This window comes from Rhinopithecus roxellana, chromosome 3 (genome assembly GCF_007565055.1).
Source record: "Rhinopithecus roxellana isolate Shanxi Qingling chromosome 3, ASM756505v1, whole genome shotgun sequence".
NCBI classification, from domain to species: Eukaryota; Metazoa; Chordata; class Mammalia; order Primates; family Cercopithecidae; genus Rhinopithecus; species Rhinopithecus roxellana.
This window is the reverse complement of record NC_044551.1, coordinates 109,293,860-109,438,038: the sequence shown is the minus strand read 5'-3', so window position 1 is coordinate 109,438,038 and position 144,179 is coordinate 109,293,860.

Genomic DNA, 144,179 nt, shown 5'->3' with positions numbered 1-144,179 from the left:
ATCCAAAAATTAGCTGGGGGTGGTGGTGCATGCCTGTAATCCCAGCTACTCAGGAGACTGAGGCAAAAGAATTGCTTGAACCTGGGAGGTGAAGGTTGCAGTGAGCCAAGATCATGCCACAGCACTCCAGCCTGGGTGACAAAGCGAGACTCCGTCTCAAAAAAAAGAAAAAAAGCCCAGAACAAAAGTGCACCAACTGGCCACAATTGTTATCTTGTTCAAAGTGTTATTTATGAGTTTAAGATGTATTTATTCCAAGTTTGTTTTTGAGACGTTTTATTGCTAATCGTTAACTTTACCATGTTCAATAAATGAAAAACAGCGACAATATTAAGAACTACTATGGGTCTGGCCAGGCACGGTGGCTCAAGCCTGTAATCCCAGCACTTTGGGAGGCCGAAGCGGGTGGATCATGAGGTCAAGAGATCGAGACCATCCTGGCTAACACGGTGAAACCCCGTCTCTACTAAAAATACAAAAAAATTAGCCAGTCGTGGTGGTGGGCACCTGTAGTCCCAGCTACTCGGGAGACTGAGGCAGGAGAATGGCGTGAACCCGGGAGGTGGAGCTTGCAGTGAGCCAAGATCGTGCCACTGCACTCCAGCCTGGGTGACAGAGTGAGATTCCGTCTAAAAAAAAAAAGAAAGAAAGAAATACTGTGGGTCTATTTATTATAAAAAAAGATTGAGTTAAAAAATTAAAAGATCTGAGAAAAAAAATGATTGTATTATCACTTTGGACTGCCAGATTTCCATCCAGAAAGACTGTATTGATTTCTATTTTCCACAGTTCATGAAAGTGCCCTTTCCCCACACTCCCCCAAACTCTGAATATGATTTGTCTTTTTCATTTTTTGTCATTTTGATGAATGTTTCAAATGAAGATGGTGGTCTTTGGTTAAATAAATACTGAGCACATGGTAAATGCTTGGTATCAAAGCACTTGGTGAGTGCCTTCCTGCTAAGAGCTTCCTGTTTAACAACCTTTGCAGAAATCACCTTATGGAGGCTCCACAACATTGTGCCTGGAGGGAGGAGGGTAGTTATTGGCATTACATTGTAAAGATAAGGAGCCAGAGGCTAAGGGCTTGAGTGGCTTTCCTAGAGTTACACAGAGGTCTCTAACTGTCTAGTCCTTTCTACCTGTGTACAGCATGTAGTGCACATTGAGCAATTTTAGGGTTTGACTCGCCACGCACTTACTATATTCTTAGTTTTGTGTTAGGTGCAGTGTTTAATAATAAAAAAGTATAATCTTGGTTTCTACCCTTAAGAAACATGTATTTTAATTATATATGCTAGCCTAACACTTATGACTTAGAGGCAAATAGTGTAGAACAATGAATGATTAAATACTTAGCTGTGTAGTAGAGACCACGAATAACATATTATCTACAAGATGTTTTGAGTGCCATCCTATGCAGGATACTAAAGTAAGCCTTGGAGGGAACCAAGAGATAGAGGTAAGATGTATGTAATGAAGAAAGCTATAGGCAGATAGAAGTCAGTGATGGCTGCAGAGGCAAAATCTGATGATATCGTGAAGAATGAGCGGAATTTAAATAGACAAAGGTGTGGTTCTTTCCTAAGAGGTCCACAAAATGAGTGAATGTATAAGGTTAGGAATAAATGTAGTCTATTTCAGAGACTGACATTTTCTTTCATTATGAAAAATGATCCCACAAATAAAATCACCTTGCTCTATCAGAAAATTTAATAGATAGCTGTAAGTAATTAATGAAACACCATGTAATTGCTATGTGGTAGAGCAATCAGAAATCGTATAGCAGTATTCACTAATAAGGTAATTTAAACTCATTTTCAAGGATGAGAAGAACGAACTTTGAAGGACTTCTTGATATGATTCCACTTGGTCTCAACAACATACTGAGTGTTCTGCTACCCCAAGGCACATGGTGCATATTTATAGGGTTCCATATGAAAGCATACATAAATTAAGCCTGCACATTTGACCTTAAATAAGCAATTTGCTCTGAAACCTACAAGTCTTCTAAACCCAAACTCTGTGCATCTAATTATCCACCACAAACACAGCATTATGAAAGATGAATTCTGTAAACAGAAAGAGAGCTAACCAATCTCCTTTAACAAGTTGATTTTTTAAAGACTTGTGTAAAAACACATAAGAGTCTACAGTTCAGAGCCAGCAATCTTCAGTCTCACAGACTCATTGCAATGTGTCAGAAGAAATTTCTAGACAGTACCTTTTGACCACCTTGGGAGAGGAAGTCTGCCTTTTTAAGCTTGCTATCTAAATTGTGGACAATTTTCTTAACCTTGTATATAAAATGAAGATAATAATACCATCTATTCCATAGAGTTGTACAAATTAGAGAATATTTAATGTATAGAGATTTCCACGATGACTACATACAGTAGACACCAACTGAAAAATACTTACAGTTGTTATTATTTCTGTTTTTAAGATGATTAATTAAATTTGAGAAAACAGGCTGGGTGCAATGGCTCATACCTATAATCCTAGCACTTTGAGAGGCTGAGGCGGGTGGATCGCCTGAGGTCAGGAGTTCGAGACCAGCCTGACCAACGTGGTAAAACCTGTCTCTACTAAAAATACAAAAATTAGCCAGGCATGATGGTGCGTGATTGTAATCCCAGTTACTTGGGAGGCTGAGGCAGGAGAATCGCTTGAACTCGGGAGGCGGAGTTGCAGTGAGCGGAGATTGCACCATTGTACTCCAGTTTGGCTGAGAATAGTGAAACTCCGCCCCCCCAAAAAAAAGGAAAAAAGAAAAGAGAAAGAAAAAGAAAGAAAGAAAGAAAAAAAAAAAAACGAGAAAGCAAGGAACCCCTTGGGGAAAAGGGAAAGTACCTAACATTCACCTGGTGCCTCTTATGTATTCAGTGGCTCAAATGCTTTATAGACATCATCTAAATTTTTAGCTGCAAAGCAGCATTTTACCCATATGCAAAGGCTGAACTATGTGTATTACTTATATAAAACAATGGTTTTTAGCAAAACAAGGAGACATCTTGTCAACATTAAAACATGCAATCCATTTCTGCTATCATTTTAACCCTAATTTGAAATAATAGACTTTGACCTAATGTTACAGATTTCAGAGAATAATGGAAAACTCCAGTCTTTCTAAATTTCCTACGCTGGTCATAAAATGTAAGATCAAGTTGTTTTTTATGACCGTAGCTTGTATAAATATAGCCAAGTTATTTTGGAAGTCTCTAAAATGTTATTATTTAAGCAAGTCTTTAGGATGTTGCCCTTGAGAGAAAGATTTGCTTTTTGCTTGTATTAGAAATTGTAGTTCTCTGATGGCTTTCTGTGATTAGCACTTGTTGGACACTTAAAGTATTTCTTATCAGGAAGATATAATTGGATCTCCTACGATTTTGTATCTTCAAATGTATCTCTGAATGGTCACCCGAGAAAGCATTTAGCAGAAACACTTGTTAATGGATTTTTTTTTCTTATCCCAGGTTTACTTCTAATGCAATAATAATCACATATATTTCCAAAGTGCTTTTTATTCTCAAATGTAGCAGAGCTCTTTACAAACTAAATGTAATTCTGAAATCTTGTGTTCCATCTCACCATCAGCTCTCTCTGGAGTAGGACATAGGCACAGCAACAAGGAAAGGGGAATCCAGAGATGGTTCCAGGATGAGACAAGACTGGGAGGAATGAGCGGACTCCAAATTGTTTTGTGTTGGAAATGCTAACCTCTTGGCCTTCAAGTGGAATGCAAATTTGTCCTCCAGGAATTAGTCACTCTGTTCTGGACCATAGTTCATGCTTTTCTCCCACTCTCTTTTGTGTCACACTCATGGAAATCCCTTGCAACTGAAGCCAGGAGACAGTTTTAAAGAGAGGAGTGAAAATTGTGCTAAAACAAAACAAAACAAAACAAAACAAAAAAAACAAAAACTCAGTGGAATTAGCAGCTTTGATACAGAAATATAAATATTGCTTTGTTGATTTCAGTGTTTTGATGAGGGACACATTTGCCCTTTTCCTTTTCCTCTCCTGATTTCCAAAACCATAAATTATTAACTTTGCCTGTTTTAAAAACTTTGCTTAAAATTATGTTTGTGATTCATCCAAGTTTTGGATATAGTAACATCTGTGCATTTACACTGTCAGTAGTATTATATTGTATAAATATGCCACAATTATTTCACACACACACACATACACACACACCCTCTTTTTTCACCTAAGGGTGTACGTACACTATAATGACACTTAACCCAAATACATAAAACAATTTTCATGTCAATTAAAATGGTACGGTCAACCTGAGGTCAGTTTTTAAAATGGTAGAATATTCTGATATTGCAGAATATCTACAAATATGGATACCTCAGAATCAGATTGGGCAGGGGATTTTCTATCAAAAAGGGTTTTTCACCAGGCATGGTGGCTCCGGTCTATATTCCGGAGGCTGGGGTGGATGGATCACCTGAGGTCAGGAGTTCAAGACCAGCCTGACCAACATGGTAAAACCCCATCTCTACTAAAAATGCAAAAATTAACCGGGTGTGGTGGTGCGCACCTGTAATCCCAGCTACTCAGGAGGCTGAGGCAGGAGAATTGCTTGAACCCAGGAGGTGGAGGTTGCAGTGAGTTGAGATGGAGCCATTGTACTCCAGCCTGGGCAACAAGAGCAAAATTCCGTCTTGGGGAAAAAAAAATGTTGGGGGGTGGTTCTTTTTATATTTAACTTGATGTAGAAAAAAGATTATAGAGGAGTACAGCCTAACTCACTGCAGCACAATGCAGTGTCTGGGCAAGTGAGTAACTGGGACTCTCATTTACTGATGTGGGGAAAGCGGGGGAATGAGAAGTTCTGGTGCGGAGGGGTACACTAAAGAGGTTTCCTTTGAAAATGTTAGGTTTGGGATACCTATTAGATGTCAAAATGGAAATCTTGAGTAGGTAGTTATACATCAGTGTCTGCAGTGTGGGAGAGGCGAGGGCTAAGATATAAATGTGGGAATCATTTACAATTTAAATCAAGTCATGACCTGGATAAAAAGACTTATGGGTGAGTAAACATAGAAAAGAAGAGAAGAGCCCAAAGACTGAAACCTGGGACACTTCAATATTTAGATATTTGGAGGAGGAGGAAATGCCAGCAAAGGGGACAAAAATATAGTGACCCTTCAAATTGGTAGAAAACAGCCGGGCGCGGTGGCTCAAGCCTGTAATCCCAGCACTTTGGGAGGCCGAGACGGGTGGATCACGAGGTCAGGAGATCGAGACCATCCTGGCTAACACGGTGAAACCTCGTCTCTACTAAAAAATACAAAAACTAGCTGGGCGAGGTGGCGGGCGCCTGTAGTCCCAGCTACCCGGGAGGCTGAGGCAGGAGCTTGCAGTGAGCTGAGATCCGGCCACTGCACTCCAGCCTGGGCGACAGAGCGAGACTCCGTCTCAAAAAAAAAAAAAAAAAAAGAAAACAAGGAGTGTTTTCCCTGTAGTCAAATAAAGAAAATATTTGATGAATAAGGGAGGAAGCAACTGTGTCAAATGTTGAGGAAAGGGTGAGTAAAATGAGACTGAAAATTGAGCATAGTTTTGAAAAGATGGAGATTGTTGGTGATATCTATGAGTGCTTTCTGTGGAACAGTGAGGACGAGATCGTCATAGGAGTGAGTGGAGGAGAGAATGTGAGTTGAGGACATGGAGACTCTAAGCAAAGACAATTCTTTAATGAAATTTTGATATAAAGGAAGGCAGAAAAATAAGGCAATAGCTGGAAGAGTTCATGGAGTCTGCACTTTTTTAAATGGAAGAAATAAGAAAATGTTTGTATGCTGATAGAAGTGATACAGTAGAAAAGGAGAAGATGATAATTTCAGAAAAGATAATGAAAGGAAACAAAATACAGATTTTTAAGATAAACAGAATTAGGAAAGTTTGATCAACTATAATGGACACTAGTCAAAAGAAAATGATGTATAAAACCTTTACTATTTGAAATTAAGAAAATAATATTTTATCCCTTTCAGAAACATTGTTTTCTAAAGCATAAATCATGGATCTTTTGTTTTCTTAATGGCCATGTTTGTGCGCGTGTATAAGTACAAAACATTTAGAAATTCATGGCCAAGAGATTCTATACCCTGGTCTAAACATTTACTCTCTTTGTCCATGGTTTATTTTCACAATAGTAACCAATAAAACTAAAGAGTTTCTAAGTAGCAGGATCACTATAACAAATATTCCATCAAAACAACCAGGGAAAGAAAGCAGTCTCAACTAGCACTTTAGTATTATCCTAACTCTTTTACAAAGCAATTGTGTCATTGGCTAACCATCTCATCAGTTTAAACAACTGTGAAAGTTTACGAAAATTCCTAGATGCTTTTTCAGAGACATACTAAAAGGAATTTGCATGTTTGTGCACAATAGTGTGTGTTCCTCTTTTTCTTTCTTTTTTTTTTTGGTATAGCCTTTTTTCTTTTTCTTTACTTCAGCAATCTTTTATGTTTGTGCATAGAATAATAGATGTGTTTTCTGAGACTCTTAAATCCTTCCATCAGCATATTTCATACATTTTCTTGGCTCTGTTGATAAGATAGAAAAAGAACAGTGTAAGCAGCAGATGCTATTTTTGTTCCATAAAGACAATTAATAAGTTTAATTTTGTATAAAAATGAAAAGAAGCCAGGCACGGTGGCTCACACCTGCAATTCCAGCACTTTGGGAGGCCAAGGCAGGCGGATCACGAGGTCAGGAGTTGGAGACCAGCTTGACCAATATGGTGAAACCCTGTCTCTACTAAAAATACAAAAATTTGGCGAGGTGGCATGTGCCTGTAATCCCAGCTACTCCAGAGGCTGGGGCAGGAGAATCGCTTGAACCCGGGAGGCAGAGGTTGCAGTGAGTCAAGATGGTACCACTGCGCTCCAGCCTGGGCGACAGAGGGACACTCCATCTCGAAAAAAAAAAAGAAAGCAAGAAAAGAAAAAAGTATATAAAATGCAAAATGGCTTTTCTCAGCAGTAAGTACAGCATATATGATTAGATGTTCTTTTTAAAAACTATACAATGGACCGGGCGCGGTGGCTCAAGCCTGTAATCCCAGCACTTTGGGAGGCCGAGGCGGGCGGATCACGAGGTCAGGAGATCGAGACCATCCTGGCTAACACGGTGAAACCGCGTCTCTACTAAAAACACTCGGGAGGCTGGGGCAGGAGAATGGCGTGAACCCGGGGTGCGGAGCTTGCAGTGAGCGGAGATCGCGCCATTGCACTCCAGCCTGGGCCACAGAGCGAGACTCATTTCAAATAAACAAACAAACGAACAAACAAAAAACAAACTACACAATGAACATCGACTATCTAGACATACTTTTTGGGTTTCTTCTTTTTAGAAAATGGTTTTGCTAGATGTTTGTATTTCTTGCAATTTTCCCTTTATGACTAAGCTTATTCCTTATGTGCTTGGTATAACAAACATAGTTCTTGTACTTCACATTTTGGAACAGTAGTATGTATTGTGGAGAACCTTCTAGGTTTTAAAGGCTTTTTAATACTTTGTCTCGTTTGAACTTTTTTTGTGGCATGAGCATGGCAACTGCTACTTTAAAAACTAGGCTAAGGCTTATAAAGAGGAAGTGGCTTGCCTAGCAGCTCAGCTAAGTCTGAAACCTAAGCGTTCTGACTGCCAACCTCATGAGCCTTTCATTTGCCAAATTGCCTCTCCAGCCATGTTTGTTTGCATGTTAAGCCCATCACAATTTCTGAAAATCAGGCCTAATGTTCCCCTTTGCATCTGCTGGGCTGGCTTTTGGTATACTACAATTTTATATCTTTGTAAACTTTGAAGATTTTTAAAAAAATACTTCCTTTAATTTTGCTATCAATATCTTTTCCATAATGTGTTTAAAAATATTTATTGTACATGTAACATGAGCCAGGCATTGCTCCAGCTTGTGGAAACAACATGGAAAAAAAATACAGGACCTTGGTTCTCAGGGAATCTGCAATCTAATTACAGAACTTTTTCATGTTAAGGTGGGTTACCAAATGTCATCCTTCTTGGGTCAGTTGGAGGGAGATTTCTGGAGAGCAGCCTTTTTGGGGATTTGTGCTATATACCTGCAATCATTGAGTTGACTTGGTCAATGGTTCAGATGAAGCCCTTTCAATTTTCTAAAATGATATACATTTGCAGTAATTAGAAAATGAGGCTGGGTGCAGTGGCTCACGCCTGTAATCCCAGCACTTTGGGAGGCTGAGGCGGGCGGATCACCTGAGGTTAGGAGTTCAAGACCAGCCTGGCCAACATGGTGAAACCCTGTCTCTACTAAAAATACAAAAATTAGCCGGGCATGGTGGCACATCTGTAATCCCAGCTACTGGGGAGGCTGAGACAGGAGAATTGCTTGAGCCCAGGAGGCAGAGGTTGCAGTGAGCCGAGGTCATGCCAGTGCACTCTAGCCTGGCTGACAGAGCAAAACTCTGTCTCAAAAAAAAAAAAAAAAGAAAAGAAAAGAAAAGAAAATGAGTTTAGGTTGCCAATAGTGAAAGACACAGATGGGATTGTTCCCGAAAAGCTCAAGAACCAGGATGTTGAAGGGTCTTAAACAAACCATGTGAAAGGCATTTCTACTCACAGATTCTGCTAAACCAAGATGTGATACAGGCCAGGCATGGTGGCTCAAGCCTGTAATCCCACCACTTTGGGAGACCGAGTTCAGTGGATCACCTGACGTCAGGAGTTCAAGACCAGCCTGGCCAACATGGTGAAACCCTATCTCTATTAAAAATACAAAAATTAGCCTGGCATGGTGGCACACGCCTGTAGTCTCAGCTATTTGGGAGGCTGAGGAAGGAGAATCACTTGAACCCAGTGGGTGGAGGTTGCAGTGAGCCAAGATTGTGCCACTGCACTTCAGCCTGGGAAACAGAGTGAGACTCGAAAGTAACAACAGCAACAAAACAAAACAAAGAAACAAAACCAAAAGATGTGATACGATACATTCTTTAACAGTAGGTAATGTTTATTGAGTGTCAGGTTTGTGGAGAATGTTTTGTAAGAATCGTTTCCTATAATTCTTAGAGGTAGGCATTATCATCATCATTCCCATTTTAAAATTGAGAAATGGAGCTTTAGAGAGAAACTTTACATAATTTGTCTAGGAAGTGTCACAGCCATAATGTAAACCTAGGATGTCTAGTTCCTCAGCTTTTGCTTTAATCACTATGCAATACACCTACTCCTGAAAAACACTTGAAAGCTATTATTGTCAACTAGTTGAAGGTTAGCAATGTGTAGTAGCTCTGGTTTTCCCAAGAAACTTGGAAAAGAGAGAATAAGCAATATGAATGTATGGTTGAGAGTCCTAGCCTCCTCATGTTTTTACAATTGTAATATCTCTCCATGGCCCAGCATTTCAGGAAGTCTTTCAAAACATGGAAACTATCCATTTAAAAGCTCTGAAAACCAAAAACGAGTTCATTTGCAAGTTTTCATAATTATGCATGGCTGTGACCTAATTCTTCCTTTTGCTTTGTGTTTGACTAGTATGTATTAGTCACATCTAACCTCTAGTTTCTGCTCACCTACCCAGCCCCCAGTTTGTTACGGAAGGGTAAAGTTCTGATTTTTGCCTGCCCAGACTTTCAGTTTGGAAGCTAACTTAAAATCTTACAAAATCTCTCTTAGCTTTCTCTATATCCCTCAATCAATCCATGGATGAAAACAATGAGCACTGTGCTTTTCTTTTTCTTTTTTATTTTTTTGAGACTAAGTTTCACTCTTGTTGCCCAGGCTGGAGTGCAATGGCACGATCTCGGCACACTGCAGCCTCCGCCTCCTGGGTTCAAGTAATTCTTCTGCCTCAGCCTCCTGAGTAGCTGGGATTACAGGCATGTACCATCATACCTGACTAATTTTTGTATTTTTAGTAGAGACGGGTTTCGCCATGCTGGCCAGGCTGGTCTCGAACCCCTGATCTCAGGTGATCTACCCACTTCGGCCTCCCAAAGTGCTGGGATGACAGGCGTGAGCCACTGCACCCGGCTTGCACTGTGCTTTTCATATAGAACAGTGGGCAAGTGTGGCTTTGGTGAATTGTATGAGACATTTTATCTACATAATCTCATTCATGTTTTTGGCCTTTTACTATCTTTTGAACAGGGTCTAATTGGCCTTTGGTGATACATTATGTAATAAATCCCTGTAAAAGGACACTTTTTCATAGAAATTCAGCCATGTTTAAAAATGTTTCATAAATTATGGAGCACAAAGCTTATTGCATTTGCAGCTCTTGAACACAAGTGTGGTGTGATTTCTATTTGTCAGCATCTTGTTCAAGGTGAACTGGGCCAATAACAAGTATGAGCTTGAAGGATTTAAATAACGGAATTAACTGACTTTGTTGTATTTCTCTATTTGACCTCAATAGACACAAAATATATGCATTTCCACTCATGCTTATAAAGCATATACAAGATTTAATTGCGTACTTGCCTACAAAAAGCTTTAATATTATTCCCCTGAAGTAGAACACTTGTACAACACATTCTCTGACCAGAAAACCAAAATATAGAATTTCTACAGTAAACAAAATAATAAAACTCCACTTCAAATAAAAAAAAAAAAACAAAACCTCTTCTAAATGACTCTTAAATCGAGAGGAAATAAACAAAAAAAAAACGGAGATTACAAATGCTTTAGCAATTACTGTAAATGAGCCCTCTTCATTGAGAAATCTCCATAATGCGAACAGAGCCCCAGTCAGAGTAAGCTTCATGACTTTAAACTTTGTATTTTAATAAAATGAATCAAAGACTTAGGTCAGGGAACAATGTAGGAAACTTCGAAAAAAGTAATTCTTCTGCCGGTGAAAGCAAGAAATAATTGCAGGTGAAAGCAAGAAATAAATAAAAGATGGAAATTACTATGTAGATACATTTAAAAACCTATCAGAGACTTAAAAAAACACTGGACTTATCAGTAAAACCAAAACGGTTTTGTTTTTTTTTTTAAACAAAAATACTTAATGGGTAGGCTTGCCAGATAAATACTATACGCCTAGTGAAATTTAAATTTCAGGCTGGTGGCAATTGCTCATGCCTGTAATCCCAGTGCTTTGGGAGGCTGAGGCAGGCCCATCACCTGAGATCAGGTGTTTGAGACCAGCCTGGCCAACTTGGTGAAACTGTCTCTAATAAAATACAAAAAATTAGCCGGGCGTGGTGGTGCATGCCTATAATCCCAGCTACTTGGGAGGCTGAGGCAGGATAATCGCTTGAAACAGGGAGATGGAGGTTGCAGTGAGCCACAATCATGCCACTGCACTCCAGCCTGGGTGACAGTGAGATTCTGTCTCTTAAAAAAAAAAAAAAAAAAAAAATTTCAGATAAATAATAAATTCTTTTTTAGTATAAGTATACAAAATAAAATCGTCACTTTGTGTATAATTATGATACAAATTATTATTCATTTTTATCTGAAATTCAAGTTTAACTAAACTTCCCATATTGTTATTTGCTGAATCTGGCAATGCTGTTAATGGAAGAGAGTATTATTTAAAAGTTTAAAACTTGAGATGATGGAATCTAGACGAACTTTGTAAGAAAGTCAAAATTAACATGAGTTGCATCAAGAGATGACAGAAAACAAAAGCTGAACAAAGAATTCAGTACAAGGCCGGGCGCGGTGGCTCAAGCCTGTAATCCCAGCACTTTGGGAGGCCGAGACGGGCGGATCACAAGGTCAGGAGATCGAGACCATCCTGGCGAACATGGTGAAACCCCGTCTCTACTAAAAAAATACAAAAAACTAGCCGGGCGAGGTGGTGGGCGCCTGTAGTCCCAGCTACTCAGGAGGCTGAGGCAGGAGAATAGCATAAACCCGGGAGGCAGAGCTTGCAGTGAGCCAGGATCCGGCCACTGCACTCCAGCCTGGGCGACAGAGTGAGACTCCGTCTCAAAAAAAAAAAAAAAAAAAAAAAAGAATTCAGTACTGCAGAAATAAAAAAGAATGTTAAGTATCTGTTTTAAAAAGAGCACTAGGAATTCTGTTTTCATCTTTGGAAGAGTAACAATAACCAGACTTAACTTTCTGCAGTAAAACTGAACAAAATATATGGAACAACTATTTTTAGATGTTGGGCAACAGGCAGTGCACACCATGATCCCTGAGAAAAGGGGATTTATGGGATAAGCCTTGAGATCTTCTTGGCTGAATGCTTGAAGTGATTTTCAGATGTAGGCGAAGGTAGAGGAAACTTACACAAAGACTTCATGAGTGGTGAAGGTGTAGATTGGAGGTGGGGAGGTAGACATGGCCAGAAATTGCAAAGCATAGTTCCAGAAATGAAAGACCTGCATATAAACAAAAGCTGCAAAACTTGTATAGGGTTTACTTGAGGCTTTGCTGAGGATGCATAGAGTGAAACTCCAAAAAGTAGGGCTGGGGGAGGGAGGAAGACTGAGAAGTTTTATGCTGACCGATCTCCTCAGTACATGTAGGATGACTATAGGTGCAGACATCTTGAATGGTACATACACTAAAATTATATAAAGAAATACTTCCTCCTTAAGTGGAATGTATTCTGTGTGTGCACAGATGCTTTAAATTATTTTAACAAATAGAGCGTGATCAAATGGTATATATTCAAGGAATGAAAGCATAGTACATTAGCACATCTATCAATTTAGCAGATATTCTTAATGGAAGCTCAAAAACAAATAGGAAAAGATAAAAAATTCCTAAATATAAAAAATAGTACCATGAGACATAACAACTATACTAAATTCAGAGAAGAAGGATCAGATGCTTTTTATTTCTTTTTCTTTTTCTTTTTTTTTTTTTGAGGTGAAGTCTCACTCTGTTGCCCAGGCTAGAGTGCAGTGGCACAGTTTTGGCTCACTGCAACCTCCATTCTCCAGGTTCAAGTGATTCTTGTGTCTCAGTCTCCCTAGTAGCTGGGATTACAGGCACCTGCCACCATGCCTGGCTAATTTTTGTATTTTTAGTAGAGATAGTGTTTCGCTATGATGTCCAGGCTGGTTTCAAACTCTAGACCTCAAGTGATCTATCCATCTCAGCCTCCCAAAGTGCTGGAATTAAAGGCGTGAGTCACTGCATCTGGCCACTCTTGTCATTTTTTTCACACTGTTCTGAAGATTGTTTCTAGTTAATGCAATCAGACAATATATAAATGGCATCTGCATTAGAAAAAATAAAATTATTATTATATATGCAGCAAAAATGACCACGTGCCTACAAATTAAATACATCTAAATAAAATAGTATTCAAACTAATACTAAAATTCACAAAAGTATTTGGAAGCAAAATGAATACATAGAAGTAGTTTATTTATGTCAGCAGTAGATAGTTAACATTAGCTTTAAAAATCTCCATGATGGCTGGGCGCGGTGGCTCACGCCTGTAATCCCAGCACTTTGGGAGGCTGAGGCGGGCGGATCATGAGGTCAAGAGATCGAGGCCAGCCTGGCCAACATGGTGAAACCCCATCTTTACTAAAAATACAAAAATTAGCTGGGCCTGGTGGCACATACCTACAGTCTCAGCTACTCGGGAGGCTGAGGCAGGAGAATCACTTGAACGTGGGAGGCAGAGGTTGGAGTGAGTTGAGATCGCACCACTGCACTTCAGCTTGGTGATAGAGACCCCATCTCAAAAAACAAAAACAAAACAAACAAACAAACAAAAAACTCAATGATATCAACAACTGTGAAAAGTCTCACAATACATTTAATGATAAATGTATAATTTTTCATGAGGTTCAGTAGTCACAGGTTGCCTGAAAAGATACAAGGCTGAATAAATGTAGTATATTTCATATTTAATGAATAAATGTAGTAGTCAGGGTATTATCTTCCTCAAACTCGTATATTAGTCTTCTGAAACTCCCATCATAACCCTGACATTGTTTCAGTGAGAAGTCAGTAGAAGGAAACTTGGCAGGATTTTTAAAAATTATCTGAAAGATCATAGGTATAAGGTTATTATTCAAAATTGTTTTGAAAGGGATTTTATTGTGTACAGACTTAACTTACCAAATATTAAGAAATTCTATAATATAATTAAAACATTATGGTGTTGGCCGGGCGCGGTGGCTCAAGCCTGTAATCCCAGCACTTTGGGAGGCCGAGGCGGGCGGATCACGAAGTCAAGAGATCGAGACCATCCTGGCTAACCCGGTGAAACCCCGTCTCTACTAAAAAAATACAAAAAACTAGCCGGGCGAGGTGGCGGGCGCCTGTAGTCCCAGCTACTCGGGAGGCTGAGGCAGGAGCTTGCAGTGAGCTGAGATCCGGCCACTGCACTCCAGCCTGGGCAACAGAGCGAGACTCCGTCTCAAAAAAAAAAAAAAACACACATTATGGTGTTAGTACATAATGAACAAATAAAGCAATAAAACAGTAAAGAGGGTCCATTAAGATATGAAAAGAAAGACTGCACTGGACATCTGTGGAGCAGGAATGTATTTTATAATGAATGACATTAGGACAATTGAATTTCTCTTTGAAACTACAAAGTTAAATATCTCTTTGTGTCAAATATAAAAATGAATTCCATTGAACTAAAGATTTAAACATAAGAACAATTAAAATACTAAAAACAATACTTTCTTTTTCGTTTCTTTCCTTTTTTTTTTGAGACAAGAGTCTCGCTCTGACAGCCAGGCTGGAGTGCAGTGGAACAATTTTGTCTCACTGTAGCCTTCGTCTCCTGGGTTCAAGCGATTCTCCTGCTTCAGCCTCCCAAGTAGCTGGGACTACAGGCATGCACCACCACGCCTGGCTAAATTTTTTGTATTTTTAGTAGAGATGGGGTTTCACTGTGTTGGCCAGACTGGTCTTGAACTCCTGACCTCATGTGATCCACCTGCCTCTGCCTCCCAAAGTGCTGGGATTACAGGCATAAGCCACTGCGCCCAGCCTTAAAAGCAATACTTTATGATATTCAGGTAACTAAGGTATTTTAAATATGACATACAGATCAGAAATCATAAAGAAACAATTAACATATTTTATAATATAAAATTCTTAAACTTCAGTGTGGTGCAAAACACTGTAAATAACTTAAAGAATAAATAACAGGGCCGGGCGCGGTGGCTCAAGCCTGTAATCCCAGCACTTTGGGAGGGCAAGGCAGGAGGATCACTTGGGTCTAAGAGTTCAAGACCAGGGCCGGGCGCGGTGGCTCAAGCCTGTAATCCCAGCACTTTGGGAGGCCGAGACGGGCGGATCACGAGGTCAGGAGATCGAGACCATCCTGGCTAACACGGTGAAACCCCGTCTCTACTAAAAAATACAAAAAACCAGCCGGGCGACGAGGCGGGCGCCTGTAGTCCCAGCTACTCGGGAGGCTGAGGCAGGAGAATGGCGTCAACCCGGGAGGCGGAGCTTGCAGTGAGCTGAGATCTGGCCACTGCACTCCAGCCTGGGCGGCAGAGCAAGACTCCGTCTCAAAAAAAAAAAAAAAAAAAAAAAGAATAAATAACAAATCAAGGAAAGAACGCTGTGATTATCTACCTATCTATCTATCTATCTATCTATCTATCTATCTATCTATCTATCTATCTACCTATCTATCTACCTACCTATCTATCTATCTATCTATCTATCTATCTATCTATCTATCTATCTATCTACCTACCTATCTATCTACCTATCTATCTATCTATCTATCACCATTTCAGTGATATGTAAACAGTTTTTAAAAATCAGTGAAGTGAAGACAATAACCCAACGGGAATCTGCACAAAACATATAAACAGGTGATTTGGGGAAAAAAAAATTCAGATAATTGATGATCAGTGAACAAATAAGAATATTCTAAACCCTGTTAATAAATGTTAAAATTTGAATTAAAATGAGATGTGATATTCATATTTAATGTGTTATGTTTGCAACCATTTAATAACCATTAATACCCAGAGTTGGTGGGGTTATGGGAAAATAAGAATTTTTATGCATTTTAATGCTTATAAACTATTACAACATTTTAAAAAGAAATTTAACAGTAATCACCATATTTTAAAATACTTTTTACCTTTTGATAGAAAAATTTTACCTCTAGGATTTATCATATTGAAGCATATAATAAATGAGCTAGATGTGTTTAATGAGCTGGATTAGTACAAAGGCCCCTGGATGTGTTGGTCATCTGCTTCCTCCAGGCCTTAGATTCTGCATACCCCAGAATCAACTTACTAGCTCCCTCCCCTTCCAGTAGTTGGCTTCTACAGGTCCACTAGTACTTGTCTTTTTAGATGAACTCAGCCTCATACTCCATGGTTCCTATAATATTTTATACTGTTTTTCTCTACGATTACTCCCTTGTATATGATTTCTCAAAAAAAGCCCTCTGCCTTCCATCTCTAAAGATGCTTTTTCTAACATGGACTCAAGCCCCTGGACTGTGGCATCTTCATTACTATGTGGTAGATCTTCTATTCATATAAAATCCAGCTCCAAAGAGATCACTGGGAGAAGAGGTTGATATGACCCTTAGCACCTCCAGTTATTATTTAAACCCCAGTATAATATATGTAACCACTACATTTCATATATTCTAAAATGCAGATTATTTTTCCTCCTCCTAGCATCCCTGAAATGATGACATGTCTTTAAAGTCAATGGCATATTGCAGTTTAGGTGGCAGTGTTATTTCTTAGTAGGACTTATGGCAATAATGTATCTTATGATCAATGGTATTTTAGTTTCAATAAAATTCAGTTGTTATACCTAGTTTAACACAATTTTTATTTTATGTTGCTAATGAGATATGTCACATGGAACTCTATCAACACACTGACCATTATAGTTAATACATTTTTAAAAACATTTGTTTGTTTTTGCCTCTTCTTAATGTGTTATCTCACCCATGTTTTAGGAAAATATTTTAGTTTGCAGGCTGTTATTTACCAAAAATAGGTGTTTGCAAACTGATAATATGCTTTGGTATTATTCTTGACCCTGACAATGTACCAAGTTCTGGTTTCTGGGTGTCATTTTATTTAGCATTTTGTTTTGATTCTTGCTTTCTTTTCTCTCTTTTCCCTACCCCTCCCAATCATTGTTTCCTTACTTTGGAAATATTGCATGGACTAAGATTCAGATAAAGTGTTTCTGAGAGAGGCTTAATCTAGGTTATGCCACTTAGTAGCTATAGAGACTGGAGCAGGTTATTGCAGTTCTCTCAGCCTCTGTGTCCTCATTTGTAAAAGCTTTGTTCAGTGTTTTTGGGAAGAGCAGTTAAGGTAAAGTACATGGATGTATTTTCTAAACTCCAAAGCTATGACATTTCTGGAGATTATTAATGGCTTCAGAGGGCACCTTCGGTAATAGCTAGTTTTAACTAATTTCCTGAGCATTGATGCAAGGTGCCCTTACATACTGAGTTAATCTAGGATGAGTTCCTTTGTTTCTACTATAGCTCATTATTGTGTTTTCTCATCCTTGATAGCACCTTCTCTAGTCTTCAGATAGCCTTTAAAAATGGAGTTACATCAAGGTCATATCACAAGCCTGTAACAAAATAAAGGGAAAATGCACCTATCTTATAAGTCAAGTTGCTCCTTCTTCACCAGGTAACTTCCCATCCATGTAGTGTCCACTCCATGCATAATTCTAAAGTAAATATTCTGCTTCTGTAATTTTGTAATCAATCTGCAACCACAGGATCAAGTACAAATTGCTAGCCAATGCAGAACTCTATTCGCTACAGTGTTCTAGGAACAATGGAACTGTAAATCTGGACGAGACTTGGAGTCAATCCCCTTACTGTAATGGGTAATCACATCTAAAGCATCTAAGGATAATTTAATTTGTTCTATTTTTAAAGGCCTCCTGAGGTGATTTTTCAACTTCTCTCAGGAACACTTTCCAATATTTAGCAAATCTTATTGTCAGAAAATACTTCTTTGTACCTCAGAGTTTCTCATGCCACAGAGTAACTAATGGCTTTTTTTGCTTCCACCTTAGTGAAATGAGGTAACATTGACAACATATCATGTATTTGCTTTGTTTATAATCCTTTAATAAAAAGCTCTCCATTGCCTAAAAGGTAACATTCAAACTCCTTGGCATGCCATGGAAGGCACATTAGAATCTGCAACTGGATAAATTTATAGTATTTACTCCTTGCATCTCCTACATGATTTGGGGTTTAGCTCTGCTAAAGTACTTTCTGAACTCTAAGAATACTATGTTCTTTAATACGTCTTTTTTTTTATATGTATTATTCCCTCCACTTGGAATGTCTTCCCTCCTCATCTTCCTAGTTGAGTTTTACCTTGCAAGGAAGACTTTCATTTGCTTCGTAAGCAGTTGGTCACATTGCACTTTTTCCAAGCTTCTATCACAGGATTTGGTTATTTAGTATGATATTGCTTTATAACTGTTTTCATGTGATTTGTTACCTTTCACTAGGCTGTGAGGATTGAAGCCTGAGATGAGTTTCATTCGTATGCTTTCTATGCATGGTCACTGACTGACACATAATAGGGGATCAGTGAATAAGTTGAAAAAAGGAATGAGTGAATGAATGTCACAATACTCTCCTACTATTCAGAGAAGCAAAAGGCTTTCTTTGCCTTAAATTAGGAGGAATATAAGTATAAAAAACACAAAAGACCTGCCAAAAGCATCAACATGCTAAGTATCTGTAAAGTTATGCTAATTTAAGTTACCATTGTCAGAAATTGTTGAAGGACAATTGTAAGTATGTATATCTCTTTGACAGACATCACCACAGGTTTGTATTACCATCCCTAATGAGAAAATTTTTTTTTTACCAAGTCAGAAAGTCAAGGATTGATGTTTTATTTTCAAAGGTGATGTTTCCATTAGTTTTTCAGTACCCATCAGCAGGACATTTTGCAAAAGCATATGGATGTTGGCAACCAGTGATATATCAGATGCATGCCATTAAAAACACTCAGGCAGTCTATCAATGCCATTAGAGGCTCTGATGGCCAGAGATGAAAGATTGAAGAGTCACTTATGCAAAACGCATGACACAGGCATAGAATTGTGATGCAAATAATCTATCATGAAGTTTTTCTGATTTTATTAACAAATAAAAATATAACTTCCCAATAAACATGTCCTAGGGAAGGTAAAGTGACTCCGAACGGGAAGGGAACCGGGGATGGAATAGCCATTTTTGTTCCCATTGTGAGGGAAATTCTTAAAATTGCCATTTACAAGGACTCAAAATTTTGTTTTCTCAACATAATCTTTTCCTCATACTATACTGATTCCTACTATTTCTAGATGGTTTGTTAATTTCTTTGTATCCTACCTACTTCCAAAAAAGGTATTTGTTTTTTTTTGGTTCTGATTATCCTCTGATGAAGGGATAAATGAGTATTAAATTCATCAAGGTATATTTTTTGTGTAATTAGTTGGAGTTGGTGGAAGGGAAAGGAAAACAAAGGTCTCCTGTAATTTACAAACTGAAAAATCTAGTCCCTCTCTCCAATGCTGTGGCTACTGATGATGTATTAGACACCTGTAGGATGCCCCTCTCTGAGCCCAAATGTCAGAATTTAGGACATGGCACGAATTAAAACATTGGGGAAAAATAGAGAGCATTAAGGATCACGTAATTACTACCCTAAAGAAATATTATGTTGGCTCTTTGGAAGAGCTATTTTCTGTTTTTAATGAGGAAAGTCAATGATGATTTCCATGTATCTATTGGGACTTAAATTAGCTATTAAAGAAAGAGGTGAGATACAGATCTCTTGAAATTGAGAATATAGGTTCTCTTGTGTGTAAACCTTTTAAATAAATGAGGACCAGCCCTCCCTCCCTCCCTCCCTCCTTCCCTCCTTCCCTAACTTCCTTCCTTCCTTCTTTCCTTTTCCTTCCTTCCTTTTCTTTTTTCTTTTTTTTTTTTTTCTTTTTTTTTTTTGAGACGGAGTCTGGCTCTGTCGCCCAGGCTGGAGTGCAGTGGCCGGATCTCAGCTCACTGCAAGCTCCACCTCCTAGGTTTACACCATTCTCCTGCCTCAGCCTCCCGAGTAGCTGGGACTACAGGCGCCGCCACCTCACCCGGCTAGTTTTTTGTATTTTTTAGTAGCGACGGGGTTTCACCGTGTTAGCCAGGATGGTCTCGATCTCCTGACCTTGTGATCCGCCCGTCTCGGCCTCCCAAAGTGCTGGGATTACAGGCTTGAGCCACCGCGCCCGGCCCCTTCCTTTTCTTAGAATTTGCTTTTCAGGGTTGAATAACTATTTCTTCCAGCTTTCTATAACACATGCTTTTATTTTTAGGAATACTGTTTCCATTGCTTATTTTACATTTGTGAGCAGTGTTATTCTATCTGATTCTCTAATGATGTTATTAGCAAAGTTCAATTATTGACTTTGTGCATTAACCATGACACTGGCTGTCATATCTGTATTTGGGATGAGGCTAAAGGTTAAGCATCTTGAGTTTAGAGTCATAGATTTTCCTTGTCATATGACTTTGAGAAAAGTGCTCAAATTTTTAAACCATGTATTCCTAATTTATAAACACAAACATAAAAATTATAACTACTCCATAACCCAATAGTACCTAATCCATAGGGTTACTGTGCAGATTTAGTGAGATAATGGCACAAATAAAGAGCATAGTTATAGTTTTTTAAAAAAAATCAGACACTTGATGTTTGTTCTTGTTTTAAATTTGGCATTGTTTTAAACCCTGGGACTAGAAGGCAGATTTTAAACCAGAAGCTATAAGATAGAACCTAGAAAACTGCATGTGTATATATCATCTCTCCAGGTGATTCTGATACATAAATTATGTTTGAGAACCATCAGTTTAGAATGTTTTCTTCCCTTAAAACAGAGCCAGTTTTTATGAGTAAGGATTCCCATCCCATATTCACCATTTCTCAGAGAAGTTTCTCAGAGAACTTTCCTGGGAATTGATTCCAATTGTCACAAAATATTTTTTAAAGTTGTCTTTTTTTTTTTTTTTGAGACGGAGTCTTGCTCTGTGCCCCAGGCTGGAGTGCAGTGGCCGGATCTCTGCTCACTGCAAGCTCCGCCTCCCGGGTTCACGCCATTCTCCTGCCTCAGCCTCCCGAGTAGCTGGGACTACAGGCGCCGCCACCTCGCCCGGCTAGTTTTTTGTCTTTTTAGTAGAGACAGAGTTTCACCGTGTAGGCCAGGATGGTCTCGATCTCCTGACCTCGTGATCCGCCCGTCTCGGCCTCCCAAAGTGCTGGGATTACAGGCTTGAGCCACCGCGCCCGGCCATAAAGTTGTCTTTCTAAATTATCCGAGCTACAGGAGAGCATAAGATCCTTCATTGCAGCCTATGTGAAGATGAGGCCACTTAACATGGAATTCTGTCACATGTGGATATTTACATATGCTCTTATACCTCTTCCTTAACTGTGAACTTCAATGAACCAGAGAATGCCTTAGTACGTACATGTATCTGTATTAAAGTAAAATGAATGGACATACAGCTTACAGAAATTTCCAGGGGACAAAGCCAGAAAAACTTTTCAGTGGGAAATTATGAGTGAAAATTCATGGCAGTTTACTCATTATTGCTAAATTGGGTTCCATAAAAACATCATAGTCTCAGGCTTAGTATGTTGTCTTGACTGATTGATGTGGGAACATCATTATAAAGCCTTTCCTATATTCACTCATGAACAAAGTTTCCCTTGCCCAAAAGTCCGTTGTGTTAGTCAGAACTCTGGTCATTTGTAACTGACTGAAACTCAATTCAAACTAGCAGAAAAAGGGTGTGTGTGTGTGATTTTCTTTTTTTTTTTTTTTTGGTTCTTATAACAATCTAGGGACTAATCTATTGCTCTGTTGTTTTGTATGGTTAAAATAAGGAACTCATCAAAGTGTAATTTCGCAAATCACATGTTTTGTTTCCATACAAACAGATTCTTTCGTTTTTTCAAAATGCTGATGGAGGGGAAGAATAACAAAAAAATCTTACTGGGTGCACACTCAATAGCCGAGTTGCATTAATCACATAGTGAGTGTGTTCCTATTTCATTTGGAATCCAGTTACTAAAGTCTAGCTGCCAAACTAGGAAGGAAGCAATCCTCTGTGGATGTGAAGTCAATCAAAGTTTAAGGCATAGCTTTGCATGAGAAGTTCGGGGACGAGACAGTTTGACCAACACAGCAGAGATCCGAGATGACAAGCAAAGTCCCTTGATGCTAGTGCAGTGCTAGTATTGGTGGGCTTTGGAGAACATCTCAAAGGCTGAGAGAGTAGCTCTGCCACAGCTCCGGCTTTCAATCTGTCTGTCAAAATTATGGGTTTATATGTATTTTGGAGTCTAGTAGTTGAGGCAAATAAATCACTTAAGTGGTCTGATAAGTAGTGCTGTAACACACTTGTGGGGAGGAGGGATTCTATTCCAAGCTCATATCACAGCAAAACATATGTCACTCAGTAGCAAATTATGTTTGGAATCATTTCAAAGCTACATAACACATGTCTTCTGGCATAGCTAGATGTAGGGGTTCACATCATGTCTTTAGGACTCAATGGCTTCTACATATCACTCAACCTTACTTTTCTTTCAGTTGGCTTCATTCTCAAGCAGGTCCTTAACTCCATTTAAGGACTTAGCTATCCCAGCAGAAGGAGTACCTCTTTTTCCAATAAGTCTAGTAATAGTCCCAGGAGTGGCTCTCATTTAATGTAATTTGGATCACTATTTGTTTCTGACCTAAGAAATGGAATATGGGCCGGGCACAGTGGCTCATGCCTGTAATCCCAGCACTTTGGGAGGCCGAGGCGGGTGGATCACCTGAGGTTGGGAGGTTGGGATCAGTCTGACCAACATTGAGAAACCCCGTCTCTACTATAAATACAAAATTAGCCGGGCGTGGTGGCACATGCCTGTAATCCTAGCTACTAGGGAGGCAAGGCAGGAGAATCGCTTCAACCTGGGAGGCGGAGGTTGTGGTGAGCTGAGATTGCGCCATTGCACTCCAGCCTGGGCAACAAGAGCAAAACTCCATCTCAAAAAAAAAAAAAAAAAAAAGAAAGAAAGAAAGAAAGAAAGAAAAGAATGGAATACAGTGATTTATAAGCCCTAAGTAATATGCCAGTCCCTCTAGGGATGGGGACAACCATATCCTAAAAACACAAGAAATTGTTGAGACAGGTGGTTCCCTTAAGGAACACTGAGGCACTGATATCACAAGAGGAAACATGCTGAGCAGACAAAGACAACATATGCCCACAGTATATCATAAGGCACTTAGTCCCTTAACCATGAAACTTCCTTCCATCATGACTATTTCATCACTGAGTCTTAGGAAGGGAAGACTAAAGTTGGAATTATTTTTGGGAGGAAACTTAGTAGTTTCAGAAGGTTTTAAATATGGTTTTTACCTAGCCTTTTCTTTTACCAATTTATATAATTCTTGTCTACTTGTTTGCCAGTGTAATGGGGAAGAGGATTAAATTTATTAGAAGGCTTTTGAATATGTTGAATGCTATATTTAATTATATTTTAATTATCTTTTTTTTTAAGGCCAGAGTGAATTAAACTTACATATAAGGCCCTGGAGAGCAGGCCACAGGAGATAGATTTGTTTTCTGGGAGTCTCTTTGGGCCAGCAGGTCCATACGTAATAATATTCCATACATTATATGCTAAGTCTCCTGCTATGGAAAAGTAGACATTCTATTTAGGTGTTAAACACACTTCCAATCAGGTAGTAGTCTCTTTCTTTGTTTTCTCCACTTTTCTGAGCAATTTAATCTCAGAAATTAATTCAGTTTCTTGGGCTTTTTAATTTACAGCATTTTAGGGTTTTTGGAGTAGCCCCAATTTCATGCATTCATGTTGCCTCAATAAAGGAGATTTGTGATATTCAATGAAAATATTTTTACTATGATGCTTGCAAATGTTTATATGCAAATAACTGAACAAGTAAAAAAACAATTAGACCACGATTTCTAATTTGTGCTTCACAGAATGTGGTCTCAGATACTCACTGACCCACCTTCCCAGCACTACTTGCTGTGGTATGTAGAGATGCGACATGGCCATTCCTCCTTAGCTGGGAATTATTCTACGTAAGACAGCAACAAAAACAAGACCAAACAAAAAAACCCCACACCTCTGTTGATTGTACTTCATGTGCACACGGCCTTGTGCTCCCTGTGCTTGGTAACATGACTTAAGATACCTTAAATAGAAGGCATTGCCTTTGCTAGCAAGGATGGCAAGATATAGGAAGAAAGAGCAATTCGTAAAAGATAAGCCACAGACACTTCAAAGAGTCCCTTTAAGTGTAGGTTTGTATAATGTCTTTGCTGGACAAGTTATCAAGTTCTATAAAAATTAAAATGCAAAATCCATACGAATTTAAACAATACCAGAAAAAGACATAAAAAATTAAAACAACAATCTCCAAGCGAGGAAGGCATTTCTAAGTATGACATAAAACTTTTAACAGCAGAAACAGATATTATACTAAATAAAAATCAATATTTCTACATGATAAAACAAATAATAGAGTCAAGACACAAATGGAAAATTGTAATTTATAATCCACCCAAGGAGCTACTTTTCTTAATATATTAAAATTTCCTACAAGTCAATAAGAATGAGAATAAAAAACCATTAGAAAAAGTAGACAATATGAATAGTCAGATCACAGAAAAGAAAGTATAAACGTTTTTTAAACATTTAAAAAGATGATATTCATACAAAGAGATACTCAGATGTTTACCATTTAATCTCTCAGTTTGGGAAAAATCAAAAAGTTTCTTAATACCTTATGTGTGTTCTGGTAAGGACAGAATATGGGGAAATAGTCACTCTTGTAAATTTATCTTAGAAGTGTAAATTGGTGCAACCTCTGTGGAGGGCAATTTGGCAATAGTTACCACATTTAAAAATGCAGCTATCCCCTGACTCAATAGTTTTATTTCTAGAAATGTATTCTCATTTGGATATATATATATATATATATATTTTTTTTTTTTGCCAAATAATGTGTATAGAAGATTGTTTATTGCAGCATTGTTTGAACTAGCAAAAAACCTGAAAATAACCTAAATATCCATCAAAGAAGGACTGGGTAAAGTATGACACATCCCTCTGTAGAATGCTATTCAGCTGTATAAAAGAAGGAAAGCCTATTTACATGCTGATATATAGCTATAGAACCAAGGTGTGTGATTAAATGAGAAAATGGAAGGTGCAGAACATTGCATTTCCTGGCATATATAAAAGATGCTGATAACAGAAGTTATCCTAGGAATGGGAACTAAATGGCTTTCAGACAGTGGTATTTAGGAAGCTTACTTTTTCCTAAATACTCTTGTAACTTTTGTTATTGTACCATGTGAATATACTCAACCTTCAGAAATTAATATAATTTAAAAAAGCAATGAAATACATCAAAGAATTGATCTAGCAATTCTACTGCTGGAAATTCATCTAACAGCATAGTTCATAATAGCAAAGCACCATCTGTGGTAGTATGAAATATTTCCAAGACAAATCTGTACATCAAAAAAAGCAAAACCAAGTTGCAATATATATATATATATATAATGCAACTATGAAAGTTGCAGAAAAATATTTATGTACCCATTATATATATGTTATGTTTTCATTTATACTAAAATTTTCATGTGTAGGCATGGAACACCCATGTACATGGAAAGACACACAGATATTTAGGGTAGAAGGCCTGGGGGTCATGGATAGAACTAAGATTTACATTGTAATGTGTCCCTTTACATAACCTACACATTTTAAATTCCCATGTCCAGATAATCATGAATCAAGCAAAAAAGAAAACATAAAGGCAAGGACAAACATGTAGTTTTATTGTTTTGTGAACAGCTGAATTGACCTTCTGGATGAGGAGAACCATGCCGAGTTAAAATTAGCGTTAAAGGGAGAGCCAAGCTCATTATGTGCAGAGCCGAAGTCCTAGAGATACATTTGGGTCCTCTTTAATTCCAAAATGACCAGCTAGACAGAAAAGACAACCACAGATGATAGATGACTTTATATTTTGAATAATAATAGGTTATTTTCCAAAGATATTCAACTTATAACAATTTCCTTTTCATTGAAAATGTTGGACTTTTTATACCTTTCCATGAAACTTGGCAGATCAAAAAAGAGAAATTTGACTTTTCCATGTTGCCCATGATGCAAAAATCCTGAAATATTCAGAACACAAGAGACACATACAACAAGCACGATGACCTTGAAAATTCTTAGGCAGATGTATCAGAGTCCATTTCACATAGCGGATGTCCTTTGCCGGGGTGTGAGCATACAGCTGGCTAAATGCTGCCTCCTCAGCAGCCGGTCTAGGGATGTGCATTAGCTTTTTGATTTAAAGAGAAGGGAGGGCGTATGATGGTGGAGAGTGAGGCATGTTATTCAGGGTTAGATGGCAGAGAAGGTCCTGAAATGCAAGTGTGACGATGCGCGTGGAAGGAGCACTTTATTGGGGAAAAATACTCAGAGATGATCCTGCCTCTGGATGTGAAAGCAAAATTCAGGTAACCCTTAGCTGCACATTAGAAGCCATTTTATCATTTTGGTAAAATTTATTTCAATCAGTAGCTGCTTTTGCTCCCTTTTCTGTGTGGGAACTGTCCAACTCTGGAGTTCCAAAGCTGCATGAAGTAGACACACATTTACTCTTGATCATTTCCTCGTGTTACCTGCTATTTTCAATCAGGAGTCTCTCTGGTTGTGCCTCCTCTGCTTGCTTCTTGTTCCAAGACAGTTCTAGCTATAAATTCCTTGACTTCTGAAGTGGATGTTTGTGACCATCCTGCCCAACCTCTGTTCTCTCTTCTTCTCAGTCTCCTGGGAAGCCACTCCTTTATTGCTCAGTCCATGCAGCTCTCATGATGTGGATAGCAGTGCCCCTGGATCCAGGACTGGAAGCTGTAATCAACACCAGTGAGAACTCCAAATCTCCTTGGCCACAGTGATTGGTTTCTGGGTACACATGTGACCCAATGGATCAAAGCAGAACAATTCCTGGGATTGGAGTGAGAGGTTCTGGAACACACACTTTCCCAATGGACTTGAGTTGGAGAGGACAGGAGCCTTAAGTAATCACGCAGGACCACACAGAGCCCGAGAGTGAAGAGCACACACACTCAGCCCAAAGCAGAACCCAGAGCTGCAGAGAAACTGAGTCCAAGGACATTCATTGTGAGATCCCTGAACCTGCCAAGCCTAAAGCTGCATCAACCCTGGACATTTTGGCTTTAAGAGTCTCCCAAATCCCAAACTCTTTTTTCCTCCATCTCCTTAGACTAGCCTGGGTTTTCAATGATCTGCAAGAGAGAGAACCCTGAGCAACATATCTCTGACGATGATTATAGCAGTACACCTGTATTTTGTTGTTGCTGTTCTTTCCAAACATTTTCATCTACTTTAGCTGATTTCTTCTCTCAACGACCCCGTACAAAGGTCAGGAGGACAACTTATACTAATCTCCACTTATATTTGGGAGAACTGAGGCTCACAGAGGTTAAATGACTAGCTTGGAGTAATCATAGCTAGTAAGAAGTAGAGCCTGTTCTGAAACTCAAGACTCTGGATTTTGTGTGCTTTGTAGTGCCGCCTAGGAGGTAGGATGTGACTTTCAGTCCTTTGGCTTCCTTTCTCTCATGCACTTCTGGGCTATGAGCTTGGAGGACCTTTCACTCCTCCTCGGAAGTGGGCAATGGGAGCCCTGCAGGCCCGGTCAACATCTGGGGTCCGGTGAGAGGCAGAAAAGGGAAACTTTCACTTGAGTTAATGAAAAATAAACAGATTCTTTGTCCCAAAGGAGTGCTAGGGTAGAGTTTGTTTAACAGTCAGAAATAAGCCTCTCCTGGGCGAGGAGGGCACCAAGACGCAAAGCCACGCAAAGGAGCCTGAGGAGCAGTGACCAGTGGGTGCTGCGGTGGATTTAGAGGAGGAAAATGAAGGAGAAAGCATGGGCGGAGGCACTTCCCCTTCATGCTGCCCCGTTTGCTGTGAGCATCTTAACAGAATGAAGCCTGGGGACCTCCGGGTCACTGCTCAGCCTCCTGACCTGGTTCTTTGAAGCCCTGGTTCTCCTCTCTCCCCTGTTCCACTTACATCATCTTTTCCCACTGCCACATACAATCAGAAATAATATAAATATTAGCCTGCTCATTGGTGAAAAGAAATAAGATAGCAAATATGTTTCCATTTTTATTTTTAAAAATCAGAGGATGGAAGCCATTTTGTGATTACAAAAAAATATAAAATTTCTGCATGAGGTTTGAAATATTCTCTCTACATGTATCATTGTCTTTGAGGCATGAGGATTTAAGGCCTCAGATACCAATCTAATAGAAACAGCTGGGTAGACAGTGAAGGTGAAACAACATCGGTTAACATATTCTGTAATTAAGTAATGTTTTTTCTTTTAAAGGATCCCTCTTCCTCATCTGCCTGCAAAAGGGACTGTGGTGGGATGTCACTGGTTCCTGGGGAGGGGCAAGGTCCTTGGTGAGTTCAGGCTCTCCCCTCCTGTCCTGTGCCTAACCTCCACGACCCCGCCACCAGCTCATGTTTTTTTCTTCCTCAGGTCTTGGCAGGTAGTTTGTCAAGCTGATCTTAATCAGATCACTGTGTAATTACAGAGGGACTGTGAGGATATTTTTGGTTGTCATCTTCTAACAAAATGCAGATTGCATGGCATGTATACATAGAATTACTCTGTAATTCAAAGTAAATTGACATTTAATTTCAATTTAATTACACAGGAATTACAGGCATGACAAGATACAGTCTAATTAGGAAGCAAAGTATAAGAATCTGTTTATGGAATGAAAATCCATATTATGTCACATTTTAACAGAATCAAAATAATTTCTTTGAATTTTTGTGAAACATATAATGACAACAGTAATAATTAAAACTGCTTCTGGGCCATTCACCAGGTGCATACGTATTATCTTATTTAATTCTAGCAGTAACTCAGCAAAGCTAGTGTGATCATTCCCATGGTACAGAAGGGAAAACTGACATTTGGAGAAGTTAGTAATGTGCTCAGTGTCACACAGCTCAGGAGTGGTCAAGGGGAAACTTAAGTCCCATGCTTAGGAGGGCCATGCTTAGGAGGGTCATGCTTAGGAGGGCCATGCTTAGGAGGGCCATGCTTAGGAGGGCCATGCTTAGGAGGGCCATGCTTAGGAACACCGTGCTGCTGCCTCACTTGCCCTTCTAGGCAGAGCAGGAGGCACAGGATACAGTTCTGGGGGCTGGCCTCAGCAGCCAGCTCTCTCTGGGAGTGTGGCCCAGAACATTGAGCTTGTTTTCCCCCTTTTCCTTTCCCTATGCTCTCTCCCTTCATCTCTACCTTTCTTCTTTTCACTCACTTAACAAATGTTGGGGGGAGGGGGGAGGGATTGCATTGGGGAGTTATACATGATATAAATGATGAATTGATGGGTGCTGACGAGTTGATGGGTGCAGCACACCAACATGGCACAAGTATACATATGTAACAAACCTGCACGTTATGCACATGTACCCTAGAACTTAAAGTATAATAAAAAAATGAAAAAAAAAAAATAAAAACAACAACAACAACAACAAAACAAATGTTTACCCAAATGGCATCCACTCTGTCAGGCATTGTACTGGGTGCTGGGTGCTGGGTGTTAAGTGCCAAGGGTGGCTGACAGTGCTGCGGCCTCATGGGGTTTCCTCTGCGCCCCCCTTCCATACAGGACATCTCAAGCATCCTGTTCAACAGCCAGGATGAATAATGAACCCCAGCTAGTCAGCTGCACATGCAAGTATCAGGAGCTATCAGGATCCAATCACAAGGAGACAGATACAAGCAAGTGGGAAGGGGACACCCAGAGCCCATTTGGTGGAAGCTTTACCCTCAGGATAGTTTTTCCCACACTCAGGGTTTATGGAGCTTTCACCTCTCTTCCAGTGGAGCTTTCAATCAAAGCAGAATTTTGAAGTGTGTGTGTGTGTGTGTGTGTGACCCCTACCCTTGTACAAAACAAATCACAACCTGGGCCACTTCCTACCTTTCCAAGACAGACCTATCTAGCTTCAGTGACTGCAGAATTTTATTTTATTTTACTTTATTTTATTTTATTTAACTTTATTTTATTTTATTTTATTTTTTGAGACAGAGTTTTGCTCTGTTGCCCAGGCTGGAGTGCAGTGGCGTGATGTTGGCTCACTGCAAACTCCGCCCCCGTGTTCAAGAGATTCTCCTGCCTCAACCTCCTGAGTAGCTGGGATTACAGGCATGCACCACCATGCCCAGCAAACTTTTTGTATTTTTAGTAGAGATGGAGTTTCACCATGTTGGCCAGGCTGGTGTCGAACTCCTGAACTCAAGTGAGCTGCCTGCTTCGGCCTCCCAATTTCCTCCAACCTCAATGACTTCTTTAGCTTCTGCTGTCTTATCCTTCCTCTATCCCTCACTTAGTTATAATCTCTTCCATGAGTGTCATACTTTATATTTGGTAAAAAGCTTTCCCTTAAAATAGCTCATTTGATTCTTAAGCATAAATCTGTGAAGAAGTCAAGTTAATATTTTAATCATATCCAACTTATAGATGGGGAAGCCAATAACCAGAGATGTTCAAGATATTCATCACCTTCCACAGCTTGTCAGTGTAGCACTGGTTTCAGACTCAGCTCTTCTGGGGTTAATGCCAACTTCTGTCTGGGACGTCAGCTGCTGGGCTTTCACTGAAGCCCTCTTTCCTCTTTCTTCTTGTTACCTCAAGTTTCAGCATTTGCATATCGCCTATGTAATTGTTTATTTAACTTTTTCTTTAAACTGATTTAAAAATATTTGAATATATTTATTTTATTTTATTTTATTTTTATTTTTATTTTTTTTGAGACGGAGCCTCGCTCTGTCGCCCAGGCTGGAGTGCAGTGGCCCGATCTCAGCTCACTACAAGCTCCGCCTCCCAGGTTCATGCCATTCTCCTGCCTCAGCCTCCCGAGTAGCTGGGACTACAGGGGCCGCCACCTCGCCTGGCTAGTTTTTTTTTTTGTATTTTTACTAGAGACGGGGTTTCACCGTGTTAGCCAGGATGGTCTCGATCTCCTGACCTCGTGATCCGCCAGTCTCGGCCTCCCAAAGTGCTGGGATTACAGGCTTGAGCCACTGCGCCCGGCCGAATATATTTATTTTAAAAGATAATTTCATATGACTCCTTCCAGTGGACAACCAGCACCACTTAATAAAAAGAGAAGGCAAATATAAATCCAAATACGAAATGAAATGAAAGATTATCATTAGATCACAACTACACTGTTGCTTGCTAAAGGTTCTTATCCTGATGCCAGCTCTTTGTCGAAAATTGAACTTTGCAAGAGTGAGAGGACTGTTAAATGTCTACTAACACCAAGCAGAGAGTTGCTCCTTAATGTGACAGGCAGCACTGGAAGAGAATCAAAAGCAAAAGACAATTTTTTCACTATGCAGTCAATGTTTTTGGATGCTCTCTCTGTATCCTACTCAAAGCATCTCAAATCACGTACCATGGTAAACGCTGGTCTGGCCTAACCACTCTATGTCACATAAACTTAACCTTAGTTATCCCTACCAATAATGCCTAACAGGTTGCATCTTGACTTCCAGGTTCAGTAGAAAGATACTAACCTGGTGCGGAGTAACCCAGTGCCTGGGCCTGAGTCTTTCTGGGCCTTTCATCAGCCAGTTGGGGTAGATGACCTTGATTTATTACAGAAATTTTGTAGATTCATGTGTCTAACAGAGAAATAGACCTTATAGAAAAAGTGGGCTTCTCCTGGGTTTGGGAAACCTTGGTGAGATTACCTAACCTCTCCAGGCTTAGATTTTTGTTTCCCATCAATCAGACTTTCGAGGTTTACATTTTGTTTGCTTATGGAAAATAAAAGTTCTCGGTGGTGAAAAATGGAGCATTTTGAGAAGGACATCAAGTGTCTCCTTGAAAACATGTGTTGATGAAATGTAAATGATGTTGTAAATGAACCAAACCCAATGGATTAATCAAATCATTAACATATCAATCATTAACAAGTGGATTTTATTTTTTAAAAATCCAATGAAACTGCTCCTGCAGATAGATCAGAAATTCATATATTATGCTGCCTTAAATCTTTTCTGGAACAAAGAAGGATATAAATAAATAAACATAAATTAATAATACAATAATAGCAATCTTGTCCCTCATTGTAATTTTAGATTTTAAAGTGAAGAAAAGACTTAGGTATGGAAAAAGATGTTTCTGTTTGTTTGATGTACTCAATCTGAATACAGCCAGGGAGTTCCATATATCTAATACATGGCCACAGTTGTAGCTCCTAAAATCCTCACTCCCTGTTCAGTTGCTTTCTTAGCCTCATGAAAATGAAATCTAGGAGGAAGCAACTCGCTTCTAAGGATACACTTAGAATTCATCTTTAACGTGCAGGAGATAAAAATCAGAGAATGCATTGCTCTGCCTTTGCCATTTCATCAGTTTTAAAAAAGATTGTATATAAACAACAAATCTGAACATACAAAGGGGTTAATCAAAAAAAGATCAAAAGCAATGAGAATCTCTCCACACAGAACACGGTGGCATAGGGACAAGAGCTCTACACAGAAACGATTTGTCATGAACAGGTGAGGACAGAGAAAGTAAACAAAGGAGAGAGCAATTCTAAAGAGTAGAAAGCTATTCACCAGGTCACACATCCCCTACCCTTGGAATTAGGAAAGAAACCCACCATTCTGCCCTGTGTCAGAATGAGGGAAAAAGCGTCTGCTGCGAGCTCTGCCTGCCTTTGTGCAGGGCATGGGAGTGGGAGTAGAGAAAGGTGATGTCCTCCTCTTTCTGGTAATGCTGAAGGCTCAGTCAGTCTGCAAAGTGGCAGTCGTGGGAACTCAAGAAGCTCACTGTGCTATTCAATTAGAAGCAAAAATGTCAAATTTATTTTGATCATATCTCAGTAACCCCTCTCACTTGGCAGCCCCCCCTCTTTAATTTCACTCTCTTGCCTGGTTACCTCAATAAGAAGAAGCCCCATTCTCTCTGGATCTGAGACTCTTGCCTCCCTCTCTCTCAACTCTCAACAGAAAATATCCATGCCATGTCCTAGACCTATGAGACCACAAAGGTGTGCTCTCTGATATCCGCACAGATAGGCTAGTAAGTGGTACTTGTCTTGTGGGGAGAGCAGTGGGGCTTAGAGTGAACAGGGCGGCTCATACTCTGTCGAGAGCAGGCAAGTCGAAGAAATTGCTAACCTCAGAGTTTGCCCAATATAAGACTTATGTGGGGAGGCTCCCTTCAGCTGGAACAGCTCCCAGTTCAAAACCTTTGCCAGGTCTGTTAAAGAACCTGATAAAGGCAGTGGAGTTCAGGTCTTAATGAGTATAATTTATACGGTGTGCTACCTTTCCCCTTGAACCTACCCCCCAAAAGGAAAATAAAACGGATTTGCATTCTGAAGGGGGTCCTCATTACCTGAGATAAAAAGGATGTTCAGAAAACATATTTAGGACAGGAAAGCGGATATGTAAGAAAATGTGTACCCTCAGGTCACATACTAGCCATCTACAGCAAAGCCATAGAATTGACACTCAAGTCACACTTCCATTTTCTGTCCTTGTACCCTGGCCCATTCTCATGGCACCTTTGCTCATGGCTCCCAGAATAATCCACGGAACGTTCCTCTTCAGCCTGGAATGCCTGGCAGTCCTTGTCCATCATTTGGAATGGCATGGGAGGTAGAAGCTAGAGGCAATTCTTTTATACTCAGAGCAGATGCTATTTGAGACTGAGTGAAGCAGGAGTGCACTCCAGAAATCTTCAGAAGGCCTTATTGACTCTCCACTACCACCATGGAAGTCCCATGTTAAGCAATCTCTTTATTTACACAGGAGGCCATGTTGCTATTTATCACCAGACCCCAAGGGAAAATTGATTCAGATGATAAGTATGGTCAAAATGGACTGATCTGACAGTCTGCAGGTCTGGATGCTAGTCTTAGTTCCTCCATTTCTTTGTTATGGAACCTTGGCCAAGTTATTTAATTTCTCTAGACCCTAGTTTTCTTACTGTTAAATAATCTTTCCAACTCTATCATTGTGGTGGGGTCAAAAAAGATAGTAGTAATTAGGCCCATATATCAGAGCTGTGTGAGGTTCAAAATGAGATGCAATATGTATGTCTTGGGCAAACTCAACATCACTTCACACATGTACAATCATTCTTCTCCGGGTTTTTCCAGAGTTAATGTCCAATGCTATGGAAAGTTGAGGAGAAAGCCTGTTTTTGTGAATTTCTAGTATCCTCCTGAATCCAACAGAAAAATTCAGTCTACTTGTAAATCTGTATATTTCACATAATGGAGGATCATTTTTGTGCCAAAATAAAAGTTTTCTTATTTCAGAACTTGATGGAAATAAAATGAAGGCTGCAAGACCATTAAACGTTTAACCTATGATTTTCTTGCTCTTGAGAAAGATTTAAAAAAGAATGCATTGTGTTCTGTTTTCCTTTGTCGATGCATAATTAAAGATTTCTTTTTACCATCCAAGATAATTTCAAGTCCAGTAGGAATAAATATTACCACTCTGTTACAAATGTGCTAAATTCATGTTTTAATAAACTGAATTTACTTACGCTGCCTGGTTCTTGCAAAATTAGAAATTATAAACATATGCTTTCCAGGAAAAGTAGTCATTTGCCTCACTTTCATCTGGACTAAAATATGATCATTTCCCCAGCAAAGAGGAAAAGAAGCTGGGCTATATTTAGCACTGCTTGATGATCCTGGGGCCAGCTGGCAGCATAGAACGTAAAAGAGATTTGGATGCCGGGTATGGAGGTAGCCTCAAGACTGGACTCTTAGGGAAGGCCTCCAGGGCTCCCCACCTTTGGAGATCCGCAGACCACATCTATTTTTCATCCTTGACTTGATCCTGAGAAGCCCAGCAGATAGTTGAATCTTATCAGTGAAGTTGTGTTTCGAATGTGTTAAGAGACTTCTTTCAAAGCATGGTGAATCCTTTATAAAGGAAATTGTCACTTCTAAGTAATAATTATTCTTCACTTTCATAATTATATATCTAGATCAAAGCTAGAAACGTATCTGAAAAAGGTTGCCAATGGATAGAAAAATGTTGCTCAACAAATAAGAATTCTGTTTACAATGTGGAGTCACATCGCTGTCATTAATGGAAAGTGACTACAGTCTTTGTTTTAATAAAAAGCACCAGGTGAGTCCCTGGGACTGGCTTCCAGCAAAGAGGGGCATATCTGACGGAAGAGGGCAAAGGCAGTTTCCTAGAACAGAAAACTGTCTACTTGAACCATCTGCATTCCAAGAATTTTTCCACCCAGTCAGTGAGCCTTAGGGAGTGAGCAAGTTTGTATGTTCATATTTGTGTATGTGGGCCTGTGTGCACGCATGGGTAAGCATGCCCAGATGTGTGCATGTGTGTGTATTGATTTGTATGCAAGTGTGTATACTTTGTGGGCTTGCCTGTGTGGTTGTATGCATGTGTATAAGAGTGTGTGTGTATGAGTGTACCCACATGTAGACGCCTACATCTATCTGAAGGCGGTGAGTGGACAGAGGGAAGGAAGGAAGCTCTCTTTTATCCTTTCTTTCAGTGCAGATCAGCTTCTACAGCTGCAAAGTTAATGAGTCTGGCATGGTGCCTTTTCTAAAGTATAACTCAGTTCCCAGACTCACAGAATTAGAGGGAAAGCATAGGAAGAAAAAAGAAGATTAGTAGGTTTAGTAGAAGGTAAGTTGCTATTACTATATTCTATAAACATAAAATTGTCCCATTAAAATGATTCTGAATTAGTGTGATACAGTCCTAAGGAAAAAGGTTCATGAAGAACCTCCTCAGAGACGAAGAGAAAACCTCAAAGAACTGTTAGCATTGATTAAAAAGCCATGGCCTGGAGGGCTGAGGGCAACACTGGCCTTGGAAACACAGTTCATGCTGAGTGATAAGACAGTGAACAGTTCCATGTAAGCCAGCTGGCTGGTGCTGGGCTTCACAACACAGCATTTGAAGAGGATGCACGTCTCATACTTTAGATGCTGAGTTTTATTTTAGCAGCCCAGGATTTGAATTCCTAGCTCCATTACTTACTTGCAGAGAGACTTTGAGCAAGTTACTAAATTTTCTCTGAACCTCAGCTTCTTCATCTATAGAATGGAGATAGTGATACCTTCCTCTCAGGAGTGTTGTGATAAATTAAATGAGATAAATCAAGGCTCATGAAATGTCTTCCCGCTTCCTTTATGGATTCTATACTTTGGTGAGTAGTTTTATAAGAAATAGCTGTCAAAAAAGAGGTTCCCTTATATTACCTAGTTATCACTCCCTGCAGGAACGGTCAGAAAATTCAGGAGCAACAGAGTCATTTGAGTTATGGCCATCTTTAATCTAATCAGGATCAATCAAGAATCATTTAGCCCCTAGTGCTGTCTGTGTTGTGTCCCTGGGGGTCTCATCCCTAGTCAACACACATTTAGTCAGTGGTATGTAGATAAGGGGATGTCAAGCAAGAAAGGGCACTGTGGTTCCAGGGTCAGGAGACACCATTGGCCCTTCCACTCCTGATTATTAATCTCTCTAGATTTCTGTCAGCAGAACAGTGCCTTTTACAGAAGACACCAGCTTTCATGTCAGGTAGGAGTTAAGAGCATGGCTTTTTGCCTTAGCCTGCCTTGATTCAAATCTTGGCTCTGAAGATTACCAGCTAAATCATCTTACCAAATTATTTAGTCTCTCTGGCTTCAATTTCCTCATCTGTAAAATTATAATAATAAGAATGCTTACATTATAAGATTGGATTAAATACATTTATATGTGTAAAGCGACTGGCTCACAGTAATTAACAAACATTTGCTTTGACTATTAGATGAGGATGGTTATTGTAAAAAAAAAAAAAACTCTGATGCTGGTCTGTGGGCATATCTTTGGTCTGCTGAATGCATTTGAGGAGATATGAAACTATGAAGCCTGAAACATTTTTGGATAATGTATCCCACAGTCATAGAGCCAAAAGTGCTTACAGCTACCCAAGCCAACAACCTTAAAAATAATACCTAGACCAAACTGAAAAGGAAAAAATTACAGGAGATTGTTTCTTTATAGCAGCCTGGCAATATTGGTTTATATTCTCCTATATACTCAGTGGGGGAAAATAAGGAATGTTTTTCTATTACTTTTTTACTTCCAACCAGTCTTCATCTCCAAACTCACAATCAATCAACACATCCATCAAGAATCTTACTGCCAATGAAATGAAGAACATATTTTCCTTTTATAATCAAGCTGTATGGTCTAGTGGTTAAAACTACAAGCTTTGGAGTTAACTGCATCTGAGTTTGATTTGAGACAAATTACTTGACCTCTCTGAAAGTCCATTTCCTCATCTTTCAAATGGGGTAATGATGGTGCCTGCTTTGCAATACTGTTGTGAGGATTACCTGATAAAATGCACATAAAGCTCTCAGAACAGGGTCTGGAATTTACTAATCATTCAGTAACTCTTCATTTCTACAATGTTTTGAAAATAGTGCCAAGCAGGGCTTGGGCTTGGGAGCTGGAAATCCACAAATATGAAAGGCATCAAGTGAAGTTGTGAAGAACCTGGCCAGCCTCCAGACAGGAAAACTCATCACCCTCATCTCAGAAAACAAAGCCCACGCAGAGGTTGTCCTCCCCAGCATGTCTTCCTCTAGGGCAGGATCTGTAAAACCAGGAGCGGGACTGGCTACATAATTTGCAGGGCCCAGTGCAAAATGAAAATGCGGGACTTATTCAGAAAGTACCAAGGATTTCAAGAAGGCAGCAACAAAGCATTAAACTGAGTGTGGAGCCGTGCTGAGCCCAGGATCCTATGCAGCTTCTCAGTTTGCATGCCCCTGGAGCCGGGCCCCTAGGAGTGAGGGAGAGTTAGGGGGAAGGAGGATGGAAGAGAAAATCAATTCTACCTTAGGAAAAAATTCGAGTTGGTTTTAGAGCACAAGAGCCACGTTCAAGTACACCCACATTGGAGCCCACGTGGGGACACACATTTCATAAACCTGCTTCTTGAGAGGTGTGTCCCTCACTGTGTGGAGGACAGGCAAGCCAGGGGCTGCTCATTTGTTTAGCTTTGCAATTGCCAAAAGCAAGGCCAGCATTTTAGGGCCACAGTGTGAGATAAAATGTATAGGCTCTTTCTAGCAGCCTGTGCTTTACTGAGGGTTAATCCGGTATATTAGAGGAGCAGCAAGGACGTGTGAAAGTCGCCTTGGAAGGGCTCCATGTCGCAGCCTTGACTCCTCATAAAACGGACTGTCCCCACCAGTCCCTGGCACAACTTCTACAATACATCAGCCTAAGGAGGCAGAGGCAGGCTCCCTGCCAGTCTCCCAGCACTCACTTCATTTGCTGTGGTTGAAGCACCAGTACTGACTCCCCTTAGGACTTTCAGGTTTTCCAGCAAATTCCCAGCCTGGGATGGAAGACAGCAAGCGCTTTGTGGGAATATGTACTGGGAGCAGGGGCAAGGAAGGCCTCTGGGGTTGAGGAGCTGCAGGGGTAGGCGCTGGAGGGAAGAGACGTTGAGAGAATGAGACTGGGCAGAGCAAGTTATTAATCAACACACCGCTAGGTCTCCTTGCCAAGAATACTCACTCCTAAGCTGCCAAAAGACCTGATGGAGGAGTTGCTATCTGAACTCCAAGCAAGTATTCACTCATGTGGTTAGTTAGAGCAATTAAAAACAATATGCAGGTTATGGTAGAGAATAATGCATCCCATGGTCCAAAGTCCTTTCAAATACCAATGATTGATGATGCATCAGCTCATTTGTGTAACATGAGGAATGGTATTTCAGTTCTTCCAAACATGGAGTGGAGCTCCCTCCCCCATATTATCTCAAGAGCTGCACCAGTAAAGAAATATTCCTGTGCCTTTTCATGTCATCTTGACACTTGGAATGCATTGACGAGACCCAGCACAATTCATCTCTTCTTCAACCCTTTGTTGCAATATCCATGGGATTCAGCTGTGCAGCTGAGCCAGCGAATGGTGGATGCTAATCCAGGTTTACTGAGATCTGAAATCCAGGTGTGTGCTTCTGAGCTTATATGCGGTGGAAATTTCTCTGCAGAGTTTGTTGCAGTCTGTGTAAGGCAGAATTGGAAAAACTTGGCTATAAATGACACCTGCATGATAGATACACCGGCTCCTTTGTGGAAAGGGCAGCCCATTTTTGAACCGGGACTGGATAGAGGATTGCTGGAACTGTGCTTACCTCTTCTTTTGGCCATTGCAATTTTGTTTCTGAAGAATATTTAGGACCTTTTAAGAATATTTTACGGCCGGGCGCGGTGGCTCAAGCCTGTAATCCCAGCACTTTGGGAGGCCGAGACGGGCGGATCACAAGGTCAGGAGATCGAGACCGTCCTGGCTAATACGGTGAAACCCTGTCTCTACTTAAAAATACAAAAAACTAGTCGGGCGACGAGGCGGGCGCCTGTAGTCCCAGCTACTCGGAGGCTGAGGCAGGAGAATGGCGTAAACCCGGGAGGCGGAGCTTGCAGTGAGATGAGATCCGGCCACTGCACTCCAGCCTGGGTGACAGAGCGAGACTCCATCTCAAAAAAAAAAAAAAAAAAAAAGAATATTTTACTCTTGCCAAGAAGAAGCAGGTTTCTGAGGCTTTGGGGTTTTCAAATGATGGTTTCTCTGTTAATTTTTCAGAAATTAGTATCTTGAAAAAATATTTTAAGAAGGTTTTGCTTCAAAGATTCTTGCTCCCTTAACACAGTAATTCATGGCTGACATAGATTGTAGAAGACCCTTAGAACTCCTCTGAATAAAGATACTAGAGACCATAACAAATAGGATGAACCTATGCAAGATGTACTTTTAAATCATTCTGTGAATCAAAGCTATTTAACGAACTCTCTGTCAAAAGATTATTGAGAAAAACTTCTTTGCATTGGTTGGAACATCCCAAAATTAAATATGATTTATAGTTACATTGCAAACAATTGTTTGTTCAAGTGAGAGGCTAATATAAGTCAGAATAATGAACTGCATAATCTGTTAGACTATTAAAGGTGATGAAGTATGTTTTTACATCAACTGTTTATCATAAGAAACACAATGAATTGCAAAGATTATTAAATCCAGACTGCTGCCCAGAGTGATGGTAAAGTTGAGGAAACCCGGGAAAGAAGTTGGGTCCACAGGGAAATGCTAGGCCAGGCTTTACCTGTTTTACAGCCTTGACAACCAGCTCGCCTCTTCTCAGGGTCGTTTTGGCCCTGGAACTGGTCCTTTCCAGGGTAAGCAGGGGAGAGTTAGGCTGAAGAATATTTTGTTGATGGATTTACTATAAATGTACTCAATCTGGTAATGATGAACATTTTGATGTTTGTTGATCATTCTAACATTTTGAACATGCTGATCTTTTGTTACTATAAACAATGCAAAAAAGAACAACCGCATATGTATGCCTTGTATACTTTTTGTGTTTATATGTCCTTAGAAGAGCCAAATTCTTGTTACGTCAATGTGTATGTGCGTTTCCTGCTGCCAGTTTGCCTTCCAAAGAGGTTGTACTCATATATACACCTGCCAGAATTTTAGGAGAATATCTATTACTTCACACACATGCCAACACAGCATGCTATTCAACTTTCATTCATCTGTTAGGTGAAAATGGCATCTCAGGATAGTGTTCATTTGTATTTATTTTCTTATGAGCAAGCCAAATATGTTTTTATAGGTGAGAAGGCCATTTTGCAATTTGTTTTTCTGTAAACTCCATTCATGTTCTTCATTTCACTCTTTGGTTGCTGGTCTTATTAATTTTCAAAAGCTCCTTATATATTAATAAAGTTATCCCTTTGTCTATCACGTATGTTTCAACTACTTTCCTCAATTTTTCACTTGGTGCCTTTGTTAAGGTATTAGTGCTTTATTTTGCAATGCAGACATTTTATGCAGTAACATTTTCAACCATATTAAATGTGCTAATTTTTTAGAATGCAGTAAGGACACTGTGGAATAATAGTGAGAAATGCCACCCATTCAGTATGTGGGGTGCTTTTCCTCAACACGGTGACTTCCAGAAACATCTGAACAGGTGTCACCACGTCTGCCATTTCACACACCATCCATGGCTGTCATACGTTGCGTCTCCCAAAAAACAGACTCTGAGGCAGCACTGTATCTGTAGGAAGCTTATTGTGAATTGCTTCTGGGAACAGCATTAGTCTGAGGAAAGCAGGGAAGGAGGCCCTCAACTGATCCCGTAGGGGGCACCGGAGCTGGAATGGCCCTTCAGAGGTGTCTCAACTAAAGCCAAGGTGGAAGGGGCTTGTACTCCACATAAATCTGTTCTTGAATGAGGGATGCCTCCAGAGAGGGAAGGCACCCTTGGGTGTGGCACCTCCCTTCAGCTGAGGACAATTCCCGAAGAGGGACTAGGCTGTGAGACGTCAGTTGCAATGCTTCCAGCAACTGGAAAAAACCCTTGGTCCTGAAGGGGAGGGCCTGGGTGGCATGCCCAGTACTCACTCCACCGCCTCTTCTGCTGCCCCCTCTCAATTTAGACCAAGTTCTAGAATCTTTAAGCTTCAGAGCTTTGCCAACTTATGCTCTCTTCAGGTTTACACTGTTTAAGTACCTTTTTAGTGCAAAGAGACAGAGCCAGTCACACAGCCATTGGCCTGAGAGTTTTTTCCTCTCTTCTCTCCTGGGGTCTTTATGGTTCTTCGACACCTTGCACAGAGATGTGAAAATGATGTAAAAAGGTCCCATGCTTGCAAATAAAGTGAACCAGACACAGTAATTAAAGAGATGAAGATGGCTGCAAATTTAGGGCTTTTAGGAGATTTTGGCTGATGTGTTTCAGCAGTGATGGAAGGAGAAACAGGATTGCACTTAATTAGCCCCAAGTCCCAGGAGGCCTTTGCTTTTCCATGCCTGTTACCCACTGAGCGCCATCACACCGCTGAGCTGGAAGCTCCTTTCTGGACGGTTTGATAGGCATTGCAAATCCTCTCAGAGGGCCCCTTTCAGAACCCACAATAGCGCGCCTAGCAAAACATCACCACATGTGCATAGTACCACTTCCTTTTTAGGGCTGCTGGCTCTTACTGGAATCAGGTTTTCCTGGTGCTTGCTTTGGCTCCTGGCCACCAGCTGCTCCTGTGCCTGGAACAGGGCAGACATTGAAGAGTGGAGACCGTAGCAGATGCTGCTGGTGCCCTGCCCACATCCCCTGGGCAGGCCCTGCTCTGTAGGCTCCCAGGGCTTTGCTCGGTTCTCAGAGTTAATGACCCTGGACGCAGCCTCATTCAGTAACTTGGATAAATACCCCAGCTTCCCTACCCCTAGAGTGGGGCCAGTCTGAGGCTTGCTGTATGGAGTTCCCCAGGCTTTCCGGCAGGATTGCATCCCGCTTGCTCACAGGAAAACCTGCTTATTAGCAGACTGTATTTTGGCCTCCTTCCTTTCCCCTACTTCTCTCCCCTACTCCCCTACTGCTGTTTCCTGGGATCACTTCCCAACTCAACTACCGGCTCTCAAATCTTTATCTGCCAGAGCCAGACAAGTGTCAAGGTGTAAACGTTGCCAGGCAAAGGGTTCCATCTGGGAAATCGTGTTGAAAAGTATATGTCCTGCCTTCTCCCCCATCTTGTCCATCTGAAGCAAAAACGTCCAACCAACCCAAAACAAGCAGACAAGAACAACAGCAATAAAAAAATCAGCAACATCTGTTATGTTGTCCACAAAGGACATGTCCTAATTGTCTGAACTGGTCTATGCAAATGTGTTAGTTCTTACATTGCTGGCTTCAAAACTACTTTCCAGGCAGAATTCCAGTTACTGATTCTTAACTTGCAGTTTGCATAATCTTCCTGATTCTTGACATCACACCCAGCGCATTGTCAGCTTATACCCACCAGGATAGAAGGGAAAGGGGGTCTTTGGTGATGAGTCCAGTATTACTTCCAGCCACTCAGAGCCTGGTTTTGATGAACTACATCTATGAATGTGCAATTATTTTCTCTATGTCCACATCAATACTCTGAGCTGATAGAGATTAAAAGGGGAAAACAGAGCTCCAGAGTTTTACAACTCCTGCTGGAGTTGCAATGTGTGTTCCTATCTGTCTGTTTGATGGGAAATTCAAATCATCTCACATTTCAGGCAATTGGTAGCCTCATAAGATACCAAATCTGACAGTTTATGGCTCAATCTGTGTCTTGCTGTCTTTAAAGGAAAGGTAGTAAAAATTGAAATTATGGAAAACAGATAAATGCCAAAGTCCTGAGACAGTGCATTTTATAATGATCACATCTGCTGCAAAGTGCTTGAAAAATGGCTTTGGAAGGCTGCCGGTGCCGCAGAGCAGCTCACACAGTGAAGCAGAGCCGGACAGGAGAGGACATGAGATGTGAGCATTTCCCACCACATATTCACCTTGTGTTGATGAGTGTGACTGCTCCTTTCTCCCTTTTGTTTTTTGTTGCAGCTGTTCGACATCTTTCAAAGCACGTGAGATTCCTGTCTATCTCCGCCCAGCTTAGGAAGGAAAAAGGAAATGGACAGGCGCAACAGCCAGCGGGGCTGGTGTGTGTGCTGGGGAGAGAGAGGTGGAGAGAAGATGTGCAAACTGCAGCAGCTGCTCTGATTTTTGTGGTTACCATTTGCTTTGATATTGGATCCTTGTGGCAACTTTGTCTGCCTGGTAGGTCGGGGGGGCAAATTAGAATTTCAAGCCTTAATTACATGATTTGAAATGATAAAGATAAGCATGAGAAAGAATTAATAATAATCATTAAATTAAGTGTGAACCAGGGACTGCACTCAGTGCACTATGCAGAATATTTTACTTAATTCTAACAACCCTCAGGGGGAGGTTTTAATATAGTAGCATTCCCATTTTAAAGATGAGTAAATCAAAGTTCAGAGAGAGCACAGGACACGGTCAAATGAGGTCCAGGTGATCGGACTTCATGGGCAGTGGTCTGATTTGAGTTAGAGCTGTGTTCAATCTAGAGCAACTTTTTCCCAACCAAGGGAGGGAATGGAGTGATAAGCCTTGCCTCTCTCCTTCCTAGGTGTGCCTTTTTCCACCACCCAGACTCCTGGTCTCTTCTTTTTCACTCCTACCTGCCTAGCTGGCTGTCAAGTCCCTTCTGCTCATTAAACTATGAATAGCTCACAATGCTTGACAGGAGGCTTCTTTCAGGGGTTTTGCATTTTCACCTGAAACCCCACGCTAAAACCAATGAGCTCCAAGGACCACTTCATGGTGTTAAGGGATTGCTGGGCCTTGCATTAATTTGGGTTCCTTCACAAGCCAACTCTGTGTCAAGAATGTATTGGGAGGTGAGGGAGACCCTGGCAAGGGATTGAGGGAGTGCAACAAGAAAGGGAAGGCAGCCATCAAAACTTGCTGTAACCTTTGTGGGCTGATGGAGTTGAATCCCCACTGAGAAACCCTGGTAGACGTCTGCTCTTATGAGGAAGCATACACCTCAGAATTATCCTGTTCAAGGGGCCAGGACACTTGCATATTTATATGTATTCCCCTGGTTGTGGTTGGGGGCTGCTGTGTTGGGGAGTGTTAATTCCCAGCAGCTTCTGGCCTAACATACAGGCGGCAACATAAGCTTCCATGGCTGAAGAAAGCCTCAGGCAGAGAGAAGCAGGTGCTGGCACTGGGAAATCAGGTTAGAAGTTACTGGCACAGAAAGGGCCAGGGGATATAGGCAGGCATTGGGCTACTGCCTGACCGGCTGCAAGCTTCCTTGGAGTTCTTAAAACCATGGGCCTTGAAGTTAGGAGTTTCAATCTGAATGGGCATCTCCCTTAGCTTCTAGAGGACACCAACATGTTTTTGCCTTCTAGGCAAAAAGATAGTTAAAAGAACAAAGGGTGATTATTGGACACAACTGGACATGGTGTTCAGTGTGTGTGTGATAGTGATGGTTATATAACTGTCTTCTAAACTTGAAGAAAATAAAAATGGGACGGGCGCGGTGGCTCAAGCCTGTAATCCCAGCACTTTGGGAGGCCGAGACGGGTGGATCATGAGGTCAGGAGATCGAGACCATCCTGGCGAACACGGTGAAACCCCGTCTCTACTAAAAAATACAAAAAACTAGCCGGGCAAGGTGGCGGGTGCCTGTAGTCCCAGCTACTCGGGAGGCTGAGGCAGGAGAATGGCGTAAACCCAGGAGGCGGAGCTTGCAGTGAGCTGAGATCCAGCCACTGCACTCCAGCCTGGGCGACAGAGCCAGACTCCATTTCAAAAAAAAAAAAAAAAAAAAAAAAAAAAAAAAAAAACCCAAAAACAAAAAAGAAAAATGGTACCAGTTGGGGCTGGGCGTAGTGACTCACACCTGTAATCCCAGCACTTTGGGAGGCTGAGGCAGGCAGATCAGGAGGCCAAGCGATCGAGACCATCCTGGCTAACACAGTGAAACCCCGTCTCTATTAAAAATACAAAAAAAAAAAAAAAAAAAAAAAAGTAGCTGGGTGTGGTGGCACGTGCCTGTAGTCTCAGCTACGCAGGAGGCTGAGGCAGGGGAATCGCTTGAACCCGAGATGCGGAGGTTGCAGTAAGCTGTGATCACACCACTGCACTCCAGCCTGGGCAAGAGAGTGAGACTCCATCTCAAAAAAAAAAAAAAAAAAAAGGAAAAAGAGGTACCAGTTTTGTGTAGTTCAAGTATTTTCTACAGCTTCCCTTTTCTTCTTAAGAAGCTTTGATTTAAAGGCCAGAAGATCCTATTATTGCCTCTAAGTCTTTTATAATACAGTTGAAATTGTCTACTGCTCTGCATGACAGTAACCAATTCTAGGTGTTCTACTTTTAATGCATACATTTATTTAAGTGACAGTAGTACGGGGTCTCTGTGTTTGACTCTATATGACTACTTTAAATGATAGTTACAGCATTTTTTTATCTACTCTTTTTTTTTTTTTTTTTTTTTTTTAGACGGAGTCTTGCTCTGTCGCCCGAGCTGGAGTGCAGTGACCGGATCTCAGCTCACTGCAAGTTCCGCCTCCCAGGTTTATGCTATTCTCCTGCCTCAGCCTCCGGAGTAGCTGGGACTACAGGCGCCCGCCACTTCGCCCGGCTAGTTTTTTGTATTTTTAGTAGAGACGGGGTTTCACCATGTTAGCCAGGATGGTCTCAATCTCCTGACCTTGTGATCCGCCCGTCTCGGCCTCCCAAAGTGCTGGGATTACAGGCTTGAGCCACCGCGCCCGGCTATCTACTCATTTTAATGATTCTTTTGTGAAATAAATGGGTAGCAAGCATTCTCTACACAGAAAATGTTGCAGCCTCTATCTGAACCAAAATGATTTTTTAAAGAAGCAAAATAACTAATTCATTCACTACACAGCTGTTTTTGGAAAGAGTAGTTATTTGGTTGAATTTAAATGCTATCCTCTTCTGCAAATTACTTGTGTGTGTATGTGTGTATGTATTTGCATATTACAGATAGATATTAGCTATTGTTGTCCATTAACAAAAAACAGGCCGTTAAGAAAATTTCTAAACAGTGTATCTGTACTGGATATCTGTGAGGATTTGGGGGAGGTTGATCTCTCCAACATTCATTTCTGTTTTATTTTGTTGGAATGTCCCCAATGTGTGTAGATATTTGTAGGTTGGTCTTTCATCTCCATCTTCTAAGAGGCAGACCAAATGCATTACCTAGGCTGGGGCAATTGAAAGTTCCAGGTAAGATTTCACAGCTTGAGCCAGCAATACAAAGAGAAAGTTTTGGTGCACATCCCCTTTAGGATCCTCAAGTGAGAGTGATGGTGGATGTACAGTGGCGACGATCATAGAAGTAGTGTTCAGCCATAACGGTGTTCTGGTGATTTTGTTTCCTGTTTATTGTCCCTCTGGAGTTGCCTCTATATATTCACTGAAATAACAATTGAGAGATTGCTCTGAACCAGTTACTATTTAATATTTCAGATGTGTGGGATACAGAAGTAAACAAAACTGATATAGTCCCTGGAATCATTCCTAAAAGTAATAAATCTCTCTCTTTGCACCTAGGACTTTGCAAAGTGATGTTACAGGGTCTCCCAACAAGAGGTAGAATCTAATTTTCTTTTAACCCTTTTGGAGTTGAATTTGGGTTGGCTAATGGAACAGTCACAAATGTGACACACTCAGAGGTATGAAGGGTAATTGCTCACTGAAACCCTGTTGTGCCAGGAACACTGAGCACCATATGAATAAGCCTAAGTGGGCTGATTAGAGGATAAGGGGTCACATGGAAAAAAATTCAGCAGCCCAGCCAAGGGTCAGCCTGCTCTCTGCTGACCCCATTGATAAACTCAGATGAAAACGCTTCAGTCAAGATCAACCAAACCTGCCCCAGATCAGAGGGACCACCCAGCTATGGGCAGCTCTCATTGCCAAACTATAGAATTATGAACTATATAAATTGTTGCTGTTTTTATACACTAGGTTTTGAAATGATTTATTATTCAGCAAGGGTCTAGTGGGTGGGCAGTCTAATATATATATATTATATATACATGTAACATATATATATAAATCTAAGCTAATGAAAACTGCTATAAACATTTAAGAAGAGAAAGGAAGAAGAGCAATCAGGAAAGCATTTTCTTAAAAATATACTTGAAAAAAATGAGGGACTGAGCCTATGGATGCCTGCAGAACAGCTGTTTCAGAGAGGGGAGGCAGTAAGTACAAATATTTTGAGGCAGGAGCATGCTTGGTATATTCAGGGGAAGATGAGCAGGCCAGATGTGAACTAAGAGAAAGCCAGAGAGTAGGGAGGGAAATGCAGTGAGAGAGTGATATGGTTTGGCTCTGTGTCCCCATTACAATCTCATCTTGAATTGTAGCCTCCGTGTGTCAAGGGAGGGACCTGTGATCTCCATGTTTCGAGGGAGGGAGGTGATTGGATTATGGGGCCGTTTCCTCCATGCTGTTCTCATGATAGTGAGTGAGTTCTCAGGAGATCTGATGGTTTTATAAGGACCTCTTTCCTCTTCACTTTCTCTTCTCTCTCCTGCTGCCTTGTGAAGAAGGTGCCTGTTTCTCCTTCCGCCATGATCATAAGTTTCCTGAGGCCTCCCCAGCCATGTGGGACTGTGAGTCAATTAAACTTCTTTCCTTTATAAATTACCCAGTCTTGGGCAGTTCTTTAAAGCAGTGTGAAAGTGGACTAATACAGAGAGGTAGACAAGGACCAGTAATTACCGCAGAAGATGGAACACTGAATGCATGTTTTCAGAATAAAAGTGTGTGCTGAGACACATCGAGTGCCTGCGCACCACCTGTGCTTGGCCAGACCAATGGTAGAAAATGATCCAGGAAGTCAAAATGAGCAGGTTCAACCATCTGGAAGGGTGTGAAAATGGTATGGGGGTGGGGAGGGGAGGCAATGAAGCAATTGAAAAAAGAACAGTTGAAAAATATAATGGACAAATAAATGTATTTATATTCTACTAGCTCTTTGCTTCCCGTGTACAAATCAACAACTTTGCAGATATTTTTCCTCCAGGAAACCTTAAAATCACATATTAGATGTCCCTTACTGACATGCTTTTACATGCCTTTCCTCACCTCTTATGTAGTGACTAGTGTGTAACTAGGGACATTATTTTTAATTTTAGGCCAGGCATAAAGTAATTAGGAAGATAAATCTGTTACCTGAAAGAATCGATCCTTTTACTCATTGCAATGTCAAACTGAATTTTTTTATCCAAGTCATTGCACTCTATGAGAGATTATACTATGTTTTCTGCATTATTTTCAAGTTGCAAATTATAAACAGGAAAAATTAGTACAGTATAAACCCTAGTGAGCTTACGTATGGCAGAAATTCAGTTCTGCATGGTTAGCCTCCTTCATCAAAGACCACTTCAAGTGTGAATCTAGACACCATATAGTTTTGTGACAGTAATGTACTAAGGAATATCGTGGTATTCTAAGAGGGTTGAACCACCTTGACCATTCCCCAGGGGTATAAGATGTTCAGCACCATGTGGCAAGTGAGGGCCAGGGACTGTGTACAAAATAGTTTCAAGAGTCAGAGCTAGTAATGTGTGTCTGAGTACAGTGGCAAGGCAGAAAAGACCCAGAGTAGTTACCTGAAATTAAATGTTAGAGCCACAAGATTGAGGCTCCCTGAAAAAACCAAAATGGGCAACAAAACAGTGGGTTGCAGGGTAGTCTGAGGATAATGGGGGTCAGTAAATAGGTCCTTCTGTGTTTCTCACTTGCTGCCTAGGGAAATAAGATCTAAAGAAGGAGTTGGAGGGGCCTACAGGGGACCAGGGGTGCTTTTCTGGGGAAGAAAATGTAAATGTGGATACAGATGAGCTGGGGTATTTCCTATTGCCTGAGGATGATTCAATGAGAAGACTTAGTATAGACGGTAAGTGGAGAACACCCAGCCTCATTGTCCTCAATGGAGAGCAGGACTGAGACAGCTTCTGGTGGACAGGATAGCTGTGGACACATTGTAATTGTGCTCCAGATGCTGTAGGTTTGCGGTTGTGCACTTCGTTTCAACTTGCATGGGCTCTAGAGACAGTGCTGTCCAACAGAGCTTTCAGTGATGATGGAAATGTTCTATATCTGCATTGCCCATTAGAGTAGCCACATGTGACTGCTGAGTGTTTGAAATGTGGTGTATGTGACTGAGGAGTTGACTTTTGAATTTTATTTTAATTAATTTGAAGTAAATTCATTTGAATTTATTTTAATTAATTAAAATAACAATTCAAATTTGAATAGCCACAGGTAGTTTAAATGGCTAACAACCCTATTGGCCAGCACCACTCTAGAACATTTGCTTTTTAGGGCCTCTGCCCCTGATCTGGTGATGGGGATTTTATGGGAGTTCAGGGCCTCCATGAAAGCTGACTGTCTGTTTTGGTCTCTTTAAGACCTAGAATAAAGCCTAGCGCAGCGTAGATGCTCGGTGAACATTTGTTGAATACATTAATTAATTAACTGAGAGAAGGACTATCAATCACATGTAACACTTCGAGATCAATATTTATTTCCAAAGTTTTACCTTCATCTTGGTTTCCCTTAGGGAATGACTCCTCAGTCAGGGTGATCCATACCAAAGCTTCCCTTCGAAAGCTTCTTACTAAGGACAGGACCACAACAGTGAATCTCCATCCTGACTGGCTTCAGATGATTCTCCCAACTCAGGCTTAGTTGTTACATATTTTAAAAGGTGCATATTGTTTGCAACCTTTGTGGAAAATTATACTGAAAGACTAAGTTAATGTATTGTAAATTCTCTCACCCTACAGAGTACCAGGATCTAGTTTTTTACCATGTGAGAATGGCCATAAGAATTGCCATTGATTATGTGTCAAGCATAAAACTAGACACTTTGTAAGTAGCACCTCTAATCATTATGACAATCCTGTACATAAAAATTTCCATCTCTCTATTACTGATGAGGAAAATAAGGCTCAGAGATATTTAGTTTACTTGTCCAAGGTTACACACCTTTCAAGTAGTTGAGCTCTGTGTGTCTTCGAAATCCATGCACTTTTCAGTGTACCCTCTTGACTCAAAACACTGTTATTGCATCCTTCAAGGGACCCAAGAGCCTAGGAATGTAGAAGAGAAATAAAGTTCACTGCAAATTGCTTGTTTTAGCAATATGTAACTAAAGAAACAAACAACCTGTTATCTTAATAGGCTCCTTTTTGCGTGGGCCCAATATAATTATGCATACTATAGAAATGATAGCCACCTAAAGCATAGTACTGCCCAGTGAAAGAAGGTGGTATTTATCCTAGATGATGAAGTAGCCCCTTAGATAATAAATCTGAGAGAGGTTTGTGAAGGATGATCTAGAAGAAAGACAAGAGTTTCCATTGGGAAGCTGGAGAGCAGGGTAGAAAATTATTGTGGTAAGTTTATTTATGTTACCACTTTGGGCTTTTATGAGAAATCCTAAAAGCCACATCTCTGGAGCTGGAAACTTGGCAGAAAGACAAAATAAAATGTCCCATTTCTATCCAATGAGTTACTAACATGATGGCCACGGGAGTCATTCTCTTTCCAGAAATGATTGAGCCGAGCTATTGTAATTAGAAGGGAGAAACAAACCTAGAATCCAGTCAAGATGACTCTCTTGTCTCTTACTTGCTGCCAACTTGCAGCACCTGCTGGGAAGGCCAATGCTTTGCCTCATTTTCATCAGGACTTGGCTAATAGACCAGCAAGCTATACAACGTCAAGCTCTGAATGGCCTTGTTTGAGAAGAATTGAAGACAGGAAAGAAGAAATCTTCAGGTCACGGATCCTATTCTTCCTTTTATATGAACTAGGAAGCAAGTCCGGAGGGGGTAGAATAACTTGTTAAAGGACCTCACGTCAATCTCCAGCATCCAAGTCCAATCCTTGAATAACGCCACTCTTCACAGCAAATCTGACCATGACTCTTGCTCCCCATTGCCTTAGTCCTCTCACCCTGGCTATAATTTTTGTTATATTCTTTACTTTTCCCAATACTTTTCTACAGGCATAATTGTTCATGAATTTCAGTGCTGAGAAAGTGCTTGCCTGCTATTTGGCATCATCATTCTCCTCTTCCTAATCACTACCAACCCCTAGCACCCAGTGGATCGCAGTTATTTAGAGACTACAACTGTTTGATGAGCCTGCTGAGATATATTGATAACTCATTTGAAGTAAGCATATGCCATAGATCTCTAAGAAGCTTCTGGTAGAGAGGGGTAGGAACTATACAACTACAGATGCCATAATGTAGTTATAATGGTTGCTGTAGCTAGTATTTATTGAGCATTTACCAGGTACCATGTTAAACATTTTGTATGTACGGTCTCCCTTAATTCTCAAATTCTACCTACAAAGTGGCTACTGGTATTATCTGCTTTTTCTGAATAAGGAAACTGAAATGGAGAGAGCTTAAGAATTCATCCCAAGTCACGCTCTGCTGACTCTTAAAGCTGAAGTTTTTCCATTACTGCATTCAGGGAGTTCTGTGCCAAGCACAGGAATTCTTTTGCACTTGAAGTTCCCCAGTAATATGAGACTCCCTGCCCTTTCCCCCTCTTCTCTCCAGGGATGGAACCTTGTGCTAGAGTAAGAAGTCCAGAGTCTATGTTCCTGTCTGGGCCTGCTGGAGTCACTCAGTGGGCCTCCCCTTCCTCCCAAGGCCTCTCCTGACTCATTGTCCCCCAACCCCAAGGAAGCATGTTAATGCATGAATACAGGTCCAGACTGATACATGAGTGGATAGCCATCACCTACCTAGAGTGCCAGGGGCTTCAGGATAGTTACCATGGTCAAAACTATTAGCGCTTCATGTCCATAACTGTGCCTTAAATTCTGTCATTAGCTGTACATCACAAGTTAGTTAAGATCTGCTATTTGTAAATACCCTCTTAAAAATGCCAGGATAAGTTCTTAACTCAGAAACCAGCAGGGTCTTAAAAGATCACTTACTGTTTGGCATTTGAAGTGTACTTTTCCACCAAAGCCATGTTGAAAACATTGGTGAGATTTCTACACTGGCCCACAAATCCTTCCCTTTTTACTGGAATATACCTGTCATTTGGTACTAGTAGTACTCTGGTACTATTTCAGCTCTATCTAACTATGTCTGAAAATTGTTTCAGTGGGAAAATGCAACAAGTTTCAATGCAAGATACTAGACACACAACTTTTCCTCTTACTAGTGGGACTGGGAACAGATTGTCTGGTCTTCCCTAAGAGTGACAATGGGCATCCCTTGCCCTGGCCCAGATAATTGGCCCTGGAGTTTCCTGTCTTGGCACAGGTACCAAGCAGAATATGCTGGAGGCTGCTGTACATGGAGTTATGGGAATAATCAGAGAGGTGATGTTTTGGGGAAAACTGAACCTAAAGCCAGGCACATTACATAATTGGCAAACCTCATGTTATATAATCTGGCAATTATATAATCTGGCAAAACTTAATAAAATTAAATAACAAATATACCTCCCACTTGACCCAGTAGTGCCTGCAGAAATCTAGTCTCAGAAACACAATAATCTGTATATAAGGAGATATACACACATGTGCGCACACACACATACCCTGTGGTTCTACTTTTTAGCAGCAAATCTGGAAAACAACATAAGTATCTATCAACAGGCAAATAAACTATGGTACATATTTAACATGGAATATTATGCACCTATTTAAAATTCTAGTTAGAACTATATTAGCTTGGAAGATGTCCATGAGGTATTGTCAAAAAGGAAATCTATAGGATAATATGCATATTATAAGTCGGATTTTGTAAAATGGGATCAAGAGCAGCTGAGAGCAAATAAACTAAAAAAAGCTGCCCCCTCTATGTGTCTGTGATATATGGTTGGTGTGAGAGTGGAGAACCCTTTGGAACAACTTATACCAGGGCGTCAACAGTGGGAGCCTCAAGAAAGTAGGGGCAGGGGGTTTATAAGACTTTACTCTGTACCATTTTAGTTTGTTTGATTTATTTTGGAAGCATGTGTTGCTTTTGTAAGGCTTAACTTTTTTTCTTAAAAAGGTGAAATTAATGCTGGGCACGGTGGCTCATGACTATAATCCCAGCACTTTGAGAGGCTGAGGCGGGTGGATCACCTGAGGTCAGGAGTTTAAGACCAGCCTGGTCAAGATGGTAAAACCCTGTTTCTACAGAAAATACAAAAATTAGCTAGGCATGGTGGTGGGCACCTGTAATCCCAGCTACTTGGGAAGCTGAGGCAGGAGAATCACTTGAACCTAGGAGGTAGAGGTTGCAGTGAGCTGAGATCATGCCACTGCACTGCACTCCAGCCTGGGCAACAAGAACAGAACTCAGAAAAAAAAAAAAAAAAAAAAAGAAAAGAAAAAAATTGAAATTAAAAATAAAAGTTGAAATTTAAAAACACAAATTGAAGGGTGAACGAAAGTACTGAAAACATTCCAAGCAAGGCTGTTTCAGTGTTTCATAGGCTGTGCCTTGGGCATGATTAGGAGGAAACAGTTGGGGTTCCACACCTGGCCTAGGTAGTAGCGGTGGTGGTCCTGGGCAGGTGTGATGGAGATAATAGTAATTCTTAGAGAAGCAGGAGCTCCAAACATACTTCTAAAAGCAGAGGAAGTGGGAATGAAATGGGGGAAACATTCCTGAAGAACGATACTTCTCCACCATATATATATTCCTATAGGCAGAAAAATAATCTAATTTTGTGTCCATAGCTCCTGGCATCATACCTAAGTCAGATATTGTCAGGATGCTCTGATCTGGGAGAAAAAAACTTCACCCTCGCCCCACCCCAAAACACACACACACACACACACACACACACACACACACACACACACACACACAGTGGTGAGATAGGCAGGTGTCTGGGAGGGCTAGAAGATTTTCTTTTTATATGTAAGGCATTGATAAGATAGCCAGAGGCTCTTAGCTAGGGATGACTCCTTGGAAGAGTTCACTAAGTCATTTATACCTTAAATAAGAATGAGCTCATCAGGATATTCTTTTATATTCCTTGCCCAGGATTTGGCAGAGTGACGAAGAAACATGCCAAATAGAGACTGAATAATAGTTCTGCTAGATGACTTATGTCTTGCTGAACAAACATTTCCCAGATCTGTTAGAGTATCAGAGCATCATCTTCCCTTTTCAATATTTTGACAACATAAATATCATCATCATCATCATTGTCATCATCATCAATATCATCATCGTCATTGTCATCATGACCACTAAGGTGAATTAAGTGCTTGTGTTCCAGGCACTCTGCTAAAAGCTTTATATCCCCTGTCTCATTTTATCTGCATAATATCCCTATGAGGTAAGGCTCTATTATCATCTTTATTTTACACATAGGGAAATTGAGCCAGGATTCAAACACACTTTATTTGATTCAATACCCATATTCTTAATAAACTTGGGAGGCAGTTGCTATCACATACCTGTTAGGACTCAAACCAGCTCCCTGAAATCAAACGTCCATGAGTGTAAAGTGACATATGTGGGTTCCCCAGAAATCAATTTCATTAGTCTATGAAGACATATACCCAGATTGGAAACAGCCCTTATGAAAAGCTGTGGAGGATTTAGCTGATCATGAGCCTAACCTGAGCCAAGAGTGTGATGTCGTTATTAAAACAAGAATCGGACACTGATTCAATAGAAGTACAGGGTTGTAATGTTATTAAGTAACAGGTCTGTCATACTCTATTGTTCAAAAACAAAAAATCAGGAATATTTTTTCTTGTGAACAATACATTTTAAAAATAAGCACGTACTAACAACAGTGTGTTGGGCGAAGCATGACAAAGAATTTTCAAGGTACTCAGTGATACTTACTCTAGGCCAGGCACTCTGCTGAGTTCTTTACCTGCATTGTCTAATTAAATTTTCACAATGCCTGTAGGTGTGTACTCTGTTTTTCACAAAAGAGAAAATGAGGATTAGGGTACTTAAGAAATGTGTCCTAGGTTAAACAATTGATAAATGCAGAACTGGGATTTCATACCAGGCTTGCCTGAAACCAGAGCCTAGGGCACTGTCTCTAGCCAGGACCCAAAAAATTGTGACCTTCAAGCAACTATGGAGGAAGTTTAGGATGAGCCCAGAGAAAATAAGACTTTGGGGAAAAACCCACTGGTTGTCTTTGGTATCTGGGTAAATGTATAACATAGATATGTTTTATTTAGTCCACATTGTTGTTCTTGTTTTTTCTTTTTAAAGAGAACTTTACACAATGATTCTTATTCCTACTTTGCTTAAAAAATTTTGTAGGCAATACCAGACCTTCATTTTTAGCCTTAAGAGCTGCAGAGCATGTTTCCCCAGTCAAAGGGCATAGACTTGCCAGTTTATTATAGTGCCCACAATGCCTTTCAAAATCTTTCATGTAATTCTTTTAAGCCACCCATCTGGGTCCAGGGGAAAAGGAAGGAAAACTGTGTTCTGTTGAGCTCCAGCAAGTAGAAGGGAGGCCAATTCCTTCAGCAGAGAAGCTCTGTCTATAAAGTAGTGCAAGTTACGGGTTTAGACCAAAAACTTCATGAGCTTGTGAGGTTCCCGTCTGTGGAAATAATCACATGGGGTTTTGACATGTCAGAGATTCTGTGTCAGGTTAAGAGACTGGAATAGATGAACTCTATGATCTCACCATTCTGGTTCTCATTTAATAGGTCCTTAATATCTGTTTTTAGGTTTCAAAGTCCCCGCTGGAACATTTTCTTGCAGGGCTATTTTCTTTCAAGAAAATAATACCTACAGAATGGAAAGGAAAATTGGTGCTGTTTGCATGTTCTCTACCATGCAGGTATTATTGTCTTAACAAGAAAAGATAAGTTAGAAAGAGCAGATGATTATAATCAGGTATTTCACTCAGTCAGGATTTTTTCTGCCTATGGGTAGTTGAATGTTATTTTCTGCCAGTTAATTTTCCTACAAGCTATTGCAGGATTCTTGCTAGTGGATATTTACAAATAACGTTTGAATTCCTAGGGAAAAGGAGCTTCTTTAACAGATCTAACACTGGCAATTTTGAAGGATGAAGAGAGATACTTATTAAATGAGCTCATCAAATAAAAAAGACTATTGTCGGGACAATAGATGATTTTTTTGCTTATAAAATTTCAATAAATACATGTGACAATGATTTGAAATAGTGACGTAATGTATTTTTAGTTATGTAACTGTATGCAAACTTTAAATTTGTAATTTTAGTTACCTGTGTGGACAGATAAAACGGAACATGCCTATGATAAAAAAAAAAAAAAACACTTTACATTTTTATTGTGCTTTCCAAAGCCCTATCCCACCACTGAATTTAATTTACACAACAATTTTGTGTGATGTTTTCTCAGTTAACACACATGATATTTCAGTGTAATTGTGTCGTAGCCCTTAAGTTTTAGTAGGACTGGCAAACCCCAATGCCTGTAGGGGTAAAGCAGGTAATGTAATGAGCAAAACAGAGGCACATGTAAGAAACAACAGTGCAAGGACATTGATAAAAGACAGTTCACATTTGGCCTCAGTGTTGGGGAGAACAGTGTGATGGATCAGTCTGTGCTTACACTGCTTAACACGGTCACTCAGCATATATTTCCATATTCTTCTGCGTACATTTCTGGACTACAGCTAGTGTCCTATAGATGAATTAGGCTCTGCCAATTAGATGCCTTTGTGTGTGATTTGGAAGGCTAGATTGGGGACTTCTTTCTCCTGCTGTTTTACTTGGCAAATAAGGTTGCAGGTTGTAGAGAGGCAGCTGTAGCCAGAGTATTGACCTTTTGATCTCAGAATTGCTGATACAATCAGCATTCAGAATCACTGCGTTCTTCAAGAGCTAGAAATCAAGATTTTAATGTGAAATAAATTGATTTTTAACATATATTTAATACTTGATTTTTAAAATATACTTACTGTGAACTACATTGGTTTTTTAAAATATACTTTTCAGGAATACTTTTAGATTTACTTGAAGATTATGAAGATAGTACGAGAGTTCCCATCTATCCCACACCAATTTCCTCTATTATTAGTATCTTATATTCATATGGTACAGGTTGAATATCCTTTGTGGAATCAGAAGTATTTTGGATTTTGAATTGTTTTGGATTTTTGCATTATACTTACTGATTGAGCATTGCTAATGGAAAAATCCAGAATACCAAATGCTTCTCTGAACATTTTCTTTGAGAATCATATTTTTTTTTTTTTTTTTTTTTTTGAGGCTCAGTCTCGCTCTGTTGCCCAGGCTGGAGTGCAGTGGCCGGATCTCAGCTCACTGCAAGCTCCGCCTCCCAGGTTTACGCCATTCTCTTGCCTCAGTCTCCCGAGTAGCTGGGACTACAGGCACCCGCCACCACACCCAGCTAGTTTTTTGTATTTTTTTAGTAGAGATGGGGTTTCACCGTGTTAGCCAGGATGGTCTTGATCTCCTGACCTTGTGATCCACCCATCTCGGCCTCCCAAAGTGCTGGGATTACAGGCTTGAGCCACTGCGCCCGGCCTGAGAATCATACTAGTGCTCAAAACATTTCAAATTTTGGAGCACTTCAGATTTTGGATTTTCTAATTAGAGATGATCAACCTGCACATTTGTTAAAATTATTGAACTAATATTGATATACAATTATTAATGAATATGTATACTGTATACTTTGTATGGATTTCTTTGGTTTTTACTTCACATCCTCTTTTGACTCAAGATCCCGCTGAAGATATGACATTAGATTTAGTTGCCATGTCTCTATAGGTTCCTCTTGGTTGTGAAAGTTTCTGAGACTCCCTGTTTTTGGTGACCTTGATAGTTTTACAAAATACTAAGAAGGTATTTTGTAGAAGGTCCCTCAACTGGGGTTTGTCTGATGTTTTTCTCATAATTAGACTGGGATTATGGGTTTTGGGAAGGAAGACTTGGCATGCCAGACCCCTATTGATGCCAGTAGGTATGGCACTGTGTCTGCAGGTATAAGAGGAGACCCAGAGCCAGCAAAGGAGACATAGGGTTTGTGGAGGACTTATATACAGTGACTGTGGTCTGGACAGAAGTACTATCATTTGTAAAAAGCATGCAGTTTAAATAGCATTTTTTACTTAGCACTGTCCATCTAGAAACCTCCATTTAACTCAAAAGAGGGTTCTCAGTTCCCCGAATACCTGCATACCAAGGAATGGGCCAGGGATTCCGATGTCCTTCTTAGATAAGGAGTAAACCTCTGGGTTGGCCACTCCTCCTGGATTCCTTAGTTTGGAATCCTGAACCAACATTCTTCTTAGATCATAGTGTCATGCTTGGGGTATGCTTAAGTTATTGCTGACAGGTGAGGATACATCTGTCATATAAGAGCACAGAGGCAAAGCGCCATTCTCATCACATCATATCAAGGGTACATATTATAAATATGACTGATGATACTAACCTTGATGACCTGGCTGAGGTAGTGTCTGTCTGCTCTCTCCACTAGAAAGTTACTCTTTCTCCCCATCTCCATACTGTACTTTTTTTTTTTTTTTTTTTTTTTTTTGAGACGGAGTCTCGCTCTGTCGCCCGGGCTGGAGTGCAGTGGCCGGATCTCAGCTCACTGCAAGCTCCGCCTCCCGGGTTCACGCCATTCTCCTGCCTCAGCCTCCCGGGTAGCTGGGGCTACAGGCGCCGCCACCTCGCCTGGCTAGTTTTTGTATTTTTAGTAGAGACGGGGTTTCACCGCGTTAGCCAGGATGGTCTCGATCTCCTGACCTCGTGATCCACCCGTCTCGGCCTCCCAAAGTGCTGGGATTACAGGCTTGAGCCACTGCGCCCGGCCATACTGTACTCTTTAGAATAAAGTCAGTGCGCACAGCCCACACTTACGGAATGGGGAATTATGCTCCACCTCCTTGGGTGTTGCTACGGTTTGGCTGTGTCCCCACCCAAAATCTCATCTTGAATTGTAATCTCCATAATCCCCGCGTGTCAAGGGCAGGACCAGGTGGAGGTAATAGAATGACAGGAGTGGTTTCCTCCATGCTTTTCTTGTGATAGTGAGTGAGTGTCACAAGATCTGATGATGGTTTTATAAGCATCTAGCATTTCCTTGCTTGCAGTCATCCTCTCTCCTGTTACTCTGTGAAGAGATGCCTTCTGCCATGATTGCAAATTTCCTGAGGCCTCCCAGCCATGCAGTGAGTCAATTAAACCTCTTTCCTTTATAAATTACCCAGTCTCTGGTATTTTCTTTTTTCTTTTACTTTTAGATGGAGTCTTGCTTTGTCACCCAGTCTGGAATGCAGTGAAGTGATCTTGGCTCATGCAACCTCTGCTTCCCGAGTTTAAGCAATTCTCCTGCCTGAACTTCCCAAGTAGCTGGGATTATAGGCATGCACCACCATGCCTGGCTAATTTTTGTATTTTTAGTAGAGATGGGGTTTTGCCATGTTAACCAAGCTGGTCCGAACTCCTGATCTCAAATGATCCACCCGCCTCAGCCTTCCAAAGTGCTGGGATTACAGACATAAGCCACTGCGTGTGACCTGTCTCAGGTATTTCCTTATAGCAGTGTGAGAACGAACTGATACAGGAGTGAAGTAGCTACATAATTTATGTGGAATTCGTCTTTTTGAGATACTTTTCTCTTCTCCCATTTATTACTTTATTCAATAATTTCTTTACATAAGTAAGAATGCATGGATATTTATTTTATATTTTGAGTTAGAATTCAGTATGTTATTTCCTCTTCGCATAATATTTTTCAAAAGAGTGAACAATATTATGTTCATAATATTGGCCATTGGGAGCTCTTTCAGTTGGCTCCCATGTCCCTCTGTCATCCCCCATCATTCTGTGAGTTTTTTTTTTTGGCTTTGTGGGGTTTTTTTGGAGCACTTCCTTACTTTCTAGTACTATAAGATGCTTCCGACTCATCTTGTGTATTCCCTTCCTCAAGTCTAGAATCAGCCATTTATCAGTTGATTTTTAAATCTTGCCTTACAAGAAAAATTTTTCTTTTTTTCCTTTTTGAAACAAAGGGCAGAACAAAGCATGTCCGTGAGCTAGATCAAGGCTGTGAACCACCAGTTGGTGACTATGCTAGTGAATTCCATTCCGAACTTTGTAGTATCACGCTTCTGTGTCTATTGTTATCTTGTGAGTGCTCTCACCTCACAGCTCATATCAAACCTGCTCTCATTCTCTACATTCACATGGGTAGAGATGACTGTTCATGGTTCTTTTATTTTAAAAGTGGTCAAGTATTAAGATAAATCAATCGGCCAGGCGCAGTGGCTCATGCCTATAATCCCAGCACTTTGGGAGGCTGAGGTGGGCGGATCACAAGGTCAGGAGATCGAGACCAACCTGGCTAATATGGTGAAACCCCATCTCTACTAAAAATACAAAAAAATTAGTCGGGTGTGGTGGCAGGTGCCTGTCGTCCTAGCTACTTGGGAGGCTGAGGCAGGAGAATGGCGTGAACCCGGGCGGTGGAGCTTGCAGTGAGCTGAGACCGTGCCACTGCACTCCAGCCTGGGCAACAGATAAATAAATAAATCACTTAGAAGGCATGGTAGTGAATTCACGTGAAATATAGTGATCCTGTACACTCTCTTTCCCGAAGAAGGACAGTCTATTTGAGACAGAAAGTATGGATAAAATAAGACTCTACTCACCGTAAAGCCAGAATGTAGTAAATGCCACAAGCTGGCAATGTACACATATGAAATCAGGACAGCATAGGATAAGAGAAAGCAGTGGAGACTCTGAGGACCCGAGAGGGACCATGAATTGATAGATCATGATTGATTGCTCTCTCATGATTGGTGGCTTCCGTGCAGAGTAACAGAGTGCCAGCATTGTGTAGGTGGGCTAACCACCACTCAGCTCTAGATGCTTGTTATCACACAGAAAAGAGGGCCTTGTGTTGGCAGGTCTTCTGATTTTCAACAGAAAACTGAAAGTTTTCTAAAATCACTCCATTTTTAATTACCGACAGCATATTCCTTCCCTCTCCCTCTCAAAAAACACTAAAACAATTTGAAATTTAAACATCGTTGGGGCCACCAGTTTGAGACCACTGCAGGGAGGATATTGCTGTTGTGCTTTCATAGAATTTCGGGCATCAGGCAGGTTCTGGAGGCCTTTTTTAGACTCAGCGTTCTCCTTTTTTAGACCTCCTGTGTGAGCAACTGCTCCTCACCTGAACAGAACGCTGACTGCAGCCTCTTCTCCTAGTGCTTCGTCAATACCGCCACTGGGAAAAGCTGAAACCATAGGACTTAAACAAGAGCTTGGCTGGGCGTGGTGGCTCAAGCCTGTCATCCCAGCACTTTGGGAGGCCGAGACGGGCGGATCACGAGGTCAGGAGATAGAGACCATCCTGGCTAACATGGTGAAACCCCGTCTCTACTAAAAAATAAAAAAACTAGCCGGGCGAGGTGGCGGCGCCTGTAGTCCCAGCTACTGGGGAGGCTGAGGCAGGAGAATGGCGGGAACCCGGGAGGCGGAGCTTGCAGTGAGCTGAGATCCGGCCACTGCACTCCAGCCCGGGCGACAGAGCGAGACTCCATCTCAAAAACAAAAACAAAAACAAAAACAAAAACAAAAACAAAAAACAAGAACTTGGCCACAAGATGTGCTGCTTTCTTCTGTTTCCTGCATTTAGAAGAATGTGCTGAAAACATTCTTAGCCGTTACAGGCTAGCTGAGGTGCTATGAGACTCAAGGCTGCAGTGACATAATCGTCATTACTAACACAGCAAAGTGAGCACTTAGAAAATGGTTGACTTGGCCGGGCGCGGTGGCTCAAGCCTGTAATCCCAGCACTTTGGGAGGCCGAGACGGGCGGATCACGAGGTCAGGAGATCAAGACCATCCTGGCTAACACGGTGAAACCCCGTCTCTACTAAAAAAACTACAAAAAACTAGCCGGGCGAGGTAGCGGCGCCTGTAGTCCCAGCTACTCGGGAGGCTGAGGCAGGAGAATGGCGTGAACCCGGGAGGCGGAGCTTGCAGTGAGCTGAGATCCGGCCACTGCACTCCAGCCTGGGCGACAGAGCGAGACTCCGTCTCAAAAAAAAAAAAAAAAAAAAAAAAAAAAGAAGTTACCGCGTGTGGCTGGGCGCGATGGCTCATGCCGGTAATCCCAGCACTTTGGGAGGCTGAGGCGGGTGGATCATGAGGTCGGGAGATCGAGACCCTCCTGGCTAACACGGTGAAACCTCATCTCTACTAAAAATACAAAAAATTAGCCAGGTGGGGTGACAGGCACCTGGAATCCCAGTTACTTGGGAGGCTGAGGCAGGAGAATTGCTTGAATCCAGGAGGCAGAGGTTGCAGTGAGCTGAGATCATGCCACTGCACTCCAGCCTGGGTGACAGAATGAGACTCCGTTAAAAAAAAAAAAAAAAAAAGAAAAAGGAAAGAAAAGAAAATGGTCGACTTTATATGCTTAGTGAGTAGAGGCTCAGGGCATAGAAGCAGATTCTCCTTTGCTGATGGATCCAGTGCCTGGGAGCCAGTCCCCCACCAGACTTGTGTTCCAGGATCCTTAGCTATGCGTCTCTCCCTAGGCTGAATCAGGACTGGGAAGTCTCCTATTGGCACAAAGGAAGTCACGTTGAGAGGCTCCACTGGCTGAGTAATTGTGCTTCCCTCCACCTCTCTCACCCATGCTCTAAGAGCCTAATGAGCAGCCTGACTGGAGGAGCCCCTAGAAGCCACCTGCCCTGCTGTCTCAAGATTAATGGAATTGCCGGGCGCGGTGGCTCAAGCCTGTAATCCCAGCACTTTGGGAGGCCGAGACGGGCGGATCATGAGGTCAGGAGATCGAGACCATCCTGGCTAATACGGTGAAACCCCGTCTCTACTCAAAAAAAATACAAAAAACTAGCCGGGCGACGAGGCGGGCGCCTGTAGTCCCAGCTACTCGGGAGGCTGAGACAGGAGAATGGCGTGAACCCGGGAGGCGGAGCTTGCAGTGAGCTGAGAGCCGGCCACTGCACTCCAGCCTGGGCGGCAGAGCAAGACTCCGTCTCAAAAAAAAAAAAAAAAAAAAAAAGAAAAAAAAAGATTAATGGAATCAAGTGATGCAGCAAAAATGCCATGACAGAACCTTATGCTGCCAATCCTCTCGGTGTCATTTAACTAAAGAAACTGTAAACAAAAACAAAGAAGAAGAAAACAGCTGGTGGTATAATCCTGCTTTGTTCTTCATGAGAAAGAGAAAGGGGAAGAGAGTTCTGATTTTCGCATCTGAGAGGTCCCTGTTGGCTGAAACTTCTAGGGAAGCTTCTACGTATGCATAGTTGTAACTCCAACTTTATTGTGAAATGTTGGAACTGGAATTCAGCTGTAGCCCCTCCCTCTCGAAGGTGGCCCTTTGTGACCTCCAGAGCTCTACTTCAAACAACTCAATTTCAGGGATTTCATAGCTCTTTATAAACTGAGCAGTGAGTAGTAGCACATTCTATTTCCCCTGATTCAAGAGAAGAGAAACCAAGGCACTGAATAAACACAGGCCGTCTGGTGTGTTCAGGGCCTAAGAGTACAGAAGCAGAGTCTGACATTTGAATTATATCCATTGGCAAACTGTACTCACTATTTCTTGACAAATTTCAAGTTTTTGCTCTTGAGAGAGGAACAGTGGTTGCGACTTTGTTTGTTCAAAGACATGGAATCAGGCACTCAAAAGTGCTCTCGATAATGCTGGGGTTTGCAAGAGAGGACACAAAATGGAAAAGTCAAGAATGTTAATGGCTAAGGCAGACGAACAGGTTATTCACTTTCTTTTTGAACTCTGTGCCTACCCACCTTCTGGGGATTATATTCTCCATCCTGAGAAAGCAAATTGGCCATGCTTTATAGCCCAAATACTGGCTGGCAGTCTCATTTGAGGAATTTGTTTGTCTTGCTGTCAAGCTTATGTTCTGAGCTAAATGGGCCAGAAAGGGTGAAGAATACTGTAGAAACACAGGCTTAAACCCAGGGTGAAATTATTACAATGTAAAATATCCCTTTTAAGAAAGCTGCAAATTCTAAAAATTCTGTTCTGGATTTTTGGAATTACAGATAAATGATAAAGGGTGACTGAGTCATGATGTGACAAGTTAGCCCCCAGTTTTTCTGAATCAATGCCATCCAGGCCTTCTTTTTGTGGGGGGGAAAAAAAAAGCTTTTTTCCCCCCTCATACATAATACTTACAATAAAATCATTTAGACATCCAAATACCAGAAGTTTTGTGGCTTAATACCAACTTTTTTAGTTAATAAAAACTATCATTTATAGAATATTTACTATGTGCCAGGAGTTATACTGAGAATTAGGACTTTACATGAATGATCGAATTGAATCTTCATAATTTTATGAAAAAGTACTATCCCTCATTTACAGATGAAAAAACTGAAGCATGAAGAGGATTAGTAACGTGGCTAAAATGGTGCAGCTGAAGTGTGGCAGAGCTGGGACCCAGACCCAGGGATCTGTGCAAAAGGCTCAGGTTTTGACCTCTTAGCGCCTTAAGGCTCACTGATGGAAGCGTGGACGCTGCAGTGAGTTTCTGTTATTCCATACCTCACTCTTTTTCTGGGCTCCAACTCTACTTCTTTTATTCAGAATTTTAGGTTCTTTATTTAGGAGCCTATAGAGGTCAGGCACTTTGAATCTGAGCGTGTCTTCCTTGCAATGAGGATCCCTAGGTCCCACATACCGGAAGCACAAACCTGACTTTGTACTTCCTGTGTTTTCTCTTTTGTTTCCATTCAGGCCAACACCAGTTAACTGGATTAATTAAGCTTAATACAAACTAGGCAAACTGAAGCTCAGCGTAAATTAATGAAGAGCCCATTCTATCAATCTAGGTGAATATTGGAAAAGTACTTACGGGCCTTGTTCTCTCTAATGAGGACTGAGGGCGGGCTGCTAAACAAAGCTCAGGTCCCATAAAATCCCTAGCTATAACCGTTTCCATTAGTATTCTTACTGATTTAGAATGGCTGTTATTCCAGCCTCACTCCCACCTCTTCTCTCCAGCCCTTAGCGATTTATTTTCCTTTTAAAGGTTTTCTTTTTACAATCTCCACACTGGCTTTTACCGTCAAATGAAAGGAAACTCTTTTCTTGGAACTTTCTTTGTTGCTTTTTTCAAAATACAGCCCTGAAAGTCTGATACTCTAATCTTATGTTTCTAGTATATTAATTAGATCCTTCCTATGCCATAATTGTGGCCAGCTGCCTGGATTGGGAAGAAGACTGAGAAACGTACTTCCCTATAAGGTAAGATTACAGGCCAATCAACAGGGTAATGGGTAAACAAACTATAGTTTTATTTATTTTTTATTTTATTTTATTTTTTTTTTTAGTAGAGACGGGGTTTCACCGTGTCAGCCAGGATGGTCTCGATCTCCTGACCTCGTGATCCGCCCGTCTCAGCCTCCCAAAGTGCTGGGATTACAGGCTTGAGCCACCGCGCCCGGCCGTATAGTTTTATATGATAAATATAATAGCATGGTTAAAAATAATGAGATATAAAGTAAGTTCTAACATGGTGCAGCAAAAATACACAGTATTTTTTTTTATTTCATTTATGTAAGGGGCAATACCATATATATCTTTTCCCTGTGGGTACACATACATGGGTGTACGTGAGTATAACATTTGAAAGATACATTCAAAACCATAGTGATACCCCCAGGAAGAAGAGAACATGAAGCTACTAAGAACGTGCAGGAGTAAGCAAAGGTGAATTTTAACCTTATACATGTTGTTTTAATGTGAAAAGGAAAACGTATTCATGTATTTCTTATCTAATTAAAAAAAATTTTTTAAAAAGGTAAAATAACTTCGCCTTTAGAGAAGGTCACTGCAGCCACCAAATAGGATACTTCTACTTATTTCTTGGTACATCATAAAATCCCTTACAGCCTTTACATAATTAGAGTCAGAATCCAAATGTAAGTTTCTCTAGACTAAGTGACAAGGAGAGGTCACCTCCTGGTAGAATGTAAATAAGTGACAATTTTTCCTTGAGATCAGGTTTTGTCTGGGAGATGTTAGGGCTGCAGGCTCAGAGCTGAGGAAGGCTCAGTTCTGCTATGGATGTGATACTCTTAGCTAGTTTTGTAAGTTCACCTGGGGGTTGCCCTAGTTAAGGGCCCAATCTCTGAGGGGAATTTTTTTAGTTTTAAATTTTTTTTTGGCTGGCGTCTACATCCAGCACCCTGTCCACACAGCTTACCTCTTTGGTAAATATTTAGAGTACAGACAGTTCAGACACTCCTTGGGAAGCCAAAGCAAAACAAAACATCAAGCCAAGAAAGGACCCCACTGCAACGGTGAGAGTATGTCTCATTATTAATGCCTTTAACAATTTGTGAATTCTTAGGACCAAGAGCATAAGTCATTGGAGCTGAAAATCAAAACCTGCTGTGGCTTGCATTTAGCACCCAGGCTGCCAAAGGATCAGGCCTGTGGGATTCCCTGTGAAAATGATGTGGCCTGAAGCACGGAGCTCTGCATGCTCTTTGCTCCCCATGTTTAAGTGCCTCTGGGCTGGGCTGGCCTGCCGTGGCCATACCGTCTCTAGAGGATTTTCTTACCAAATCTAAGCTGTGGGAAATGGGAAATTGCATAAAAATCTGGGTTGGGTGATCTAAAATAAAGCAGGGGCTGGGGATAGGCAGTAATATAAGGCAAGATGGCTAAGGAAGAAGGTGGGCAGCAGAGCAGGTGAAAGAAGCCCCAGGCACGGATGGAGGCGAGGAGATCAGGAGCAGTAAAGGAACATTCTCCTCCCCTAGTCAGCTGGGATCTGGAGTTTTAAGGCCTAGGGACTTTGACTTTGGAGGCCCTGTCTCCATAAGGTAACATTAAAAATTAAAGTTTACTATTGTGCTGCTAAAAGACAAGCCTATGATGTTTTATATTAAAATATACCTAAGAATTCTTTTTTTAAATTTTCTGCTCATCTTAAAAAAATTGGAACATTTTTGTGGAACTCCCCTTTTCTGCAAAGGATCATGGGTCCTAGGCACTATGGTACTGCATCTCATGGAGAAGTCACCCTTGTCCCCAAAAGAATGGCATCTTGTTTGTTTCCTCCTATAAATAAATTTAGCCCTGATTTCTAAGAACTCATAACCTGGATCATCTCTGATTTCACATTTCCTGCTACTCTTATAGCCGCCCCCTGCTCAGGAAAATAAATAAATAAGACATAGGACAATTTCTAAATCAGAGTTTAATGGTCTTTGAATCTTAAAGGGTTTATCAAGATAAGATAGGAAATCAGCTACCTTATATGAGTAATTACTATGTGCTGGTGTCATTTAATTTATGTAAGTTCCTTTGAGTTAGAAACTGTCTCTCTTTTAAAGGGCCTTTCACAAAGCACCTAGGTATGTTGGTAACTTGCTTGAAGTCACTCAACCAGAGAGAGTTAGAGCTGAGTCTGGAGCTCAGTCCCCTCTGCTACACTTGCTGCTCCCTTTGCTTAGAACATTCTCCCCTGTACCCCCACCCCACACCCCTATCTCCTTGTTATGACCATGGCTGACATAAATAAATTATAAACAGATCAATTTTAAAATCAGAGTTTAACGGCCTTTGAATTTCAAAGTGTTTGTCAAGATAAGATAGAAAATCAGGGCTTTCCGGCCGGGCGCGGTGGCTCAAGCCTGTAATCCCAGCACTTTGGGAGGCCGAGACGGGCGGATCACGAGGTCAGGAGATCGAGACCATCCTGGCTAACCCGGTGAAACCCCGTCTCTACTAAAAAATACAAAAAACTAGCCGGGCGAGGTGGCGGCGCCTGTAGTCCCAGCTACTCGGGAGGCTGAGGCAGGAGAATGGCGTGAACCCGGGAGGCGGAGCTTGCAGTGAGCTGAGATCCGGCCACTGCACTCCAGCCCGGGCGACAGAGTGAGACTCCGTCTGGAAAAAAAAAAAAAAAAAAAAAAAAAGAAAATCAGGGCTTTCCTTCAGGGCTCAGTTTGTGGTGAGCCCCCTCAGAGGGCCACCAACTAGGTCATTCTCCATCGTACCACACCACAGTGGTGCCCAGCCTTATCTTTATGGCCATCTGGCATTCATTCATTCTTTCTCTCTTTTCTATGTGTTTATACTGTGTTTCAGTCTGTCTGTTTCTCCCCATTTCTAACCCCCAACTCAAGTGTATGGACCCCATGACAGCAAGGGTCTTTCTCCCTTCTTTACTGCCTGCCTGGTACACAGCGCATGGTCAATAAACATTTGTTGACGAATGAGTTAGAACCCAAAGCCTGTGTGCACCGTGGGGGAGAAAATCTATTTTTCTCGTCCATCACTAGGTTCGTGGCTGAGGCCCCTGTAACAAAAGATAAATTAATGAGTGGAAAACATACACACACTTATTTATTGTAAGTTTAATATGACACAGGAGTCTTTAAAGGACATGAAGGCCTGAAGAAATGAGGAAGCTGGTATATTTTTACGCTAGATTTGATGAAGAAGTGGATAGGTATGAAGAAGTATGATTTGATGGTAATAAACTGTGTGTGGGAGGGCACTTAGCACATCTGTTTGTTCAGATTCTTCTCTGTGATCCTTTTTCTTCAGAAATAAGGATGTTCTTTCCAACCAGGATTGGGAGGGCACAGTTCACATGAGGGTCTTGTGATCTGCTTCAAAGGAGGGTCAGAAAATTCCTCCTAGGTTTTAGGATCTGCTTTAGGGGAGAAGAGCAGGAGAAGGTGAGGGGACCTTCCTGCTTCTGCTGTTTTCTCAAATGCCCAGGTGCCCTACTCTGGAGCAGCTTGTCCTGAACTCCATCAGCACATTAGCGCATTACTACCACGGTGCACTGCTTCTCTGGATGGCTTTTTTCTTTCTTTCTTTTTTTCTTTTTTTTTTTTTTTGAGACGGAGTCTCGCTCTGTCGCCCAGGCTGGAGTGCAGTGGCCGGATCTCAGCTCACTGCAAGCTCCGCCTCCCGGGTTCACGCCATTCTCCTGTCTCAGCCTCCGGAGTAGCTGGGACTACAGGCGCCCGCCACCTCACCCGGCTAGTTTTTTTTTGTATTATTTTAGTAGAGACGGGGTTTCACCGTGTTAGCCAGGATGGTCTCGATCTCCTGACCTCGTGATCCGCCCGTCTCGGCCTCCCAAAGTGCTGGGATTACAGGCTTGAGCCACCGCGCCCGGCTCTTCTTTTTTTCTAAATTTAAGAAATGCAGCCAATTTTAAATTCAGATAATGTGACTCAATGAACAGGAAGCACAGGCTCAAAGTTCACAAGCTACATGAATTTTAAGAAATTGCTTAACCTCCTTATGGCTCAATTTCTTAAAATAAAACAAGGATGACAGAGCAATGCCTCCCACTCTAAATACAAGAGATAATAGAAAAATAAAATGCACCTTTATGGTGTACAAATAATAACATTAATCAAGGTTAAGACAGCACAGTAAGTGTGATTGTCATGGAATACTACAGGAGATTGCTCACCACCAGCATTATTACATAAAAAGTATTACAGTAAGCAGGGAGCTCTGAGATTGTCTATTACGAGATACTTTTTGGAGAGAGCATTGAAAAGGCAGAAAGAAACAATGACTCAGCCAGTATTACTCATCTCTGAAGCAAAGAGCTGTGGGTTCCTGGTGTTGGGTTTGCATCCAGTGTTGACATCACTAAATGCTGCAAGAGGACTCCTGTGGCCTGAGCCCTGTTCATTTAGGAGATAAGATTCTCCAAAGAATTGGGTAATTTCGGGGGCTTCTCTAGTTCTGCTGTATAACTTAACCATGTCTGATAGCCAGACACCAGAATTTCTACTACAAAATTTTCTTTGGTGCCAAAAGGATGATATGAGAACAAGAGTCTAGGCAGACACTTCCGTCCACGGGCTTTTGCTTTAAAGTTGGAACTCTTTTGGCCAGGCCCAGTGGCTCATGCCTGTAATGCCAGCACTTTGGGAGGCTGAGGCAGGTGGATCACAAGGTCAGGAGTTCGAGACCAGCCTGGCCAATATGGTGAAATCCTGTCTCTACTAAAAATACAAAAAAAAAAAAAAAAATTAGCTGGGTGTGGCTGGGCACGGTGGCTCATGCCTGTAATCCCAGCACTTTGGGAGGCTGAGGTGGGTGGATCACCTGAGGTCGGGAGTTCGAAACCAGTCTGACCAACATGGAAAAACCCTGTCTCTACTAAAAATACAAAATTAGGTGGGTGTGGTGTCACATGCCTGTAATCCCAGCTACTCGGGAGGCTGAGACAGGAGAATCGCTTGGACCCAGGAGGCGGAGACTGTGGTGAGCTGAGATCGCGCCATGGCACTCCAACCTGGGCAACAAGAGCAAAACTCCGTCTCAAAAAAAAAAAAAAAAAAAAATTAGCTGGGTGTGGTGGTGGGTGCCTGTAATCCCAGCTACTCAGGAGGCTGAGGCAGGAGAATTGCTTGAACTCAGGAGGTGGAGGTTGCAGTGAGCTAAGATCACACCACTGCACTCCAGCCTGGGCCACAGAGCAAGACTCCATCTCAAAAAAACAAAAAGAAGAAGTTGAAACACTGTTTTGCATGGCTGAGGCATACCATGGTGTCCTGGCAATGATCCTCTCACAATAGAAAACCTGGTCCAAGGCTGGGTGTGTTGACACTGAGTGCCTAATGGATGCTAAATTCTTACTCGCATAATTAGTTCTCTCCCAAGGTCCAAATCATTACTTTGGAGAGCACTTTGGGACAAATAGGGACTAATTCTACTCTGGGGTGACAGTGGCTGATAAATATTTCAGGCTGTCCTTTCATCTTGTTTCATAGGGACTTACATGTGTAACTCCTTTGCAGTCTTACCAGAGTATATTCAGAGCAGGTATTTTCTAATGAAAAAAACATATGCATCTATGTATATCTGGCTCTTTAAAAATAACCGTTGGTAATTGCTACCTTCAAAGAAGTCAGTCAACATTAGCCAGACAGTAATGTTCATCTTTGATAGACTACAGAACATACTGGGGAGGAAGAGTGGCTCCTCTTCAACGTTAGATTGGACAGCCCTCCTGACAATGGTCTGGCCCTCCTGTGCTTACCTTGGTCCTGGCACAGCCCACACTTCTTATTTTATTTATTTATTTATTTATTTATTTATTTATTTATTTATTTATTTATTTATTTTGAGATGGAGTCTCGCTCTGTCGCTCAGGCTGGAGTACAGTGGCGCAATCTCGGCTCACTGCAAGCTCCACCTCCTGGGTTGATGCCATTCTCCTGCGTCAGCCTCCCAAGAAGCTGGAACTACAGGCGCCCGTCACCACGCCCAGCTAATTTTTTTGTATTTTTAGTAGAGACGGGGTTTCACCGTGTTAGCCAGGATGGTCTCAATCTCCAAACCTCATGATCCACCCACCTCGGCCTCCCAAAGTGCTGGAATTACAGGTGTGAGCCACCACGCCCGGCCCACCCTGCTTATTTTATAAGAGAAGGCTTGTGAAATTGTCTACATCAGTGGGAATCCCAGTGTTCATGACTGTATTATCCTTAAGCCTCAGCTTTTTTATTCAGAGTAGTTAGGGCATCAACACACTTGGGAATCCCTGGCATATATTTTGCATAAGAAGCCTTGTATTTTATTAATTAATTCATCATAAGAAAATGTGCTTTGGTGACTGATCTTTTGGGAGGAAATTCAGTGTCTCATTAGGGATCATCACTGTAGCTTAATGGAATTATGTATGTCAAACCTAATGACATTTGACATTGTGGCATGAGAGGTTCTCTAAATAGGATGCAACTTAGGAAGATGACAATCCTAGGATTGTTTTGTTTCATTTTTTTCCCCTCAAACAGAAATTCAGGTTGACTAGACTTTGGGGCTTACTGTATCTCCTTAGCAGATGATCTAAAATCACAGTTCACTCAGTTCTTTTGTTTAAGGTCATGACTTAGTGGTGAAAAAGAAGAAAAACAAAAACAAAAAAAACACTCCTTTGTCCTAAATCATGTCTTTCTCTATTTAGTTGCCTAATAGATGTAGAAAATTAATGTCTTTTCTTTTTTTTTTGAGACGGAGTCTCGCTCTGTCGCCCAGGCTGGAGTGCAGTGGCCGGATCTCAGCTCACTGCAAGCTCCGCCTCCCGGGTTCACGCCATTCTCCTGCCTCAGCCTCCCGAGTAGCTGGGACTACAGGCGCCGCCACCTCGCCCGGCTAGTTTTTTGTATTTTTTAGTAGAGACGGGGTTTCACCGTGTTAGCCAGGGTGGTCTCGATCCCCTGACCTCGTGATCCGCGCGTCTCGGCCTCCCAAAGTGCTGGGATTAGAGGTTGGAGCCACCGCGCCCGGCCGAAAAGTAATATCTTAAGTAAAATCATATGGCACATTAAGTTTCACCTAAAAATCAGTCCAGTTTCAGGGAACAAGCAGACCTTTATAAACATTTCAAGAAATAGCAAATGACTGGGTTCCACTGAAGGTAAAGGTATACCATTGCTTGAAAGTTCCCATGCACTCAAAAGAGAACTTACAACTTATTTCATAATTTCACTGAATTTTTGCTAGTCTATCCTTTTCATCAGTGCCTTTACTTATCTCTTAGCAGACATTTAGGTTTCACCTATTTCACTCTTCCTGTGGTTATCACATAGGGTGAAAGGTTTGCTATGGGTAAAGGCTAACCAAGGACCAGAGTAAAGAAGAATGATGTCAAAATTCAAGAAGTGTTTGACAGGTGATGGGGCAGAGTGACTTTGATTTAAAGCCAGACTGTAATTGATTTGCTTCATGGTCTTGGGAAAAATCATTTACTTGGAATCTTCAGTACTATCTTATGTCAAGCAACTGTGAATCACACCTTCTCTCTCTATAGAGTACACAGCGCCCAGTACAAAGCCCTGCATAGAGCAGGGGTCCAAGTCCATATGACTAGGATACTAATTCTTTTTTGTTTTTTTTGAGACAGAGTCTCACTCTGTCATCCAGGCTGAAGTGCCGTGGCACAATCGTGGCTCACTGTAACATCTGCCTCCCAGGTTTAAGTGATTCTCCTGTCTCAGCCTCCCGAGTAGCTGGGACAACAGGCACGTGTGACCACGCCGGCTAATTTTTTGTATTTTTAGTAGAGACGGGGTTTCAATGTGTCAACCAGGATGGTCTCCATCTCCTGACCTCGTGATCCGCCCGCCTTGGCCTCCCAAAGTGCCGGGATTACGGGGTGAGGCACCGTGGCTAGCCTTTTGATACTAATTCTTAAAACTGAGTAGTATTCTGTGCTTCGGGCAATCATTTAGCTTTCTCAGCGTTAATGAGAGTAGGCCAGGAGCCGTGGCTCACTCCTGTAATCCCAGCACTTTGGAAGGGCAAGGCAGGAGGATCACTTGGGTCTAAGAGTTCAAGACCAGGGCCGGGCGCGGTGGCTCAAGCCTGTAATCCCAGCACTTTGGGAGGCCGAGACGGGCGGATCATGAGGTCAGGAGATCGAGACCATCCTGGCTAACACGGTGAAACCCCGTCTCTACTAAAAAATACAAAAAACTAGCCGGGCGACGTGGCGGGCGCCTGTAGTCCCAGCTGCTTGGGAGGCTGAGGCAGGAGAACGGCGTAAACCCAGGAGGCGGAGCTTGCAGTGAGCTGAGACCCGGCCACTGCACTCCAGCCCGGGCGACAGAGCGGGACTCCGTCTCAAAAAAAAAAAAAAAAAAAAAAGAGTTCAAGACCAGCCTGGGCTACAGAGTGAGACCCCATCTCTACGAAACATTAGCTGGGCATGGTGACGTGTGCCTGTAGTCCCAGCTACTCAGGTGGCTGAAATGGGAGGATCACTTGCGCCCAGGAGGTCAAGGCTGCAGTAAGCCATAATTGTACCACTGCACTCCAGCCCAAGTGACAGAGTGAGACCTTGTCTCAAAAAATAAAAAAAACAGAGTAAACATGTTTTCTGAAGTAGATAGAGCTAACTTAGGACACTAGGTTTGGAAAAATTGGGGCACTTTTGGTTAACCAAATGAATTTTAAATATAATAAGAAAGACCACACCTTCAGGACTTTTAGAACTGTTGTCGTAAAGCAGTAAAGATTGCTTTGTAAATGAAATAACACTGTTTTTCATGTCCACATGTATTTTCATTAATTATGCTTGCTTAAAATAGCGTACGTGCATGTAAACCAACATCTTATGTTCACCCATTTAAAATTCACCTAGAAGGCTGGGTGTGGTGGCTCACGCTTGTAATCCTAGCACTTTGGGAGGCCGAGGCCGGCGGATCACGAAGTCAGGAGTTTGAGACCAGCCTGGCCGATATGGTGAAACCCCGTCTCTACTAAAAAATACAAAAATTAGCTGGGCATGGTGACGCATGCCTCTAGTCCCAGCTACTCAGGAGGCTGAGGTAGGAGAATCGCTTGAACCCAGGAGGCGGAGGTTGCAGTGATCCGAGATCATGCCACTGCCCTCCAGCTTGGGCAACAGAGTGAGACTCCATCTAAATAAAAAAAAAAAAATTCACCTAGAGATGTCTGCTGAACATGCAGAAACAAAACACAACAAAACAGGATATGTCTCACTCAGAAGTTTACTTCCCTGAGATGCCAAGAAAGAAACCCACCTACTTGCCACCCTTTCTAATTTGCATCTCCTTTGTTCCATAGTAGATCAGATTTACCTTAGAAAAAGCCCTTGATGGTAACGGAACAGAGGCCTTAATGTTCCTAACAAATGTGCTGTAGCATCAGGTACTCAGTGGCTGTGAAGGTTTTTGTGAAACCTGCTGTGCACCAGCGTTTTTAGCTCTCTAGGAACCAGTAGCTCCTGTGGTGACTGTCTGCCCCAGCTTAAAGCCAGATTCCCTCTTCAGGTACAGAGGGGTTGCAGAACATGGCTTTGCTGAAGACACACCTTGGACCTGGAGGTTTATCTCTGAAGGGCTGGATTCTCTTATTGAGTTCTTCAAAAAAGCAGGAAAACTCTTTTGCTTATAAGATACTATTATTTTAACAAAAACATTAGGGTTTGCCTAGACTGAAGACCTCTGTGAAAACCTAGCTTTTAAGTAAATACCATAAAACATTTTTTAATGCCACTTTAGTGTGAGTGGGTCCTCTTCAATGTGTGTGGCCAAACTGAGCCCGAAGTACTTTTCCTCCTAGCTCTAAAATGGGGCATATGGAAGTGATTGTCAGGAGAAGGCAGCTGTTGCAGACACAGGGTGAAGATTTTGCAGCAACACCCAAAGCCGGTTCTGAAAGCTGTGGAACAATGTAAGTTCTGTTGTCCAGGAATGCATTCTCAACACAGTGGTTTCCTGAATGCCCCAAGAGAGTGGGGCAGTAAGACGCTGAAGGCCAGACAGCAGGGATACCTTTCCTGTTCTGTGCAGACAAGATTCATTACTCCCTAGTGATGTTTTAAGTGAATGTATAGCATTCATTCATAGACAGTATCTAATTAGGTAATATTAGCATGAAGGGTAAGTTCTAAATGTGAAGGAATATACATGACTTTGACTGATCAACATACTATCCCTAGAAAATATGTTGGAACTGCAAAAACAAAATGAAAAAATAGAGTGAAGTGATTCAGAGGTTGTGAAACCCTACATTTTTAATTAAAATTGCACAATGCAGTTCTATCGGGAGAACAAACTGGATTGAACTCCTCCTACATCAAAATCATTCTCAAATGTTTGAAGTCTGAATAACTAGTAACAAGATAAACATGGACAACTAGACTCTTTGGATTAAATGACAAAGTTACCAACTCACCCTACTGTTCTTTTTGTTTTGTTTTTTTTTTTACTTTTAGACTGTTTTGGGTACTGGGCAGACATGTCTGAACTCGGATCATCTACTTGGTTATGCTAATGTTTATTTTTCTCTTCCAAATTATCCCTCCAGCTAAAACTGTATTGGGTCCTAGACAGGGGAAAATGGCTACTCCTGAGACCTCTCTGGAGAGCTGAATTTGCAGATGGAATCTGTTAGTTGCATTTCTAAGCTTGAAAGATCATCTTCCTTTTACCTTGAAGGTAAAACTTCCCTCTCTAATAACCCAGAGTGATTTTCTTATCTGCAGTTTAGATTACTGAGGCCATTTGGGGACATTTGCAAAGACTGCTGTGTTATTTTGGAAATAGGTGTCTGGCTGTACATCTGAATACTTCTCCTTCCCCAACTTTATGGACCATATTTTCCAAGTCCAATTTTAAAACATGGAGTGGGTTAACCCCAGCATAAAGCAGAGACAGACAATCGCTAAAAAGATGCTTTCATTTAGCCACTGATTTTAGTGTGGAATTTAAAATGGAAGGTCTTTAGAAGTATTTTAGGTTGAAGAATAAAAACAGACACACCAGAGGGAGATTTGCCAACCATATACATACATAGACGTTAAGCCCCCTATACATAAACCAAATATAAATGGAAAGACAATGCGTAAACTGCACATATAAACAGGCAAAGCCCCAGTGGATAAGTCATAAAGATCTGACAGCAAGGACCATATGTCTTTAAAACTCTCAGCTTTTCTACTCAAGTAATGTGTCATTTGTCCCAGGTTTGCAGTTCACTCATTCCACTCAACATCCTCCTTGGCACTGTTCAGTTGTCTGCTGTCTACATGTTTGGGCTCTTGGCAAATGTAGATGCTCTCAACAAGAACAGCTTTTGAGTGTTATTCAGACCCCTGATGGGCCTCCGATTGTATAAAACAAGGATTTGTAGCTCTTTAGAGATGTAACTCTGTTTGAAGCAAAATATCTTCTCACTTCTTTCCAGTACTTACATGTGGGGAGCTAATCCCAGAGCAGGAAGAGAAGGTAAGCAGTTTTTTTTTCTTATAGCACCAGCATACAAGGCTTTCCCAGAGGTTTGGGAAGCAGGTGAGCCAACATTAGAAAGCTGATGGATGGCCTCTGATCATCCACTTGAACAAATCCTGAGCTGTGTTTTTCCAATGTAAAATAGTGTCAAATAAATACAAGTTAGGACTGTTACAAACCATTTTTTTAGTATCAAATAAAATGACATATGTGAAACTATTGTAAAACCATAAATCATTGTGCAAAATTATTATAGCTAGCGGGGAGAGAGGAACTATCCAAATTGACTTGAAAAGCCACTATTTCAGGTGGATTGAAGGTTAGAAACCACTTAGATTCTTAGAAGATGTGTTTCCATAACACTGAGCAAATCTTTAGTCTTCGCTTAACAACCTAGTCACATAATGCCTGGATTTATTCAATTTGGGTAAATATATGTTAAAATATCATGTCACCACTGTAATCTGTGGAATTGTTACCCTTTCCACCTGGTCTTAGAAGGCAGTACTACTTTGAATAGTGCTTATACCTTGAGCTCCTACTCCAGTTTCTCAGACTTTTTTTGGTGTGCAAGTGTTACACTGTGACAAGTGTGTTATTGGTTTGCATGGAAGGGCTGAGAGCTTAGCAAGGATCTGTGAACAGTAGGGCCGGTGAATGTTAGAGCAACTCCCAGTACAGCTGGCCATTCGGTGGCCTTGCTGTGAGTGATCGCCGGAGAAGCCTTCTAAAGTGGTAGCAATTTACAGGAAGAAGGTGAAATATTCTGCCGTAGCAAGGACAAGCAACAGCACAATACTTTACAAAAAGGTCGGAAGGCAGGGCACTTTACCTTGCATGGAATTATTCAGGAGGCTCAATAGCTTTGCATAGCAACGGAAGGCTTATTGACAGGAGTTAAAGGCTTCCGGAAGAGGGGACTCATTCTCTGGGACAGCCACACACACAAAGTCATTAACCCCCTGCGGGAAAGTGTGAAATTATCCTGTATTGGAGGCTGGGTTAACTTGTGTGGCCCTATTGTGGCCATTTCCCCTCCTTGTACAGTAGAGAATCTATCTCCTCCTTCTTTCCATATAATTAGTGAGTTTGGGGCCCCAAATCACCAAAGCAGCTGAGGTCCCAGCATTTTCTTCATTACCATGCAGGCCTCTTACCCCCTCCCTGCGTAGTTGCATAGTTAGTGGCTGTGAGAACCAGTCTCCATTCTCTGCTAGTGTGGAAAGAAATGTGGACTCTTTTTATCCCCTCCACACTTGCTCACCCAGGGGGGAGGAGAAGAAGTCACATTTCTCCATTGTTCCAAAAGAAAAACTCTCCTATTTAATTGGGTCAATTTTAATTTAATACAGAAAAATGACCAGAGTGTTTCCCAAATAACTTGTTTGTAACTGCTTAGATCATTCTAACAGTATAACTTTGGACAATTTCCTATGAACACAATAGAGGAAAAAAAAAGAATTCCTAGCTAAGAGGTGTTGGATGACCAAAAACCTCTACTGTCTGATTAGTAGATCAAGTGCTTTGGGTTGTCTGGGTAAATATTTAGAATAAAGGAAAAAAATCAAGGACTTAAGACATACAGATGTGAATTTAGTTGGTAGCCCTGGTGCCTTCTTAGCAGAGAAATGTCAAGTAATTAATATGCTTATTCTTGAGCTCTGGTTTCTCTACTTGTAAAATGAGATGAATAATACTAACCTAATAGAAAAAACTAGAAACAGCCTTCGTACTATGAATAGGGGAGTGGTTAAATGAATTAGAGTACATCTGCAGTATGGTGTATTACACAAACTTTTAAAATAGATAGAGGCATAAGTGCTGATGCAGAAAAACATAAAAAAATATTAAGTGGATAAAAACAAGATGTAGAACAATGTGTATGTCAGATTTCCTTTGGTGTAATAAGTAAAAGAATTTTACATCAGGAGATACGCATCCCCATATGTGCTTAATAACGAGGGGGATAGGAATTATAAGAAACAGTTAGAAGTTAACTTGAGGGAGAGGAATGGAAAGTTGGGCAGGAGGAGGGAAGTTAACATATTTAATTTATGTTTTTCTCTGTTATTTAGGTTTCCTAGCCAGGTCTGTATGTTACTTTTATTTTTAAAATGTCCACATAGTTTATTTGCCTAGTAAGATTATGAACCTTTTTTCTTTTTTATATTTTTATAGCATAAACAAGAAAAACTTTGAAATTAGTATGGGAATTAAATTAAGGAATATGTGTGAAGTGCCTAGAATAGAAATGGGCATAGTCAACGTTAGTGCCAATAAAATGAAGAAAAATAACTAAATAGTTTTTAACCTCCATTTTCTTTTTTTGAAACTATATTTTATGCATGAATGATGATCTTTGCTATCCTATTTATTATTTTTATTGCTAATTTTTAGAAACTGTTTACTACCTATCTGTTTCTCTGTCATTTTTGGCTTATGGTTGTGACTGTCCTGGATGTGGTGAAAGATCACTGGATTGGTAGTAGAACTGGATTTGCCAATAATTATTGTAATTTGTGGCAAGCAGGTCATTTGATCTTTCTGAGCTTTGGTTCCCTCAACTATTTAGCAAGTAATCTAGATGATCTCTAAGGTCTCTCTAAACTCTAAATTTACATATCCATTTGCCACTGAATTTGGTGTAGCTGAAAGCAAGAGTGTGAATTAGTAGGCTGTCAGAGAGTTCAAAGATAAAAGAGAAAAGGAATGTCATAAAGAAAGTTTGAAGTTAGGAAATAGTTATTTAAAAACAACCCAATCTGTTTCAATAGACACAGACACTAAATCACTCACTGCACTTCTCAATCAGTAATTTAAAGCTGTTTCTGCCCATGGATACTCCACCATTACATAAAAGACTGCTAAGATAAGCTTTACATTTTTCCTCCAAGTTGGGTTTTGTTGATAAATTATTTTCTTTCTGATGATTTGTTTTCAGTCTAAAAGCAAGATAAATGCTTTGGGGTCCACAATTATTTACTTACATAGGGGCGGAAAGGTGTTACCGTGTCTGCACCCATCTTAAGGATTGTAGCCTACACTGCGATAACAAAACAAAAGACACGTTAACAAGAGAAAAGCTTAACCAATCTGTTTAATCAAAGTTGTATGTGATAGGGGTGACTTCAGAAATGAAGAGCCAAAGACCCAGGGAAAACTGCCTATTTTTATGCTCAGGTTGAACGAGAAATGAACAGCTCTGTAGAAATGTGATTGGACAAATGGGTATGATCTAATTAATGGTAATAGACTGAGAGGGGAAACCAAACAATGGCCTATTTAGATTCTTCTTGGCATCTCTGGGTGACATTCATTTCCTCCTGGACGTAAGACAGGACACCTGTCACATGAGGCTCTTCAGAGGAGAAGGGAGAAAGTCAAAGAATGTCCTTTCTAGGCTTTATGGCTTTCTCTGGGAAAGAGGGGTTCTAGTTTCTGTGACCTGCCTTGGGGAAGAGGAATTCTGGTTTCTATAAATTATTTTCAGGGGATAGAGTGGTGAAAGACAGGAGGATGGGAGAAGGTCAGAAAGACCTTGCTTCTGAGGCCCTTTCATTCTCCTCCAGTTCAAAATATTCAGCACACAAGGGTACTATACTTTGGGGTATTGTGTTCTGGAGCCTAACACTTTGTTTCCTGTTTGTTGGAGTTGTAGAGAAAAGATTTCTTTTCTCACCTATTGTTAGGGTCATAGATGTGGTGCCTGTAACTAAAGATAGATTAACAAGAGAAAAGCATAACAAATGTATTTAACGTAAGTTTTATGTGAGGCCAGGCGTGATGGCTCATGCCTGTAATCTGGGAAGCCGAGGCAGGTGGATCACTTGAGGTCAGGAGTTCGAAACTAGCCTGGTCAACATGGTGAAACCCCGTCTCTACTAAAAATCCAAAAAGTTAGCCAGGCATGGTGGCAGGTGCCTATAATATCAGCTACTCGGGAGGTTAAGTCAGGAGAATCCCTTGAACCTGGGAGGCAGACGTTGCAGTGAGCTGAGCCTCCAGCCTGGGTGACAAGAGCAAAACTCCACTTCAAAGAAAACCAAAAACAAACAAAACAAAACAAACAAACGAACAAAAACTGAGAAATAAACACACTAACACTTAAGACACCATTGAGAGTAACAACAAACAAAATTATAACAATGCTGAGGGAGCCAATAACAATTATTTTAAACAAAACCAATAATATGAATAAATCATTCACATGATTTTATCTAATTGTAGTCATTTTATGACCAGAATTTTTGTTTTTTATTTTTTATGTGACAAGACTTTGTAAGCATCGGTTTCGTGTTACTTTGTGTCTTTCATAATTAATTTCACAAAGATCTAAAGGAAAATCAACATGGTTGTCTTTAGGCCTCCAGGAACCAGCATCCAAGGCACATGCAATGAGAGTGAAAGGGTAACTGGGTCACATGAAATGTCTCTGATTTTGATTACTGACCATATTTTAGTTATGATAGTTTGCCCCTGCTTATGAGGAAGTCCGAGACTTTCTTTTCTTTTCCTTCGGAGAATATCTATGGATTTCTTTGCTGCTCTCAGTGCAGTGTGTTCTTGAATTTGGCAATTGTCTCTTTCTCTTGTCAGGTAGAGGACTTTTTTCTTATGAACAAGAAGTCACAGTGGCTCATGCCGGTAATCCCAACACTTTGGGAGGCTGAGGTGGGTGGATCCCCTGAGGAGTTTGAGACCAGCTTGGCCAACATGGTGAAACCCCATCTCTACAAAAAACACAAAAAGGTAGCCAGTCGTGGTGGAGGCACCTGTAATCTCAGCTCCTCGAGAGGCTTAGGCAGGAGAATTGCTTGAACCTGGGAGGGGGGCGTTGTGACAGAGTGAGAATCCATCTGAAAAAAAAAAAAAAAGAAGAAGTCACATCTCATCAGGCTCGTGATCGGGGGCTTCAGGTAGAACTTCTTAGCCTTCCAAACTCTTCCCGCAAAGTCATTCTAGGGGTTCTATTTGAGAGAATATGATGATGATTTATTTTAAATCAAGAGTTCTGAGAAGTATGCAGAAACCAGAAAATGCACCCAGAAATTAGAGATTATCAAATTATCCTCAATGTAGGGAATTCCAATGACACTGATTCTCATTCTTCATTCCATTTTGAATGGTTCAAGATGAAGGGAAGCTACTGACTACTGAATAGAGACGAGGAAATCTCCATTTCCATGTTTGCTTCCAGGCTCTGTGACTCACTGTTGCAGTTGTCTTGCTGTAACAGTGTGAGGTCTCAGGCACTTGCGGGGAGACGTGCATCTGGGTAGAAGCTGTGCCATAAGGATAGAACTCCCACAGCCAGCCGGGGCACTCCTTCCTACCCTCTGGGAGCGTTCCCACCAACTCTTGTGATCTCAGAGGCACTGCCTGCCAGAGTAAGGACCCTCCTCAGAGACCCACAGGCATTGCAGTGCAGTCTGTGAGGCACTTGTTAGCTCTGCACAGTGGGCTGTCTGTCACTGCTTGGAGCCTACCTGCTGCTGAGAGAGAGGGCTCTCTAAGCACAAAGTAGCCTGTGTGAAACCTTGGACATGGTTGATAGAATCTATTGCCAATGGTGGGTCCATACATCACAAGGCGGTGAAGAAAGCCTTGGAATCCTAGGCACAGAGCAAAGAAAACCCCTTTGAGACCAACCACACCTCATAAAACTGGGCACCCCATGTGGCTAGTAAGCATGCCATCATCAGATAGCAAAGGGAAGCAGGGATTGTTGAAAACATTGACAGAATGTTCAAGTTCAGTGGCCCTGGGTCACGTCCAAGTAGAGCAAATGGTAAACATAACAGGTTCTAATTAAGAATTCCAATTTTTATTTGAGTCAGCTTGGTGAAAAGTGGGAGAGGTTTCTTGATATTTCTTGGTTTGGTTGTTTTCAGCCTATAAAACAAATTCTATTTTCCCCTACAATTGTGTTAAATTACTGTCTCCAAAGAAACATTTTGCATATGGTTGCCCTCTGATCTCCTTCTCCTTGTGCATCTTTCATGCAGCCTGGGAGGGTCATTTGCAGTACAGCAAGGGTTGTTTGGCCCAGGCACACAGACAACTAGAGGGTTTAAAGAGTGTAATCTGACTGTATCCTGTAAGTAGCTACTTTGATCTCTTTTACCAATAATTATGCTTGTCAGAAAATAGAGGGTTGGGGGAGGAATCACTGCAAGCCAAAACCTTTGCTGAAAGATAAGATGTTATAATTTTCTGCTAATTATCTTACTGCAATTAAGAAGTTGAGACTGATGGCTCAAAGCTTCCAATACATAAAAATCAGCAGCCATTTTAGTTGAAATGCAACATCCTGCGACCTGTTTTTAATTGACTTCCCTCCTTGTCACTCTTCAAAGTGGGGTTTTGCCAAAGCCACCAGATTCTGACTTTGAAGCTCTCTTGGAAAAGAGTAAAAACAAAGGCCAGAAGTCAAGGGCTTTCAACTACATATGTTTCAGGCCAAATTTACAAATGTCTTTTTTTTTTTTTTCAGTTACTCAAAAGGTTACTTTTAGTGAGCTCTTTGATCTGGAAAAACAAAAACAGAAACTAAGACACCTCATATTGATCATGTTTAAAAAGAAAATCTTATTTAACAATTGATCTAGTCACAAATGTCTGCTTTCCTAATTTTTTTCTGAAGATTGAAGTTTCACATTTCTGATAGGTACAAAATTGCAGATCAAGGTTTTCTCTTTGAAATGTGTCATATAATGTAATTGTCACATAAGGGCCAATGGCTGGTTTAGGCTGCAGAAGAAATCATGGAACAAGAACTTGCTGAATCCTATGGACAAGATCTGTGGCTCAGTTACAGGGTTCATGGTCTGTGCTCAGGGAACGCATCCTTACTTATAACCATCTTAAATTATAACATTTACACTATGAAAATAGAATTTCAATAATTTGGTATTTAAATGAATTATTTGCCAAGTTCAGACACACATCAAGAATGTTTGCAAATTTATGAAGGAAAACAAAGTATCCCAGCCAATTTCACAAAGAATAGTTTTATAACAGATTCAGATAAATGCTCAAACCTTAAAAAAAAGTGCTCCTTAGAAAGTGCCACTAAGACATGCAAAGTGTTAGTTTTTACAGGGCTAGAATGCCATGCAGCCCACTTAGTTTGGTGCCCATTCTAGACTCTTCAAGTCAAAGCTGATGTGTATTTCTATCTTGGCATGACTTTCTCATTCCGACAATGTAGAGTGTCTAAGGATCTGTATAGAACAACGGCTCACATTTGGATTGTAAAGGAGGAAAAATTTTCTCTTTCTTCTTCCCCTTCCTTTCTTCCTCCCTCCCTCCCTCCCTCCCTCCCTCTCTCTCTCTTGCTTGCTTGCTTGCTTGTTTGCCTGCCTGCCTGCCTGCCTGTCTGCCTGCCTCCCCCCCTCCCTTCTTTCTCTCTCTCTCTCTCTTTCTTGATGGAATCTCATTCTGACTCCCAGGCTGGAGTGCAGTGGACTATCTCGGCTCACTGCAATCTCTGCCTCCAAGGTTCAAGCAATTCTTCTGCCTCAGGCTCCTGAGTAGGTAGGATTACAGGTGTACACCACCACACCCAGCTAAATTTTTTTGTATTTTTAGTAGAGATGGGGTTTCACCATGTTGGCCAGGCTGGTCTCGAACTCCTGACCTCAAGTGATCCACTCACCTCAGACTCACAAAATGTTGGGATTACAGGCATGAGCCACCACACCCAGCTTCTTTTTTAAGAAAATTTGAGATAGATTCTCACTCTGTCACCCTGGCTGGAGGGCAGTGGTGTGATCTTGGCGCACTGCAACCTCCGCCTCCTGAATTCAAGCCATTCTTGTGCTTCAGCCACCTGAGTAGCTAAGATTACAAGCATGTGCCATCATGCCTGGCTAGTTTTTGTATTTTTAGTAGAGACAGGGTTTCACCATGTTGCCCAGGCTGGTCTCAAACTCATGGCTTCAAGTGATCTGCCCATCTCCACCTCCCAAAGTGCTGGGATTATGAGCATGAGTCACTGTGCCTGGCATATATATATGCCCATCATAGGCTGGGATTCTGTAAACTAGACTGACAAAAGAAAATTAACAGGAGAAACTAGCTGGGCACAGTGGCTCACTCCTATAATCCCAGCACTTTGAGGGGCCGAGGTGGGCAGATCACGAGGTCAGGAGTTCGAGACCAGCCTGACCAACATGGTGAAACCCTGTCTCTACTAAAAATACAAAAATTAGCCAGGCGTGTTGGCACACACCTGTAATCCCAGCTACTCAGGAGGCTGAGGCAAGAGAATCGCTTGAACCTGTGAGATGGAGGTGAACCCCCGGGAGTTGGAGGTTGCAGTGAGCCGAGATCATGCCATTGCACTCCAGCCTGGGTGACAGATCTAGACTCCATCTCAAAAAATAAATAAGTAAAAATAAATAAATAATTAATTAATTAACAAGAGAAACTGAAGTTTGTTAACAAACACATGTGTCACATTATATATGGGAGAACTCAGGGATGATTATGTAAAAAAGTGATGAGAGGCCAGGCACAGTAGCTCATGCCTATAATCCCAGGACTTTGGGAAGCCATGGTGGGAGAACTGCTTGAGGCTAGGAGCTCAAAACCAGTTTAGGGGCCGGGCGCGGTGGCTCACACCTGTAATCCCAGCATTTTGGGAGGCCGAGGTGGGCGGATCACGAGGTCAGGAGATAAAGACCTTCCTGGCTAACATGGTGAAACCCCATCTCTACCAAAAAAAAAAAAAAAAAACAACAATACAAAAAACTAGCCGGGCATGGTGGCGGGCGCCTGTAGTACCAGCTACTGGGGAGGCTGAGGCAGGAGAGAATGGCGTGAACCCGGGAGGCAGAGCTTGCAGTGAGCCAATATCGTGCCACTGCACTCCAGCCTGGGTGACAGAGCAGGACTCCATCTCAAAAAAAAAAAAAAAAAAAAAAAAAAAAAACAGTTTAGGGAACCATGTCTCTACCAAAAAAAAAAAAAGTGGTTAGAATTTGCACATATATAGCATCTTCACAAAATAACAATATATTTTACAGCAGTAACAAGACAAAGGAAAAAGATTTTGAGTTTCTAGAAAGGCAAATTGTGGGAAGGCAGCCAGGTGCAGTGGCTCATGCCTGTAATCCCAGCACTTTGGGAGGCCAAGGTGGGAGGATCACCTGGGGTCAGGGGTTTGAGGCCAGCCTGGCCAACATGGTGAAACCCCATATCTACTAAAAATATAAGAATTACCAGGGCATGGTGGTGGGCACCTATAATCCCAACTGCTCGGGAGGTTGAGGCAGGAGAATCGCTTGAACCTGGGAGGCGGAGGTTGTAGTGAGCTGAGATTGCATCACTGCATTCCAGGCTAGGCAACAGAGCAAGACTCCATCTCAAAAAAATAAAAAAATAGGGCCGGGCGCGGTGGCTCAAGCCTGTAATCCCAGCACTTTGGGAGGCCGAGATGGGCGGATCACGAGGTCAGAAGATCGAGACCATCCTGGCTAACACGGTGAAACCTCGTCTCTACTAAAAATACAAAAAACTAGCCGGGCGACGTGGCGGGCACCTGTAGTCCCAGCTACTCCGGAGGCTGAGGCAGGAGAATGGCGTAAACCCGGGAGGCGGAGCTTGCAGTGAGCTGAGATCCGGCCACTGCACTCCAGCCCAGGTGACAGAGCAAGACTCCATCTCAAAAAAAAAAAAATAAATAAATAAATAAATAAAAAATAAAAAAAATAAAAAATAAATAAATTGTGGGAAGGCAAATATGTGAGAAAATTAATAGTAGAGAAGAGCTTTTTAGTAAGGTTTGTCATGTAGATTTCATTAGTGCCATCTGTTTAGAGTTCTCACCAGTGATTAACTGATTAACTTCTATCCCTCTTAGTAGAGAGGGGAGGAAGGACACCTTTACAAATCTATATCCTACTTTTAGGCACACCAGGGTACACAGAGAGCTTTTCTTGTATCTCCTTCTTCTCAATTGCCTATGATTCAAAATAATCCTTATGCAAATGTGGCATATTTTGAAGTGGCATATTCTGCTGTATTAGTCTGTTTTCTTGCTGCTAATAAAGACCTACGCAAGACTGGGTAATTTATAAAGGAAGGAGGTTTAATTGGCTCACGGTTCCACAGGACTGGGGAGGCCACACAATCACGGTGTAAGGTGAATGAGGAACCAAGCTGTATCTTACATGGTGGCAGTCAAGAGAGAGCGTGTGCAGGGGAACTCCCTTTTATAAAACCATCAGATCCTATGAGACTTATTCACTATCATGAGAACAGCATAGGAAAGACCCACCCCCAAGATTCAATTACTTCCCACAGGGTCTCTCCCATGACACGTGGGAATTGTGGAAGCTACAATTCAAGATGATATTTGGGTGGGGACACAGCCAAACCATATAATCTGCCATCCTTGATGCCTTTCCATTAAGAAACCTCCTTACCTCACTTTTTCTTTTTGAGACAGAGGTTTGCTCTTGTCGTCCAGGCTGGAGTGCAATGGCATGATCCTGGCTCACTGCAACCTCTGCCTCTTGGGTTCAAGTGATTCTCCTGTCTCATCCTCCCAAGTAGCGGGGATTACAGGCACCTGCCACTACGATCAGCTGATTTTTTTGTTTGTTTCTTTGTTCATTTTTGAGACGGAGTCTCGCTCTGTCACCCAGGCTGGAGTGCAGTGGCCGGATCTCAGCTCACTGCAACCTCCACATCCCAGGTTCAAGCAATTCTCCTGCCTCAGCCTCCCGAGTAGCTGAGATTACAGGCACCTGCCACTATGCCCAGCTAATTTTTTGTATTTTTAGTAGAGATGGGGTTTCACCATGTTGGCCAGGCTGGTCTCAAACTCCTGATCTTGTGATTTGCCTGCCTTAGCCTCCCAAAGTGCTGGGATTACAGGTGTGAGCCACCATGCCCAGCTTCACGACCAGCTAATTTTTGTGTTTTTACTAGATACAGGGTTTCACCATGTTAGCCAGGCTTGTCTCAAACTCCTGACCTCAGGTGACCCACCCACCTTGGCCTCCCAAAGTGCTGGGATTACAGGCGTGAGCCACCGCGCCCGGACCTTCTCACCCCACTTTTAAGCCTATTCCATTCCTGTGAGGTAAGTACTATTGCTTTCTCTATTTTATGGATGTGGATGCTGAGGTTCACAGAGATTTTGTTAAGTTTAGTTAGTAGGTGAGCCAAGATGAGACTTGCACTCTTTATTCCAGGAATGACTATGATTTCTGATAGTTATAAGTGTTATACAGAAAGTGGAGCAAGGGATTTTGTTGGGAGTGGTGGTGGGGTGGTTGGAAGGAGGATGGCTAGAAGGTGGAGATTTAGGTGGTGTGGGAGGTAGTATTTTTAGTAGAGGGCCACTGTTAACCTGTTTAAAAACATTCAAATTCATGTGTTGTACTTCTGTCTGGTCATCATATAGATTCAGCCTGTGCATTTCATGAGATCTTTTGTGGGGAATGTTTTTTATTTTACAGATGGAAAAAACAAACAAACAAACAAAAAAAAAAAACAAACCCTAAAACAAAGAGAGGTCACAGGACTTGGTCAGTGTCACACAGCTCAGCTGATCTGTGCAAAGTTGGGGCCAGGATCTAGGTTTCCTGACTTTCAGAACTGAGCTCCTTCTACCACACTGCACAGCGTCTCTCCCCATGAGCATCCTTGATGCAGCAGCATGCCGGCCTTTCCTGCTTTATGCCGAAGGCCAGGGAACTCAAGAAGGGAGACAGACATCATGTTCTTGAGAGCTCTGAGTCATATTTCCTGCCAGCATTCTTACCCTAACCGTGCAAATAAGGATGCAAATAAGGATGAAGCTTATCACAAACTTACAGATTATTTAGGAGGAATTGAGCAGATTTTAGCCTTTGCTGTAAAAACAGCACACATGTGTGTGTGTGTGTGTGTGTGTATGTGCGTGTGTGGCAATTGGGCATGGATTTTCCAGGCCTCTAAGGACCTGTGTGTTGTGATGATTCTTTGTGGAGAATGATATAAAAAAGTTTTGGCAAGGCCAGTGGTTTTCAGGCTGCATGTGCCATGCAATTCCAGACAGGTCACATTAGACCAAAACATTTCTTTGGTCCAATCCCCAGAAGTTCATCTCTTGGTCTCTATGACAGTGACCTGGAAACACAAACTGGCTTCAAACAAAGCCACTCTACCATGTGTGCTAAACCCAGGCCATTCTTATAAGCTGTTGTTTCAGCTCATTTCATCATCTTTGGCTCAATCCTTGGAAAAGTACTTTCATATAATTGAACAAGCAAAACATTGTATTTTTTCACTACATAAAGAATCATATTCATGCAGAAAATTTATAAATGACCGATGTACACAAAGGAGAAATTTAAATTGCTCGAATCTGACAATAATTATTGGTAAGTTGTAAGTGTAGCCCAGTCTACTTTTTATGCCTGAAGATACTTTTTAAAAATAATAATAATAATAAATGGATCATACTATTAATTGCTTTGTGACTGGCTAATTTTTATTTTTTTCCTATTAATACAATAATAATATCGGAATTTTTGTTGAGTGCTTCTACATATCAGCTACAAAAATTTTGTGAAACAGCTACTACAATTGCTAGTTTACAGATGAAGAAACTAATCTCAGAGGCTCTGAGATTAGTTATTCTTCCTCTTCACTCTCATTAGATCATCTCATTCTGGGCCATGTCTCACAGTTTATTTATAAATTCTAGCTCAAAATTTTACTGTCAGCCCTGACTTCTCTTCTCAGCTTAAGACTTATGTATCCAACTGCCTGCCTACTTGATATCTTAATTTGGATCTCAAAAGTGCCTAGGACTCAACTCATCCAAAATTGTGTGTGAGTATTTTGCACTGGGCAACACGGGAACCTGCCCTAAGCTCTGATCTTAGTCTCTTGCAATCCACCCTTGACTTTCTTGAATTCATTATTATTATTATTTGAGATGGAGTTTCGCTCTCGTTGCCCAGGCTGGAGTGCAATGGCATGATCTTGGCTCACTGCGACCTCTGCCTCCCGGGTTCAAGAGATTCTCCTGCCTCAGCCTCCCGAGTAGCTGGGATTAAATGTGCCCGCCAGCACGCCAGGCTACTTTTTGTATTTTTTTTTTTTTTTTTTTTTTGAGACAGTCTTGGCACTATTGCCAGGCTGGAGTGCAATGGCGCGATCTAGGCTCACTGACTGCAACGTCCGCCTCCCAGTTTCAAGCGACTCTCCAGCCTCAGCCTCCCAAGATTATAGGCACATGCCTCTACGCCCGGCTAATTTTTGTATTTTAGTAGAGATGGAGTTTCACCATGTTGGTCAGGCTGGTCTCGAACTCCTGACCTCAGGTGATCCGCCCACCTCAGCCTCCCAAAGTGCTGGGATTACAGGCGTGAGCCACTGTGACCGGCCTTGAATTTATTCTTTACTCAGCAGCCAAAGGATCTGGTCAAAATGCAAATTTGGTTACACTACCATCAATTTATAACACTCGAGTGACTTTCCTCTGCTCTTCAGGGAAAGACCAGAATCTTTAACATAGTCCACAAAGCCAGGTGTAATCGGTTTGCCTGTCTCACCTCAGTTCACATGGTCTCCTTACACTTTTCACCCCAACCTCCCTGACAGGCTTAGTTTATTTAACTAAACTGCAGTAAGACTTTGTACTTGCTGTTCTTTCTGACTGGAACGTCCTTCCTGCCACCCTGTTTATTCTTTGCCTGGATGACTCCTACTTTCTTTTCAGGTGTCAGTTCAGCCACCATATCTGTAGATAAGGTTTTCCTGTACCTCTTGACCAGGCCAGTTCCCCTGTATTAGTCACTGTTTTAGCACTGTGGGGGCCAAGGCCCTTGGACACCTAAAGTTTTGCTAAAAAAATCACTTACATGAGGCAGATTGATTAATGATTCTATTACATGGAATACATTTCAGGTTTTTGGCCTGCTTTGGGAAAGGAGGTTCTGGTTTGTATGACCCGCCTTGGAGAAGAGGGATTCTAGTTTCTATGGCCAGCCTTGAAGGAGAATGGGACTGAGAGACAGGAGAACAGGGGATGAAGGTCGGATTTCGGCTTCTGAGGCTGTTGCTGAGCCCTTCATTTGGGGGTATTGTTTTCTGAGCCCCAACAGCACCCCGCTATTTTTTTTTTTGTAGTGCTTATCACAGATATAAACTTATACCTATGTGTGTGATTCTTTGGTTGAAGACTGTAATTCCATTTAGACTGTAAGCTCCACAAGGGCACAAATGACAGCTGTTTGTATCTACCATTATATCTTTACTAACTAGAGCACTGGTCAGCATATATTTTAAAATAAATAATGTGTGTTAGATGAACTAGTTGAATGACTTTCCCCAGATAAAATGGCTGAACCATAACGGAAGCTAATGTTCTTTCTATTATGTATGATAAAATCAGAAAGGTGTAAAGCAATAAATACATTTATATGAGATATTTACCTAAGAGTTGACCAGGCGTAGTGGCTCAAGCCTGTAATCACAGCACTTTGAAAGCCTGAGATAGAGCTCAGGAGTTCGAGTCCAGGCCTTGTCTCAAAAAAAAAGAAAAAAAAAAAAGTATATACTCTAGCATTCCTATTTCCCAGATTTTCTCAGATCTCTGTCTGAACCCACCTCTGTGAACTCCAACCCTTTCTACACACATAAAGGGAAGGATTTTCATTGCCTGCTGGGGAGAATTTGCTAATACATCATTGTTTTGATTCATACGTCTTGCAGTAAATATATCCTTTGACTAACACCTAAGCCTTGGGTCAGACACAAGAGAGAAAATGAAAAAGAAAGCATGGTTCTAGACCACAACATGGAGAGCTGTTAGATCAGAAGCAAAGTGACAGTGAGAGCAAGGGCAAGTTTCACAGGGTTGGAGGTGATGTGGACAAAGAGTGGATAGAAACCAGAGAATATTTCAACTGGAAGTTACTCTAGAAATTATCTAATTTAAAATTCTCATTTTATAGAGAAATAAAATTCTCACTTTATAAAATTCTCATTTATATCATGGCCAAAGTCACACATTTAGTTATTGAAAGCTCCAAGACTAAACCTTATACACCTGCCTTGCAGAGGGTAAAATTCCCAAATACTTACGTTAGTCCATTGACAAGTTCTAATTGAAATGTCTATTATATACTCACAAATATTTAGTATGGGAAGTGTAGGAAAAGTAATTTGAAAGCTAGTAAATTCGTAACAACAACAAGAAGAAGAACAGCAGCAGTAGTAGCAGCAGCAGCATTTTGTGTTTATAAAATGTTTTCTTGTTTGAAAAATATTTTTCGGTACTTCCTGTCATGCAATCCTTACAAAACCATTGAGGTAGACAGGGCAGGATTCTTCCTCATCTGCTACCTGTATAGGAGGAAATATACACCCAAGAAGATAACATAACTTGTCCAAAGCCAATGGCTACTGAACGGTAGATCTCAGCCTCAGGTTCAGATTCCTGGACTCCAAGTTTATTGCTGTCATCATTGCCTCTTGCTGCCTGAAGAGGCTTTGCTAAATGTGAAACCTTACACAGCAGTTCTCCAAAATCTCCGTGAAGTTTCCCACAGAGGCGGAGGCTCACCTTCCAAGTTTAAGAGTATATTATGTGGAACCCCATCTGTAGTGACCCTGACCTCTCCTAGGCTCAGCCCTTCCCTTTCTCAGTATCAGGCAGGAAGCCAAATCTCATGCAGCTGTGATTTTGTGCCAAGTTCAGCAGGGAGCATTGGATTAAGATTCTCATGTTGACAGCAACTTTGTCTTGTGAAGATGCACAAAGTCTGCCTTATGCATTCTTTCACACCTGGAAAGACTGGAATATATTTCTATTTGTAAACATATATGCCTCAATACATGTAACATGCGAACAGAAATGTGGTTTCTTTGAAAATAATCTACTGTTACCCTTCCATTTCAATCATATGGTGAGTTTTGAATATATTTTTCTTTCCAGAGTCCATGAAAAGGTGTTTATTCTCCCCTTCTCTTTTAACCAGCTGGGTGCCAACATTTTCTTTCCTTCTCTTGATCTGACTTAAGTTCAGTTTTTGGCTTCTGTCTGCTATTCCAGCTGGTAACCTGCGGGTAGTTGGATGAAAGAAGCTTTCTCTCAACTCAGGCAATGCACCAAGTCCCAGACACATACACACATACATATACACACACACAAACACTGTGGAGTACAATAGTTTGACGTACAGGATGCTCTGCAGAAAGAGGTCAGTTCGCTTCTACCCACAGTCCTCTGTTGGCCGGCTCAAGGCAATAAAACTGGCTGCTATCAGTGCAAATCAGCATCCTGGAAAAGGAAGGTCTAGGTCAAGAGGAAGGAATATCCCATCCTGAGGAAGAAAGATTAGATTTGTTTGGTATGATTGCTTGGGGACAGCTTCAACATTTACAATGCTCTGCAACTCTTAATTTAGCCTGCTATCATTGTAAGATTACTACCCTGTATTTAGAAGAAAGACACATTCATTATTGTTATTAAGCAATCTAATTTTAGAATTATTACTAGAATAAAACTCAGGAATATAATAATGTTGAGCTAGAAATGTGACTAATAAAGCTGCCCATGTTTCTACATTTGCATATTAAAGTCTGTAATTAAAAGTAAATAGTGAAACAGGTAAACTTCTTTTGGGTGATATGGTAAAGGATGAATTGCTTTTAGCAAATATTGTTTTGATGAATGAGCTACTCAAATGGCAGACTGCCTTTTCAGATGTAATTATATTTCATTTAAATTACAGACTGACCATACAACATGTTCTTTTCATTTAGGCTGGCTGGAGACCGGGGATCACCCCTAGTTATCACAAAGCATGTGCATGGCTGCTTTAGTACAGGTCAATTAGGGACCAACTCAGACTCTGCAAATGTAGAGTCAGAAACAAATGAGATGTTGAAATTAGGTAGCTGCAGGTGACTTCAGTCTACTCAAATCTGGTATATAATCATACAGTTTCTTAACATGACAAATTCTATACCTCCCTGCTTCTTATATGCATACCTCTTTTTTTTTTTTTTTTTTTTTTTTTTGCTGTTGTTTTGTTTTCTTGCCTACTTGCTTTGGCTAATACTTCCAAAACAGTGTTAATTAAGGATAATGATTATAGTAATTTGTGTCCTATTCTTGACTTTGATGAGGAAACTCCTGATTTTCTTTACTCATTCTGCTGGCTGAATGTTTTAAGTTTGTACACTCTATTTCTGAAAGTTGCAGCACTTATTGGTAGTCCCTGAAGTGACTTTTTCAGCATTTATTGCCTAGGTGACTTAAGACCTCTGTGGTTCTCAGTCATTGTGGTCTTACCTTCACCAATGCCTAATTAGCTTTGTCTAAGACTCCAGGGCTAGTTTCTAACTTACATCTGGAGGAACATTTGGGAATCTGATTTGTGGATTTCTGCCTTATTTCCAAGCCTTACCTTGTACCAAGTTGTGGTAAGTTAATCTCTGTGCTTTAGTTTTTATCTCTGTAAATTGCCTATGATAAGTCCTGGTTAGTATGGTGACTGTGGACCAGAGGACTTAGGTTCAAATCCCATTTATTCTACTCACCAGCTATTTGACCTTGGCAAGTTATTTAATTTCTTTGTGCTTCCACAAATTGGGATCATAGCAGTACTTGTCTCATAAGGTTATTATGAGCCTTAAATTAAATTATGCATATAGAAGCCTTAGAAGAAAGCTTGCCTGCTATCAGTTTAAGATTAGTAAGATACTCGCTAAAGGTTTGTGGTTATTATTACTATTAGAAAATATGTTGGTAATATTTTTATCATCATCATTGGGGATCTGCCACCAGTTATTGGGCTCATTTTAGTGGGACAGTCCATTGCAACATGTTGACCTTTGGGATGAAGAGTGTTCTTAAACTATCTATCACCTGACCTCAGGTATCAATATTCTATCTGCTGGCTGAAACTTTCTTTAAAGACTCAGTTCAGGGTTCATTTCTGCTGACCAACTTCTAGTTCACTTCTTGTAAGCCTATTCCCATCTAAAACATTTAACTAGAATATTCATAGCTTTTTTTTTGTTCTTCTTTTTTTCTTTTACAACACTGACACACTTATATTAGTGCTTTTCCAAAAGTGACACTGATTAGCGATAAGGGATATTGTCCCATCTTTGCAAAATCACTTCTATTTGGCCTGAAACAGAGTTCAAAAACATAAAATTATGTTAATCAATTTGTTCACTTAGCAAATATTCATTTAACCTAGATTCTAGGATTAATACTGTGCCAAGGCATAAAATAAATATATAATAATGTAAGATTTGGTCACTGCCCTTGAAGAACTTACAGTTTAGTTGAATAAGACAATGACCATAGTTGTCCGAGGCAAAGCTGTGGAAGTGAAGGTGTGGATGAACAGCTTAGTAGGGAAGTGAGATTTGAGTTGAATTGTGCAACTTTTAAAGAGAGTACAATGAGTTTTGAATGGATTTTTCGTGTCCATGAAATAGCATTAGTTCCTTTCAATTAGTGAATGTCAACATTTTCTTTATCTTTCTCTTGAACTGAAGAAGGAGAAGGGCATTCCTGTTGGGGTACCAAGCCTGGCAGTAGATTCCAATTTGGTGATATTAATTATAATTAATGCAATTAGCTCAATGGATTTATTCAGCCACCCTTGCACTACCTTCATGATTTTCCCATTTCTGCATATTACCTGCATTATTACTTTTTCAATAATTTTCTTTAAATCCCTGTTTTGTGTTTAAGTAAATTTATTAACATTTTGTTGTTGTTATTATTATTATTATTATTATTTTTTTTTTTTTTTTGAGATGGAGTTTCGCTCTGTCACCCAGGCTGGAGTGCAGTGGCCGGATCTCAGCTCACTGCAAGCTCCGCCTCCCGGGTTCACGCCATTCTCCCGCCTCAGCCTCCCGAGTAGCTGGGACTACAGGCGCCCGCCACCTCGCCCGGCTAGTTTTTTGTATTTTTCAGTAGAGACGGGGTTTCACCGTGTTAGCCAGGATGGTCTCGATCTCCTGACCTCGTGATCCGCCCGCCTCGGCCTCCCAAAGTGCTGGGATTACAGGCTTGAGCCACCGTGCCTGGCCCTGTTATTATTATCTTAAGTAGAAACATAGTATATCTTGCTAGTAAAAAGAGATAACAACAAAGTATATACGTGACTATTTAAATTTTTAAAAATGTATCTATAAACCATTTAGAATTGTCTCAGGTACCACTGGTGGGGAACCCTGGCCTTGCCGTTCGAATGTCCCTTTGGGAAGGAGCACTGAATGGTTGATGGAAGTTTATTTTTAAATACTGCTTGACCTTTCTACTCTCCTCCAATTCTGTTTGCCTACCATCACTCTGTCTTTTACTTTGTTTTATTTTCTTCATAGCACATTTCATTTCCTAAAATCATATTATTTATTTATTTATTTTGCTTATCTGTTTTTTATGACTAGAATATAGATTCCATGTGGGCAAGGACTTTGTCTTGATTGCCTCCATTCCCCAGGGCCTGACATATATTAGGCACTCAATTTCAGGAGTTCCATGGCAATATAGTGAGAAACTGCTATGATGCAAAAATCTGGCTTTGACCAAATAACTCTGTTTGCTAACTTAATACTTTATAACCAGATTTTTTTCCTTTCCTGTCTTTTATTGTTTACTATGACTTTGGGCTTTGTTTATCCAACTAGGTTCATGGACCTTTTTACTTCTCTGAGTCTACAGATTTTCAGAACTTTGGGTTCTACTTTCTTGCATTCATTTACTTCTCTATTTATATATTTATTTATTTATTTTTTGAGATGGAGTCTTGCTCTGTTGCCACGCTGGAGTACAGTGGCGCAATCTCGGCTCACTGCAAGCTCCGCCTCCCGGGTTCAAGCAATTCTCCTGCCTCAGCCTCCTGAGAAGCTGGGACTACAAGTGTGCGCCATCATGCCCGGCTAATTTTTGTAGTTTTAGTAGAGAGGGGATTTCACCATGTTGGCCAGGATGGCCTCAATCTCGACCTAATGATCTGCCCACCTCGGCCTCCCAAAGTGCTGGGATTACAGGCATGAGCCACCACGCCTGGCCTCCTTCTCCTTTTAGAAGCCAACCTACTCTCCCCACAATTTTTCTATTTAGACTACTTCACAAGGTACTCACTGGATTCTTCTGTTCAGTAGCCATAGCATTTGTCCAAGAAGGGTGGCTATAACAATTATATCGCTGGATGCAGTGGCTCACGCCTGTAATCCCAGCACTTTGGGAGGCTGAGGTGGGCAGATCACGAGGTCAGGAGATCGAGACCATCCTGGCTAACACAGTGAAAACCCGTCTCTACTAAAAATACAAAGAATTAGTTGGGCATGGTGGCGGGTGCCTGTATTCCCAGCTACTTGGGAGGCTGAGTCAGGAGAATGGCGTGAACCCGGGAGGCAGAGCTTGCAGTGAGTCAAGATTGCGCTACTGCACTCCAACCTGAGCAACAGAGCAAGACTCAGTCTCAAAAAAAAAACAAAAACAAAAACAATTAAATCATCCTGGATGGTGTGCTCTAATATTTAAAAGATAAACAATGGGCAATGGCACGTACATTTGTGTCTGTACCAAGAGTAGCCTTAGGTAAAAGCTAAGATATAACTCTCAATATTAGTTCTTAAATACTGTTTATATTTTTCATTCTTAAGGCAATGGATGTATAATCATTAGGAATGTCCTCTCGATTTTTGCACTTACCTTAGGAAAATAGATTAAGAATTTGAATAAATGTATTTTTATCATTGGTTTTCAAATGTGTTATATGATATTCATATATTACAGAATACATCAGTCAGAATCTTTTTTGTTTCTGTTTTTTGAGACAGTCTCACTCTGTCACCCAGCTGGAGTCCAGTGGCACGATCTTGGCTCATGTCATCTCTGCCTCCCAGGTTCGAGTGATTCTCCTTCCTCAGCCTTCTGAATAGCTGGGATTACAGATGCCCACCACCACGCTCAGCTAATTTTTGTATTTTTAGTACAGACGGGGTTTCTCCATGTTGGCCAGGCTGGTCTCGAACTCCTGACCTCAGGCAATCTGCCTGCCTTAGCCTCCAAAAATTCTGGGATTTCAAGTGTGAGCCACCGCATCCGTCCTCAATAAGAATCATTTAAAGAGATAATGTGATCTAAATCTTATTATAAAGAAATGTTATTTGGGGGCCGGGCACGGTGGCTCAAACCTGTAATCCCAGCACTTTGGGAGGCCGAGACGGGCGGATCACGAGGTCAGGAGATCGAGACCATCCTGGCTAACACGGTGAAACCCCATCTCTACTAAAAATACAAAAAACTAGCCGGGCGAGGTGGCGGGCACCTGTAGTCCTAGCTACTTGGGAGGCTGAGGCAGGAGAATGGTGTAAACCCGGGAGGTGGAGTTTGCAGTGAGCTGAGATCCGGCCACTGCACTCCAGCCTGGGCGACAGAGTGAGACTCTGTCTCAAAAAAAAAAGAAAAATAAAAGAAATGTTATTTGGAATATTTCCTTGGAATATTTCTATCTAGATTTTTACTTTATGAAGAATTTGTCTTTTTCTTGCCTCATTAGATAATGGTAAGTCAAAGGGATGAAAGTCCGTACCTACTTCCTGTGATGAATACAATGCTTATTCAGGCTGGTTGATCACATAAGCCATACTTCTTGGTGATAAATGACTCAGAGTCCACGATAAGGCTCACACATTTCCAGTGAAATCTTTCATGTCATGGAAGAGGAAATAAGATTGCAAGTTTGAAAGTAGATGGTAATGATTAGTTTGGGATGCTATTTATAATCAGTGACATATGAAGTTAATTAGTTGTTTTCGATGGAGTGACTAAGCTGATCCCAATAGAAAACTACAGCATATGATTTTCTAAATAAAAGATATTTTTTAAAGGACTGAGAATTTTCATGATTATGGTAAGGTTGGGAGAAAGGATACTTCGTGGTTAAAAATAGCACAGATGTAATTACAGACCAGTCAGTCCTCTCAGTTTTATTTAGAGCAAACTTTGTATTTATCAGAATGTTTTAATTAATTTGATTTGTGTTGGTTAGTTATCTGTCTCAAAAAATTCAGCCACATTAATACAAAAAATCTTTTCCATAAAGTTTGTTTGGCTCAGATGTTCCCTCTAAACAACCATTATAAATATGTAGTTCCAAGGCGATAGGACATGGTCATTAAACCTACATATTATGGTCTATTGCTAGATTTAAAACCATATTTTATTAGCCAGGCATAATGGTGCCTGTAATCGCAGCTTCTTGTGAGGCTGAGGCAGGAGGATCCCTTGAGCCAGGAGTTGGAGGCTGGGCTGAGCTATGATCGCACTATGGCACTCCAGCCTACCCAGAGAGGATGGAGTGCAGCCTTTTAGACGGAGACACGGTCTCAAAAAAACAAAAACAGAAGCAAAACAAACCAAAACTAAAAACCTAAACAAATCCTGTTTTATAGATTCCTTGTTTCTCTCTTCCTTAAAGTGTCCTCCTTTCTGAACCTTATGGGCCTTCCTGCCCTTTGTTCTCCTCCTACTTTCATGAATCTATTCTTTCTGTTTCACTAGAGGCAGGAAATGAATCACATGGATTGTGCAATTAATGGCAATTGTGTGCTTAAGCCTGGGTGTTTCTGAAATCAGATTTTACTTTATTTGAATTTTTCTTTTAGAAATAACAAGTTGTTGATAACTGGCAAATTTGATTATAGACCAAGATGATTATTCTGAATTTAACTTATTTTTTATTTTTATTTATTTATTTTTTTGGAATGGAGTCTTGCTCTGTCACTAGGCTGGAATGCAGTGGTGCGATCTCAGCTCACTGCAACCTCCACCTCCTGGGTTCAAGCAATTCCCCTGCCTCAGCCTCCCAAGTAGCTGGGATTACAGGTATGCGCTACCATGCTCGGCTAATTTTTGTATTTTAGTAGAGACAGGGCTTCACCATGTTGGCAAGACGGTCTCCATCTCCTGACCTCGTGATCCACCCACCTCGGCCTCCCAAAGTGCTGGGATTATAGGCGTGAACCACTGCGCCCGGCCCTGGATTTAATTTATTTTAATAAAATAAGTAACATGGAAGAAAGCTGGGGATGCATTTGTAGAAAAGGGGACTTTTCTAACTCAGTACTGATTATCGATGGTATAAAATAATGCTGTATTTTCCAAATATACAAATTATTTACTCTGTAGGAATAAGTATGAAATGTGATGGTAACTGACCCAAGCTACAAAGACACTCTAGTGTACTGTGGGAATATTTTATTAGTGAATACCAGTGTGATCTGGAAGAGTTGATTGATGTAGTTTGCAAAAGGACCTAACTTGTTCCCAGCGAGTCATTTACAAACTGGCAGGACTTGGCTGATTATGGAAAGGAATAGTCCTCCTGACAAAAGTGTAAATTGTAAGTGCTGCTGATAAAGAGGCCCAAGGTCAGGAATATCATCTGATTCTAACAGACAAACTATCAGGGCAGTAATCAGAAGTATCACCTAGATGGTGGCCTGGAGTCAAGATAAAGCAATTTACATAGTACTTTGTGTACTTATTTTCCTTTATTCTTACCTATCAACAGGTTTAAAATGTTTAAGTGATTTGACCAGATAACTAATAATAGTATTTAAATATCGACATCCTATAATGTGCCAGACACTATGCTGCCTGCTTTACATACATTGTGTGACTTGATTCTTAAAGAAACCCTTGAAAAGTGCTTTTATTATCACTATTTTTAAAAGGAGGAAGTTAAATCTGGGAGAGAGGTTCCAAAACATGTCCATGGTAGCACAGCAGGGATGGGATAGAGTCAAGACTAAAGCTTGGGTGTGTCCAGTTCAGAGGCTAAGATATCGGTCCCCCAATACTGCTAAGGCAGGTCTTCAAGTTTAGTTCAAGTCCACAGTTCTTTCTCTCCACTTGCCCTCCACTCCTACATTTCCTCCAATAGACAAGTAGGTCTTCAGCATTTTGGGGTTCTGCCTTTTTTTGGAGACCGACGCTCGCTCTGTTGCCCAGGTTGGAGTGCTGTGGCGCGATCTCAGCTCACGGCAACCTCCGCCTCCTGGGTTCAAGCAATTTTCCTGCCTCAGCCTCCCAAGTATTACAGACATGTGCCACTATGCCCGGTTAATTTTTGTATTTTTAATAGAGATGGGGTTTCCCCATGTTGGCCAGGCTGGTCTCAAACTCCTGACCTGAAGTGATCCACCCACCTCGGCCTCCCAAAGTGTAGGGATTACAGGCATGAGCCACAGCACCCAGCCTGGGGTTCTGACATTTTAAAAAATTGTGTGTGTGTGTGTGTGTGTGTTTATGTGTGTTCTATAATAGACTTCATTATTTAGCACAGTTTTAGGTATACAGAAAAACTGAGCAGAAGGTGCAATTTTCATATACTTTTCCCCCTTCTCCCCACCCTCAGTTTCCCCTATTATTAACATCTTGCATTAGTGTGGTACACCTGTTACAATGGATGAATCAATACTCTACATTATTATTAGCTGAAGACCATAGTTTACATTAGGGCTCTCTCTTCATGTTCTAAACACACAGGGATTTTGTCAAGTATTTAATGTCGCAGATCCGCTATTACAAAATTATACAAAATAGTTTCACTGTCCTGAAAATCCCTTTTACTCCACCTATTATCTCTCCCTCTCTTCTCCCAAGGCCGTGGCAGCCACTGATCTTTTTACCATCTCTATGGTTTTGCCTTCTCCAGAATGTAATATTATTAGAACCATTCAAGATGTAGCCTTTTCAGGGCCGGGCGCAGTGGCTCAAGCCTGTAATCCCAGCACTTTGGGAGGCCGAGACGGGCAGATCATGAGGTCAGGAGATCGAGACCATCCTGGCCAAAGTGGTGAAACCCCGTCTCTACTAAAAAATACAGAAAACTAGCTGGGCGAGGTGGCGGCGCCTGTAGTCCCAGCTACTCGGAGGCTGAGGCAGGATAATGGCGTGAACCCGGGAGGCGGAGCTTGCAGTGAGCTGAGATCCGGCCACTGCACTCCAGCCTGGGCGACAGAGCAAGACTCCCTCTCAAAAAAAAAAAAAAAAAAAAAAAGATGTAGCCTTTTCAGACTGGCTTCTTTCACTTAGCAACATGCATCACTTCATGTCATGTCTTTTGGTGGCTTGCTAGCTCATTAAAAAAAAAAAATAGATGAATAACCTTCCTTTTGTGGATGTACTACAGCTTTTTAAAAAAGTCTATTCATCTAGTGAAGGACACTTTGGTTGCCTTAAAAATTGGCAATTATGAATAAAACTAGTATAAACCTTTGTGTGCAGGTTTTTGTATGGACATAAGTTTTCAACTACTTTGATTAAATGCCCAGGAGCATAATATCTGTATCATATAGTAAGAATATGTTTAGGTTTGTGAGAAATTGTAGCATTTGCATTCCCACCAGCAATGAATGAGAGTTCATGTTACTCCACATTGTCACCAAAACTTGGTGTCTGTGCATAGTGGTATCTTGTTGTTTTAATTTGCAGTTTCCTAATGATACATGACATTGAGCATCTTTTCATATGTGTGTAATTTGTATATCACCATTGGTGAGGTGTCTATTTAGATCTTTTGCCCATTTGTGTTGTTCATTTTCTTATTTTTCAGTTTTTGTTTTGTTTTGTTTTGTTTTGTTTTTTGAGATGGAGGGTTGCTCTTGTTGCCCAGGCTATAGTGCAATGGCACGATCTTGGCTCACTGCAACCTCTGCCTCCCGGGTTCAAGCAATTCTCCTGCCTCAGGCTCCAGAGTAGCTGGGATTACAGACACCTACCACGATGCCCAGCTAATTTTTATATTTTTAGTAGAGACAAGGTTTCACCATGTTGGCCAGGGGTCTCGAACTCCTGACCTTGTGATCCACCCTCCTTAGCCTCCCTAAGTGCTGGGATTACAGGCGTGAGCCACCGCGACTGACCTCCTATTGTACAGTTTTAAGAGTTTTTTTGTTGTTGTTGTTGCATATTTTGAGTAACAGTGCTTTACAAATAAATCTTTTGCAAATATTTTCTCCTTGAGGTCTGTGTTTTTTAATAGGGATTCAACTTATGTGTGTTCTAAATTCTGAGAAAGTAAAAGGACTAATTCAGGAGGTCATAACAAATGGAAGCATCAGTTATTAATTCATCATTTTAAGAGAAATGAACAGCAAGTATAGGTAGCAAAATAATGTTATTTCTAGCACGATGTCTTTCAAAGTCAATTTCACAAAACATTAGTTCTGTGAGGATTTGAAAGATACCTTGTGTAAAATAAGTTTGTGAAGAGTCAGATTAAAATATAACTGAACTGGCTTCTTAGGTGTGGGCCTTCTCAGAGCCTTCATGCTGATGTTCATTGTGATGGGGGAGGGTGACAGTACACATCTTTTTTCAAAGTTGTTTAACTGCAGAACTCTTACTTAAGGTGTGTCAAAGAGCAATGAACATCTGTTTGGGCAAGGCACTTTGAATCTTGTGAGTCCTGTCAATAGGCTCCTGAGAAGTGAGATGGCAAAGGTAAAGTGAGTTTATAGGGTCTTGCTCTGAGCCCCTCTTTCCCTCCACCCTTCTTGCCCTATACTATTTTTATTCAGCAACTTTGTTTTGAAGGTTAATTATGCAGAAGACTTGGCATTAAGTCCTTTAAGTGATATAACAATGAAAAATGCTCAATTTTGCTAACTGCTTCTAGAGATAACCAGATCCAGACTTTTCTTGTACTAGGATTATACCAATTGCAATAACATATGAGAAGAATTTGACAAATAAGATTAATCACTTAGTCACCAGTTATTTTTTGATTAGCTCCCACATGCCAGGCTCTGTATGAGTATTGGACAGTGACCAAGATGTCAATTTTAACCTCATGGAGGTTACAGTCTAGGGAAGGCTAATAGACAATAAACAAGAAAACAAATAAATAAGCAAGATAATCTCATGCAGTGTTAGGAGTGAAGAAGGAGGAAAGGAGGAGACAGATAAACTGGTGACGGAGATGGCAGGGCTTGGCAATGTTTTTCTATCAAAGCCAGATAGTAAATATTTTAGATTTTACACGCCGTAAAGTCTCTGTCACAACTATTCAACCCATAGTTGCAACATGAAAGCAGTCACAGACAGTGTGTAAACAAAAGTGTGTAAACAAAAGGGTATGGCTGTGCTCCAATAAAACTTTATTTACACAAATCTGTCCAGGGACAGATTTCACTTGCTGGCTCTAGTTTGCTGACTATGGGGATAGATAATGATTTGATGTAAGTTGGGACTACTTTAGATTGAGTTACAAGAAAAACTCTTTAAGAGCAGGTACCATTTGAGCTGAGATCACAATTATGAGAAGGAAGCAGCCATAGAAATGTTCTGGAGGATGAATTCTATTAGAGGAACCATTAGGTTGGTGCAAATGTAATTATAGTTTTTGAGCATCTTTTCATATGCTTGTCATTTGTATATCACCTTTGGTGAGGTGTCTGTTCCGATCTTTTTTTTTTTTTTCCTGGTGTATTTTGAGAAGCTTTACAGTGCTTTACAAATATGTCTTTTGCAAATATTTTCTCCTAGAGTTCTGTGTTTTTTAATAGTCAGTGATTCAACTTACCAGTGTTCTAAATTCTGAGAAAGTAAAAGGACTAATTCAGGAGGTCATAACAAATGGAAGCACCAGTTATTGATTCATCATTTTGAGAGAAATGAACACCAATGTAGATAGCAAAATAATTTTTTCTACATTATTTTTAAAACCAATGGCATTACTTTTAAATTGCAAACACCGCAATTACGTTTGCCCCAACCTAATAGCAACTGCAAAAATCTTGTGAGAAGAACAAGCTTGACCTGATCAAATATCAGCAAAAAATCCTTGAACCTAGATCACAGTGAGCAATGTGGCATCTACAAGACAAGAGTATGGAGAAATAGGCAGGGCCCAACACACATTAATTTGGATTTTAGTCTAACTTCAATATGAAGCCATTGCAGGTTTTTATGAAAGGGGCTAAGAAACCTCAATGCCATTTTAGAAAGATGAATCTGCCTGTTAGGTAAAGAAGGGAAGGAAGAATGGAAACACTTAGAACACTATCGTAATGAACCACAATAGAGGAAATATGAGCGTGGGCTAGCGTTGTTGTTGTGAACATGGAAAGTTGTGAATAGATTTGGAATACGAAGTGGAGGCAAAACCAGTGGGAAAATGAAAAATTAGATGTGAAGAGTGAAGGAAACGATGAATCAAAGACGACCGTGAGGGACTTGAACAACTAGGTAGATGGAGATGTTATTTAGAGAGATGGCAAGTCTTAGGTGGAGCTTATTTTGGGAGTGAAAAATCAAGAGTTCTATTTTGGAGGGATGTTGAGTTTGAGAGATCTTTTAGACATCTGAGTGGAGATACCATGCAATCAGTCATTTGGTTATGTAAGTCTGGAGTTCATTAGTAGGTAAAGTTCAAGAATCAGCCAGGCGCAGTGGCTCACGTCTGTAATCCCAGCACTTTGGGAGGCCGAGGTGGGCGGATCACCTGAGGCTAGGAGTTCAAGACCAGCCTGGCCAACACGGTGAAACCTGTCTCTACTAAAAATACAAAAATTAGCCAGGCATGGTGATGCATGTCTATAATCTCAGCTACTCAGGAGACTGAGGCAGGAGAATCGCTTGAACCCAGGAGTCGGACGTTACGGCGAGCCAATATCGTGCCATTGCACTCCAGCCTGGGCAACAAAAGCAAACCTGCTTCTCAAAAAAAAAAAAAAAAAAAGAGAAAAGAAAGAATCATCTGTAAGGAAAGACACAAGACTGAAAGAGACCAGTTAAGGAGGGAATTTCTTTATTATGACACTTACCATATTCTAGTATAGTTATCTCTTTCTTCACTGATCTACATTGTAGCTTGTGAGTACCTTAGGGGCAGAATGAGGATCTCACTCAGTTGGTTCTTCCTATATTTAATACTACCGGTTAGGAAGGTTTTTTGTTTTGTTTTGTTTTTTTGTTTTGTTTGTTTGTTTGTTTGTTTGTTTTGAGGCAGAGTCTTGCTCTGTCCCCAGGCTGGAGTGCAGTGGCGTGATCTCGGCTCACTGCAAGCTCCGCCTCCCGGGTTCACGCCATTCTCCTGCCTCAGCCTCCCGAGTAGCTGGGACTACAGGCTCCTGCCGCCACGCCCGGTTTTTTGTATTTTTAGTAGAGATGGGGTTTCACCGTGTTAGCCAGGATGGTCTCAATCTCCTGACCTCGTGATCCGCCCACCTCGGCCTCCCAAAGTGCTGGGATTACAAGCGTGAGCCACCGCGCCCGGCCCACTTAGGAAGTTTTAAATAAATATTTGTTGAATTTTTTCAAGACTATTGACTCCATATTCTTAGCTCTCTTTTACTCCTGTGGCCTCATTATTTATTTCCATTTGACAAATAAAATGGATAAAAACTACAACATGAGAAAAAAGACCCCTAGTTAAAGGCACTTGAACATTTTACCTTTTGGCCTTGGCTAAACACAGAGGCTGGAATGGAACATGCACAGTCAGCCAGTGTCATAGTCACCTTAATGATCCACACAGCTAGTGGTATAATTCATTAGCCTGCTGGGAACATTATTGATCATGGTGATGACCAAAATAATTGGAGCATCCAAATTGTGGTTCTGTGCCCATTTGTAAAGTGATCTTGTAATTCGGTGATTTTTCTTTATTTGTTTCAAAATTTCAGTGTTGGAAAAAGTCTCAGTGATTATCTGGCACAATATTATTATTTTATAGTTCAGCGAAGCTAAGTGCCTTGATCCAGGACACATGGCTAGTGGTGGAAACACTGGTCTCAGGGCTCCTAATCCCTTATCCATTCAACAACACTCAGTGTGGGAGAGTAATGTGAGCAGGAAATAGCTTCTTTTTTTATATATCATTATATATCACTAATTTTTTTTTCCTATTACAGCAAAGTAACATACCTCAGACTGCTTGATCCTCTGTATGAAGTGCTTTATAAATAAAGTTCTGTACACGTGTAGATCCCTTTGTAGGAAAGAGGTGAGAGTAGCACTCAAACTTCTCTCCACATGATCAGTTGTTGGCTGTCCACTGTTTCAGAGATTCCTAGGGTAAGAGTATTTGTGTGAGTTTGTGTGTATATGTATGTATTATTGTTGTCATTGTGTTATATGTAAATTTTATGAATATTATATATCTTTCCTGAAAGTTAGGGCTCTTGTTGGGGGAATTTGTGGTTTGGAAATCTATTTTCTTGGAGAGTAGTTGATATAATCAAGGAAAATAGAGCTAGAAATCTCAATTACCAATTCTTTTTTTTTTTGTGACAGAGTCATACCCAGGCTGGAGTGCAATGGTATAATCTCGACTCAGCTCTGCCTCCTGGGTTCAAGCGATTATTGTGCTTCATTCTCCTAGTAGCTGGGACTACAGGTGTGGGCCACCACACCCAGCTAATTTTTGTATTTCTAGTAGAGACAGGGTTTTTACCATGTTGGCCAGGCTGTTTTCAAACTCCTGGCCTCAAGTGATCCACCTGCCTTGGCCTCCCAAAATGCTGGGATTGCAGGCATGAGCCACCACACCCAACTTCAGCTGTCAGTTCTGAATTATGAAACATATGTTGGGTTGGCAAAAACAAAGTAGATAGGATTATTCAACAACCTTTCATTTTTCCACCTTTTTTAAAAAAGAGATGGGGTCTTGCTGTATTGGCCAGGCTGGAGTGCAGTGGCTATTCACCAATGTGATTATATGCACAGCCTTAAAATTCTGGGATCAAGAGATCTTTTTGCTTCAGCCTTCCCAGTAACTAGGACTACAGGTATGCCCACTGTACTCAGATCTCATTTTCCTTTTTGATGATCAAAGGTAATACATATGAAGCTCAACCCACTGAAAAAATTTAATTTAAAAACTTAAAGTTGGCTTTGGCAAAAATAGAAGGAAAACTGATAGTATTTGAATGGTATGAACTTCCAGCTAGTAAGCTGATCCATCTTATCTACATCCCTTACCTCAAAGCTCTTAGGTATAGATCTAAGTGTGCAAATGGCGGCCAGAGAGATGGCTTATACCATCGAAGTGGTTGAACCTAGATCCAACCAGAGAAAGACCTGTTCTAATTTAGATCCTGTTCTCAAGATGCAATGGAAATGATGTCTGATGACAGTGGTTGGACCAACATCCAGTGTCCAGCTGGGTATCTTTTCTACCAAATCAGGTCTGCAGGAAACAGACTCTTGGACAATAGGTAGGATTTTATTCTTGTATGTTCTTAGGCTTCCCAGAAACAATGTCATTTTCTGAAAAGCGTAGTAACACTTTCAGAAGTTCCAGTAATTATTTCAGACTCTGTAGACTCTGCTAACAGTATCGCAGACTTTGGCAACGTCCCAGAAGCTGTATGCTAAACAGAAACCCTCTGTGCACCTTATGATTCGTATTGACTGATTCTGTGCACCTTATGATTTGTATTGACCGATTCTGTGCACCTTATGATTCGTATTGACTGATTCTGTGCACCTTATGATTCGTATTGACTCTTTCCCTTTCCAAAGTCCACAGGCACTTCTCTATCCCCTTCTTCTACTTATCCTCCTCCCATAGGCTGCATGTCCATTATTTTCTTCTCGGTTTCATCCTGAAAATTTGAATTTCAAAATTCTCCTACTTTCATGATTAATTCCCCCTGAAAAAGTTAAACGCATATTTACCTTACAACCCAGCAATTCCATTTTTCGGTATTTACTCAATAGAAATGAACACATATATCTACAAAAACACTTGTACAAGAATGTTCACAGTAGCTTTGTTCATAATAGCAAGTTTGAAAACTACAAATAACTGAGATGTCCATCAACATAATCTGGATAAACAGGCTATGGTATATTCATAAAATGGAATACTACTCAATAATAGAAGGAAACCAATCACTAGTCTTCAAAAGACAGGATATATTGTGCTGCATGAAAGATGTCAGAAGCAAGAGTGCCTATAGAATATTTGTATTTATATAAAATTGAAGGACATAGGCAATGCTAATCTATGGTGACAAATATCAGTAGTACAGTGATGGCCTTTGGCCAGGAGGGCCATGGAGATTGACTGGAAAGGGCTGGAGGAAGCTTTATGGGATGATGGAAATGTTTTGTGACTTGACAGCAGTGTGTGCTGTATGAGTGTTTGCATTCAGGAAAACATCAAACTGTAACATTTAAGATCTGTGCATTTCACTGCATGTAAATTAAAACTCAATTTAAAATAAAAACATGAAAGGAAGCATATTCTTTCTCTAGCCCTCAGTTTTGCTCATTTACTATCACTTAGGCATTATGCTTTTATAATACAATCACCTCCCTTCAAACTTACTGTCAGAAAGACAATGTAGTATCTGTCCATGACACATCTTTGTGTTTATTTAGATCAATGGTTTACATCTCCCAGTTTTCAAGTCTAGCAGTAGGCTTAAAGTACTGTGTTTGTTTTCAGTTTAAAGTATTCTAGACATTAGACAGAAGACAAGAAAGCTATTTCAAGGGATTGCCGAGCTCGTTCTAGAGCTTCTAATATCATGGCCAGTGCTTTAGTGACCTATAAAAGTTATTCCTGATACGTATATATTTACTTATTTATCTATGTGAGAGAGGGTCTTGCTCTGTTGCCCAGGCTGGAGTGCAGTGGCATGATCATAGCTCACTACAGTCTCAAATTCCTGGGCTCAAGAGATCCTCCCGCCTCAACCTCCTGAATAGCTGGGACTACAGGCGTGCACCACCACACTTGGCTAATTTTTAGTAGAGACGAGGTCTCACTGTGTTGCTGAGGCTAGTCTCGAGCTCTTAGGCTCAAGCCTTACTCCTGCGTCAGCCTTCTAAAGTGCTGGGATTACAGGTATGAGCCATTGCACCCAGCTTGTAGTTATTTTTTTGAGACGGCTTTCTGCCTTTCTTTTCCATCTTCTCACTCACCTCTATGTGCAGTATTGTGTGGGTGTGTTTGTAAACACACATAATCTTTTTAAAAAATTCATTCTCAGAAATATCTGAGTCTCTTTCTCTCATGGAATTTTCAAGCTAATTTAATATTTCCCTTGACATGTCTCTCTCCCCCACTAAACTTGAGGCTCTCTTACAGGTGGGATGTATCTAATTCATTTTGCTTTCCTAGTGCCCAACGCAGAATGTGCGCAAATACAGACATGCAGTAATGATCATTGAATACATTAAAAAACGACCCTATTTTTTTCTTATGTGTCTGATGAAGTGAAAAAGAACTGCAATGAGAGGCAAGAACTTTTGACTGAGTGGTGTTTGCAGTTATAACTGTCCCCTCAAATCCACCACTGTTCTCTGCACTCCTATCTTTACTTCCATCACTATTTTATAGCAACACCAGTGTAGTATAAGTGTTCCCGGCCGGGCGCGGTGGCTCAAGCCTGTAATCCCAGCACTTTGGGAGGCCGAGACGGGCGGATCACAAGGTCAGGAGATCGAGACCATCCTGGCTAATACGGCGAAACCCCGTCTCTACTAAAGAATACAAAAAAAAAAACTAGCCGGGCGACGAGGCGGGCACCTGTAGTCCCAGCTACTTGGGAGGCGGAGGCAGGAGAATGGCGTGAACCTGGGAGGCGGAGCTTGCAGTGAGCTGAGATCCGGCCACCGCACTCCAGCCTGGGCGACAGAGCCAGACTCCGTCTCAAAAAAAAAAAAAAAAAAAAAAAAAAAAAAAGTGTTCCTACAACCTCACACTATAGAAGTCTTTGGGGAAAAAATGACATTATAATGACATTATAAAATGAAAGCAATTTGTGCCAAAAAAGAGATTACAGAGTTTTGCACCTTGAACTTTTACTTTATTGAAGCCAATGTTTTTTTTCAACAGGCTTCCCAAAACAAAGTATGTTCAGATTGGACTGGGCTTAAAATGTAGTATTTAAAACAGCAACATGTCTGACAGATCCCAGAAATGAAATATGTCCATTTCTTTTGGCAAGGAGCAGAAGGCAACATAAAGCAGCTGCAAGAATTAATTCATGGAGATAGTTGACATTTTCGAGCTGACTGCCTCTTAGAGAAAATGATGTCATTCTCCAGCAGCCTAATGACAGTCATCAGCCTGAGAGGACACATGCTAATAAGGTTCATTGCTCACCTAGTTTTCTTCCTTTTTGTCTAGCCAGAGTGTCCTTGGATGCCCATAATTTGGCATTGTGCTCCTAGACTCATTTTTAAGAGAGACTAGAGTATGAAACTTAGGAAATAGTGCTTTCTTTTTTTTTTTTTTTTTTCTAATCAGAACGTTGAATTAATGTTTCTAACTTCTTCCAATAACTCAAAGTCATGTTCCCAGTTTATTCATAAGTATCCAAATTCTTTTTTTCTTTTTGAGATGGAGTTTCACTCTTTTTGCCCAGGCTGGAGTGCGATGGTGCCGTCTCAGCTCACCACAACCTCTGCCTCCCAGGTTCAAGTGATTCTCCTGCCTCAGCCTCCCGAGTAGCTGGGATTACACACATACACCACCACCCCAGCTAATTTTGTATTTTTAGTAGATATGGGGTTTCTCCATGTTGGTCAGGCTGGTCTTGAACTCCCGACCTCAGGTGATCCACCTGCCTCAGCCTCCCAAAGTGCTGGGATTACAGGCGTGAGCCACCGTGCCCGGCAAAAGTATTCAAATTCTAATTGAACTTTCTAAGGTGTTGGATGCATTGTTTAAATTGTGAAAGACCATTGCTTTAAGATGCTGAGGCAGCTCCGATGATGAAAAAGCATGATGCAGTAAAAATCTAAAATTTCATTCTCGACCACAAAGAACATTGAGTCTGAAATGTCTAGAATACTCAGTATAGGTATCCTGGAGTTGACTTTACTCCTGGACAAAATTATGGCTTTCAAAGGAGTTTTAAGATAAATTTTCATCTTTATCCAAATATGCAAAAGGTAACAAGCAGTATCAACTTAAAGGAAAGAAAGAGCAATGTCAGCTCACCCACACCTTTCTGACCATGGCTTTTGATTCTACTATCAGAACCCATCTCAAGAAGCAAAACACCTGTTACATTTCCCAAGCCTTTCTGTTTTTGTCTCTCCCCTAACAGATATCACCAGCAAAGACTCTTCTGAGCAAATGTGTACTGGAGACCTCCTGAGGAATCCACTGGAGCCTGCGCATCCCCTTTTCCTAGCAAGGCCAACTAGAAAACTTTCAACCGAGAACTATCATGAACAGGTAAAATGTGTTGGCTAGCAAACAAATAAAGGAGGCGAGCCATGGATTTTGGAAGAAATTGGTATGTTGCAAGCATAGAAGGCCTGTAATTCAGAATGGTTTTTATGGCTGAGGAGTTTCACCTTGTCCTAACTTTGGCCACATATTCTTGATGGAAATGAACTTCTGGGAAAAGAAACTCATACTACACCTAAATGAATGCTTGAGTATTAGATGGTTAGAACCAACTGATAGTAGAAAAACAATTTTCTTTCTTTTGTTTTTTTTGAGATGGAGTCTAGCTCTGTTGCCCAGGCTGGAATGCCGTGGTGCGATCTTGGCTGACTGCAACCTCTGCCTCTTGGGTTCAAGTGGTTCTCCTGTCTGAGACTCCCAAGTAGCTAGGATTACAGGCACCCACCACCATGCCAATTTTTTTTTGTTTTTAGTAAAGACAGGGTGTCACTGTGTTGGCCAGGCTGCTCTTGAACTTCTGACCTGGTGATCCTCCCACCTTGGCCTCCGAAAGTGCTGGAATTGCAAATGTGAGCCACCGTGCTCAGCAGAAAAAAAATTTTCTTAGCAGCTCAAGTGCTCAAACTGGTCCAAGGGTTTTCTACACCAGAGGGCAGGGTAGTCAGGTTACTAAATCAAGAATCAATGGTGTTTTGTTGATATTATAATGAAATAGTAGGTCCAAGTTGAATCTGGAGAAGGACCGATTTTTAAAAAGTAATAAATTAGGCCGGGCGCCGTGGCCCACGCCTCTAATCCCAGCACTTTGGGAGGCCGAGGCGGGCGGATCACAAGATCAGGAGATCGAGACCATCCTGGCTAACACGGTGAAACCCCGTTTCTACTAAAAATAAAATTCAAAAAAGTAGCCGAGCGCGGTGGCGGGCGCCTGTAGTCCCAGCTACTCCGGAGGCTGAGGCAGGAGAATGGCGTGAACCCGGGAGGTGGAGCTTGCAGTGAGCTGAGATCCGGCCACTGCACTCCAGCCTGGGCGGCAGAGCAAGACTCCGTCTCAAAAAAAAAAAAAAAAAAAGAAGAAGATTAATAAATTAGATCATCTGTAACCTTGGGAAAAAATGTCTGATGTCCTGATGTATGTGGAATTAATTCAGTTAACACTTATTTAGCATTGACTCTGTGAAAGTCCTCTTCAAGGCTCTGGGCAAGGGACAAAATAAAAGATACTGCTCTTACCTTCAAGGTCATTCAATCCAAATGGTATATTAGCCTATGTACACAAATTACTTTCATTTTGTGAGGCACAAGTCACATACACTTAACCCTCACAATAGTCCTGCTAGTTGGGTATTATTATTATTTATATACTTTTGCCTTTGTGTAAGCGTTTTCTTTTGTCCATGCCTGTTTGTTGTGTATAAAATGGGTATGTTAGATTAATAAAAATAATAGCTAATACTTATTGATTACTTACTATTTGCCAACTGTTTTGAAAGTATTAGCAAATTTAAACCTTATACCAACCCTGTTATATCTATCTTTTCTTCAGAAATATAGCAAGGTTAAGTGACTTGCCCAAGATCAGAGCTGAAACTCTAGTTCTCTTGCTCCAAATCCAAAGCTCTTTCCAAGATACGTAGTCTTGGAATGCAGCTTTCCTTTGGAATGAGCAGCAGCATGTCAAATAAGGAAAGGATGTGTAGAGTTCATGGGAGGAGACATTACTTCTGACTGCAGAATTATGGAGGCTTTATGGGAGACGTGATATATTTTATCTGCGCACTTTGGTCATGTGTCTGACCGTGGACAGAGAAACCAGTCTAATGAGCCTTCTTTACAGGTGACCCTCTAGTCCTTGGTGAACATCATGTTTTTATTCTTTCTTAATTCCAACGTTTATTCTTGACAACTTTACAAATGAACAAATCTTATTTACTAAATTGTTGATGTAGTTTTTGTCTAACACAGAGCTGATTTTACCCTTGAGAGAGGGACTCAAGGCTTCATTTAGGGGAGGATTAGGTTTGATGTTTATTCACTGCATGAGGCAGATTGGTTTTAGAGACATGGGTTATGGTCTTGGCTTTTCCTGTTACTGCTTTTGGGTCTTTAGATGAACATTTTGCTTTCTCTAGACTCCTTCTTTATATATAAAACAACTACATCTTTGGACCTATAGTAACTTTGGTGGTCTCTGATGAGACAAGAATATGAGGATGCTTTGTGAATGGCTACAGAATGTCAAATAATATCATTCTCACTCAGTATTAGAAAATATTGATAAAAATATTATCTAGGTTTTTCAGACATCTTAGAAGATTTCTTTTTCTTCAGGGAAAGAGAGAACCCTAAATATCAATTATAATCAGAATTTCACAGCAAATAAAAATACCTGTGTGTTAATAAAATTAATCCTTAAAAATTAATCCTTAATTTTTAAAAGATTCACTCAAGGAGCTCTGATGAACCAGATGACAATGACTATTTGATATCTGACCTTAATTTTTTTTTTTTTTTTTTTGAGATGGAGTCTTGCTGTGTCGCCCAGGCTGGAGTGCAGTGGCCGGATCTCAGCTCACTGCAAGCTCCGCCTCCCGGGTTCACGCCATTCTCCTGCCTCAGCCTCTGAGTAGCTGGGACTACAGGCGCCCGCCACCACGCCCGGATAGTCTTTTGTATTTTTAGTAGAGACGGGGTTTCACCTTGTTAGCCAGGATGGTCTTGATCTCCTGACCTCGTGATCCACCCGCCTCGGCCTCCCAAAGTGCTGGGATTACAGGCTTGAGCCACCGCGCCCGGCCTCTGACCTTAATTTTTTAAACCAGGCATCAAAACTCTTAGAAGTGGATAGGTAGGGTGGGTACAGAAGAGGAGTTTCGGAATTCCCTTTACTGTAGGTTAGTTGGAAAGAGAGAATCAAGATTTATATGACTCTCAGGCAAAAAGAGTGGGAAGAGATAGACTGAAATCTTCATGTTCACAGGTAAGAACAGACATTTCTTGGCCCAAATGATAAAGCAGTGTTCAACTCTTCTAGTCAAGTGCCAATACTGCACTCCTGTTAAGTGATATTCCTGGCCATTGTCAATGTGCAAGTCCCACAACAAGGCAGAGACATTCATGCTCTTCGTTAACATTCCCCCAAGGTCTCAGTTTGCATCTCTCTATGCATCTCCTAGCTCTGAAAGGAAGTTTCCTGGGAAACATTTCTATGAATGGAATGGGTGAGGTTTGTCCCATGAGGGAAGAATTAAAAAAACAAACAAACAAAAAAAACCCAGACACACAAACAACAACACAGTACAACAAAAAACTTCTTTCCCACTGCAGCCAGGAACAGATTACGCCTATCTTTTTTCAAAGACAGATGGCAATTCTGACCATGTGGTATTCAGTCATACTAGAAATGTTACTCCCTCGATTTAACAGGAGAGCTTCCTTTCTTACTGATTAAGAAAGTCAAAAGGGGTTTAAAATTGCTTAGGGAAGGAGAACTATGATTGAGTCTTCTCAGCCACAGATAAGCATCGGCTCTTTCTGATCTGCTCTATTGTCAGCTAAGTAACGACTCAGTTTGTGCGTTGTTCTCCTTGCTCCGAACAGAAGGGAGAGTAAACCTTATCCACAGGTTCCTGTTACAAGTAGACACTCCTCTTCCATCAGAGGTGGGCTTTGTGTGACACAGTCAGGACATTCACAAATTAAAAAATAAAGAACAGCTAACATTTCCACCAGCTATTGATATTCCCTATCCCAGTAAACCTTGGGTTTTCGTCTGAGTATTGGTTTCTAACATAAAGAGAGATAGAGAAAGAGAGAACATATAGGTTAACCAGCTCTATTGCTAACAAAAGAAGTACTTCAGAGAGGAAAGCAACCAGGGATGAAAACTGGGCTTTTATTTGACCCTTCTTGCTTCTTCTCGGCAGCAGCTTCCTGGCTAACTTAAACATCCTATTCCTGAGCTGGTGGAAATATGTCTTTTCTAAAAAAACAGATTTATTGAGATGTAATTTACACAGCATAAAATTCCTCCATTTAAAGCATGGGACTCAGTGGACCCAGTGGTTTTTAGTATATTTATGGATTTGTTCAACCATTACCATAATCAATTTTAGAACATTTTCGTCACTCCAAAAGGAAGCCCAGTGCCCATTTGCTGACACTCCCCATTCTCCCCACTCCACCACCAGCCCTAAGCAGCCACGAACCTACCTTCTGTCTCCATAGATTTGTCTATTGGATCTTTCATACAGAAGCATGCGGTAATGTGATCTTTTTTTTTTTTTTTTTTTTTTTTTTTTTTTTTTTTGAGACGGAGTCTCGCTCTGTTGCCCAGGCTGGAGTGCAGTGGCTGGATCTCAGCTCACTGCAAGCTCCGCCTCCCAGGTTTACGCCATTCTCCTGCCTCAGCCTCCCAAGTAGCTGGGACTACAGGCGCCGCCACCTCGCCTGGCTAATTTTTTGTATTTTTTAGTAGAGACGGGGTTTCACCGTGTTAGCCAGGATGGTCTCGATCTCCTGACCTCGTGATCCGCCCGTCTCGGCCTCCCAAAGTGCTGGGATTACAGGCTTGAGCCACCGCGCCCGGCCACGCGGTAATGTGATCTTTTATGACTGATTTCTTCCACATAGAATAATGTTTTCAAGGTTCATCCATGTTGTAGCAGCACTTCATTTCTTTGTATTGCCAAATACTATTCTATTGTGTGACTATAACACATTTTATGTACCCTTTCATCTTTTGATTGACATTTGGGTCGTTCCCACTTTTTGATTCTTATGAATAATGATGTTGTGAATAATTCATGTCTGTTTTTGTGTGGACATGTATTTTCATTTCTCTTTGATATTGATCTAATATCAAATTTTGATATTGTGGGATCACAATCCCACAATTGTGGGATTGTGGGGTTGTATGTTTAACATGATGTTAAATATTTTTAGGAAGCCCCAGGCTGTTTTCCAAAGTGGTTGTACCATTTTACATTCTCACCAGCAATGTACCAGGGTAAGACCTATTTGCAATTTTCTCCTGCTTATAGAATTCTAAAGCTGTGTAAAAGGTTAGATATGTAACAGGCGGCTCATTTTGATACTTATTTGGAAAGTCTGCTTTTTCTTTCCAAACTACAAACATTTCTGTTGTCTAATGAGCAGATGCTACCAGCTAATGAAGCAGGAATACTAATTTCTTATTTGATTCATAATAACATTCAATAATTACAGAGGAATCTTTACTTATCTAGCTTTCTGTGTATATGTGTTCTATAGTATTAATTTTTCTTTCTTTTCTTTTTAAAATTCACCTTACTTATTGCTTTGTTATATAATGATTTGTTCTCTGTTTATAGACCATTAATGCCTGTTTAAAACACAAGTCCACATGTGCATTTCAACATGTATTTTATTTTATACTGATCCAAAGCAATTCAATTCTTCATTCGTAAAAACATTTAAGCTAAGGCATAAAACAGCCAATTTAAACAAAGTAACATTTAGTCTTTGAAATTGCAGTATATGTATTCTTCATTTATGCCTACCTGAAAATGTCAGGTATGAAATAAATTTTAGTGACTCAATTGTTATTCTATAGGCAAATCCTTACCTTATAAACATACTAGATAACTTTATAAGATAAATCTGTTTCTAAGACAAAATTTGTCCATAATTCTGAATTTCTTTCTTTCTTTCTTTACTTAATGCACAGGATGTTTCATGAACCTTCTAATTCTTTCCTACTGTGGACGTTAGTTGGCGTTTTGTATTTAATTTCAACATTTGAGAATAAGTCATGGGTCCAGCTAATCTGCATAGACCAATTTGGAGCAGCATCCTTAATGAGTGGTGAACTTTCTCTGTTCTCCAGACAGTATCACCTCTGCCACTTGAAACCAAGGCTTCTAATGACATGCACTGAAGGACAAGTCTTGATTTCAGATTTCCCTTTGGCTTGTTTCATCTCCATTTGCCGACCCTGGATTATGCAGATAGCATATTGCTTTTAGTAATCTAGGCCCTTGTGCCAGACCTTGGCTGCCCTACTGCATTGTAACTGATGGTTCAAATGCTTCTTTTACATAAGGAGTATTTTCTTCCCAGAGATACCTCTAAGATATTCACGGCTAACTAAAAATACAGCTGAATCCTGTTCTCAAGTAGTTTCAAGGTCAGAAAATTGTTATCACTCTCTTATGTGGCATAAAAAAATCTGTTTTGGCCGGGCGCGGTGGCTCAAGCCTGTAATCCCAGCACTTTGGGAGGCCGAGACGGGCGGATCACGAGGTCAGGAGATCGAGACCAGCCTGGCTAACACGGTGAAACCCCGTCTCTACTACAAAAATACAAAAAACTAGCTGGGCGAGGTGGCGGGCGCCTGTAGTCCCAGCTACTTGGGAGGCTGAGGCAGGAGAATGGCATAAACCCGGGAGGCGGAGTTTGCAGTGAGCTGAGATCCGGCCACTGCACTCCAGCCTGGGCGACAGAGCGAGACTCCGTCTCAAAAAAAAAAAAAAATCTGTTTTATCTTCGTAACAATGCTTTCATTAAAAAAAAAAGCATTGCAATTCCTCTGCTATACTACTGTTTTCTCAGATACCAAGCAGGCTATGCCTTGATGGCAAGAAAAACAAGTTATGATTATTTATATGCCAGTATACACTTGTTTCCATCTAGAGATATAAACAATTAGTTTATGATAATCAATTGTGACAGCAAAAAGGATTTCTACTCCACTAGCTTATATTTCTAATAACAGAGAAACACAAGTAATTTTGATAATGTCTTATATGTCCAGTGAACTAATTTCCCTGTTACTGGCTTTTAGCAATAATTTATAATTAAATCAGAGAGAAAAAAACACTGGCCGCTAACATTGTGTCACATTTATTTCAAGTGTAATGTCAAAAATTTCATGGATGGTCACTTGGACATTGAAAGAACAAAAAGATTAGAGAGCAGAATGGGGTCATGAGAGGTTCTGTTCATTTTCCTGCCTTCCCAAATAAGCAGGGCAAATCAAATATAAATAAAACTATGGCCTTAATGAGACACTTGAGTTTCTGCCTGAACCAGCAATGGAAATAATGGAAATCTGCCCCAAAAGTTTTTAAGTACAGTAATTCTTTTATATCTATTGTTTAAAAGAAGTGATCTACACACACACACACACTCACACACACACACACTCACTCATTAAGAATTTGAAAAAGAATTTATCTACCTTCTTCTTTCCTACGTCTGCATATGCATTTTTCTTTCTTTTTTTTTTTTTCTGAGACGGAGTCTCGCTCTGTCGCCCAGGCTGGAGTGCAGTGGCCGGATCTCAGCTCACTGCAAGCTCCGCCTCCCGGGTTGACACCATTCTCCTGCCTCAGCCTCCCAAGTAGCTGGGACTACAGGCGCCGCCACCTCGCCCGGCTAGTTTTTTGTATTTTTTAGTAGAGACGGGGTTTCACCTTGTTAGCCAGGATGGTCTCGATCTCCTGACCTCGTGATCTGCCCGTCTCGGCCTCCCAAAGTGCTGGGATTACAGGCTTGAGCCACCGCGCCCGGCTGCATATGCATTTTTCTTTTGAAAAAGGCTATAGATGAAAAGGAAAAACATTAACAGCGTAACAAGATTAAAACTATGTTTTATGGCAAATGGTTTAAAACTTCAGGAACCACCTTTAAAGGCTGCAAACAAATGCCTGCTTTTTACTTAGACCTGTGGTGATCTCCCCATTGCCTGGAAATATGGAGCTGTACTGTAGAGTGTGTATACTAGTGTGCACTCCTGTGCTCATTATATGTGGCCTGGGGCTTGGAGCTAAACATTTCTCTAGAACATAATGAGCTGTGTACTGTAATGAAGGTGTTTGAAATTGATTTGACTGTTATTTAGTATAAAAACTCCCAGATCAAAGACTCTGGCAAGGCTACAGACACTCAGGCACTCTCAGACAAAGGACATTGTATGATGGCGGGAGGCAAGTGGAGAGGTGTGGTGGCTTATGCAGAGCCAAGGAATCTATCAGGCCGTTATCTGATTGTTTTCATTTCAAGTCGCTATACATCACTCACAAACTGCCATCTGGCAGTAGACGATTTTGAGGATTATTTTGAAGAATATGACGAAACCCGATTTAATTTCCCTCTTGGTTCCAAGTATTTCTGTACTGCTCCTTCATCACAGTCATGGACACCCTCCCAAGCTAATTTGTAAAATGAATTTTACTGAATGCCGTTTAATCTTATTGCCATAGTTACAAACCAAGAAATCGAAGATTGCTAGGCTGAGCTGAAAATAGCTGACTTGGTATGAGGAAGAGGACTAATTCTTATGCAAAGCTCTACGCTCACATACAATCTCTGATTCGAAGAACAATAGAAAGTTTAATCGTTGAAAACCTGACCTTCTGATGCTTTTCACTCTCCAACCCAGAACAACCATAGGTTTGAATGAAATGTGTAAAAAGTAAAGATAATGTCTGCTTTGCAACCTGCTGTTTTAGCTTCTGTGTTATTGTTGCAATGAGGTCACAGCCTTGATATTTTCACAGGCAATACTGGGGATTTTATAACTGTGTGAAAATTATAAAAGCAAGAACCCATGTAACAGTTGAAATTTAAGAAAGGTTTAAATAATTTCTGAGCATTATTATTTATAATTGACAAATCTATCTAATCATTCTATAATTCTATTATCATAAAGCATACCCATCATCTGGGTGAACATATGTATTCCATGAAAGAGGCATAGGATAGGTTATATGATAACTTACAGGTTATATGAAAAGAAATTAAGGTGCTGAACATCCAAAGGCCTATCTTTGCAGGTACATGTGTACCTAGATTTTACATACCTATATATGTATGTATCTCTCTTAGGGAGAGAGATAAAGAGAATGCAAAGAGATAAGATGTAATTACAATAAATATATTTTAAGGAGAGTTGTTTAACCCATATAAGCAATCATTTTAAGATCTTTGCCAGGCCGGGGGTGGTGGCTCAAGCCTGTAATCCCAGCACTTTGGGAGGCCGAGACGGGCAGATCACGAGGTCAGGAGATCGAGACCAGCCTGGCTAACACGGTGAAACCCCGTCTCTACTAAAAAAATACAAAAAACTAGCCGGGCGACGTAGCGGGCGCCTGTAGTCCCAGCTACTTGGGAGGCTGTCCGGCCACTGCACTCCAGCCTGGGCCACAGAGTGAGACTCCGTCTCAAAAAAAAAAAACAAAAAAAACAAAAGATCTTTGCCAAAGTCAATGCCCCTTTAATCTAATATTTAATGTATCGAAAATTCTTTCTGTGTGCTAATAATTTGTCGTCATCAAGTTTGCATTATTCTTGGTCCTTAAAAACAATCAAATCAATTTCTTCGGACAGTTATTTCATTTCTTTGGTCCTTCATTTTCTTACCTGTACAAAGAGAGGATTAGAACTTTGAGATCTTTAACAGGCAGAAAAGTATGATTTAATTATTCTTTAATTTTCACTTATTCAACTTGCAATTTATCTGATTTCATTTAGATTATTATGGCTTTGGCATATTTGAATATAATTTTAACATATTTGATTGACAATTCAAAAACAAACACAGTCACTTGAATATTCAGAATAAGTCAAATATATGCCATGTACGTAACAACTCAGCACAAAGAGCCCCTCTGTACTCACGGGGCAGGAAGTCAATCGGCTGAGGCTGTGTGGCTGCTGCTGTATAGTGCCTGCTAGCTGCTGCTCAGCTTCTGGACACTTGCTTTTATATGCAAAAATCTCAGGAGAACTTTGGGAGTTCTAGGGAACTCCTTGTTAAATGTGGGAGGAAAAGAGCATACCATGGTATTCTCATTCTAAAACCACCCCACAGAGGAGCTGCATGTACAGACTGGCCTCAAATGAGTAGGACAGGAGATTCTAAGTGTTGTGCAAAGTATGTTTTAAAGGATTTTTTTATTTTTTATTTTTTAAAATAAATAAGAAATGCTGGGTTAACTAAAAAAAATCAGCTTCCTTATTGCAGCACTTCTCCAGGCCTTTAAAATGCCATCCTTGCCGGGCGCGTTAGCTCACGCCTATAATCCCAGGACCTTGGGAGGCTGAGGTGGGTGGATCACCTGAGGTGGGGAGTTCAAGACCAGCCTGACCAACATGGAGAAATCCCGTCTCTACTAAAAATACAAAATTAGCTGGACATGGTAGCTCATGCCTGTAATCCTAGCTACTCGGGAGGCTGAGGCAAGAGAATTGCTTGGACTTGGGAGGCAGAGGTTGCGTTTAGCTGAGATCACGCCATTGCACTCCAGCCTGGGCAACAAGAGCAAAACTCCATCTCAAAATAAATAAATAAATAAAATGCCAGCCTCCAAAAATGTAAGTCCCCAAAAGTGGGATGGAAGACACTTTTTTTTTTTTTTTTCTTTTTTAGACAGGGTCTTGGTCTGGACTGGAGGGCAGTGGTGCAATAATAGCTCACTGCAGCCTCAAACTCCTGGGATCAACCAATCCTGCAATCTCAGCCTCCTGAGTAGCTGGGACTACAGGTGTGCACCACCACACCTGGCCAACTTTTGTATATTTTGTAGATGGGTTTTCGCCATGTTTCCCAGGCTGGTCTCGAATTTCTGAGCTCAAGCCATCTGCCCATCTTGGCCTACTAAATTGTTGGAATTACAGGCATGAGCCATAGCACCTGGTCTGTTTACGTCTCGTGATAACACGACCTTTCCTCTTCTGATCCTCCAGTCTTTTGTGGAATAATTACGTCATTAAATGCGATTAGGCAGGGTGGCAAATAGGTTTCATTTTGAGTGCCACGTTTGGTCAGTTGGTAGAGACTACCTGCAGGCATTTTATAAATGACTTTGAGTGGTGGTTCTGATTAGAAGGAAAGAGAAGGTCTCATGAAGATTAGTATACCATGGCTTTGCCATCCCTGCCCTTGTTTTCCACCATCCTGAGTCTTTCAAGCATAACTTGATTATCTTCCATGTATTACCTTATCAGGAAATCTCAGAGATAAAATTACAGTTTGCCTGAGTCTCAGTTACTTTTGATTTCACATAAGTTGGAAGTTCAAACACTTGCAACCAAACATGCAAGAACTGGGAATATACCACAATGCACATTTTCTAGGTCTAACATTTTACTCACAGAAGTTCAGTTCAATAAACCATACACACACACAAAAGCATGTTCATCTTTTTATTATGAGAGAGGAATCATGTTTTGGGTTATCTTTTTCTAAAACACCTGTTAGATAAAAACTTATTAGCTATTTACTTGCAGCAAATAACATGTATTATGTACTAAGTAAACTATAAAACATTTATTAAACTTCACTGAAAATGCAGTTACCACTACTTGCATTCTTATGAATATACAATATTACATTGTATTCAGACCAATTGAGCTGCAGGCAAATATAACCACCTGTGATCCAACAAAGTTCTGATAATGTTAAGATCAGACATTCTGAGTTATTGTTTAAGCCATTTTCTACAATTCAGCATCAAAAACGTGGTAGTCATGGCCCGTTAGAGGCAATGTAGACACATTTTAAATGTAAATGACCTGCAGTCAGTGACAAATCATAAAAACTGAAGGTTACATCAATCCCAAAATATCTATGGAAAGAACAGAATAGTCCTGCTGTAGTGGCTCACATCTGTAATCCCAGCACTTTGGGAGGCCAAGGTGGGAAGATTGCTTGAGCCCAGGAGTTTGAGACGAGCCTGGGAAACATGATGAGACCCCCATCTCCACAAAAAATACAAAAATTAGCCAGGCATGGGGGCGTGTGCCTGTGGTCCCAGTTTCTTGGGAGACTGCAGAGGAAGGATGGCTTGGCCCCAAGAGGTTGAGGCTGCAGTGAGTCATCTTCGTGCCACTGAAACCTAACCTGGGAAACAGAGTAAAATCCTTTCCAATAAGCAAACAAACAAACAAACAAAAATGACTTTACACATACACACACACACACACACACACAAAGCAGAATATGGTAAAAGCAGACAATTTGAACCAGACTTGGAAGAGCAGACTTACATGGGACCCAGAGTCTTATAGTCTTCAGAGTAAATCCATACACAATTTTTGCCTGTTACTAAATCCACACTAGGCAGAGGCAGAGACGTTGTCATTGCTCTAGGATGCGTAGCACAGCTAAAAATATAAAGGACATACTTGCTTCTCCCTATGAGGTTTTTGTTGTTATTGTTGTTGTTGTTGCTGTTGTTGTTTTTAAACCCAGAACTGTTTTTATGGTTTATGGAAATCAGTTACCAAAATATTGCTAATTCAATTTCTTTGATTAACATATTATTATTGGAAGAGTTAGGTAAGATGGAAACTTTAATACTTTCAGAGGAGCGATTTGTTTAGAACTAATAGGAGTCTATGTTATGTTGGAATTTATGTGTTTCAATTTCATACATTAGACTGGAGCTTCTCATAAATAAAATCATGTTATATTTTTCTATCTTTATCTCTAATTATCAACTATCTAGCTGTTTATCTGTTTTCTACCATGGTGGAGCTGATCTACTTCAGCAAAAGAAAAATTGCTTAAGATAAAAGAAAACACAGGGCCGGGCGCGGTGGCTCAAGCCTGTAATCCCAGCACTTTGGGAGGCCGAGATGGGCGGATCACAAGGTCAAGAGATCGAGACCATCCTGGCTAACACGGTGAAACCCCGTCTCTACTAAAAAATACAAAAAACTGGCCGGGCGAGGTGGCGGGCGCCTGTAGTCCCAGCTACTCGGGAGGCTGAGGCAGGAGAATGGCATGAACCTGGGAGGCGTAGCTTACAGTGAGCCAGGATCCGGCCACTACACTCCAGCCTGGGTGACAGAGCAAGACTCCGTCTCAAAAAAAAAAAAAAAAAGAAAGAAAAAAAAAAGAAAACACTATGCATGCAACACTCAAAATATAAATCAATATTTGAAGGAGAAAAATACATTGTACTTAACAAGGTCACCACCATTTAAGAATATGGAATATAAGAAGTCAATCAAAATCATGATTGTGGGCCGGGTGCAATGGCTTACACCTGTCATCCCAGATCTTTGGAAGGCTAAGGCAGGAGGATCTCTTGAGGCCAGGAGTTTGAGACCAGCCTGGGCAACATAGTGAGACCCCGCCTCTATAAAAAATAAAATAAACTATTTGGATGTAGTGGCACTTGCCTGTAGTCTCAGGTACTAGGAAGGCTGGAGTGGGAGGATTGCTTGAACGCAGGAGTTCGGGGTTATAATGAGCTATACGGTTCTGTCACTGCACTCCAGTTTTGGTGACAGAGTGAGATGCTGTCTTAAAAAAAACCAAACCAGGCCGGGCACGGTGGCTCAAGCCTGTAATCCCAGCACTTTGGGAGGCCGAGACGGGCGGATCACGAGGTCAAGAGATCGAGGTCAAGAGATCCTGGCTAACACGGTGAAACCCCGTCTCTACTAAAAAATACAAAAAACTAGCCGGGTGAGGTGGTGGGCGCCTGTAGTCCCAGCTACTCGGGAGGCTGAGGCAGGAGAATGGCGTGAACCCGGGAGGCGGAGCTTGCAGTGAGCCGAGATCCGGCCACTGCACTCCAGCCTGGGCCACAGAGCGAGACTGTCTCAAAATAAATAAATAAATAAATAAAAAACCAAACCAAACAACAACAACAACAACAACATAGCTGTGAAAGAATGTGTGAATAAATATGGCTGAATCAGGCCTTCTCTTTTCATCCTGCTTTTGTTTGTTTGTTTTTGTTTTCTTGATAGAAATTGAGGCAGAGATAGAGCTCAGATATATGATTTTGAGAATCAACATCCAAATGTTTTTGGAAGATGTGCTTATATCCCTTAGGCCTGACTCATAGTAATTATTAATGAAATAGTTTTTGAGCAGTGAATGATTAGAATGTAGATGGAAGGGAAATACATATTAAGGATCTTTGCAGGCTTTTCTGAACTGTTTTTTTTTTTTTTTTTTGAGACGGAGTCTTGCTCTGTGCCCCAGGCTGGAGTGCAGTGGCCGGATCTCTGCTCACTGCAAGCTCCGCCTCCCGGGTTCACGCCATTCTCCTGCCTCAGCCTCCCGAGTAGCTGGGACTACAGGCGCCGCCACCTTGCCCGGCTAGTTTTTTTGTATTTTTGTAGTAGAGACGGGGTTTCACCATGTTAGCCAGGATGGTCTCGATCTCCTGACCTCGTGATCCACCCGTCTCGGCCTCCCAAAGTGCTGGGATTACAGGCTTGAGCCACCGTGCCCAGCCTGAACTGTTAACTTCAGGGCCTTAAGCTCAACTCTGAACATTTATTAGGTATATAATAGATCTCAGTGTATTTTGGGAAAAGGCAAACTTCATAATGAGGTAAAAAGCTGATTTTAATGAATTCAGTTATTTAATCTTTATCAAAGCCTTTACTACTACATTTTTCTTCCTTTTAGAGCAAACCTTGAAATGGTGCAATTTTACAAACAGCTTAGATGATGCTATTGCATGGAATTTGCTAAAATAGTCCCCATTAAGAAATGTTGGAAGAGTTATTTCTCATAAAAAATCAATATAACTATATGGAACATTTTAAAAAATATGACTAATGAGCAAAACCAAATCTTTACCTCTTACTGAGTAATAAAAATGTTAAAAATATATGATGTGTTACCAAATGCTAGATCCAGACATGCCCCATATTGATATTTTGGCATGTTTTGGCATAAAATGGCTACAAAAATTTAAAACATCTCTAAATGGCTCAATCTAATGAACAAGTTATTTAAAGTGAGGCTGGGAAAAATAATGCCCCAGGAGGAAGATGATGGTAGAAGAAAATAATCTTTGATTTTTGTCCCTTAACATGAGGCCACCGGAAAATGGCAAAACCCGTGGAGTCAGTCATTTGGGAAAAACAATGACCATTCCTATAAGCCTTCACTAAGACTTCTCCTGAGCACTCTACCATCCCACCACCCTACCTACCCTTCCCCAGAAGCCAAGCAGATCTCAGGATCGTGTTTTCTGTATTGTCTGCAGAGCCTTGAGCTAATTAAACCTCTTTTTTTTTTTTTTTTGTAGAAAAGTGAATTACCCAGTCTCTGGTATTTCTTTCTTTCTTTTCTTTTGAGATGGAGTCTCACTCTGTTGCCCAGGCTAAAGTGGAATGGTGCTGTCTCAGCTCACTGCACCCTCCACCTCCCAGGTTCAAGCGATTCTCCTACCTCAGCCTCCCAAGTAGCTGATGTCAGGACTCTGAGCCCAAGCTAAGCCATCATATCCCCCTGTGACCTGCCCTGTACATCCAGATGGCCTGTTCCTGCCTTAACTGATGACATTACCTTCTCCTGGATGACATTCCTTCTCCTGGCTCATCCTGGCTCAAAAAGCTCCCCCACTGAGCACCTTGTGACCCCTGCCCCTGCCCGCTAGAGAACAACCCCCTTTGACTGCAATTTTCCTTTACCTACCAAATCTTATAAAACGGCTCCGGCCGGGCGCGGTGGCTCAAGCCTGTAATCCTAGCACTTTGGGAGGCCAAGACGGGCGGATCACGAGGTCAGGAGATCGAGACCATCCTGGCTAACACGGTGAAACCCCGTCTCTACTAAAAAAAAATACAAAAAACTAGCCAGGCGAGGTGGCGGGAGCCTGTAGTCCCAGCTACTCGGGAGGCTGAGGCAGGAGAATGGCGTAAACCCGGGAGGCGGAGCATGCAGTGAGCTGAGATCCAGCCACTGCACTCCAGCCTGGGCAACAGAGCGAGACTCCGTCTCAAAATAAAAAACAAACAAACAAACAAACAAAAAAAAACCGCTCCACGCCTATCTCCCTTTGCTGACTCTCTTTCTGGACTCAGCCTGCCTGCACCCAGGTGAAATAAACAGCCTTGTTGCTTACACAAAACCTGTTTGGTGGTCTCTTCACATGGATGTGAGTGAAAGCTGGGATTACAAGTGCCTGCCACTGCGCCTGGCTAATTTGGTATTTTTAGTAGACATGGAGGTTTTGCCGTGTTAACCAGGCTCGTCTCGAACTCCTGACCTCAGATGATTCACCTGCCTTGGCCTCCCAAAGAGTTGGGATTACAGGCATGAGCCACTGCACCTGGCCTGGTATCTCTTTTTTTTTTTTTTAATATATTAATAGATTATATTTATTGAATACTTAATTTGATAAAGATACTATTTTAAGCATTCTATTTAAAAAAATTTTTTTTTTTTTTTTTTTTTTTTTTTTGAGGCGGAGTCTCGCTTTGTCGCCCGGACTGGAGTGCAGTGGCCGGATCTCAGCTCACTGCAAGCTCCGCCTCCCGGGTTCACGCCATTCTCCTGCCTCAGCCTCCGGAGTAGCTGGGACTACAGGCGCCCGCCACCTCGCCCGGCTAGTTTTTGTATTTTTAGTAGAGACGGGGTTTCACCGTGTTAGCCAGGATGGTCTCGATCTCCTGACCTCGTGATCCGCCCGTCTCGGCCTCCCAAAGTGCTGGGATTACAGGCTTGAGCCACCGCGCCCGGCTAAAAAAAATTTTTTATTATACTTTAAGTTCTAGGGTAGATGTCCACAATGTGCAGGTTTGTTACATATGTATACATGTGCCATGTTGGTGTGCTGCACCTATCAACTCGTCAGCACCCATCAACTTGTCATTTACATAAGGTATAACTCCCAATGCCATCCCTCCTCCCTCCCCCCTCCCCACCATAGGCCCTGGTGTGTGATGTTCCCCTTCCCATGTCCAAGTGATCTGATTGTTCAATTCCCACCTATGAGTGAGAACATGTAGTATTTGGTTTTCTGTTCTTGCGATAGTTTGCTGAGAATGATGGTTTCCAGCTGCATCCATGTCCCTACAAAGGACACGAACTCATCCTTTTTCATGGCTGCATAGTATTCCATGGTGTATATGTGCCACATTTTCTTAATCCAGTCTGTCACTGATGGACATTTGGGTTGATTCCAAGTCTTTGCTATTGTGAATAGTGCCGCAATAAACATATGTGTGCATGTGTCTTTATAGCAGCATGATTTATAATCCTTTGGGTATATACCCAGTAATGGGATGGCTGGGTCATATGGTATTTCTAGTTCTAGATCCTTGAGGAATCACCATACTGTTTTCCACAATGGTTGAACTAGTTTACAATCCCACCAACAGTGTAAAAGTGTTCCTATTTCTCCACATCCTCTCCAACACCTGTTGTTTCCTGACTTTTTAATGATTGCCATTCTAACTGGTGTGAGATGGTATCTCATTGTGGTTTTGATTTGCATTTCTCTGATGGCCAGTGATGATGAGCATTTTTTCATGTGTCTGTTGGTTGCATAAATGTCTTCTTTTGAGAAATGTCTGTTCATATCCTTTGCCCACTTTTTGATGGGGTTGTTTGCTTTCTTCTTATAAATTTGTTTGAGTTCTTTGTAGGTTCTGGATATTAGCCCTTTGTCAGATGAGTAGATTGCAAAAATTTTCTCCCATTCTGTAGGTTGCCTGTTCACTCTGATGGTAGTTTCTTTTGCTGTGCAGAAGCTCTTTAGTTTAATTAGATCCCATTTGTCCATTTTGGCTTTTGTTGACGTTGCTTTTGGTGTTTTAGACATGAAGTCCTTGCCCATGCCTATGTCCTGAATGGTACTACCTAGGTTTTCTTCTAGGGTTTTTATGGTATTCGGTGTCTTGACCTCGCGATCCGCCCGCCTCAGCCTCCCAAAGCGCTGGGATTACAGGCGTGAGCCACTGCGCCCGGCCTACTCTGGTATTTCTTTATAGCAATGCTAGAACAGATTAACATAAAAATCTTTGCCTCAGTGGCTGCAACTCTTTGATATTTCCAACTATACTAAATTTCGCTAGGCTCACCTTGGTTTCAGAATGCCTATTGTGGCAATGGTCTTCATGGTATGTTTGAATTGATGATTTTCTCAGTTGACCATTTTAGGCCATAATAATGACTAGTCACAAAGGCAATCAATGGAATGTGTGTAGTGCATTTGATTTAGTAGGATTAGAGTAACTGCATGATATGACAGGGTATTCGTGACATTTCAAACACTCAGTTGAATTAAACATGTGGCAATTCGATGTTGGAAGTAGGATATGTGATATATAGGTGTTATGACCAAAATACCTAAACTGACACCGCGCCCGGCCTCGTTAATCTTAAAATAAAGGTGTTTTTTTAAATTTTTTTTTTTTTTTTTTTTTGGTGGATGTTACCGGGCAAGTTAAACAAGTAATAATGGGGCCGGGTGCGGTGGCTCAAGCCTGTAATCCCAGCACTTTGGGAGGCCGAGACGGGCGGATCACAAGGTCAGGAGATCGAGACCATCCTGGCTAACACGGTGAAACCCCGTCTCTACTAAAAAAAAATACAAAAAACTAGCCGGGCGAGGTGGCGGGTACCTGTAGTCCCAGCTACTCGGGAGGCTGAAGCAGGAGAATGGTGTAAACCCGGGAGGCGGAGCTTGCAGTGAGCTGAGATCCGGCCACTGCACTCCAGCCTGGGCGGCAGAGCGAGACTCCGTCTCAAAAAAAAAAAAAAAAAAAAAAAGTAATAATGGAGTCTTCAAAAAAGAAGAAACTAGACAGAAATTCAAACACTGAAAATATCCACACTTAGGAAAATAGGATGAAATACAGCTTTTATATCATATCGTGGCAGGAAAAATAATCATTCATTACAATACCTCGTTGTTTTATTATGTAAAAATAGTGATAACATCTTTCAAATAATTTGGCTTCCCACTGAAGGAATCTCTGTCAGTAGGACAGAGATCAACACTTGGTCACAAGTGAAAACAAATCTCTGTGAACATCTTTATAGCTGTCACTTTATGAATTAAAATTTGTTCATATCATTATTCTTGGGGGCTTTAGTTAGATCATTGTACCTTGGAACAACATAATGTAGATCTGCCAGAAGCCAGAGAATTAACATGTTCTATTTGATTTTGGTGGCACATCCTTATGTTGTAGACATAAAATTTCCAGTTTTTACACAGATTCCTTATTGTTGCCAGTTGTAAAGTTTTTTGGTCCTATATTTTAATTGCATGTGTAATTAGGAGCATGCCCTTTTAGGAATAAGCTTTGTTAAGACAGCATTCCCCAAGATGCGGGCTGTTGAACCTAGGTCTGCCAGACTGGGAGTCAACATTCTTAATAATTTTTAGGGAAGATCCATTGTGTTCAAATATCTATAGGTAGCAACTCCAACGTGGGATCTTTTATTTGAAGGTACATAACAATGTAAAAATAATTGGTTGAAAAATGACTAAAATTCTCTTTTGAAATAATAATTGATAACATTCATTGAGTGCTTAATGCATGGTAAGCTTTATAAACACTATTTCATCAAAACTTTAGTTTACCTGAGATAGGTAATGTTCTTAATCTTGTTAAAAATAATTTTCAAAAGATTAAATCATGCCTATTTTACAGATATAAAAATAAACACATGCTTAAGACTTTATTTATTAATCAAAGAGAGAACTAGACTGATGGTACAGCTGATTCAGAAGACAGTGCAAAGGACAAACCCACTTGTAGATCAGAAAGATTAAAATGAATGTGCAAATGAAAGCAAAATAGTTCTTTGAATAATGGAGTAAAGGAAGTCAATCAAACTTCTACTTCACTGGAAAAAAAAGCGTATGTCTCCTGACAAGAAATATTTTGTATTGCTTTCAATTATTTACAACTTACAGAGTTGTAAGATGGTTCCCATGGAACCAAAATTAGATAATCTGGAGTGATATCCTCTGGAAAATGCAAAGTTTTTCACTTAAGCATAATTTCAGTAATTTCCCCCATACCCTCACTTTATAATGATGAAATCAAGGTTCAGAGAGGACAGATTTTTTGAATGGGGATATTAACTAGTAGAAAAGTTCACTGCCTTATGGAAAGGAATGGATACCAGAGTTAGATAATAGAAGTAGGATATGTGAAATGAGTGAATGAAGTCACCAAAGGTATGCATATCTCCAAGGCTTTGTGAAGAACTGACAAAGGATGGAGAGGATTCCAACATGTTCACATGTTTAAAACTTTACTCTGACAATGGGAACCCCTCTGCAATGCATACTATTCTAATGAGAAAAAATATGCACAATCTGTACAAATGGTATTAGAGCCACATTGTATTCCCCTTAGTGTCACCTCATAGAAAAGCCTGGAGAAGAATTTGAGAGGGGTTTATGAAACAAAGAATGAGATATCAAAGGATTACCTTGAGCCTGTAGGCTACAGAGATTCTTGGTATGGTGCAAGTTTCTACTCGCTCATCTGACTTTAATATAAGTCCAGTTAGGTAACAAACTATATGGTAACACCTTGTTATGCCATCACTACCTGGAAGGAAGCTGGAGAGGAGTATGACAGAGGCCCATTTTTCTGGTGTCCTGGTAGGTTGTGTCAAGCCTGAGCAGTTGCTTAGATGGCTCTCTCTCATCCCTGCCACATACCAGAACCTAGAGAGTTTGAGCCTACTCAGAGTGGGTAGTGAGAATAAAATAGAAAATTAGAATAAATAACATGCTGGTGGATATGTAGCTAAAAAGTGACAGAGCCCATATTCAAAATCAAATTCACCTGATTCCAGATCCAGATTCCTAACTTCTTCACTACATGGTTTACCATGTTTTGTTTGAAAAGGTGGACGCGGCTGGGTGTGGTGGCTCATGCCTGTAATCCCAGCACTTTGGGAGGCTGAGGGGGGCGGATCACGAGGTCAGGAGTTCGAGACCAGCCTGGCCAACATGGTGAAACCCATCTCTACTACAAACATAAAAAAATTAGCTGGGTGTGGTGGCACGCACCTGTCATCTCAGCTACTCAGGAGGCTGAGGCAGGAGAATTGCATGAACCCGGGAGGTGGAGGTTGCAGTGAGCTGAGATCACACCACTGCACTCTAGCCTAGGTGACAGAGTGAGACTCCGTCTCAGAAAAAAAAGAAAAAAAAAAAAAAAAAGAAAAGCTGGGGACTTCCTCACTGCCTCCAATATCTCTTCATTGAGTCATTTGGTGGGATCGGCATTGACTCTGATTGGTGGCAGTGTCGGTCTGCTGTGTGCTATTACTCTAGGAGAGGAAGCTTCCACACACCTTTAGCAGCAAAATGACTTGTAAAGTGTAAACTGAAAGCAGATTCCACTATATGAGGCCTGGAAACATCCAGGATGGTATCATCAGACACTGTCAGCAGTTTCTTGTTTCCTACTACTTACTCACTTCATCTTTAGCATCCTATGGGAAATGCACAGGATCAAATATAAGCAAGAGCTACCAGTTGAAAGTCTTGGATATTGTCCCAGACCTTGAACATCATTAGCTTTTCTATGTGTCTATTTTTCTCATTAATAAAACAAGGATAACAGCATTTGATCTATACAGCATCTGTGCAATTATTTCCATGAGAGAATGTAAAATGGAAAAAATGTTTTATATATAAAAATTGATGCAGATCAGGCCAGGTGCAGTGGCTCATGCCTGCAATCCCAGCACTTTGGGAGGCCGAGGCGGATGGATCACTTGAGGTCAGGAGTTCGAGGCCAGTCTGGCCAACATGGAAAACCCCATCTACACTAAAAATACAAAAATTAGCTGGGCGTGGTGGTGGGTGCTTGTAATCCCAGCTACTCAGGAGGCTGAGGCAGGAGAGTCACTTGAACCCGGAAGGTGGAGGTTACAGTGAGCTGAGATTGCACCATTGCACTCCAGCCTGTGAGACAGAGCAAGACTCCATTTCAAAAAAAAAAAAAAAAAGTAATGTAGATCAACCTCATTTCTGCTCAATCCCAGAAATGCAGATTTAGTCAGTATCTCTAACAAGCAGAGAAGTAGAATCATTTGGATATTAGATTATTGAGAGTCACTCTTCAAAGAGCTCCTATGTCCACATGTGTTAACTGTAGATTATTTCTGATTATTCCTATTGCAAGTGACAAAAAAGCAATTCAAATGGATTCAAGCTAAAAGGACCTTTCTTTGTGTAGGGGGGGTTGGATATCTGAAAAATCTAACTGTAGATGTGGCTTCAGGTGTGACTGAATCTGGTGATTTAAATGTCACTATCAGGACCTGGTTCTCTCCTTCCTTGCCCCACTTTCTTTCTCTCTTCATTTCTAGACTGCTTTCCTTTTCATTTGCTTCATTCTCAAGCAGGTTTCTCAGACCACATAGCAAAATGGCTGCTAGTCACTTTGGACTTGTGTTGAAGAGATAGTGCCTTTCTATTACTCCTCTGAAAGTTCTGTGTTTCATATAATTGGTTCTACTTGGCTACTCAGGCCAGTTTTTGTTTCCTGACCCAATCTTGGGGCCATGGTTGAAGTCAGTCTCATGAATGCCATGTGAATTGAGACAGTTGGAGGACTAGACCCACAAAGAGAATACAGGGTACTTTTACCAGAAGAACAAGAAATGTTGATAATGCAGAAGTGAAATCCTTTTGGAGGTATTTGTGATGGAAAAATGATTAACCTATTCTTATTGACTAGCTATGAGATGAAAACTGTAAAATATGAAAAGTACATCAGTTAAAATGCCATTCTGCTCATGGTGGCTCATACCTGTAATACCAGTGCTTTGGGAGGCTGAGGCAGGAGGATTGCTTGAGGCCAGGAGTTTGAGACCAGCATGAGCCCTTTAGTGAGTTCCTATCTCTACAAAATAATAAAAAACGTAGCCCAGCATGGTGGCACATGCTTGTAGTTCCAGATACTCAGGAGGCTGAGGTGGGAGGATCACTTGAGCCTAGGAGTTGGAGGTTGAAGTGGATTGCACTACTGCTCTCCAGCCTGGGAAACACAGTGAGACCCTGTCTCTAAGAAAAACTTATAAGATGTCATTCTTATTTTGCTGTGGAGACATTAGGGAGTTTGGGGTCTTAGAGAACAAATTGCTTGAAATTAGAGTAACAGTTCTATCAGAAATACTTCTTGAGTGGTTACTAAATAAATATTTATTTATTGAATTCTTTTTTTTTTTTTTTTTTTTTTTTTGAGACTGAGTCTCGTTCTGTTTCCCAGGCTGAAGTGCAGTGGCACGATCTTGGCTCTCTGCAACCTCCACCCACTCGGTTCAAGCCATTATCCTTCCTCAGCCTCCTGAATAGCTGGGACTACAGGTGTGTACCACCATGCCCAGATAATTTTTGTGTTTTTAGTAGAGACAGGGTTTCACCATGTTGACCAGGCTGGTCTCAAACTCCTGACCTTAAGTGATCCACCCACCTCGGCCTCCCAAAGTGCTGCGATTACAGGCGTGAGCCACCGTGCCCGGCCAATATTTATTTAGTTGAATTTTTAAAATTTATTTTTCTAATAGAACAAGGGAGAGCACTAGAAGTAGTTTTCATAAGACACAATAGATATAAACCTGTCATTTACCTGTCTACCCCTGATATTCGGAAATCTACAACTTGGGTTTAGAACAAAATGGACTCAATCCTCATTTTTTAGAGAGAGAGATTTGTATGATGGTGGCTGGTTTATTCATTCATTTAATAATTACGTATGGATGTTGACGTACAAGGCACCCTAATCTTTAAAAAATTCAGCCCTGGTTTTGCTGTATTAGTGTGTTTTTCTGATCTTAAAAAATTATATGAATGATATAAATGGTCAATTCACAAAAGATAAAATTCAGCAGAAATATGAAAAGCTGCTTAACCTCAATAGTAATAGGGAGATATAAATTAAAATAAGATTCCTTTTCTGAATCATCAGATTGCCAAAAATAAAAAAACCTTGATAATATCGGGGGAGGCAATAGTGAATATGAATTGTGTAGTCATCATAGAGGGAAATTTTACAATCTGTTAAAATTTAAAATATACATAAGAACTTACATAAAAGAACGCTTATTATGGTATTGTTCATAATAGAGGAAAAATTATAAATAACATAAGATTATAGAAGGGAAGAATGGTCCAATTGGCTACCAAAAAATGCATACTTAGGAATGTCACATAGTTATGAAAAGCAATGTGTGTGTGTTTGTGAATGCAAGCATATTGGGAACAATAAAATATCCTCTAATCCAACATGGATCCTCTAATCCAACATGGATAGATTATATTACATTTTTATACAAATATATTTCTAAATAAATGAAAAAATTTAACCTATAATAGTGTTTTTCCTTCTCTAGGATGTGGGGAATGAGACTGGCTAATGGGATGTTTATCTGCATTGTTTGAAAGGGTTTACAAGAACATTCTCACTACTTGTTTAATTAAAAATTCAATTACTTTTTAAATTTGAAAGATACATATAACTATGAGTGTAATACATACTGAATTCCTACAACAACCAATTTTTACTCTATCTTCATAAAGAGCCTTACATTTTGATATAATGTTATCCTTTTCATAAATGTATTTAATTAAATATAATTTTTATATTATTGGAAGACTACTTGAAAAACAGAGACCTACGTCAAATAAGCTTGAAAAAATCCGTGCTCTCCAAAGCAGTAACTATATGTAGCTATTTAATTTAAATTTAGGTTAATTAAAATTATATAAAATTAAACATTCTTTGGTTGCAGTAGCCACATTTCAAGTTCTTAATAGCCACATGTGACTAGGGTCTTCCACATTGGACAACATAGATATAGAACATTTTTTATCATCACAGAAAGGTGATCACTGTTAGAGCTGATCTAAATCATTTTATCTTTCAGGTTCTCTCACCTATCTTTGGAAACTGTGGTTTGCTTTTGAAAATATAAAACGTATTAACTATAACCAATGAAAGACAAAAAATCAAACATTTCTATCTGTCATCATGTAGCGTTTCTACAGTTAACTGGTGCCAAATAATTTTTTTCCTGAGCCCTTGAATAATTTGCTATTTGGAAACACTCAGATTTCCAGTGTTTGAGTAAAACTTTTCCTTGAAGTGTTCCCAGACTCGTACATGAGAGAACTTGGAAGTGTGGGGTGTGGGGGATGAGGCATAATGTTAGAGTCTACTTTGCACTAGGATAGAGTTAGCTAATTTCCTTTTTTTTTTTTTTTTTTTTTTTTTTTTGAGACGGAGTCTCGCTCTGTCACCCAGGCTGGAGTGCAGTGGCTGGATCTCAGCTCACTGCAAGCTCCGCCTCCCGGGTCCACGCCATTCTCCTGCCTCAGCCTCCCGAGGAGCTGGGACTACAGGCGCCGCCACCTCGCCCGGCTAGTTTTTTGTATTTTTTTTTTAGTAGAGACGGGGTTTCACCGGGTTAGCCAGGATGGTCTCGATCTCCTGACCTCGCGATCCGCCCGTCTCAGCCTCCCAAAGTGCTGGGATTACAGGCTTGAGCCACCGCGCCCGGCCAGCTAATTTTCTTAAAAATTTGTAAATCAGGAAAACAATCAGACCCCTGTACAAGAGATTTGCCACCTTTGCTCTTGTGACTGAAACCAGGGAGCCTGTGAATTCACAATGAGTAGATTCACTGCATGCTTTCCCACAGGAGCTGTGGGATTTGTGGATTTTTATTAAGCATTTTCTAGGAGATTCTGTCTTTTCTGGGTTGTAATTCTCATGGGCTCAGAGTGCAAATGCCTAGGTTAATACCTGCAGCTCCAAGAGGGTCTGCAGGATAATAGTGTAACTGTGAGAAATATGGTCATGCCAAGAAAACAGAAGCCACTTCACATTCAGGGAGGAAGAGAATTAACACCGAGAAGAGGCTTACACAACCATTGCAAGGATAGGGGAGGGAAAGGGGTAGAGATTAGAAAGATTGCTTTTAGGAATTCTCAGGAAAGCTACCGTCAGAAGTCCTTGCTATCTTCAGACCCTGAAAGTTGCTGACAAACCCCTATGTGACCCATCTGCCCGTGTCACATACCTGCCAGAATCTGCTGCTGCTGGAGAAATATGGCTTCTTCTTTTCTTTCTCATCCCTCCAAATTGTGCATGACTGCTTGACACTGATGAAATCTAGCTAGAGCCCTGCTGTCATGGAAGCCTGGAAAATGTAGTTTCCAATTTTTCTGCTCTTGAGGGACAGGCAAGAGCTATGGATGCAAGAAAGACACTGAGTGGCACAAACCTTAACCCTATCCAGCAGGCACTGTCCTACCCTCTGTCCTAGGGCGCTACTGCCTCATGTCCACGTGTGTGAAAGTGGGAGCGAGGCAGTTTCTCCCAACCTTTGCATTGGAACATGTGCATTTCTAAGATCTGTTCAGTAACTTGGAATAATGAAGATGAGCATTTAGATAACTGCCCCTCAAACTTGTTGCCTATAAGTATCACTGAGAAGTGATCTAAAAACAGATTATTGAGCCCCCTTCAGAACTACTGCACCAGAATCTTGGTTGGAGGTTGGGCTGGGGAGCGGTAGTCCTGGGAATCACCAGCTACCTGCAGTGCTGATGAGGCAACACCTCTCAGACCAGTGTTAGGAAGAAGAATGGATTTTCCCCCTGGGTTTCTGGAAGGTCAAGCCAATTTTGTCCTAAATTTATACATTTACGTTTTAGAATGAAACAGCAATAGTCAGATGCTGGTAAATGGTCATATTTCTGGGGATTGCAATGACTACGATTCATGATGTCAAATCATTAACCTGATCATGTTCCCTGAGACTATGAAGAAAATCCAGAAGTAAAATGTGGATAAAACCCCGAGTGTTGGCAGAGTTTCATTTTGTAAGGAGAAGAGAAATAAATTATGTTGAAACTGTATATATATTAATGAATATATTTTTTTCTCCACTGTTACAAGGCCCACTGTAGATATATATTTACTGTATTTACTGCTGCCAGTGCAAATAAAAGACACACAAAGCACACACTGGGCTGATTACACTAGTTTTTATTATGAAAATATAATTTCGGTGGCTCAAGCCTGTAATCCCAGCACTTTGGGAGGCCGAGACGGGCGGATCACGAGGTCAGGAGATCGAGACCATCCTGGCTAACACGGTGAAACCCCGGCTCTACTAAAAAATACAAAAAAACTAGCCGGGCGAGGTGGCGGCGCCTGTAGTCCCAGCTACTCGGAGGCTGAGGCAGGAGAATGGTGTAAACCCGGGAGGCGGAGCTTGCAGTGAGCTGAGAACCGGCCACTGCACTCCAGCCTGGGCGACAGAGCGAGACTCTGTCTCAAAAAAAAAAAAAAAAAAAAAAAAAAAAAAAAATATATATATATATATATATATATATATAATTTAAGCTTAGGCCAATTCTAAGACACAACTGACATTTGTGAAGAGTATTCAGGGAACTTAGGAGCAAGCAGGTGCTAGTTGCAATGTTATGACGGGCACATTAAAAATCCTTTTGTTTGTGTGATTAATTGGATGTTCTCTGGAAACATGAAATATGAACTGATTTTTAGTTTTTGTAAGGACGCTGGTTAATTTGTAAGTTGCTTAGAATATATGATTTTCAGTATATCCTTTTTATTTCTTGTAACTAAAGGGGGAGGAGGAGTGACTTGGTAAAGAAAACAAGAGAGTGTCTTTGTATATATTATACATACTGTTTCACAGCCTACGTAAGTTTGCAGAGTATATGTATGCTGGGTGGGATATCTTGTACTCTCACCTTTGCCAAAATTTATTAAGAAATGAATTTCTGGCCGGACGCGTTGGCTCAAGCCTGTAATCCCAGCACTTTGGGAGGCCAAGGTGGGCAGATCACGAGGTCGGGAGATCGAGACCATCCTGGCTAACACAGTGAAACCCCGTCTCTACTAAACATGCAAAAAAATTAGCTGGGCGTGGTGGCGGGCGCCTGTAGTCCCAGCTACTCCGGAGGCTGAGGCAGGAGAATGGCGGGAACCCGGGAGGCGGAGTTTGCAGTGAGCTGAGATCTGGCCACTGCACTCCAGCCTGGGTGACAGAGTGAGACTCCTTCTCAAAAAAATAAAATAAAATAAAATAAAAAATAAAATAAAAAATAAAAAATAAAAAAAATAAAAAATATGAATTTCTGCAGAAGAATAAAATCATGTAAAAGGTAAATTGTGAAAGCAGACTTGCTGGAGCAATAAACTTGATGAATGATGCTGTTTACAATTGAAGAAATTTCCTTTTATGAATTTGTATTAAAAGTGGAAAATCTAGGCCGGGCGCGGTGGCTCAAGCCTGTAATCCCAGCACTTTGGGAGGCCGAGACGGGCGGATCACGAGGTCAGGAGATCGAGACCATCCTGGCTAACACGGTGAAACCCCGTCTCTACTAAAAAGTACAAAATACTAGCCAGGCGAGGTGGCGGTGCCTGTAGTCCCAGCTACTCGGGAGGCTGAGGCAGGAGAATGGTGAGAACCCGGGAGGCGGAGCTTGCAGTGAGCTGAGATCCGGCCACTGCACTCCAGTCCGGGCGACAGAGCGAGACTCCGCCTCAAAAAAAAAAAAAAAAAAAAAAAAAAAAAAAAAAAAAAGTGGAAAATCTGTGAATTTTAAAATACATAGAAACTTGCTGATTTTTACCATAGACTTCGAGCTATTGGACTTTGAGGGTTTAAAAATATTTATTTCCGGCCAGGCGCAGTGGTTCACACCTGTAATCCCAGCACTTTGGGAGGCTGAGCCTGGTGGATCACCTGAGGTAAGGAGTTCGAGACCAGTCTGAGCAACGTGGTGAAACGCTGTCTCTGCTAAAAATACAAAAATTAGCCAGGCATAGTTGGGTGGGGGGCACCTGTAATCCCAGCTACTTGGGAGGCTGAGGCATAAGAATTGCTTGAACCCAGGAGGCAGAGGTTGCACCACTGTACTCCAGCCTGGTTAACAAAGCGAGACTCTGTCTCAAAAAATAATAATAATAAATCATAAATAGAAATATTCATTTTCTCTGGTGTCAAATATAAGAAAATTCTTGTTTGTTTGTTTGTTTTTGCTTTTCAAGACCGGTCTTGCTCTGTCGCCCAGGCTGGAGTGAAGTGGCACAATCTCGGCTCACTGCAACCTCCGCCTCCCGGATTCGAGCGATTCTTCCTGAGGAGCTGGGACTACAGGCACTCGCCACCATGCCCGGCTAATTTTTTGTATTTTTAGTAGGGGCGGGGGTTTCACCGTGTTGGCCAGGCTGGTCTCAAACTCCTGACCTCGTGATCCGCCCGCCTCGGCCTCCTGAGGTGCTGAGATTACAGGCGTGAGCCACTGCGCCCAGTTAATGTAAGAAAATTCTAGCCGGGCGCAGTGGCTCACGCCTGTAATCCCAGAACTTTGGGAGGCAGAGGCGGGCGGATCACGAGGTCAGGAGTTTGAGACCAGCCTGGCCAACACGGTGAAATCCCGCCTCTACTAAAAATTAAAAAAAATTAGCCGGGCGTGGTGGCGGCGCCTGTGGTCCCAGCTCCTAGAAAGGCTGAGGCAGGAGAATCGCTGGAACTTGTGAGGCGGAGGTTACAGTGAGCCGAGATCGCGCCACTGCACTCCAGCCCGGGCGACAGAGCAAGGCTCCGTCTCAAAAAAAAAAAAAAAAAAAAAAAAAAAAAAAAAAAAAAAGAAAGAAAGAGAATTCTAGACGGTGATGTATAAATATGGGTACATGGAGGGAGAGTCTAAACTCTTGACACCAGAAAGAAACCGTGGGCAGTTAAGTGAAATCTAAGAGGATGAAAAGTACTGGAAGATTAAACTGGCAAATTTATCTGATTTCACTTTTAGATTTCCACGTGCTTATCTGACAAATATCATATTTTTACTTTCAGGTCTTACTGCCTATTAGAGCAAAGGAAGAGGAAATCTTTGGCTAACTGGTCAGAGAAAACAACCGGATTAAACAAGATACGCTTCATGATTATGGTTGCAAAAATGCAACACAACTTTTAAAAATCTTAGTACTAATTTTTAAAAATGGCTTTTAATTTGGGAGAGACTTGATAACAGAACCTGAAAATCTGATAAATTGTATGAACATTTTATTCAGAAAAATAAACATATATTACCAGAAAATTTCATATATGATTCAACAAGTCCACAGAAGTTCCATGTTGTAAGTAATTAGAAAACAAGCTTTCTGAATTGTTAAAATAAAATTTAGTGTTCAACATCATTAATCCAGGAAGTGGAATTTTCCCTCTGTTAATGACAGAAAGAAATGCTCTTAAATTTAGGTGGAAATAAAATATTTGTTGTTGGAAATGTGTATACTTCTGCTGTTTTTAAAATTCCAGTCTTCATCCATATTCGAAATGCAAAATATGATTAAAATAATCAGAGCTCTGACTTTGGAAAACTCTGAAATTGCATCTTGACAACACTGGACCTACTCCTGTCGCTGCCCGAGTGGTGGTCCTTAAGTGTTAGTGTGCTTGAGAATTAACTACAGAGATTGTCTCAATTACCAGTGTCTAGGGTGAGCCCACCAATCTGCCTTTTAACGAGAGCTCCAGAAAATTTTCTGTGCTCCTGGCCATATTTTGAATATTGATATGAAACTACTGATGAACCTCTTGGTTCATGGTTTTTTCCTATACTACTCTCTATCTTTTAATTTGCCTCTAGCACTCTATTTATTTCTTTTCTATTTAAATGTGTCTCCAAATCTCTGAAAGTGTAATTTTTCTGTTTTCTTATGCTTGCCTTTCTTTCTTTTCTCCTCTTTCTTTCTTTCTTTCTTTCTTTCTTTCTTTCTTTCTTTCTTTCTTTCTTTCTTTCTTTCTTTCTTTCTTTCTTTCTTTCTTTCTTTCTTTCTTTCTTTCTTTCCCTCTCGCTCTTTCTTTCCCTCCCTCTCTTCCTGCTTCCTCCCTCCCTCCCTCTTTCTCTCTCTCGTTCTTTCTTTTTCTTTCTTTCTCTCTTTCTTTTTTGACGGAGTCTTGCTCTGTCGCTCAGGCTGGAGGGCAGTGGCACCATCTCAGCTCACTGCAACCTCTGCCTCCCAGGTTGAGGTCATTCTCCTGCCTCAACCTCCCGAGTAGCTGGGATTGCAGGTGCCTGCTACCACGCCCGGCTAATTTTTTGTATTTTTAGTGGAGATGGGTTTTCATCGTGTTAGCCAGGATGGTCTCGATCTCCTGACCTCATGATCCGCCCGCCTCGGCCTCCCAAAGTGCTGGGATTACAGGTGTGAGCCACTGCACCGGGCCTCTTATGCTTTATTTTCTATTTCTAGTAATAGAATCCTTCTTCCATTGTGTTATTTTCTCTGACTTTCTCACCTCCTTCTTTTCCCTTTTCTCTGATTTTACCTTAACGGGCCTGTTCTATTGATTTGATATAAATTGCACTTATTAAATACATGCCTGTTCAATGAATTTTTTTTTTTTTTTTTTTTTTTTTTTGAGACGGAGTCTCGCTCTGTCACCCAGGCTGGAGTGCAGTGGCGGGATCTCAGCTCACTGCAAGCTCCGCCTCCCGGGTTCCCGCCATTCTCCTGCCTCAGCCTCCCGAGTAGCTGGGACTACAGGCGCCACCACCTCGCCCGGCTAGTTTTTGTATTTTTTTTTTTTTAGTAGAGACGAGGTTTCACCGTGTCAGCCAGGATGGTCTCGATCTCCTGACCTCGTGATCCGCCCGTCTCGGCCTCCCAAAGTGCTGGGATTACAGGCCTGAGCCACTGCGCCCGGCCTCAATGAATTTTTTAAATTTAAAACACAAACGGGTGAAGCATTTTACATTTCTCTTTCTTTAAATGTGACAAAAGTTAAGTCATGTTACTTTTTCACTGGTGCATTCATTTATTTTTTGTTTTTCTACTCTCTTATTTATATATCCCTAGTTCAGGGGTTACTGAAAAAAGAAAACAGATAAAGAAGAGTTCAGGATGCCTGTAGATCAGGACAAAGACAAGGTCATCATCTTTTATCATATGCTCCAG